This window comes from Theropithecus gelada, chromosome 5 (assembly GCF_003255815.1).
Source record: "Theropithecus gelada isolate Dixy chromosome 5, Tgel_1.0, whole genome shotgun sequence".
Lineage (NCBI taxonomy): Eukaryota > Metazoa > Chordata > Mammalia > Primates > Cercopithecidae > Theropithecus > Theropithecus gelada.
Window position 1 is genome coordinate 86,016,336 of NC_037672.1, and position 144,179 is coordinate 86,160,514.

At 39.1% G+C, this 144,179-nt stretch overlaps 2 protein-coding genes and 1 pseudogene across 3 annotated transcripts; 1 reads left to right on the top strand and 2 right to left on the bottom strand.

Annotated features, from left to right (window-relative positions):
• Positions 1-16,384: 16,384 nt before the first annotated feature.
• Positions 16,385-34,146, bottom strand: EXOC1L (exocyst complex component 1 like). Of its 2 annotated transcripts, none has more exons than XM_025386700.1 (3): positions 33,718-34,146; positions 22,373-22,503; positions 16,385-16,682 (listed from the first exon to the last, which is right to left on the bottom strand). In XM_025386700.1, the coding sequence occupies exons 1-3, from the start codon at positions 33,836-33,838 to the stop codon at positions 16,416-16,418; spliced, it is 519 nt and encodes a 172-aa protein (XP_025242485.1). In that variant the 5' UTR covers positions 33,839-34,146; the 3' UTR covers positions 16,385-16,415. The 2 variants fall into 2 exon arrangements, with proteins under 2 accessions (XP_025242485.1, XP_025242486.1); XM_025386701.1 differs by having other exon boundaries at positions 33,738-33,862.
• A 21,741-nt stretch (positions 34,147-55,887) lies between these two features.
• LOC112625572 lies at positions 55,888-55,988 on the bottom strand (annotated as a pseudogene).
• A 12,061-nt stretch (positions 55,989-68,049) lies between these two features.
• On the top strand, positions 68,050-68,752 carry LOC112624453 (60S ribosomal protein L19). Its single transcript, XM_025384987.1, has one exon. The coding sequence runs from the start codon at positions 68,074-68,076 to the stop codon at positions 68,662-68,664; it is 591 nt and encodes a 196-aa protein (XP_025240772.1). The 5' UTR covers positions 68,050-68,073; the 3' UTR covers positions 68,665-68,752.
• Positions 68,753-144,179: the final 75,427 nt, after the last annotated feature.

Here is a 144,179-nt window from a genome sequence, read left to right on the forward strand (position 1 = left end):
ACTTTATTAGTCAATTCAGTGCATTTACCACCTCCTGTAGGACAACACCTCAATCCCAAGAAGACATACTAGCTGAGCCTGTAACAGGCCATTCCACCATTTCATAAAGCTAGCTGAGTCTGAGTGATGAGGGATATGGCAAGATACATGAATATCCGTGGATTCTATGGTATATTCAATGTGTACATTGTTACTTTTGGGGGACTATAAAGTGGATTCCTTGGTTGAGGTAATGTTGATGAAGAAGGAAGTAGCTCTGGTGATTATAGATGTTGGCAGAATCACTGTAGGCAAGAAAGGAAAATCTAGAAGTCTGTAAATATTTTTGCTTCAGGCCACTTATCCTTCTATATAAAGTGAACAACAAAGTGTGCTGCTCTAAGCTTTGCCAACTGGAAAATTATTCCTACAGGCTACCATTCCTTTTTTTCTTTTTTCTTTTTTTTGAGATGGCGTCTTGCTCTGTCGCCCAGGCTGGAGTGCAGTGGCGCCATCTCAGCTCACTGCAAGCTTCGCCTCCTGGGTTCACACCATTCTCCTGCCTCAGCCTCCTGCGTAGCTGGGACTACAGGCACCCACCATCACGCCCGGCTAATTTTTTGTATTTTTAGTAGAGTCAGGGTTTCACCATGTTAGCCAGGATGGTCTCAATCTCCTGACCTCGTGATCCACCCACCTTGGCCTCCCGAAGTGCTGGGATTACAGGCTTGAGCCACTGCACCTAGCCACAGGCTACCATTCTTAGAGTCATTCCTGAGTAGGTCTAAAGTATAGCAGTTCACTTTTACCTACCCACCAAGATAATGTGCCAACCCGTCTGTGAACCAGGCTCAAATGTTTAATTCTGTGTGAGGTTTTCATAAAGAACTCCCGAGAGGCCATAGGAGTGAATTGAGAAAGAGATGTCAATGCTATAAAAGTACGTGCCAGGGGATTCTGAGTCACACATTCATGTAATTTACTTGTGTCTTCTGGACCTACTTAGACTAGAATCTATATGATTTCCATACTTCAGTAGACTGTTTCTGTACTTATGATTTGGTTTGACTGTTAATATCCAGCCCTAGTTTTCCCAATGGAGAATAGTTCTCTGCCTTGGAAGGCATGGTCCTGTAGACCTCTAGGGAACTGTGCTGCAGTGCTCTTGCTGGAGCTTTCCAGGAATTTCATAAAGTACACTTATTCATAACAGGTCCTTCTAGCGCCATCAGATCTGCTGCAACAAATGGCCTGAACATTAGGACAACTTTGCATCTCAACCCTTCTGGGCAATATATCCAAGTGGTGGGTATTTTAGTTTCACAGTTAAGTTTATTCTAATATTTTTACTCCTGGGAAACTGTCTAGTGGTGATTCTTCACTCACACATAATAAATTCATTCTAACATTCCTGATTCTTTGAGTCTTCTGAATTCCTTCTCAATACTCATTCAAGATTGTTCTAGCATCTCAACCTCATTTAGCAGAGGCCATCATTATGCCCAATATTTAAGGAGACCCCAAAGTTGTCTACTAGGACTAAAACACTAAATCCATAATCATAGGTGCATGGCACCACATCTAAAATGTCCCTTGTCCAGCCTTACAATCTGATTCTTGTGCTCTAACACTCTAAATATTAATTCTCACTCATGTCCCCCTTGTTCCTACTAATATATGCTAGCCCATTTTGAAGTTCCTTTTGAGTTCATCTAATTCAGCAAATTTCAAATGGGGATGATTTTTTACCCCCAGGGGGTGTTTGGCAATGTATGGAGACATTTTTGGTTGTCATTACTGAGAGAGTTCTACTATCATCTAGTGGGTAGATGCCAGAGATACTTCAAAACAATCTGTAATACATAAGACATCCTTCCACCACAAAGAGTTATTTGGCCCAAATGTCTCTAGTACCAAGGTTTGGAAACCCTTTTCTAGCTCTCCCTGATCAGAGATTGCAATTCCCCACATAGGTTGTGTTGAAATCTGACACCAGTTATAGGCTTGAGACAATGTGTGTATGTGGCAACGGGGTGGTAAAAGGGGTATTGTGGAAAATGAGGCCATATTGCAGCATTTCCAGAGAAGGCAGAAGGCAGGCTGGTTTTTTTTTTGTTGTTGTTGTTGTTTTGTTTTGTTTTGTTTTGTTTTTTCTAAGAAGACTTGGTATAGTGGGAAAAAGAAAATCTGGGAATTTAAGATTAAAGGCCCACACAAATGCCCCCATTCCAGATCTCAAAGGTCTATTATTTTTCTATTAGGGACCTGATTTAGCATGAATGATGTTTACAGGCTGTGCATTTGCAGCTATGGTTGGAATGGAGTATAAGCATAACCCTTATGATTAGATCCTGGAGATGATTTTCAGTACAATCTGCTCAGTGGCTACATTGCCTTCAAGGCTTTCATAGTGTTTCCTGATTAGATAGTTGGGTGGACTGAGCCTGTCATTTTCTTTTGTTAAGATCTCCAAAGCGGTTCACAGAAGTCAGCTTGCTTCATAGTTATAGTTGCTTCCATAATGGTCAAGTACCATATCCACCATATAATCGAATGCCTCATCTTCTGCTTATATCTCATTCCATTCTACTACTGTTGAGTGTCTGAGTAATTGTGACTCTATTGCATGCCAGAGGTTGCCATCACTTACAGTTTACCACTCACCACTTACCACCAGCAGGGTTCCTTATTGTCTTGTGATCAGTTTTGTAGGGTCAGATTCCAAAATTCCACACTGAAGATTTGCTTATTACAGTCAGTTTTGGTGCCTGGATTCACCTGAAAGCAGAGCCTAAGACACAGGCTAATGTGCTGGTAGTTTGCTTGAGAATATGAATTCATTGACTAGATTGGAATTCAGAGGAAATAAAACAGAAAAGAAGGAAAAGCCAAGTCAAGGGTACATTATTGAATTGACTCCCACCAAGGGCAATTAGTTGATAAATCCTGTAGTGCCTACTGAAATGTGTGCCTTATGAAAGGTGTCTCAGAACTCTGCACCGGAGTGAAGAAAGAGGAAAACGTTTATCCATTGGCTCCTGTCTGTCATTGGTCAAAGTTTTCACCACATACTTCTTCTAGTTGCATATATACATGTAGGGTTGACTTCTGCAGGTATTCCATACTATGGCATGAGATGCAGTATCCTATGTCATGGATGGGGGTGAGAGAGGCAAGGTGCTGTTACATGGCCTTTGACAGAGGGCAGTTAATGCCTGCACAGCATTCATCACTGCAGCAACACCTAGAATAAGGAGTGAGGCTAGGAGGATTTAAAATGCTAAATGGGAGATGTTCAAATACTGCTCATGCCCCAGTTTTCTCTGTTTCAGTTAATGTCATCTCCATCTTTACAGATACTCAGACCAGTCTTTGACACTTCTGCTTTTTTTAAGAGATGGTGTCTTGCTGCCTTGCCCAGGCTGGCCTCAAATTCTTGGGCTCAAGGGGTTCTCTCACCTCAGCCTCCCAAGCACTTGAGGCTGTAGGTGTGCACCACCATGCCTGGCTTCGACTACTATTTTTGTCTCATACTTTATATCCAATCATTCAAAAAATCTTGTAGATTCTGACTTCAAAATATATCTAGACCACTTCTCACTATCTTCACTGCTTCTCTTTCCTGGATTATTGCCAACATCATGTCGCTCCTGAATTATTGCAAAGCCTCCTATACTGTTTGTGCTCTCTCTCTCTCCCTCTCTCTCTCTCTCTCCCACTCTCTTTCTCTTTTTAGGGACACTCTCTTTCTCTTTGTCTTTTGCTCTGTTGCCCAGGCTGGCTCAAGCAATTCTCCTCCAGAATAGTTGGGACTAAAGGTGCACACTACCACACCTAGCTAATTAAAAAATTCGTGTGTGTGTGTTTGTGTGTGTGTGTGTGTAGACAAGGTCTCCCCATGTTGCCCAAGCTGGTCTTGAACTCCCAGGCTTAAGCAATCCTCCCACCTCGGCCTCCCAAAATGCTGGGATTATAGGCATGAGCCTATAAAGCACCACATGCTTATCTGTCTACAGATTATTCTGAACACAACTGTCAGCATGATCTTTTTAAAAGCATGAGTCAAATCATGGTTACTCTTTGCTCAGAACCCTCCAATAGCTTCAGAGTAAAAGCAAAAATCCTTACAGTTACCTGTGAGAACTACAAGTCCTCTTTCCCCAGCCACTGGGACTTGATCTTCTACTACCCCATTTTGATTGGTCTACTCCAGTTCCTTTGACCCACGCCCCCCTGCTATACCCATTGTTGGTTCTTCAAAAGTCCAGGCAAACTGCCTCAGGACTTTTGCACTTGCTATTCCCTCCACCCGGAATGATTTGCCATTAAATATCTGCGTGGCTTACTACCATGTTGCTTCCAAGTCTTTGCTCAAATATTACCTCACTGAGGCCTTCCAAGATAACCCTGTGTAAAACAGTTCCCCAACCACCCTCCTCCCAGCATTTTTTATCTTCCTTTTTTGCTTTTGTTCTTCATGGTTCTTGCTACATTTTGACATACTGTATATGCTATTTGTTTGTTCATTTGCTGTTTCTCTAGAATGAAGTTTTATAAAAGCAAAGATTTTTATCTGTTTTGTTCACTGATATATCTCTGATTCCTGGAACTCAGAATAATATCTAACAATTATATAGCACTTATTATGTGCTATGTACTATTCTAAGCATTTTTCATGTATTAATTAATTTAATAATCACAACTACCCTGTGAGGAAGGAATCCTTTTATCCTCATTTTAAAATCAGAAAACTGAGGAACAAATTGTCTAGTCCTAGGACACATGGTATACCATGGTAGTCTCTCAATGAATATCTTTATGTCACCACAGCCCACTGCATAAAGCAGACTTAAGAAGCAACCTGAAATAATGAAAAGTATATCATTACTGGAATTGACATGGGAGTGGGGCAGGGAAGTGCTGGGAAGGGAAAGGTGTGGTCCCTGGCTAGTGCTCCACCCCTGGGCCTGTGCCCACGGACCTAGGTGAGGATAGGCACTCCTGCCTTCCGGTCCAAATGTTCCATTTTCCAAGACCACCCTGGCCCACCACACCCCTGTCTTGTGCCTATAAAAACCCTGAGACCAGGCAGAGACACAAGCAGCTGGGCATTGAGAGGAACACATTGGCGGGTGTTGAGAGGAATACACAAGCAACTGGATGCGCATAGAAGTATGCCAGGGGAAGAGCACACCAACAGATGCAGGCAGGCCATCAACCAGCAGGCCATCCACCAGTGGAATGATGCAGATTTTGGCCCCAGGTGGTCAGGGGAGATCTGGGCTGCTAAGCAGCTGCACTCCAGGGAAAAACCACCTTGCCACTCCATCTCCCTTCTGGCGTCCCCGTCTGCTGAGAGCTACTTCCACTCAATAAAACCTTGCACTCATTCTCCAAGCCCACGTGGGATCTGATTCTTCTGGTACACCAAGGCAAGAAACCTCAGGATACAGAAAGCCCTCTCCTTGCAATAAGGCAGGAGGTCTAATTGAGCTAGCTAACACAAGCCGTACATAAACTAAAAGAGCACCGTGTAACAACGCCAAGTGGGCCTTTAGGAGCTGTAAACATTCACCCCTATATGCTGCTGTGGGGTCAGAGCCCCACAACCTGCCCTTCTGCATGCTCCCCCTAGAGGTTTGAGCAGTGGGGCACTGAGGAATTGAGTGACACCCCCATCGCATGCCCTGCGAGGGGGATGAGGGAACTTTTCCTGTTTCAGAATCACACGGACCAGGGGTTCAAATCTGGTCTTTACCCTTTACTGAGTCAATGACCACAGGGCAAGTTACTTAACTCTTCATAGCCTCAATTTTCTCATCTGTAAATAAAAAACAGTAATCCCATCTTGGGAAGATTTGCTAAGATGTTTCTTGTAAAGCACTTGTCACATTGCTTGGCACAAGTGTAAGCATTCAATAAATGGTAGCTGTTATTACATGCAGATTGGTTTAGTAGACTAAATTGGGCAGATTTACCTTCTTGTAAAACATATAATAGTCACCCAGTTCTCTGCCCAAGGAGGTTCGGAGGTCTTGCTTCCTTTACATAGAAAGAAGGATGCATATATTACCATATATCACATATGAGGGAATCTCATATTTACATAGCATGAAATAACTTTTCCATTGTTAGTAAGCTACAAGGGAAAAGCCTCTTCTAAATGGTGAAGAGTAGTAAATATTGATGATTTATAGAAGTTAATTGTTCCCTCAGAGAACTCACTCTTGTTACTGTGCACCGGTAAAGCAGAGGCTTGAAGACTGTAAAGACTTCATGTTCTTCTCAAGACCTGAATCCATTTTGCACCTTTTGAAGGGGGAAGGAGACAATCCTTTTCCTCAGCTTGAACCCCTGAAGGAGGAAGGGCAAAGGCGCCCCACTCCCTCTAGGGCTCTCTCTGATGACACATCCATTGGTGGTAGCTCCACTGGCTTTGAGGACATTGTTTAGTGAGAAAACTCATAGATTTTATGGAAGTGGACTTTCATATTTCATATTTGGATGCCTCTTTTACTGTCATCCAAACTGTCCTTTGATATCAGTCTGATTAATTTTAATTTGGGTATAAAGCTAAGGGATCTTCAAATGTTTAAAATGTTCAAATGTTTAAAATAATGTAGATTTATATAATTTCATTTTGAAATTTGACATTTTAAACATTTGACATTTATTATGACATTTACTTTGATTTTTCTCTTCTCTATTTCTTAGCATTGTTTTCTTATAATTTAATTAATAATGCATGTTCCTGTTTAAGAAAGAAAGAAATTTTCTTCAGAGATGTAAGACTATTAGTATCAACACAAAGAACACCAAGTAACTCTTTGTGGGGGTGGGGGGTGGACAATGAGAATTACAGTGCTGCACTCTCCAGATTCTTTATTTCTTTATTTTCTTTTTCACTCTTTTCTTTTTTTTTTTTTGGACAGAGTCTCACTCTGTCACCTAGGCTGGAGTGCAACGGCTTTAGCTTACTGCAACCTTTGTCTCCCAGGTTCAAGCGATTCTCCTGCCTCAGCCTCCTAAGTAGCTAGGACTACAGGCACGTGCCACTATGCCCAGCTGATCTTTTGTATTTTTAGTAGAGACAGGGTTTAATAGAGATGGGGTTTTGCCTTGCTGCCCAGGCTGGTCTCGAACTCCTGAGCTCGAGTGATCTGCCCACCTCAGCCTTTCACCAGATTCTTTATTTTCTAAATATCTTTAACAATTGCAGCAAAGAAGAAATGTCTCTACTGTTAAATACATAAAGCAATTGGTATTTGTTTTAGGTTTTGTTAGAAATAGATGTAAATATCCCCATTTACGAAGATACTTTCCATTTCTTCGTAGCTTTATGGGAGGAAGTCAGGGAGTCACTAAATGAGGATGGTAATTATCTGTATCAATACTAATTAAGTAAATATTATAAATAAATATTAGTTATATAGTGGATGCACATTTGACATCATTATGATAAAGTAATATAATGTGACATACAAATAAATATAAGGAAGGCAAAGATTGGCTTGCAGAATCACAATGTGTCTCAATGCTTTTCTTACGCAGCTGCCTTATTTAATATACATATTGTAGAGTGATATTACAATAAAGAGCAGTCATTACAAATGCACAGTGCTGAACTCCTTACACACATTCCAGGAGATTCTCTCAGAAGTGCAGAGATCATCTCTTACCTAATTCATTCTGCATCTCTTCTAGGAATTGGTCACCATAGATATCATATGCATATTTTGGCTTTAAGTGGAAGTTAATGATTTTCAGTGTGACTTTGTTAATACACTTAGGTTAAGCACTGGACACAGGATTTTCTCTTTTCTGTACTTGGGCACTTCAGGAGCTTTGCCACTAGCAAGCCTAGACCTGCACTCTAAAAGTGTAAGCAAACCAAGATAAACGTAATTGACTACACAGGCTTGACCATATTCATTTTTATTAAAAATCAGATTTAATGTTGAATACTCTGCTTTAAACTTATACCCCTCCTTTATCCCAAAGAGTTATTAAATTGCTCAGCATTTGTATGGATTAAATTCAGTAAGAAGATATATTTTCACATGTATTAAGTAGTAAGTGTTTAAACAGTAGTTAGTAACTTTCTGATAAGTAGCACTTAAACTATGCACTGAAACTATCCCATCTGAGAGGGATTTCCAGAGCCTAGGCAGGCAGAATGCCTTCTGTGTGACCAGTCATCCTTCAATCCCTATTAGGTGAGGAGACAATAGCAGGCAGGGCTCAGGCTTCTGAGAATAGCGTGAAAGCAAGAGAAGTAACATGAAGCGTCTGTAGATTGAATTATTAGTCCCAGTGGTAACTTTTAGGAGAGGGTATTTTTTTTCTATTTTTTTTTTTTTTGTGTGTGTAAGGGTGGGATTTTTATTGTTATTATTTTTTACTTTAAATTCTGGGATACGTGTGCAGAACATGCAGGGCTGTTACATAGGTATACATGTACTATGGTAGTTTGCTGCACTTAACCTGTCATCTAGGTTTTAAGCCCCTCATGCATTAGGTCACATTTGACCTAATGCTCTCCCTAAGGGTGGGAAAATTTTTTGAAAGCACAGGAAATTGTTTATTTTCTTAATATTTTCAGTGATATTTTCTTTTTAAAATTTTCATTGTGTTAAAACACATAACATAAAGTTTACCATTTTAATCATTTTAAGTGTACAGTTCAATGGTGTTAAGTACATTCATAATGTCTAACCTTTACAACCATCCATTTCCAGAACACTTTTCATCTTGAAAACTGAAACTCTATAGCCATTAAGCAGTAAGTCCCCTTTCCCCTCCCCTCAACCCCTGCTAACCACTGTTCTATTTAGTGTTATTTCCTTTTAATAGAATTTTTTAGTAGAGAATTAGATGATTTTAAAATACTGTGTAAGATAAACAAATATTTGTCTCTTTAAGCACTTCTACAATCTCTGGGAAATAATTATGTTAATTCATAATTTCTTGACTGAAACTTCCCCACGAAGGGGCAAATGACTGTTCTCACATCATGAATAAGCTATTCTTAGAGGTTATCTAAGCAAATGGTCACAGATCCATCAGTTCTCTTTTATCAGGGCTTGACTTCACTTTAGGCAAGAACTGAAAGTTTTCAAGCTTCTCCCACAACCAGACTTCAAGGGGAACTTTTTTGTAATTAAAAAAACATAGTCAATGGATTTGCAGAATCCTAGACCCATTTGCTGCTTGAGTAAGGATAAAAAATGTGTATGTTGCAAATGGGAACTATGGCAAATATCAATCAACGAAATACCTTTAAAATTTAGGTTTCCTTGTTACAAAAAAAAAAAAAAAAAAAATTCAGATTTTCCAAATCTCACTTATTTCAAGCAATGAAGACATAAGACATGTATTGGGGCAGACAGTATATTATGTGCCATAAAGAGCCCAAAGATGAACCAGTTTTCAATGTGCCTTCAAGAATCTTGGACGGAAAACTGATGACCTTGGCTATATTCACTCTGTAGGGCTACCACTTCCTTGCCCATGAAATACCTTGGTGTGAATTTAGTGAAGCATATGTTATGCTTTTTAAAAGTAAAAATAATAATAATAATGTAAGCAGTATGTTCTTGAATAGCTTGAATTATGCAAGGGATTTCCAGAACCTAGGCAGGCAGAATGCCTTCTGTGTAACCAGCCTTCCTCCCAATCCCCACCTAGGTGAGGAGACAACAGCAGGTAGGGCTCAGGCTTCTGAGAGTAGCATGTGAGCAAGAGAAGCAACATGAGGGGTCTGTAGATTGAATTATTAGTCCTTATTATCCCCCTTTGTTCCTACTATTCATTCAAATCCTTGATATGACCTCATGGTAGTTCCCTGTTCTTTAACTTTGGACTTGGCCTAGTGACTTGCTTTGAACAATGGATTACTAGCAGACATAATGTAAGTAAAAGCTTGAAATGTGCTTGTATACTTGAACTTGACTTTTGTGTTTCTGTCTTTGACCATAAGAAAAAAAGGCTTTGCACTGGGCATGGTGGCTCACGCCTGTAATCCCAGCACTTTGGGAGGCCGAGGGGGGCAGATCACGTGAGGTCAGGAGTTTGAGTCCAGCCTGGCCAACATAGTGAAGCCCTTTCTCTACAAAAATAATGCAAAAATTGGCCAGGCGTGGTGGCTCTCACTTGTAATCCCAGGACTTTGGGAGGCCGAGGTGGGCGGATCATCTGAGATCAGGAGTTTGAGACCAGCCTGGCCAACAGCGAAACCCCGTCTCTATTAAAAATACAAAAAAATAGCCAGGCATGGTGGCACACGCCTGTAATCTCAGCTTCTTGGGAGGCTGAGACACAAGAATCACTTGAACCTGGGAGGTGGAAGTTGCAGTGAGCCGAGATCACACCACTGCACTCCACCCTGGGTGACAGGGTGGCAGACTCCATCTCAAAAAAAAAAAAAAAAAAAAAAAAAAAAAATGTTTCGGGTAGTTGTCGGTAGCAGGAGGAAAGGAGATGCAGAGCAAACCTGAACCTAACCTGAAGCTTGGAGCCCAGCCCAGTCCAGTGCAGTCCAGCCTAATCCAGCCTGGATCAACCATATTGCAGTCAACCTACAGATGCATGAACAAGAGCTAACTGCTTGTTTTTAAGCCTCTCAGTTTATGACTGTTTGTCACATAGCATTATTGGGAAAATAACCAGATTGTAACCAAGCATCTCAGCTTTGGAATGCATTTTAACACTTTTTTCTTGGGTCTTAAAATATGACCTTGAAATGTACTTTGAAACTGTTTCTCTCCCTTGCACCATGCATGCTTCTCTAACTATATGCTTGTTTAAAATTTCAGGGGCTAATTTTGAAACAACCCAGGCATGAAGCCCCTACAGAATCCTCCTGCTTAGGGGGAGTTGTGAACAATTAGTCCACCATCATCTGGTTGAACTCAAGATAACACCAACCAGACCTCCAGATGGGCAATTACCCAAGACAGCCATTGGAACAAGACATACAGACCCTGCAGCCTGCACCACTCCCATGTTTCCCACACCAAGTTTCCCTTTAAAAATCCTATAGTAAGTTTTAAAACTTCAGACGGTACCTTAGAATGCTAGTTCACCATCTTCTCGGTTTGCAGGCTTTTCAGTGAAAATCTGTTTTTTCTCCCACCAAACCTCACTTCTTGTGTTAGGCTTTCAAGTGGCAAGCAGCTGAACCTGGGTTCAGTTACAAGCTAATACAAAGAGATGCTCAGAATGTGGCCGAGAGAGGATGCAGGCCAGATGCAATAGCTCATGCCTGTAACCTTAGCACTTTAGCAGGCCAAGGCAGGAGAATTGCTTGAGGCCAGGAATTCAAGATCAGCCTGGGCAACATAGTGAGACCCAGTATCTAAAAAAAAATTTAAAAAAAAAAAATTTGCCAGGTGTGGTGGAATGTGCCTATAGTGCCAGCTACCGGTGAGAGAATCACTTGAGCTCAGGAGTTTGAGGCTGCAGTGAGCTATGATTGCACCACTGCACTCCAGCCTGGGCATTAGCAAGGCTCTGTTTCTTTAAAAAAAAAAAAAAAAAAAAGAGAGAGAGAGAGAGAAAGAGAGTGCAGACAATTGCTGGAGTGTGCACCAGTGAGGATGTTTATGGGTATTCTCTGTGTGTGCTGATGAGGGTTTATGAAGGAGGCAGCTCTTGTCCACTGCTCCAGAACTCAGCTGGGTGGCCTAAAATTGTAGAGCTCACTTGTACTTTGTCATCTGAGTTAATTTACATCTATGATAGGACTGATTCTCCTTTAGGTGTGGTGTACAACCTGAATGCCAGTATGGGTGACTCTGTCACTCTTGGTGCCTAGGCTCTAGGGGTTTCAAACTGCTTGCAATGGTTACAGCAAAAAAGGAGTAAAAGAAAAAATATATAAGGATAGAGTGTAGATAAATAAAGATATTTTGGCTTACAGAGGAATTAAACAGAAAGAGTGAGGGGAGGAAAGAAGACAGAGAATGCAAAGGGGAGAGAAAAGAAACGTAAGAGGAAGTAGTGCTAATGTGATTAGGTTTTCAACAAATACCTCAAAAGTCATATTTCCTTTATAAAAATTATATGTCAAAAATTAAATACATATATCTTGAGTGCCTCCTGTATATAATCCAAAGGTGAATGAGATACTATCTTTATTCTCTTTAGAAAGACATCACTCTAATATAGGAAGTGGTCACTTTTGTTAACCACAGTCTGAACTTTTCCCCCAAGAATCAAACACATGAACTATATAGATGGGTTTTTATTCATTGGAGAGGGCAATGCAAGACTTGGCATAGGATATATGAGTTTTTTTAAGCACATCATCATTTTCACTCTCTGCTTTGATCAAAAGTTGTTTTTACCTCTTGCCCTCTTTGTTAACTCTCAACAATATGGACAATTCTCAACACAACTAGATACTAGATGGCTTGTTTTCAGGGAATAAGATTAAACTAACTATTTTTTCCACATTTTGATGCTGTCTGTAAAATGATGGCCTTTATATTTTAGCTCCTTCATAGGAAATAAACTTGAATAGATCTTTACTTTTTTATTTTGAAAAAAAAAAAAAAAAAGCCTTATAGAACAATTGCAAAGATAGTACAGAGAACTCCTACACACTCATCACCCAGCTTCCCCCACAGCTAACACATCTCACATAACCATGGTACAATGATCAAAACTAAGAAATTAACCTCAGCATAATACCACTAACTAAATTATAGACCTTATCAGATTTCGCCAGCTTCTTCACCAATATTTTTTTTCAGCTCCAGGATCCATTCTAGCAATCTACATTGTACATCATTTTCATGTCTCCTTAAACTTCCCTCCAATCTGTTCATCAGGGTTATGGATTGAATTGTGTTTACTTACATCCAATTCATATGTGGAAGTCCTACCCTCCAGTGCCTCAGAATGTGACCTTAATTGGAGATACTATCTTTATACAGGTAATCAAGTTAAAACAATATCAATAGAGTGGTAATCCAATACTAATCCAATATGACTGGTATCCTCATAAAAAGGGGAAATTTGTACTAAGACATGAATGAAGATGATGTGAAGACAAGGAGATGATGGCCATCTACAAGCCCGAGGGAGAGAGGCCAGGAGCAGATCCTCCCCTCACAGTTCTCACAAGGAACGAGCCCTGCAGCCCCTTAATTTTGGGCTTCTGGACTCCAGAACTGTGAGACAAGAAATTTCTGTTGTTTAAATCACTCGATTTCTGATAGTTGGTTATGGCAGCCCTAGCAAACAAATACACTCAGTTCTTCTTTGTCTTTCCTGACCTTGACACTTTCGAAGAGTGGTACCTTGTAGAATGTCCCTGAATTTGGGTATGCCTGATATTGTCTCATGGCTAAACTAGGGTTATGGATTTGGGAGGAATATCAGAGGTGATGTGCCTTTCTTAGTGCCTCATATCCAGTGGCATGCAATATAGATATGTCCCCATACTGGAATGCTATCCTTGATCCCTGGTTAAGATGATGTCTAGCAGGTGTCTACATTGCAAACTTATTATTTTTTTTCATTTTTAGTCAACAAATATGTTAGGGGGGACACTTTGAGGCTATTAAAATATCCCATCTCTACCTAAACTTTTACCCACTAATTTAAGCATTAATTTGTTGGTCATGTCTGCAGCAATTACTCCTATGTTTGTTTGTTTATTTATTTATTTATTTTAGAGACAGAGTCTCACTCTGTTGCCCAGGCTGAAGTGCAGTGGTGCGATCATAGCTCACTGCACCCTTGACTTCCTGGGCTCCTGCCTCAGCCTCCTGAGTAATGGGGATTACAGGAGCATGTCACTGTGCCTGTCTAATTTTTAATTTTTTTCTAGAGTCAGTGTCTTGCCACGTTGCCCAGGCTAGTCTTGAATTTCCTGGGTCTCAAGCAATCTTCCCACTGCAGCTTTCCAAAGCACTGGCCAAAATTGTATATATTTATGGTGTACAACATGATATTTTGAAATATGTATATATTGAACAATGGGTAAATCAAGCTAAATCTATTCTCTTAAGCAAATTTCAAGTAAACAATATGTAATTATTAACAGTAGTTACCATAATATATAATACAATAGATCTCTTGAACTTGTTTCACCTGTCTAACTGACATTTCATATCCTTTGAACAGTATCTCCCTAATCCCTCTAACCCTCCCAACCCTCTAGCTGCTGGTAACCACTACTCTACTCACCTATGGAATCTGATTTTTTGGATTCCACGTATAAATGAGATCATATGGTATTTATCTTTCTGGACCTGGCTTATTTCACTTCATATAAGGTCTCCCAGGGTTATCCATATTGTCACAAATGAGAAGATTTTCTTCTTTTTAAAGACCACTTTTTCCCTTTTTAATAGGCTTAGATATAATTATAGATTATAGATCTAGGTTATATAATTATGTAGATACTGATATAATTCACATATCATACAAATTTACCCATGTAAGGTATACAGTTCAATGGTTTTTGGCTTATTACATTTTTTTTTTAAACTCGTGGTTATATATAACATTAAATTTGCTATTTTACCATTTTAAATGCACAATTCAGTGGGATTAATTACATTCACAAGGTTGTATAACCATCACCATTTTCAAAACTGTTTCATCACCCCAAACAGAAACTGATAAACAATAACTCTGTAACTGATAAGCAATAACTCTCCATTCTTCTGTCCTCCCAGTTCCTGTAAATCTTTAATCTACTTCTGTCTCTGAAGTTGTACATTCTAGATATTTCACATAAGGAGAGTCATACAATATATATCCTGTTGTGTCTGGCTTATTTCACCTAGAATAACATGTTCAAGGTTCATCCGTACTGTAGTAAGTATCAGAAGTTTGTTTCTTTTTGAGGCAGAATAATATTCCATTGTTTGGTTGGACCACTTTTTGTCTATTCATTCATCTTTCGATGGACACTTGAGTCGTTTCCAGCTTTTGGCTGTTGTAAATAATGCCACAGTGTACACTGGTGTACAGATATCTATTCAAGTCCCTGTTTCCATTTTTTTGTGTGTATGTATACCTAGGAGTGGAATTGCTGGGTCATATATTAATTCTCTGTTAGCTTTTTGAGAAACTGCCAAACTGTTTTCCATAGTGGCTGCACCATTTTACATTCCCATCAGAAATGTATGATGGTTCCAATTCTCCACACTCTTGTCAACACTTATTCCCTCCCACCCCTGCCATTTTTAAAACAATAGTCATCCTTAGTGGTATCTAAGTGGTATTGTCAGTGATATGGTATCTCTTTGCAGTTCTGATTTGCATTTTTCTCTTGACTAATGATATTAAACATCTTTTCCTGTGCTTATTGGCCATTTGTCTATCTTCTTTGTAGAAATGTCTATTCAAGCTCTTGCCCATTTTAAAATTGCATTGCTTGTCTTTTTGTTATTGAGTTGTAGAATGTATTTATATAGTTTGGATATTAAACCTTTATAAAATACATGATTTGTAAATATTTTCTCCCATTTTGTAGGTTTTTCACTTTTTTGATAACGTCCTTTGATGCAAAAAGATTTTCATTTTAATGAAGTCCAATTTATCTTTTTTTTTGGCTCATGCTTTTGATGTCACAAAATCCCATTGCCAAATGCAAGGTCCTATAGATTTACCTCTATGTTTTGTTCTTGTTTTATGTTTTTAGTTAATTTTTGTATATGGTGTGAAGTAGGGGTCCAGCTTAATTCTTTTATATGTAGACATACAGTCATCCCAGGACAATTTGTTGAAAAGATTATTCTTTCTCTTTTGAATGGACTTGGCACCCTTGTCAAAAATCAGTTGACCATAAATGTATGAGTTTATTTCTGAACTCTCAATTCTATTTCATTGGTTTATAGGTTTGTCCTTATATAGGTACCACACTGTTTTGATTACTATAGCTTTAATAGTAAGTTTTGAAATCAAGAAGTGTGAGTTCTCCAACTTTGTACTTTTTTTTCTTGTACTTTTTCTTTATCTATTTGGGACCCCATGAAATTCCATATGAATTTGGAGGATCAACTTTTCCATTTCTGCAACAAAGGCTATTGGAAATTTGATAGGAATTGCATTGAATCTGCAGATCACTTTTAGTAGTATTGACATCTTGATGATATTAAGTCTTCTTATCCATGAACACAAGGTCTTTTCCCACATACTTAGGTCTTTTAGGGTTTTTCTTCACACTCTTTAGGAGAATACTAATTTAGTCAAAACCGCACAGCTCCTTCCAAAGTTACCAAGGATCACATTGGCAAGAAGTCTTGAATGTTGAATGATTACATTAAAATATATTTCACTGCAATTCACAAGCATTACTTTATTTTTATTTAAATTATAGTAATCACTGATGAAGGGAAAAACAAAATTATGACAATCAGTATTTACTTGGGAAACCATTTTCATAGGTCACTGATGAAGGAACGTGGTACACAGCTTCAGAGTGGCAAGGGACATAGGGACAAGCACACAAGATTGAAAGCATAAAAGCATATTCTCATAAGGACCAAACAATCCTTATTGTTGGAAGACCAAATGGAATCATCGTTAATGTATGTAGAATCAAAGTTCACAATCTGTAAGTCCTTCTTAAGATATGCATGATTCAGCTTATTTACCGTTCGAGCAAAGGCATATTTAGAAGCACAGCTATATGCTTCCAAACTGTACACTTTCTTGAAGTGCAGATCAAAAAATGGATTGTCCTGGAAGAGAATGAGAGACATGATTTAGTTTGTAGCCAAGAAAGTAGCTAGGTTTCCTGGATTCTCTCACATTCTCTTGGATATGTTTATTGATTGTAAAGTATCAGTATCAAACATATTTCTAAAATCTACAAATGGGCTTTCCAAAGCTACTTACTTCAAAGTAATTGCTTCTAAAAATCAACAATAAGAAAGGTTATTTTTGAAGCATCTATGTTTTTTCAAGTATACAAATAAAATGTGCCTCGACTGTGTGGTTATTAAGTCTTCTCAATGTAATGAATTGGAGAGGATGAGTAGGGAATAAATAAAGCAGAGAATAAACTCACAGACTTCTGAAAAATAGAAAAGGTTTCTCTCCCTTTTTAGTAGGAGGTTGGTTCCTTGTGCTATTTCAAAGGTAGAAGGAAGAAATACACAATAGCTAGCTATTGGCATGCTATAGATCACCAATTTTCTGTCTTTGAAGTTTTACAGCAAGGAATTACTTTTGAAGGTAATAGTAAGGACCATTGAATCATTCGACTGAAACTGACAAATTTACTAAAGACTGCCTCTGGGCTCTTGCTATATCTGTAGCAGAAATATTTCAAGAAAAAGTGGAAACCAAACCTGATCTAGGTCCTACATGTTAAAATAATAACTGCTACTGTTAATAGCAGTAACAACGATGCCTTGCATTTATAAAGTTTACAAAATGCTTTCACATTCATTATCTGCCTAATTCCTAACTCTCCTTTAAGACAGAGATTTTGCATTATTTATCATCATGTTCTTAGTACTTATGCATGATGACTACTAATTTCTCAACAAGTATGTGTTGAACTGACCTGAAGTAGTCCTAAGAAAGGAGAAGTGGAGGCAAACATTGCCCCAAATAACAAATAGGCAGAGAAGGACTAAACCAAACCAGAGTATTAATAATTCACCGTCATGTAGTATGTTACATCATATACAAGCAACTTACATATTTGCAATTTGATTTTTAAGTAGGAAAATTCTTGCAGGAGGTAGTAAATAGAGCATGAATTTTAAAGTTAGACAACTATTTTGACTGTTCCATGGGCAAAATGCTTGTTTGATCTGACTCACATTTTTCTCCTTAATTTAGGTAGTGCTGTTGTGAAATTTACATGAGAATGATCATATAAACAAGTGTGGAGCTTAATAAATGATAGTTCCTAAAGATTGTGATATTACCGTTTAAAAAAGTTAAAAACAAAACATAATCATGCTTTTACTTCTGCATAGCAAAAGAAATAATCAGCAGAACAAACAGACAACCCACAGAGTGGGAGAAAATCTTTGCAATGTATACATCCCACGAAGGACTAATATCCAGAATCTACAACGAACTCAAACAAATCATCAAGAAAAAAACAAACAATTCCATCAAAAAGTGGGCAAAGGATATAAATAGCAATTCTCAAAACAAGATATACAAATGGCCAATAAACATGAAAAAATGTTCAATATCACTAATGATCAGAGGAATGCAAATAAAAACCACAATGTGATACCACCTTACTCCTGCTAGAATGACCATAATCAAAAAATCAAAAAATAATAGATGTTGGCATGGATGTGGTGAAAAGGGAACACTTTTACACTGCTGGTGGGAATGTAAATTAGTACAACCACTATGGAAAAGAAGGGGGCGATTCCTTAAAGAACTAAAAGTAGAACTACCATTTGATCTAGCAGTCCCACTCCTGGGTTTCTACCCAGATGGAAAGAAGTCATTATATGAAAAAGATACTTACACATGAATGTTTATAGCAGCACAATTTGCAATTGCAAAAATATGGAACCAGCCCAAATGCCCATCAATCAACCAGTGGATAAAGAAATAATTATATATATATATAATTAATATTTTATTATTATAAAATATATAATTATAAAATATATAATATTTTATATATATATAGACATACCGTGGAATACTACTCAGCCATAAAAGGAAAGAAATAATGTAATTTACAGCAACCTGGATGGAATTGGAGACCATTATTCTAAGAGAAGTAACTCAGGAATGGAAAACCAAACATCGTATATTCTCACTCATAAGTGGGAGCTAAGTTATGAGTATGCAAAAGCATAAGAATGACACAATGGACTTTGGGGACTCAGGGAAAAAGGGTGGGAGGAGCGGTGAGGGATAAAAGACTACACACTGGGTATAGTTACACTGCTTGGGTGATGGGTGCATCAAAATCTCAGAAATCACCACTAAAGAACTTATTCATGTAACCAGATACCACCTGCTTCTCAAAAACCTATTGAAATAAAAAGAAATAAATAAAATAAAAATTAAAAAATCATAATCATGCTTAAAAAACAATGTATAAAGGTGGTGTGATTTTAAGTGCTGCACTTTTATAGTCACATTCAAAAAAAAATTTTTTTTTCTGGTGCTCATAACTACAGCTTGAAAGACAATTCTGCCAAGAATCTCCATAAAGAGAAATCACATCCATTGCATCACCAGATACCAATCAAGCTCCTTAGGGAGTTTTCTCTTGCAAACATTTGCTCCTCATCAGATAGAAAATACCCCTCATGCCTTTGAGATACTTGCAGAAGAGTAATATTTTCCTTTAGCCTAATAATTGGAGCCTGAGTATGCATGCACATAGGATACAAATCTGCCTGTCTCTGTCTCTCTCTCTTTTGATAGAATGCTAGAACTAAAAGGGATCTCAGGAATCATTTATTGATCTCCTGTTTTTAGCTGGGATTACACAGTAGTTTCCAGAGATATGAAGTCCAGGTCACACATTTAGTTATTGGCAGAGCCAGGACAAAACCCAAGCTCTCAATCAGCACAAGCTCAGTTTTTGCTACATCATCCTGTCTACTGCTGCACCGGTCAGTCTCCAAATCCCCAGTCATTTTGATTTCTGCTTTATAAATTGACTTCAATTTCAATTCCATTCCATTTTAAAGTTGACAACTTTTTGGCTCAAAATTGCTCTCTATAAAACTGTATCATTGCTACTGATATGTAAATGTAATAATGTAAATAATGTAATAATGTAAATAATGTAATAATGTAAATAATGTAAATTTATTATAAATTAAATGCAATCATGTAAGTGTAAAAAATGTAATAAATGCTGACCCCCAATGATTTGATTCCAAAAAAGAGAAATAGAAATTCCTAGAACAGTCAGAATATTTTTACTTCATCCATAGAAAATAAATCTGGCAAAGAACTATTCTTTGGATATTATGGTTTTTCTTCTGGCAATTTAATATTTTAAGTCCTAAAGTGATGAGAAAACCAGAAATACTCAGCTTATCTTTTGTATCTTGTTTACTATGAAAGATAATGATCTTCAAATTGGAAAGGGAAGAATCAACAATGTTGGGATGGAATTAAAGGCCATGAAAAGTGAGGAAAAAATAGACCACAGTTAGTTGATCTGAAATGAGTCTAAATTGACAGTCCTGGTGAATACAATCTTGGGCATTGAACAAACTTGTAAAAACCAATGATAACATCGGTAATATTTGAGAGCTGGAGAAAAAAGACAAGGAAAATGGGCCAAAGATTGGTAGGGATAGTTAATTTGTGGGGATAGTTCCTGAAACTACAGCTTAGTGAACTTGACATGCACTTCTGATCAAATTAAATGCAGTATTATAGAAATTTGACAAGTACAGAAAAATATAAAAAATAAAATCATAGTTAAAAAATGTGTAATCTTATCACTGAGATAACTTATTAAAGTACTGGTTTGTTTTACATATACATATATACACATATACATATACTGACATATTTTTTGTAAAAATATTAAGATTCATATTTCAATAACATGACAAACTAAATATGCAAAATTGAGATAATATTTTAGAAAAGTTTTATATTTAGCTGATTTTTAGAAAACTTGTTAAGTGGCTGAACAATTGTGTTCTGAGATATTCTTTTGGAAGCCTATTTTATAACGGTTGTATAACATTCTATCATATAAATACGTAATGATATATTTAACCATTTCCTAAGCATCAAACATTTAGGTAGAACATATTGTCAGAAAAGTGTTACACGAATATTTAGGAAACACAGCAATGAAATCCAGCATTCTTTTGCCAAGAAGTCATGTCAAACACACCAATTTTTAAAAAAAGGTTTGTAAGGTGGTAAGTCAAGGTAACAGTAGATAGTATATGTTGATTTTAGTGAACAACAAATTTTAGATATTCAGGTTAGATGAATAATTAGGGCAGAAATAAGTGCTTTTGGCTAATTCTCTACTGTATCCTCAGAGCCTAGCAATGCCTGGTATACAATAAATTCTCAATAAATTAATGAAGGAATAAATGAATATATAAATTTGTATAGACTTTCAGCAACCAATCTGAAGAAGGCAAATTAATAGATTTCTGGGTAAAGTCTAGCTCTACCACTTAATAGCTGTGTCACCTTGGGCAAGTCAATCTCTTTAAGTCTCATTTTCTTCATCTGTAAAATGGAATAATGGAATCTAAGTCATGAGGTTTTATGATGATTATGTAAAAATATACATGAAAGGAGCTTAGCTTGGCTCCTGGCACCTCATAAAAGTTTACTGAATATTGGTAGTAGCAAGTAACAGTACTACTAGCAGCAGTAACGGTAACCATCAATGATTTAGAGGTACATACTTGGCCCTGCCTGCCTCATCAATTTTATTATTGACTTGGATGAAGTCCTAAATGTTGTGTTCATTAAATCTGAATCATACTATAGTAATACTAAAAAATAATGATATTAGAAGATTTTAAAGGTTGGAATAACAGGCCAAGTGAAGAATATGGCATTTATTAAGATTAAAAATAAATGAGCTTAAAGTTCTAATTCATTCAACAATAATACCACAAAGACTTAGTGAGTGCCTATCATCTATCAGGCTACGATAAAGGATGAAAACCATGGTCCTAATTTTTAAGGAGCTTTCCATCTAGAGGGAATACAGAGTAACCCGACAATTGCAGTTTGTAGGATTACGGTTATAATACATTTCCACCCACGCCATAATGAGTGGAGGGCGGAGAGTCAATAGGACTTTACTCAACGGGAAATCTGGGTAGCAGTTAAAGGTAATTGGACATTTGAAGCCTCAGGAGTCAGTACGTAAGCACTGTGGATGTAGAAGGTTCAAAGGGGAAGTGTTCCCCATCAACATCAGAGTTCAAGAACACACTGTGAAAATCACTTGCCAGGGCTCAAGTGGAGAGATTGGAGTATCTAGTCTTTCTCGCCTTTCAACTCTAAGATTATAGGATTTCTATCCTTCTAGAGGATGAAGTGGGCTTGCTGACGGTAAAATGTGAGGATGAGGGAAGAAATCCCCTAAATTTATAGAGGAAATTGTGGTGGGGAGAAAGTGATGGTAGAAGCATCATATATCTGGAAAAATGGCATTTAAATTTTCAGGATTGACTGGTAGATTGTGTTTAACCTGTTAAGAGGCCCTTGGGAAAGGTGCTTTTAAATTTAATAGACAAAATTCCACTTGAAACTCATAAAAACAGAACCAAAAAACCGGTACATCATCCCAGTAGATTAAACCATTCCACTTATGAACAATATAATGTCATCGTAACACTTAGTACATGCCACGAATATATGAAGCAGGATATTGAACATAGAGATCTCCAGCATATTGATTCCACATCTCCTTATAAAATGTAACACTTACAGTATCTGCTTCTTTTCCATCAATCATCTTCAGATCATTTAAAGACCACTTTTTTGTTACTTCATATTTTTCATCTAAACCTATCCTGTAGTGTTTCACCATGATTATTTTTACTTCTTCCTTTTTGGTCACTGTAGGACAGAAAAATACTTAGTTTACATAAATTCTTAGAAGCTAATAAATTATTCAAGTTATACTTTTTGGTATTTATGTATCCCCTTTTAATAAAATGACCTTGAACCTGTATTACAGCTGCACCTCAATTGTGAGCCCTGATGTATCTGAATCCTCACAGTATGCACCCAAATTTGCTCAACGTATTAACTTTATTTTTGCTACAGTTGTGGTTACATACTGCCACAGTAATGTCTGTTAAATAGAACAATGAGCTGTGTGCTTTGAGCTCTGAGCATTGTGGTAGAGAATAGTGTTCACCTTGGGGCAGGAAATAAGAGGCTTAGCCTTAGCATACATTCAGTGCCAAGTGTTTATCAGAACAGGTTGGAATTTTAATTTATGACAATGTAAGAAAGTGAGGTCATGGAAGTAAACAGTACTGCTTTACAGCAATACAGTGTTGAAGAGTGAGTGACCAAGCAAATACTACAGTAACTATGGACATTTGCCTTTAAATTCGCTCTGAGACTTACAATGTAGAAATGCTTGCATCACAGCTACTGTTAACCTGCTTGGTATTGCTTGAGATTGTAATCCTCTCAAGTGTGTCTCTCAAATTCTAGTATTCAAAATGTGCCACTTGCACAAAAGGTTTTAGTACTATACTTTGAAAGATATGGGAATATTTTTGCTTATCTTGTGGGAACAAAATGAGGGAAATGCTTTTTTTGGTTTTAAAATTATTTGGTCTTATATATACACATCAGAAGAATCAATATTTGAGCATAGAGATCTTAAGTTGAAAATTATCAATGAGTTATTATAATAAAGGAGTGTTTACTGAGTATTTGCTACTCACGTGATAGAACTGTAATAGATGCCACAGGGGATACAAGTAAAAGACATGGTCCCTGCCCTCTAAAAATTTATGGTTTCATTGGTGAGACAAGGCTAACACACATGTCACATACAATAGCATATTATAAAGAGGTGGCAGGTGGGGATTGAATGCCTAGGATTTCCCTTCAAGATGAGTAATGTCACTTAGAGAGTTGGAAGCTGGTTCTGTCTTCTAAGAGTGACTCTGGAATTTTTTCTTGGGGGGCCGGGAAGACTCTCTCTTGGTTCTGGAAAGCATCACTTTGACATGCTCTCCCAGCTCTGTAGACATGAAACAATACATCACAGTATAATCGTAGTGAAAGATAAGTAATGTGGAGCAGACCAAATGTTCAATGAGTTCTGAGAAGGGAAAGGATTGGAGTAGTTAAGGCAGGAATTACAAATGAAATAGAATTTGAGATAAGGCTTAAATTTTGAAAAGACAAGGGTCATACTGCAGACATTTCTAGGTGAAGGACAGCATGTGGAAATGCATCAGCAACAGAAGTTAACGTCACCAGGTAGAATTAAAGAAAGTGCACTGCATGGGTTGGTTGATGTTAAGATTTGTGGGCAATAGGATTCACTAGGTACAGAAGGTTGTGAAAATGTTTTGAAAGACTCTGGATTTGAAATGCAACAGAAACCACTTTGGACCTGTGTCTGAATTCTCTTTTCTGGATGGAGTGATGTGAGGCTGACCTATTATAGTAAGGGCTCTAGAATTGGGTCTAGCAAAGGGAGCATCCATTGCCTGAAGGTGCTAGTGATACTGAAATCAAGGCAGCCAGTTGAGCTGAGAGTTGATGATGGAGCTCAGTCCTCAGGAGAAGGAGTGGGAGCAGTCTGACAAATCTCAGAAGAAGGCACTGTGTTGGGTGGTCAGTGAAAACTCATGTAGCAATACCTGTTTGTTAAGTCTCCCTCCTTCTGTAGCAAAAGGCTAATAAAATGGTGCCCTATTAAAGAAGAATTTTTTTCTGGCAGCAGTGATGTACAGAATATCTGGGAGAAGAAATGAAAGAGGAACTGGAGGACCCTGGAAAATGCAGTGCAGCTTAGTGAGTTCTGGCACTAGACATTCTGGAGTTAAATCACGACACCACCTCTGAACAGCATGGTCTGAGTAAATGATTTAATCTCTAAAGAGTTTAAACCTCAGTTTTCTTATGTTGTAAAACAGACATCAGAATGATACAAATTCATAGGGTGTAAAGATTAAAGTAGACAAAATATATAAAGAACTTAAGATAGTGCCTGGTTTACAGTAACTGTTAAAAATGTTTTGTTTTGTTTAAGAGGCTGTTGTAGTAACCTGGGCATGGGATGTGGGTCATGGATATAGAAGTGGAAAATCCAAGTAAGATTTTAAATAACACTGGATGGAAATAACACTGGATGAAAACCAAACACTAGACACAAACCCAAATAGGAAAGTAGAGAGGGTGAGTTGGTTGGGTGGAAAAATGAGTTTTGTTTTTGACACACAGATGAAGTAGCCACAAATTATCTCAAAAGAGAATGAGATGGAAGTTTTGTAGTTTACGAAAGGAGATACAGACTTGGGTTTTTTTGTGTGTGGAAAAGTTTCCAAGGGCAGTTTTTTGTTTTTGTTGTTGTTTGTTTGTTTTTCATTTTGAGAGAGGGTCTCACTCTGTTACCCAAGCTGGAGTATAGTGGCATGATAATGGTTCACCGCAGCCTCAACCTCCTGGGCTCAAGCATACTTCCACCTCAGTCTCCTGAGTAGCTGGGACTACAGGAATGCACCACTATGCCTGGCTAATTTTTTATCTTTTTTTGTAGAGATGGATCTCACTGTATAGTGATAGTGATAGTGGTCTCAAACTCCTGGCCTCAAGCTATGCTCCTGCCTCAGCCTCTCAAAGAGTTGGGATTATAGGTGAGAATCACCATGCCTGGCTCCCAAACCAAATTTGTAGAGAAAAGAGCAGAGGAAAGAGGTGAGAGAAAGTGAGAAGAAGAATAGATGCCAAGAAAGACGTCTGAGAGACAGGCCCAGGTGTGTAATGCTATGGGAATCAAGAGAATAGTGAAGTTTAAAGGTTTGGAGACTATCCCATGAAGTCCCTTTACTAGGTAAGGCAGAGTTCAGCCCTAGCACTGAATCTGACTTGGAAGAAGATCATGAATTTCCTCCATGAGGGCAGTTTCTCTAGAATGCTGAGGGCAGAAGACTCCTTCTGCAGAGGACTCCTTCATGCACCAACACTATTTGAGTGCACATTGTGTGCCAGCCTCAAGGTTAGGTAGGATTTACAAAGATAATAGGAATGAAGACTAAAGGCTATGATTGAGATCACATATTCCAGGAGTTTGGAAAAGGAGGGATTGTACATTTTGGAGGCAGAGGAAGTGACTAAGGCACACCTTCTGGAGAGGACCTCAAGCAGAATATCTTAGCTTGGGGTCAATGAGCTAGTTTAGAGTCTGTGATCCCCCTGACAGTGTGCCAAAGTTGGTGGGCTTCTGTCGATCTATCCTTCTCTAGCACTAAAAAGTTCTATCTCCACTGATGTAGATGCTAGCCTTGGGAAGATGAAAGGATTAAAAGTAAAGCTATTAGGCAGAGGTGGTGAAGTGGAGGCACACTTGAATCTATCATGCTTACTAAGGACAAGATCTTGGAGACATTCTCCTCCACCAGGAGGCAGTTGTATGCCCAGAAAGAAGCTGTACCTCATAACCAAAGGACTATGTTCTTGCTCCAGCTCGCTGTCTCACATGCTGCTTAGCGGGTGGGAGAGAATGGGGTTGGGGAGGTATGGAAAACGTATTTTCACTGAGCAAATTCCACTGCCTCGTCTACGTGTTATGATAAGCATGTTATGGTCATCTGTAGGCCACTCATTCATCTCATTAAATTGATAAATATTTGAGTGCCCTTTTTATGCCAAGCACTGTGTTAGGAATTGAAAACATTAATTCTCATAAGGCATCATTCCTGCTGTCGCTGAGATTGTAGGGAGTGGGGTCTTCAGAAAGAAAACCCGTGCTCACAGTTCTGCAAAGAAGAAATAGACAAAGTAATTAAGGAACGTGGAGGAAGGATGTCTTCATCCAAGTGGGGGTCCGGGAGAGCTTCCTGAGAGAGGTAACCTGAGTTGTAAAGGGCAGTAGAAGTTAGCAGAATGAAGATGCGGTAAAGGTAGTTCTAGAAAAGCATTCACACAAAGGCATGAAATACTTGACATTTTAAAGTCATTAAAAGCATCTGGTACTGCTGGCATGAGGTTTGAGGGTGGACAGGTGGAAGGGAACAAGTTAGGCAAGACTAGTCCCTGAGGAGTCTAGAATATCAGGCTGAGAAGATCAAAGGTTATTCTGAAAGCCACGCATTTATCTGTGTAAGAGAGAGAAGTTGTCACTGAAGGATTTAAAGTGAATGGACAGACTGAGCTTTTAAATTTCAGAAATTTCTTTTGGGATCTTCCATAAAGGATAGGTTGGAGGTGGGGAATGGAGAGAAGAGACGTGAAGAAGGTGAGTCCTACAAGTCATCACATTTTCTTATATTAATGGTCAGTGTCCCATTAACACCAAACTAAGAAAATAAAAAAGCATTCTTTAAAAGTTAACCTTTTGACAAAACAGCTTCCTTTGTAGCTAAGGAGGCTCCAAGAATTGTCTTTAGCCGCAAGCCAAAGAAGTCTACTCAGCCTGGAGTCAACCCAATCCCTAATTTCCACACTTGAGCTTTGCTGCCAGCTAAAATTAAATGGCCGTATCCACATTAATGCAGTGGCAAAGTGGAAACCTATCACATTGTCTTAAAACAGAAATGTGTTTATATAATCAAAATGTTAGAGAGTTGTTTTCAGTTACATCAGAGTTTCCGTTATTGAATTATGATTTAGTGAATAATATCTATAGAGTATGGGAACTTCAGAGTTAATCTGCTCTAGTTTTAATTTTAATCAGCATTTTCAGAATTATAATTTTAACTTCATGCCAATCACTTTATTTTCACTTTAAATTTTAAAATAAACTTTGTCATTAATAAATGCCTCTGTTACCATGATAAAATAGTCACTATTATTCGTGAGGCTAAATGGAAGGAACATTGCCCGATTGATCCAATATAATTTGGCAGAATAGAAGAAAACAGTAGCTCACAAGTAAGTTGCACAGAATGCTTTAAAGAAACAACTCTTCTTTTATGTTGTATTGTTATACAATTGTTTTCATCATTTAAGTTAAATGATGGAGAGAAATTACTATGAGATATTGCAGAAAAGCAGCAATAGTGAAATGTTACATATGGTGCTGTCTGGGTTCACTGAGAAGGCTATCATTGCTTTCATCAAAAGAGTAATTTTCTTTCTTTCTTTCTTTTTTGTTTTTTGAGATGGAGTTTCACACTTGTCGCCCAGGCTGGAGTGAAACAGCATGATCTCGACTCATGGCAACCTCCACCTCCTGGGTTCAAGCGATTCTCCTGCCTCAGGCTCCTGAGTAGCTGGGATTACAGGCACCCACCACCACACCCAGCTAATTTTTGTATTTTTAGTAGAGACAGAGTTTCACCATGTTGGCCAGGCTGGTCTCAAACTCCTGACCTCAGGTGATCCAGATGCCCACCTTGGCCTCCCAAAGTGCTGGGATTAGAAGTGTGAGCCACCATGCCTGGCCAAAAGAGTAGTTTTCATGTAACATTTTTCTTTAGAAATATTTTTTAAAATCAAATTTTGTGCTGCACTGAGTGTCTTTAAAATGAAAAAGATGGGCTATAAGCAAGTAAGGACATGAGTTGCTGATATTTTTACAGAATGGGAGATAGAATGAAAGAGAAGGAAAGTGATTTCGTGGGAATAGAAGCACCAAGAGAAAAGGGACATCCAACGAGGCATATGCAAGGTTTGGCTTTATGAGCTCCAATCTAGCATTACTCAGTGCCCCCACGAAAAGTAATATTGCATAGTAATTTGGCACAAGTGGACCTGCATTTAAAGCCTCCATTAGTCACTTATGAGCTGATTATCTTGGGCAAGTTATATAGCTACTGTGTACTTCAATTTTATCATGCATAGATGTGGCAAATAGGATAAAATATGTGAAGGACTTACCATAGTGCCTGGCAAATGTGTTAAGAAAAGCATCTACTCTTACTGGTTAGAAGCAATGTGGTAAAGTGGAAAAAAACTTGGGTTTTAGATTTAGATTTATGACCTGTGGGCCTTGGACTATGTATTTAACTTCTTGTGCCTATGGTTTCCTCATCTGTAAAACAGGAATTTTGTCTATCCCATAAGGTGGTTGTGAAGATTAATATAAATGGTACTAAATGGACTAAATGGAAGTGTGCCTGGCACTCAGCAGGCATGCCTTTATATGATAGGCTATCCCTTTTATTGCATCATCAATAATGCCATACTAATAATGAAATATTTTAAATATTTCTCCCCTTCAAAGCTCTGAAATCAAGTTCCTATTCACTCTACAAATGAGGCAAATGGCTTGGAGTTTAGATCTCCCAGGTAATAGATTAGCCACATTTAGATCTTTCCATGTTTAGATCTCCAAGGTAATAGATTAGCCACTGGGAGAATCTGTCTCATAAGTTACTAACTGATAATGGTGATGTGGGTTGTTCATTTTAGAGATAATGATAATATCCCCACTCTAAAATCCAAGCCACTGGCCCTTTTAGAACCAAACACTAACTCACAATAAATGCAAGGTAACAAGAGGACTCAAATGGGAGCTTCATCATTTCCATACTGTAACTTTCACCTACAATTACCCTGATTTGGAGAGTCAGAATATTTTATTTAAATTCCTCCACAGGGCTGGGTGCAGTGGCTCATGCTTGTAATCCCAGCACTTTGGGAGGCTGAAGCACGATGGCTTGAGGCCAGGAGTTCGAGACCAGCCTGGGCAATATAGTGAGACCCCGTCTCTACACAAAAGACTAATAAATTAGCCAGGCATAGTAGCACATTACTATAGTCCCAGCTACTCAGCAGGCTGAGGTGGGAGAATCACCTAAGCCCTGGAGGTTGAGGCTGCAGTGAGCCAAGATCAGGTCACTGCACTCCAGCCTGGGTGTCAAAGTGAGACCCTGTCTCAAAAAAACAATAAATTAAATTAAATTAAAATAAATTCCTCCATAGAGACATTTAGTGATATTCCACAAATGCATTTTGTGTTTGTGTGTGTGTGTATGTGTGTGTGTGAGAGAGAGAGAAGAGAGAGACCTGAACAAAATATATATAGAGAGAGTCTCGAACAAGAATAATAAAGTGTTTTTTTTCTACCTTTAGAAGACAAAGAGCAAGAATTTTAAAGTATAAAACCTACCTTTTTATTCAAGGCCTGTTCCCCATTTGACAATTCTGATTGTAACTAATTGTTACAATGAGTAACAATTAGTAAGTTTTGTGAATTTTATGATATATGTATTTTATTTTTCAATAAAATGTATCTCTTAGAAATCAATCCTACCTTTCTTCTCTTCATAATTTTTTAACATAGAGGATAATAAACACCGTCAAATTAGAATTTCTTCAAGTGTGATCTCCTTTTGAGCACAAGATTTCTGTCTTGTCACAGAACCAAATCTATTCATATTTATTAAAGGAGGTATTATAGGTCATGAAAGGGAAGATATTAAATTATTGTGTAGCAAAACAACCTTGACAGGAGAATCGCTTGAACCCAGGAGGTGGAGACAGCAGTGAGCCGAGATCGCGCCACTGCACTCCAGCCTGGGCGACAGAGCAAGACTCTGTCTCAAAAAACAAAACAAAACAAGACGAAACAAAACAAAAAAACAGCCTTGAGTAAACCCGCAACTTGAAAAATAAAAAAGAATATACACATAAACTATGTTTGGCTCTATAATCAGAACATATGTATAGCTGTTTGGATATATTTTGGCCTGTGTAATTGTTATTCTACTACTGCTAATAACATCGTTAATTATATGAAAACTTTTTAAAGCCTTAGTCCATGTTTAATTCTTCAAAACACTATGTATCAGGATAATTTGTTCTCAATTCACAGTTGAAAAATTAAACTAACCTCTTCCAGACAATACTATTATCTCCTGAAATGACAACTTAAAGAAAGAAATTCTTTAGATTGTGCTCTGTTGTTAAGATGTTGGGAATTCGCAAATATAGCAGCAGTGATACCAAATGAAGTCTTTAAAATTGTTTTTAGCAACCTCCTTTTCTCGTTAACTTGTTCTTATTTAACAATCTTATTAACATTCTTATTGTAAATGATTTGACAAAATTATTAAATTTTTTGGTTCACAGAGAAGTTCTGGTACGGCTTAAAAAACAATATGTATAGAGAATTTATGCATATTATTTTTATAATTCTAGAAAATGCCATTTATTTTCAGATTAATATCTATGAATGGAAGATATTTTTCTAGAGGTATGAGAATACTGAAAAATAATCAACATCTGAATATACATACAATTTTAAATTAATATAATATAAAATATATTAATTTTTCATTTTATATTAAATATACACACATGTTTACTATTTTGTTTTTACTACAAATATGTATTTATAATATATATATATATAAACATATATTTCAGCATATTTTTAATGGCAAATTATTTTTTCTGTATATCTGAAAATTATAACCTTAATTTAATTTTATTTATTTAGAATATAATGTATCACATTTGGTTTTATCCTAGTAAGAATTTAACAGGGGAGCACTGTGGGCAGATATAAGTGTTTTTATTCCCGTTTCAGAGATGTCACCACTGAGGCCAGAGAGCCTAATTATCTTGCCCTAAATTTCACAGCTGGTGGGTGGCAAAGCAGCACCAGGTTTCACACCAAGTTTGCCTGATTCCAAGTGTGTGAAGGTCTGTTCCACTATGCCCTGTTACTTTCCATCCAGGTTTGGCTAATGCTTTAATACGCTGTGTCAAGTCCTTCAGCGTTTCTTTAATTCACGTGCACTCTCTTCATTGCACATGTGACTTATCCCTTTCTAGTGCCAGCACATAACAGAGCTCCTTCCTCCTTTATAAGAAGATGCTGCTTTTAACTTCCAGTGATAATGTTCTAGGTAGGGGAAGCTAGTCCCAGGGAGAAATGACTATGCAAACCCTAAGGTGGGAGTGGGCTGAGGTCCCAGGAAATCCCCCATGTACATCCTAGCAAACCAGAAAGGGAAATTTGAGTTTTTGACATCTAGTTTTAACATCAACCAGGTAAACATCAAGATTTAATGGTAAGTCACAATCCTTTGACTGCGAGACCCTTGCAAAAGAGACTCTGGTCAGATAAATAGAAAGCTTAACCATATTTAAACATATTTTCATTAATTGAAAAAATACATGATGGAATTTGACTACACTGGACTCGTGGGTCTCACAAATTTAGAAGTGCTAGATTGTAGGGAATGAAGAGGAAATCATAATATGACTCTACTCCATGAAGGTGGCATCGTTCAAAGTACGGAGTTCCGCGTCTCAACAATTGTGATGTGATCTGTTTGATTCATTACCAATGGAAATTGTCTGAGTCCAGCATGGTCAAAGCCAAGACTATTCAAGCAACACACTGACTTATTTTAAATTACTGTTCCAGCAAAATGTACTTTTAATTGCCATAAAAAAGTGTTACATTCAGAGAAAGTGCTCTCAAATTGATGGATGTGATGTAGAAGAGAGTCGTGAAGTTAGTGAACTGATAGGGCTTATAAAGTTAACTTGTATCTAGAATAGCACAATATGGTCTTCTTTTCTTCATCTCTGAGAAGATCTTGTTTTTTCCTTGCTTCTTACATGACAGAATTATTGAATTATTTCCAAACATTTAAATCTAGGAGACTTTTTTTTCATGTCAGATAGAACAAGTCTAGTTAATTACATAATTCGGAGGGAGAAACTAAGATGTATTTGGTAAGTTAGATATATAAATTATTGTGATTATTTAATTTTTCATGTTTTTCTTTAAAAATATGTGTATACTAATTTACCAGTGAGAAATCAACTTTATAAAGTGGAAGTTACAACAAGTACACAATTATTACATTTTAATGTTGGAATAAGCATTTTCTCTAATATATTCAGTAAAAATATTTTAAGATACAGTGATGTGATGGCTAGGATACAGTATAGTTTCTTAAATTGTTTTAAATTGACTTTTTAAAATATTTAATTTCTTTTTCCTGGGTCAATCAATATTTTTATGTCACTAGAATACCCTCTATACTTTGTAGTTATATAGCAAAATATGCTAAAGTGTCAGATAAATATTTCTAATGCCATTATTGGGTAAATATTACTATATTTATTAGAAATGACAGAATTTTAAAAAATTCTTGGCACTTTCTTTAAAGACATTCTATTTCCCTTACAGCACTCCCTCCTGGCAACTTTGAAAAGGCCTTCTAAGTCAATTATCAGAAAGGGAATTATAAGAAGTTGTTTTCTGAAAATGGGTGTGTGCCTTAGATAGGCAAGTCCACAATGAACACGAAGCTTCTAAGCTCTTTTCTCCTAAGCCCCTGAAAAGTATTAAAAGGCATGGACCAAGAAAAGGGAGTGCTGTATATTCTGTTCAATAGTGGCATGAGCATTCCTGTCTAAATTCAGCACAGAAATCACAGTTTAGGCAAATCATAATTAAGTGTAAAATCCTTTTTCTAGCTTTGGACAATTTTCATGAATTTTAGAAACATGAGGGTAAAATCTTTATTTTAGTTAAATAGTTTGGAGAACATGCTCTAATCCTTAAAGTTCCATTTTCATAAACTAGTTTCACCATTAAGGTACTGTTTTTGTGAGCACACTTCTTATAAGATAAAGAAGTTTTAAAATATAATTTCTCTCTTCAAATAAACCACCAGGAAGTCTAAAACCCTCAGAAGAAAATCTAAGGCTTTGTTTTTTTCCTAGAATGAAAAGGCATAATGCCGGTTGTCCAGACTGGTTGCAAATGGTGCTGTATAACTCTATTCTCCAACGTATTTAAAAGTATACGGACAGCTCTCTGTTGCATTTTTAAAAATGAGCTCTTACACGATAAAATTCCATGCCATGCAAATGAATTAAACAAACGATTGGAGACAAAATAATCAAATCAGGAGAAGTACATATCAGTTTCATTTCTCCACGATTAACCAAAATGTTCTAATACAATGTTTTGTTCTTTCATTTTTAACACTTTAAAAAAATTCTGTAGAACCCAAATTCTTAAACCTGGCATAGTTAAGTTCTCATCAGAAGAAGGTGCAAGTGCTGTATAGGAAAATAAATACCAAAAAAAAAAAAATTCCCTCTATCATCCAAGCATCTTTGGGTGACTTGCTTTTTGAAATGATAACAGAAGGAACAGATTACCTGACACACAGAGGTAATACCTGTCCTGGACGGAGAACTCTATTTCAATAAACTCGTACAGATTCTGCGAGAGTGGCTTAAACAGTTTCTTCTCCAAGTCCTCCTTTACCAATGATGACATTTCCTCCAGTTCCACTTGGCCTGATGTCTTGGCTCAAGCTCACTCTTTCCTCTCCTTTTGCTCCCTAGATTTCTCGTTTGGGTTTGCAGCTCCTTGGTGAGCCCTGCCCACCTTCCAGCCCTCCCTCTCTTAACTTCTCATTCCTAGCCAGAGCCCAGATTCCCGAGAGCACTCAGCGCGGTCAGACCCCTCACTGCGGTATCTGCCCAGTGGCAGCAGCGGCGGCGGCAGCCAAAGTACAGCAGCCTCACTAGCCCCACCGTCAGTCTTCCGCGACCAGCCTCCAGCAGGCTGCTCTCTGAACTCTTCCGTGGCTTGCTGGTGGGGAAACATCTTTATGACCACCGACTGATACTCACAGATCTACTTGTGGAGTCCCCTGGCTGTTCCAGTCTTGGTAGCCTTTTCCCCTTTCACAACACTATGCGAAGACCGCGATTTCAGCTTGATGCCATTATATAAATCAACTGTCTGCCTCTATTGATTGGGATCATCTTCCATTAAGAACTTTGCTATCATCGGCAAGAGAAAAGACATTTGTGCTTGCTCCTAACACTTCCAACAAGTCTCTTTCCCTCCCTTCCTTCCCCTCCTGATCTTTGCTTCCATGACAGTCTGCACCAATTCCTGGGTCTAAATTATTTTTAAAATGGAAATTTTTCATGTGTTCACTTTAATACTATTTATGCCTCCACTCACAAAAATGTGTTAGCCACCTACTAGGGTAAAACATTGTATTTTTCTTAGAAGGGTGAATTTCTTAGCCTCAAGGAACTTCTAATCTAATAGAAATGAGTACACCAAACAGTTATCATAAATGTGTAAGAGTGATAAAGGCACAAAGAAGAAGGAAACACAGAATAGAAAAGACATTTATACCTGACAGGTATTGGAGAAAGGGCTATGGGAGAAGATCTGGAGCTTGAAGAATGAGGGAAAAGTGGAGAGGTGGAGGAGGAGGAGCATGTGTCAGTCCAGGGAGTCAAAGTCCTGCATCAAAAAAGCATGAGGGCTGTGCTATGGCTTGAATGGGTCCCCTCTAAAACTCAGGTGTTGTCAATGTGACAGTATTGAGAGGTGGGGCCCTTAAAAAAAGTGAGTAGGCCATGAGGGCTACTCCATCCTGAATGGGACTAAGGCCCTTATAAAAGAGTCTTCACATGGATTTGGCTGGCTTGCGCTTCTGCCTTCTGCTATGTGAAGACACAACATTCTTCCCATCTGGAGGAGGCAGCCCTCACCGGGCAGCTGAACTTGCCAGTGCATTGATCTTGAACTTGCCAGCCTGGAGAACTGTAAGAAATACATTTCTGTTTCTTATAAATGACCCAGTCTGTGGTATTTTGTAAAAGCGGCACAGAAGGACTAAGACAGGATATTTGGGAGAACAGGAAGTAGCCCAGCTTTCCTGAGTTGTACGGTATGTGAAGGTAAAAGATTAGCCTGCAAAGATAGATTGGGGCCAGATCATGAAGGGCCTTAAATACCAGCTAAGCCTTTGGACTTTATTCTATAGAAGTAGAGGGCCAATTAAGGTTATTGACATGCATTCTTTCATTCATTTATTCATTCAACAGAAATTTATTAAGAATCGACTATGTACCAGGCTCTGTTCTAAGAACTGGTGATATGGCAATGAAAAAATAGGCCAATTCCTTGCTCTATGGAGCTCAATGCAGTAGATAGAAAACGAAGAAATAAAGCAGTAGTACATCCAGGGTGCACTCAGCTGCAAGTAACAGAATATATGACATAAAGATATAAATAATCTCATGTAATAGAAGGTCTGCAGGTAGGTAGTCCCAAGAGTTAGCTCAGGGCTCATAGATAAGGATCCCAAATGCTTCCCATTCTTCCGATCTACCTTCCTCAGATGTTGGCTTTTTTTGTCCTGAGGCTGCGTGGTTCAGATCCAAAGACAGAAAGTAGGAGAGGTGGCTCTTTTTTGTTTCTTTTCATGAGGAAGCAAAATCTTTTTCAAAAACCATCACGCACACTTTCCTTTACATCTCAGTGGCCATAAATGGATCGCATGGCATCCCTAGGAAAGCTAGTATAGTCCTATGCTGCATAACAAGATTTGAGTCAACAATAGACTGCATACAGGATGGTGATCCCATCATCTCAAATGAAGCCGAAAAATTCCTGTGATCCAGTGACGTCATAGACTCCACGATGTCAACTCAATACCTTTTCTATGTTTAGATATGTTTAGCTACACAAATACTAAGCATGTGTTACAACTGCCCACACTATTCACTATGGTACATGCTGCACAGGTTTGTAGCAGCCTATAAGCCATAGGCTATACCATATAGCCCACCTAGGTGTGTAGTAGACTGTGCTGTCTAGGTTTGTGTAGTACTCTTTATTATGTGGGCACAGTGATAAAATTGCCTAATGGTGCATTTCTCAGAAGATAAACCCATCATTAAGTGATGCATAATGGTATTTGTCTTTTTTGACTGCTATTATGGGAGGTGGGATTTTCTAACAAAGAAGAAAGGGATGGGAATGTCTATGAGCAGATAACCAACAGTGTCTACCATGGCTGCTCTAACGAAAAAAATGACATGCCTGTAGCTAGGCTGAATTGTGAAGTACTGGGTGAGATATTTGCCTTTCTGAGCCTCAATTTCCTCATCTGAAGAAAGTTCTCTAGGATCTTTTCCAACTTTTAATATCCTCCTATTTTGTCTGTGATTCTGGGACTCTATGAAAACAATTTGAGCAAGATGATCAAAGGACTAGTGTATTAGTCCATTCTCATCTTGCTGTAAACCTGAGACTGGGTAATTTATAAAGAAAAGAGGTTTAATCAATTCACAGTTACACAGGCTGTACAGGAAACTTGGTTGGAGAGGCCTCAGGAAACTTACAATCATAGCAGAAAGCGAAGAGGAAGGATCCACAGTCTTACATGACCGGAGCAGGAGGAAGAGAGAGAAGGAGAAAGTACAACACACTTTTAAACAACCAGATCTCATGAGAACTCACTATCGTGAGGACAGCAAGGGTGAAATCCGCCCCCATGATCCAATCACTTCCCACCAGGTCCCTCCTCCTTCATTAGGGATTACAATTCAACATGTGATTTGGGTCAGAACACAAATCTAAACCATATCAACCAGTACTATGTTTGGATATGGAAATGGAGAAAGGAGGATGAATATGAGATACATCTGATAATAAAATCAGTAAGCAGTAGCACAAAGTTGAATGTGAAAGATGGAAAGTGAAGTCAATATGACACAACTGCTTTCTACTTCCACCTAGGGAATGAGTAAATGGCCTCCCGTCATGGGAGATAGGTTTTTGAGGAGAAATTATTTTTCAGATTTTACACTTAAAAAAGTATTTCCAGCCTGGCACAGTGGCTAATGCCTGTAATCCCAGCACTTTGGGAGGCTGAGGTGGGCAGATCATGAGGTCAGGAGATCGAGGCCATCCTGGCTAACACAGTGAAAACTCGTCTCTACTAAAAATACAAAAAATTAGCCGGGTGTGGTGGCATGTGCCTGCAGTCCCAGCTACTTGGGAGGCTGAGGCAGGAGAATTGCTTGAACTTGGGAGGTGGAGGTCGCAGTGAGCTGAGATCGGACCATTGCACTCCAGTGTGGGCGACAGAGAAACAAACAAAAAAGGTATGTCTTATATGTTTTCATCTTCATATGGAGAAAAAAAATCATATGACTCAGCAACTCATCAACAATATTGTTATTGAAATTGTAATTAGATAATTATTTTCATGATTCTTGGTATCATGTTTAGTTACCTGCTAGACTACAAGTTTTATGAGGGCAGAAACCATGCTTTTTCTCTTACTACATATCCAAGATAGGTGAGCTGTAGTGTCTTACATATAATGGGCATTCTTGTGTTCATTTATTAATTTATTTGTAAATGTTTACTAAAGAACAAATAAGTAAATCAAAAAATCTTGTAATGAATTTTTAGAAATTCTTTGCATAGCCGATTTTGTAGTGCTATATCCTTACAGATGGAGGGAAAATGGTCTTTAGTTGTGAGTCTCAGATGCACTTCTGGAGAAACTACTGCAACTTTCTCTTTAAGTTCTTAAGAAAAGAATGTGTATGTATTCCAGTATTGTCTTAAGTAACATTGAAATCAGAAGTTCAGAAACTGACCTAGTAACTTTGTTGTTCCAAAATGAAATGTGTGCCATCAAGTAGGTGTGTTCAGAAACTATATGCCATTGGTTTGAATATTCTTATATCCATTTGTTTGACAGTTATATTAGTACATTTTCACAGTGCTATAAAGAACTATCTGAGACAGGGTAATTTACAAAGAAGAGAGGTTTAATTGACTCACAGTTCTGTGTGGCTGGGGAGGCCTCACAAAACTTAAAATCACGGTGAAAGCCAAAGGGGAAGCAAGGCACGTCTTACGTGGTGAGAGAAAGAGAGAGAGAGAGAGAGCGCGCGCAACAAGTGGGAGGTGCTACACACTTTTAAACAATCCGGTATCTTGAGAACTCTATCATGATACAGCACTAGGGAGAGAGTGCTAAATCATTAGAAACCACCCCCATGATCCAATCACCTCCCACCAGGCCCCACTTTCAACACATGGGGATTACAACTTTACATGAGATTTGGTGGAGGCACAGACCCAAACCATAAGAGTCAAAGGGAAAAGTAAAAGAGTCATGTTAAAATGCTAATAAATGTCTTTCTTAAGGTTCTAAATAATTCTACAATCTATCAAAACATTACCTAAGTTAAATAATTCAAAGGATTCAACTTTAAAAGGAGTACGAAAGACAATTCACCAAAAGTGAAAATAAGGAAAATTTTTAGAGACGTTGATTTCTTTGTTAATTAGGAGGAATACAATATCAGATCTTTGAAAACTAACCTCAAAACAAGAGGTTATTGAAAAGTGACAAATATATCCAAAAAACGTTCAGTAAGATATTTAATAGAGCTATTAAAATATTTTTTCCTCACAGTTAAAGATTATTCTAGTCTATAAATTTATTTTCTGAAATTCATAGAATTGTCAGTGGTGATAAAGAGGAAATGGTGGCAAAATGGTATGTTTCTGGAAAGACTCATTTTAAGAACCCCAATGTCCCCCAAGTGTATTTCCTATAAGAAAGGACCTTTTAATACCTATTGTTGCACTAGTGAGGCTCAGCTAGTTCGCCATCTGATTAAGTGATGAAGCATGACTGGGGAGGCCTCAGTTTATGTGGATATAGCCCTGATGGTATAGAGGAAGGTTAGTTACTTAGAAGAAAAAACCTCCTTGCATATAAGATCTATAGATTAAACTTCGAGTTAGTTGAGAAACTGAAGCCTGGGTTCTAAAATATCCACAATTAAAGGAGTCAACTATCATTTTTAAGTCTAAAATTAGTCCAGACCTATTTTATCCTTAATTTTGTTTTCAGAGATAAAGAATAATTTTTCTTTTAATTTTCAGTTTTGGAATCTTGCATTAATCATTTCCCAAACTAGTCTTTAAAATTTTCACATTTTTTGCAACCATAGAATTATTTATTTGCTTAAGAAATCTGGAAGTCCCCTACCTGTACATAAGTAATAGGATCATCATGTGAGCAAATGATAATAGGAATCCCCTTGCACATTCACAAAGTACTCGAATGATACGTTCGTACAGAGTTCATAGCTAAGGTAGTTAATTGCTCTTCTGGAATTACAGAGTTGGCCTTGTTGGGAGTTTGCTAAACCAAAGTTCTTCTCAGCGCTGCTCTTAGGGTGCATAAGTACGTAATAGAAAATACTATGCAAATAAGGGCTGGGCCCCAACTTCCGTGTCTTCTTTTAGACCCACATTCTAAAGCCTTTTTGGCTTAGGCGGTTATGTATGGCCTCACATCACTAAGTTCTTGAGTGACCTCTAGGACAGGAGGAGAAATACTATTTACCAGCACTAATCGATGACAGGCTGTGTGTGTTGGCCTCTGAAATATACATTGTTCCATTTAATGTTCCAACAAAGCTAAGAGGTAGATATCATCATCCTCATTTTATCTATGAGAAAACAGAGTTTTCTTTTTAAATTATTATTACTATTATTTTGTTTCAGTAGGTTTTTGAGGAACAGGTGGTGTTTGGTTACATGAATAAGTTCTTTGGTGATGATGTTTGAAATTTTGATGCACCCATCACCTGAGCAGTATACACTGTACTGTACCCAATGTGTAGTCTTTTATCCCTCACTCCCCTCCCACCATTTCCCTGAGTCCCTGAAGTCCATTGTCTCATTTTTATGCCTTTGCATCATCACAGCTTAGCTCCAACTTATGAGGGAGAACATACGATGTTTGGTTTCTCATTCCTTAGTTCACTCAGAATATTCACTTCACTTAGAATAACAGTCTTCAATTCCATCTAGGTTGCTGCGAATGACATTATTTCATTCCTTTATATGGCTGAGTAGTATTCCATGGTATATATATACCATTATTTCTTTATCCACTCATTGATTGATGAACATTTAGGCTGGTTCCATATTTTTGCAATTGCAAATTGTGCTGCTGTAAACATGCATGGCCAAGAGTCTTCTTCGTATAATGACTTCTTTCCCTCTGGGTAGAAACCCAGGAGTGGGATTGCTGGATGAAATGGCGGTTCTACTTTTAATTCTCTAAGAAATCTCACACTGTTTTCCATAGTGGTTGTACTAGTTTACACTCACACCAACAGTGTGTTACCCTTTCACCACATCCACACCAATATCTATTATTTTTTGATTTTTTGCTTACGGTCATTCTTGCAGGAGTAAGGTGATATCACATTGCGGTTTTGATCTGCATTTCTCTGATCATTAGTGATGTTGAGCATTTTTTCATACGTTTGTTGGTCATTTGTATATCTTCTTTTCAGAATTGTCCAATTATGTCCTTAGCCCACTTTTTGATGGGATTGTTTGTTTTTTTTCTTGCTGATTTGTTTGAGTTCCTTGTAGATTCTGGATATTAGTCCTTTGTCAGATGTATAGATTGTGAAGATTTTCTCCTACTCTGTGGGTTGTCTTGAGGAAACAGAGCTTTCTATGGCAACATGGTAGCCCTCCTTAAAGCCTGACAAGGAAAATAATACATCTCTGATCCACATTTGTTGCTTCCACCCTTGGTAATAATGTCTTAAGTAACATTGAAATCACAAGCTCAGGAATTAAAGCTAACTATTATTAAATCAATATTTAGTAATAAAAATTGCTGTAACTAAAATTTCTTCATTAATAGAGTCTTGAACTTGATATCTTTTTATGTGTGATTATATACCAGATTGGAAAATACCAGTTCTATATTGTATTGCTTAAATTTATTTGTAGGAATCAGGATAGTGTTGTTATCCAAATATTTAATCTTCTATTACATACAAAAATTCTATTATTGTATCATCTGAGTTTTACTTAATCCCATACTTCTTTGGTGACTGTAGTTTAGGAACGTTTTGTGAGTGTGTGTATATGCATGTAAGTGTGTGTATATGTGTGTGCCTGTTTGTGCACACTATGATGATCAAGGGTGGGTTTCAAGTGGATATACTTTGTGAGGTGTTTTCTCTTGTTTCCATTTGGTTATGGATGTCTGTAATCCCACAACTCTATTGTAAGAGTTAATAAAGAATCAATCCTATTTCTGAAAGGAAAAGAAATATAGTTGCTTCTTTTTGTGACCACTCTTCCCTGACGTTGTAACATTCACTGGTGAGGACTTGCTGAGATGCCTGATACCTCAGACATCAGTTTATCACTAATATTGCAGAATGTGTCACAGTAGGAAGGCCTCAGAGGTTCATAGTCAGTGCCAGAGTCCTCATTAGGGGTTTCTCTGACTCAGCCAGAGCTGGAGTACATCTCTTGCTCAGAATGTTCTGGTGTGATTTTAAAACATTGGTTTTACAGAGGCAGTTTCCTTTTAAGTGAGAAAAATAAAAGAAATCCTAAAAGTACTTCACAAAAAAAACCACCACATTCCTCTGACAAAATATATACACAAATAGATTTTCAGGAAGATGGTCTTTTCATACAAGTCTATGAATATTTAAATAAAGCTTATAAAGCTTTATTTTCCTCGGTATTCTACAGGATAATACCAGTAACAAGTTTTTTGTTTTTTGGTTATGTGAAATATGATTTATGTTTATGAAGAGGCTACTTCAATATCATAAGGTAATGAAAAGAATAAAATTATTCCTATAGGATATATTTAAAAAGTCCTGTTTTGTGGGTGCCAACACATATATAGCAGTTAGATTTTTTAAAATAAGTTTTTTCCTAATTTTGGAGATAAGGCGATTTCAAATTAGCAAATGGAGTGAAAATTATATTACTTGATATCCAACTAATAATAACCAATTCATAATAATAATAGCTATAACAACCAATTCATAATGATCCTTACAGTCATATAGTGCTAACTAGTTGCCAGACACTGTTCTAAGAGCTTTACAGATGTTATTTTATTTAATCTTTTAAACAGTCCAATGAAACAGGTATTATTGTTCAAACTTTACATATGAGGAAACTTAGACACAAATTACCAGTTATATCTTGTCCAATGTCACATTTTAGTAGAGCTGATTTGAATGCAGGCAGTGTTGTGCTATAGTTTGTGCTCTTAACTACTATATCTACTGGTTTGTTCCAATTTGACCATAAGTAGTAGTTAAAAACTTTGCTAAAAAAAATTGTACACATTGGCAGGGAGCAGTGACTCACACCTGTAATCCCAGCACTTTGGGAGGCTGAGGCGGGTAGATCATGAGGTCAGGAGATTGAGACCATCCTGGCCAACATGGTGAAACCCGTCTCTACTAAAAATACAAAAAATAAAAATAAAAAATTAGCGGGGCGTGGTGGCAGGCACCTGTAGTCCCAGCTACTGGGGAGGCTGAGGCAGAAGAATGGCATGAACCCGGGAGGTGGAGCTTGCAATGAGCAGAGGTGGAGCCACTGCATTCCAGCCTAAGCGACAGAGCAAGACTCCGTCTCAAAAAAATTGTACACATTGGGCAAAGATTTCATGATGAAAACACCAAGAGCAATTGCAACATAAGCAAAAACTGACAAACTGGATCTAATTAAACTTAAGAGCTCCTGCACAGTAAAAGAAACTGTCATCAGAGACAACCTACAGAATGGGAGAAAATTTTTGTAATCTATTCATCTGATAAGGTCAAATATGCAGAATCTACAAGGAATTTAAACAAATTTACAAGAAAAAAACAAACAACCCCATTAAAGAGTGGGCAAAGGACATGAGCAGACACTTCTCAAAAGAAGGTATACATGCTGCCAACAGATGTGAAAAAGTTCAATATCACTGATCATGAGAGAAATGCAAATCAAAACCACAATGAGATACCACCTCACACCAGTCAGAATGGCTATTAGTAAAAAGTTAAAAAACAACAGATGGTGGTGAGGTTGTGGAGAAAAAGGAATGCTTTTGCACTGTTGGTTGGAGTGTAAATTAGTTCAACCATTGTGGAAGACAGTGTGGTGATTCCTCAAAGACCTAGAAGGAGAAATACCATTAGACCCAGCAATTCCATTACTGGGTATATACCCAGAAGGATATAAATCATTCTATTATAAAGATACATGCACGTGTATGTTCACTGCAGCACTATTCACAGTAGTAAAGACATGGAATCAACCTAAATGCCCATCAATGATAGACTGGATAAAGAAAATATGGTACATATACACCATGGGATACTATGCATCCATAAAAAGGAAAAAGATCATGTTCTTTGCAGGGACATGGATGTAGCTGGAAGCCATTATCTTCAGCAAACTAACACAGGAACAGAAAATCAAACACCGCATGTTCTCACTTATAAGTGGGAGCAGAATGATGAGAACACATGGACACATGGAGGGAAACAACACACACTGGGGCCTTTCGGAGGTTGGGGGTTGGGCGGTGCATCAGGAAGAATAGCTAATAGGTGCTTGGCTTATTACCTAGGTGATGGGATGATCTGTGCAGCAGACCACCATGACACATGTTTACCTATGTAACAAACCTGCACAACCTGCACATGTACCCTTGAACTTAAACATTGAAGAAAAGAAAAAAGGTTGCCAAAAAAACTGTACACATATTTCTCTGGACATTTTAATCATTAAATAAAGGTACAATTTTCTTTTCTTTTTTTTTTTCTTTTTGACATAGAGTCTTGCTTTGTTGCCCAGGCTGGAGTGCAATGGTGTGATCTTGGCTCACTGCAACCTCTGCCTCCTGGGTTCAAGTGATTCTTCTGCCTCAGCCTCCCAAGTAACTGGGACTACTGGTGCATGTCACCATGCCCGGCTAATTTTTGTATTTTTAGTAGAGACAGGGTTTCACCATATTGGTCAGGCTGGTCTTGAACTCCTGACCTCGTGATCTGCCTTCCTCGGTCTCCCAAAGTGCTGGGATTATAGGCGTGAGCCATCACGCCTGGCCAAAGGTACAATTTAGATCCTCCCTCCCTCCCTCCCTCCCTCCCTTCCTTCCTTCCTTCCTTCCTTCCTTCCTTCCTTCCTTCCTTCCTTCCTTCCTTCCTTCCTTCCTTCTTTCCTTCCTTCCTCTCTCCCTCCCTCTCTCTCCCTCTTTTTCTTTTCTTTTCTTTCTTTCCTTCCTTCCTTCCTTCCTTCTTTCCTTCCTTTTCTTTCTTTTTATTTCTCTCTCTCTCTCTCTCCCCCCCGCTTTCTCTCTTTCTCTCTTTCACAGGGTTTCACTCTGTTGCCTGATTGTGGCTCACTGCAGGCTTGACCTTCCTGGAATCAGGTGATCCTCCCACCTCAGCCTTCAGAGTAGCTGGGAATATAGTCACATGCTACCATGCCTGGCTAATTGTTGTGTTTTTGTGTAGAGATGGGTTTTTAATTTGTTGCCCAGGCTGGTCTTGAACTCTTAGGCTCAAGTGATCCTCCTGCCTTGGCCCCCCAAAGTGCTAGGATTATAGGCATGAGTTACTGTGCCCAGCCAGACCTTTCATTTTTGCCTACATGCACAAAGGTGCCAGGAGTCCAGAAGTGATATGGATGCATTTCTCTCATAACAGATGCTTAATAACCATCTTTTAAATGAAAGAATGAACACAGTTTCATTGGTCTTAAAGAAAGGCTTTAATTTTACTTTTCTTATACCAACAACCTCAAATAGAACCAGATATTTTAAGATCAACATATAATATGCAAAGGACATCTATTGTTTTCCTCTGCCTAGTGTTCTTTCTTTTTTCTGGTAGAAGAATCCATCTTTTCTTTCTTCTTTTTTTTTATTGAGATGGAGTCTCGCTCTGTTTCCCAGGCTGGAGTGCAGTGGCGTGATATTGGCTCACTGCAAGCTCCGTCTCCTAGGTTCACGCCATTCTCCTGCCTCAGCCTCCCGAGTAACTGAGGCTACAGGTGCCCACCACCACACCTGGCTAATTTTTTGTATTTTTAGTAGAGATGGGGCTTCACCATGTTAGCCAGGATGGTCTCGATCTCCTGACTTCATGATCTGCCTGCCTTGGCCCCTCAAAGTGCTGGGATTACAGGCATGAGCCGCCACGCCCGGCCAAGAATCCATCTTTTCAATGAAGAAGCCATTCCACGTGTAGAGGTGGAGCTGTTCCTCCTGCCCCTTGCTTACTCATGAATCTGGCCTAGATTTTGTTACTCAGAGTCCTCCTTCCCCTAGTCACAGTGTTTGGTTCAGGGCTGTGCATATGACCCAAGCAGGATTGTGCCTAACTTACCGTCTCCCAGCTTCAAACCCATCCTTCTTTTCCTTGCTTTGGGATCTTGGAACTGAGCCCTGTAAACATTTCTCGTATGCTTGCTAGTGGAATGTTAAACTGCACCAATCGAGAACAATGGAGTGTCCCTGCAAGGCAATAGCAGCAGAAGAATCTTCCCTTCCAGGTCCTGGTCCTACATTATTATTATATATATGTATACAATATGCTGCATATTAAATACATAACTTATCATTATTGTTCTTATTAATTAGGGTGGGAGCCCAGGGGCGGCACCAGGGAGCTCTGGTTGTATCCTTAGGCAATGTGCTCCCCATCTGCAGCTACTTTTCAGTAGCTAAGCTCAGCCACACCCTCAGGCAGCAGTGGGCTGCTTCAACAGACCAGTTGCAGCCTATCCACACCCTCTTTCAATTGCAAGCTGCTTCTCTAGGCTGGCTGTGGTCTGTGCCCTATGGAATTGACTTACCACCAGCAGGCTTCTTGCATTAGCCATATCATTTTCAAAGAGGTCTCAGCCTCATCCTTCAACAGGAGAGGGCTCCTTTAGTCCTCGGTTCCTTTATTGTTAATTCATCCTGAGCCTACAATTAGTAGCTGCTCTTTTGTACCTGCTATTTCTGGACTCAATAGCATCGTTGTGTGTGTGTGCTGTTTTGGTCATTTATTTTAAAAAGTTGCAGGGAATGTTAACTTTTACTGAACCACCTTCTACTGCTCTGGTTAAAACTTGTTTTGTTAAATTTTTCCTGTTCAGATAACCAGTGTGGTTTCTGTGTCCAGAATGGATCCTGACTGATATAAATGTCCTCTGAAATTTTATACAGGTTCTGTGAAAAAAATGATGATCTTTATCTTCTTACTGGATTGGGAGCTGTAAGTATAAGGTAAACAGAAGCTGCTTGATACCATTGTCCCCAGTGACAGAGAGGGAGGCTATTTTCAGTTAAAAAAAGAAAAAGATGAGGTCATGCACAGAGAGAGAAATAGATGTGAGATAAACGAGGATAGAGAGAATTCTGATGTCATCATTTGACTCCTTGGATCCAGCCATGCCTGAAGATAGCTCTCCAGTCATATAAACCAATACATTCTTTTTCTTTTTCTTAAGTAAGTTTAGGTTGGATTTCTGTCTCTTGAAGTTGAAAGAATACTAATTATGATATAAAGTAGCCTTGCCACAAAGGAAATAACCACTTATTCACCTTTCATTTTCTGTTTTAAAAGTACCTTTAATTTTTAAAAGGATTGCTTCCTTAGCTTTCATGCGTAACCTACTGAAAGCTATCTGTCAGCCCTCCTTCACTGAAGGGGGTGCATCGACGTGTCCACCACAGTGATAACTTGCTTTGTCTAAGGAATTAGAAAGGGTCTCCCTAAAAAAGTGACCACCTGGCTGAGAACTGAAGGATGTGTCAGAGTTGTCAAGCTCTAACAGAGTTAAAGAGTCAAGGAGGGGAGTTATTAATCTGATCATCCAACAAACACTGTGTACTTTCCTCATGTGCAAAGTATTATGGTGGATGCTAGGGATACAAAGTTGAATATGCTCCCCTATTTTAAGGAGGCTGTGTTAACTATCTATTTTCTGTAATCTGATGCTTTGATATATGGGGCCTTGCTGACCCTGAAGGGATGTCCCCTCCCAGAGTTAGGTAATTTCTAGAGATAGTAAAAACCTCACCTGTGAGTATAACTTTCAGCTGCAAACCAACCAATCCAGATCCCATACCCCTCTACCTTCTTTATCTCATACTCCTGGCCATCTGCCCCAATCACCCCAGAGCCAAGTGCTAGACAATTAGGCCAGTCTCTATGCTCCAGAGCCCCCTGAAATTATTCAAACTAGCCAATCCTAAACCTGGTAACCCTGTGTCATCTGTTCCTAACTGTGGAAACCATAATAAAAGCTGTTGCTCACAATTTCCCCCTCCCTCTACCTCCTGACCAACCCTGGTGCTTCCCTGTGTGTCCCCTGACTCCACTGTGTGACACGGTGTGCCCCTTCCTCCTGGGATTTGTGAGTAAAATGAAGCCATCTTTTCACTGGCAATAGACTCCCGATCTGTTGGCCTTATGGAACTTCAAATTTTCTATCAATACACTATATTTTAAAACAGACCATACTAAGGAAACTAAAACTTTTTTGTAGCCTCAACTAATCAAAAGCTTGTTGAAAACCGACCACATCTGCCTTACCCATTACTATATCCTCAACAGTAACTCATTTGTTATTATAATTGCCCCATATGGATTTTTGAGCACTGTTCATCTAGTATCACTTATATTCATTTCTTCTTTCTAATTTCCAGTAACTCCACTCCACTTCAGGATTTTTTTTTTTTTTTAGATAGAGTCTTGCTCTGTTGCCCAAGCTGGAATACAGTGGCACAATCTTGGCCCACCATAACCTCAAACTCCTGGGCTCAAGTGATCCTCCTGCCTCAGCCTTCTGAATAGCTAGGACTACAAAGATGCATGCCACCATGCCTGGCTAATTAAAAAAAAAATTATAGAGAAAGAGTCTTGCAATATTGCCCAGGCTCATCTTGAACTCCTGGCCTCAAGTGATCCTCCCACCTCAGCCTCGCAAAGCACTAGGATTACACATATGAGCCACCATGCCAGGCCTCTAAGCTTTCAGGAAGCTCGTTTTTTAAAAAAATTACTCCCTTTGTCTTTCCTTCATTAAGTTTTTGTCCATAGTCAGTTCAAATGACACCAGATCTACAAAGCCTCTCCTGACCCTCTCAACTCGGTGCACGTCCTCTGTTTCTTTAACATATTAGTTTCGTCTCCCTATTGTACACTCTGCCTTCTGTCCTAGTTATCTGCACTGCTGTCTTATCGCTGTACAGACTGTAATCTCTTTGAATAAAGGAATCATACTTTAGACATCACTGTATTCTCAGCTCCTAGCACAGTGCCTGACAGATAGTGTTTCATAACTGTTGAACGCATGAAGAAATACTGAATTGTAAACTTCTTTAGGGCAGGGGCTGTATTTTACTTTTCTTTCTTTCTTTTTTTTTCTTTTGTTTCAGACAGTCTTGCTCTGTTGCCCAGGCTGGAATGCAGTGGCACCATCTTGGCTCACTGCAACCTCTGCCTCTGGGGTTCAAGCGATTCTTGTGCCTCAGCCTCCTGAGTAGCTGGGATTACAGGCACGCACTACCATGCTCGGCTAATTTTTTGTATTTTTAGTAGAGAAGGGGTTTTGCCATGTCTAGGCTAGTCTCGAACTCCTGGCTTGATCACTTGAGAGTGATTTGCCCTCCTCAGCCTTCCAAAGTGCTAGGATTATTATTGGCATGAGCCACCATGCCTGACCCGTATTTTACTTTTCTATCTAAATCCTCGGATACCTACCACACATCTTGCCTATGGATGATGAATAAATATTTAGCGAATTGAGTAAGCCTATAAAGGAGGCTGAGTAAGTAGTATTATTAACTCCATTTGAAATAAAGAAACTGAGGTTCAGAGAAGTTAGTGCTTTTCCCAAGGGCCAAGCACCAAGTTAATATGAAATGGCATAGCTGGGATTAGAACCCAAGTACTTTGCTACCACTCCAGAGTATTTCCCACTACCCATTGTTACAAAAATAGCTAGCCTAGCTGAGTGATTCCTATGTGGTAGGAAGATAAAGATGTCATTGAGAAGTCTGTCACAGGGCAAGATCTTGCTCTCTGTTATATATACGTTTTTGAAATCCTCTCCATTTCCATAAGACTATCGTGACCTTTATTGACAACAGATACTTGAATCTGTCTCCAGTATTGATTTAATAAAAGGTGAAGACAGAATATCATTGTTGCATAAGATGAAATATTGGCAGGTGTGAGGAATTTAGCATTATTTTCTTGAGGATGTCACATTGTAAATTGATCTGAATCTGTTTGTTTTCCCAGAATTTTTACTGGCTGGGTTTATTCCACACATACCCTCCCCCAACTTTGGCAATATGTCATGAGCTATTGATAAATTATTAAACTCTGATGCAAATTCAAGTGCCAGGATTAACCATAGGATGGTATATTTGTTAGGGTCTAGTCAAGAAGGAGAAAACACAACAGTTATTTTGACTTAGAAAATTTCATATGAATAATTGTTGACTAGGTAAAAGACAAAAGAAGAACTCTGTATCATGGAGGTGGCAACAGCAGGAAGTGACTCTACCACTCCTAGCACGGAGGAAACAAAGAAAAGAGGTTGAAATGATGAAAACTTACAAATTTAGAATAAGGGCCCCATGGAGTTGAAACTCAGGTCTCTGAGGAGGAGGTCTGTTCAGCTGAACTGGCGTTTCTGAGTTCAGAGGAGGGGGCCTGGCGACTGGGACCCTAACCTCTAAGGAGGGACCTCCAGCCAGTTAGTGCTGGACGTTTCTGAAGAGAATGTGATGAAGGTGGTTCTATAAATGCTGGAAAAACTGTAAACTGGATTTAGCTGCTGCTGCAGGAAGGCAGGGCTCCTGCAGGGTGGCGAAGAATTACTGAAATATTGCTTACTGGAGCAGGAAGACAGAGAGGAACAAGAAGCCCACAGGAAGGAGACAGGCCCCCTCTTCCTCTTCCAGCCTTGCCAGTCTCCCATGGAGCCCCCATTGGCAAGGCTAAAGACAAGCCAGTTGACAAAGCTGAAATGTGGTTGGCAGAGCCCTAGCAACAGCATCACAAAGCCGAGTATAGGATGTGTTTGAAGCCGAGAGACAATAGCTTAGGAAGGACCACAGAAGAAGGTTTTGCTCTGTCCTCTCCATGGGCTGGGGTTTTTGCAGCTTCCCTGACAGTATTACAGTGTCACAATAGCTAAGAGAGTAGACTCTGGAGTCAGTTTGACTGGATTTGAATCCTGGCTTTGCCCCTTTCAAGCTGAGTGAGCTTGGGCAAGTTACTGAACCTTCCTGTGCTACCTTGTCTTAGCTTCCCTAGTTATAAAGTATAGATAATAATATGACCTATCTTACAGTTTATGGCAAGGACTACATAAGTTAACTTTTGCAAAGCATTTAAAGTAGTGCTTACCGTAGAAAATGCTCAGTAGGTAGTAGCAGTTATAACCTGAGCAGAGGTGCCCATACCAGATGCCTGGTTGCCTGAGTCCTGCCCAGGTCCCCTCCATAACTGGACACTCAGAGCCATGTGCTGCTGGCTCAACTTCCAGGGCTGCCAGCTCCTTTCCAAAGGCTTTCTTCCTTCCCATCAGTGAAACTTCTTCCCTCCTCCAGAATCAGAGTGGGTAGCAACACCTCACTTTCAAAGGGGAGGGAGCACCTGGCCCTCAGCATTGAATTTAACAGCAACCCAAAGATTCCACACTCTAAGTTAATTGCCTAGATATTCTAGATATCCTAGAAGAATATACACATCCATGACCTCTCCTCACTTGAGGACCTCCTCTCCTAGGTTCAAAAATAATCTGCTGAGAGCTAAAGTGTTTGAAAGTGGAGGAAAGAAATGAAGATCCATGATGAGTATTACAGTTCCCTTGACCTCTTCCTTGCCAACCTCTGTGTGTCCCTTCTCGTCCTTGCCAGGACTCAGGAGATCTCAGAAAAGAATGCTCACCCACCACAATTGCCAAATGAGTTTGCGAAAGAATTTTTTTTTTTTTTTTTAAGAGAGAGAGTCTTGCTCTGTTACCCAGGCTGGAGTGCAGTGGTGTGACCTTGGCTCACTGTAACCTCCTCCTCCTGGGTTCAAGCGATTTTGTTGCCTAAGCCACCCAAGTAACTGGGATTATAGGTGCCCACCACCACATCCAGTTAATTTTTGTATTTTTAGTTGAGACGGGGTTTCACCATATTGGCCAGGCTGGTCTTGAACTCCTGACCTCAAGTGATCCGCCTGCCTTGGCTTCCCAAAGTGCTGGGATTATAGTCATGAGCCACTGTGGCCAGCCAAAGATATTTTTAATTTGAGTTTTATTCCTCCAAAACTCGCTCATTGCTATGAAGCTTTTGTGATAGGCATAGGGTAAAGTGTTCTTGCCATTGTTTTACTGGGGAGTGCAACCCCAGGGTAGCAAGAGTGAGGGGCCATACAGAGAGAGTTGTAGAACATTACTGCACTGGAAAAAGCTTCAAAAGAAAATGCAGCTGATATTTTGATTACAAGGATGTCTCCCGATAGGCTACATGAAACCATTATGCCTTGAAGGTGTCCATGGAAAAGTCATGGGAAAGAAATGAAATGAAATAAACTTGTCTGTTGGTTCCTTCATGTGTTATGTCTCTCATTGGTCAAAGTTTGCCCCATTTTTGTCATGTGATTTGACTGCTTGGGATAGCTGATGGGAAATCCACATCCCATGCTGCACAGCACGGGGCCTCAGAGAGTCAGTAAGCTGAATTTGATGCTGGAGCAGTTACAGCTGCTCCCATGTGGGGCCCAAGGGAGGCCACGCAGCCTCTGGCCTCCCCCCATGGAATGAACAGATATCCTGCAGTGTTGGGCAGAGAGGCAATGGTGGCAGTGGCCAGGGCTTTCTACTGAGCAAATGGCAGGGGGCAGATGGCAAGAGCTAATCTGAGGATGTGCATAAATCGAGTCTGGTATTATAGACAGTAATAGATAAGGAGTAAATCAGAGATTGGAAATGTGATGAAAGTAATTAGGGAAATGGAAAGTTCCAGAAGGATATATCTGGAATATGGATTTATAGAGCATGGGGAATAGAAGACTCTGTTGACACATGGAGCCAGAATGCGGAGCTCTGCCCCAGGAAGCAAGGGACCTGGTCCCAGTTGCCCACCTTCCCTTAGCTGTGGGATGGTCTCGGATTTGTCTCTTCATCTCTCTGAGCCGGTTTCCTTTTTTAAGAAATGGAAGCGAATCAATGCTAACTTTTTTCAGCTCTGAGATATGTGTTTCAGAGAGACAATTTTGCAGGAGTAATTTACATGTAGTCTTTTCAAATTTTGCTATATAAAAATGAGAAATTATAGCCAAGAGCATCCTTAGACAGAAACTTATTTTTAACTTAAAATATGCATCAGTGGTTCCCAAGATAAGCTTTTGCTCTGGGCAACCAACCAATCTGAATTCTAGGCCTGCCTCTGTTAGCAGCCAGCCATATGATCACATGTAAATGAGCTAACATCTATCTCTAAACTTTAGCAAAGCACAGGCTCTGGACTCCAATCACCTTGGCTACAGTCCAAGTGTAAACACTGACCAGCTATGCGACCTTGAGTACGTTACTTGACCTCTCTGATCTTCTTTTTAATATCTTTAATAGGGGGTAATAACAGTACTTATTTAGAGGGGCTGCTGTGAGTAAATGCATATGAAATAGCCCACATAAATATATATTCAAATATCAATTAGTATTTCCTTTACTGTGAAAAGAGGTAGGTAGGCCATGGATCCCTAAGCCCCATTTCAGCTGTAACTTTCCATGATTCCTTGCTCTGATTCTTTACTTATTACAACTGCTTAAAGATCACTTATTATGTGTGTAGTCCTGTACTACCTTGCTCTCAAGAAGCACACAACCTTGCTGAAACAGTCACATAAGACGAGAAACCATACACAGTAATCGACACTATTTTGATAAGGAATGATATCTTAAAAGCATAATAGATCTTATTTAGAGTTTTCACATTGATAACTTATCAAGCACATTATTCTGGGAAAAGGCACTTCGTCGGTGTTGGAGGATATGCTTATGACAGGTCCTCACAGTTCTTTAAAAAATATTTCATAGATGTCCATTAGTATATGTTCAACTGATAACTAATGGAGTACTGTTGGAAGCGATGTGCACATAAGGGCTTCATTGTAAAGTCTGAAGCATGGTCAATTATATATCATTCCTTAGTCTAAATGCTCTTTATAATGATATCATATTTCTAATGGAAAAAATTAACATTAAAATTAATATTAGACTAGTGACTTGAGTTTAATTGAACTGGCAATGCTTTTTGTTGCCTTAAAGGTGACCATGGGTAACTCTTTGGACTTAGTATAAAATATCCCACCCAAGAAATAAAGGCCTGGCCAGGCGTGGTGGCTCATGCTTGCAATTCTAGCACTTTGGGAGGCCAAGGTAGGCAGATCATTTGAGGTCAGGAGTTTGAGACCAGCCTGGCCAACATGGTGAAACCCCATCTCCACTAAAAATACAAAAATTAGCTGGGCATGGTGGTGCACGCCTGTAATTCCAGCTACTCGGGAGGCAGGAGAATTGCTTGAACCCAGGAGGCGGATGTTGCAGTGAACCAAGATGGTGCCGCTGCACTCCAGCCTGGGTGACAAAGGGAGACTCTGTCTCCAAAAAAAAAACAAAGAGAAAGAAAAAGAAAAGAAAAAAGAAATAAAGGACATTAGGAGGCCGAGGCGGGTGGATCACAAGGTCAGGAGTTTGAGACCAGCCTGACCAACATGGTGAAACCCCATCTCTGCTAAAAACACAAAAATTAGCCAGGCGTGATGGCACGCACCTGTAATCTCAGCTACTCAGGAGGCTGAGGCAGGAGAATCGCTTGAACCTGGGAGGCAGAGGTTGCAGTGAGCCGAGACCATGCCATTGCATTCCAGCCTAGGCAACAGAGCGAGAGTCTGTCTCAAAAAAAAAAAAAAAAAAAAAAAAAAAAAGAAGAGAAGAAAAGAAATAAAGAACAGTATCTTATTCAGCAATAGCAAAGTCTCTCCAACTATTTAAGGAGCAACACTAAACATAGGACCCCAAAATCCTATTCAATTTTAAGTACAAAGATAGAGAAAAAAGTCAGGAAAAGTATATTATTTCAAAAGCGTATTTGGATTAGAAAATATGTCATTAGGCATTAATTAATAATGCTAGGTAAAAATGGAAAAATCTGCAGTATTATTAGGCATTTCATAAAACATTAAGAAACGTAATTTAAGAAGGTTTAAGGCAGGACACCCAAAAAAATTTATTTTAGGGTACTAAGGAAGATGCTATCATAGACTACAATGTATTGTGGTGGTAAGATGCTGAACTTTGATTTAGAACATATTGGTTCAAATCTTTATTCTGCCACTTGCTGTTTTAGATTACTTTGGCCAAAGGTCCTCCTCTCTCCATGAAATTGAAGGAATTAAAAATATCTCAAGTTTATTTTATTTATTTATTTTTGAGGCAGGGTCTCTCTGTGTTGCTCAGTCTGGAGTGCAGTGGCACCACCACTGCTCACTGCAGGCTCAACCTCTTCACGCTCAGCTGATCCTCTCACTTCAGCCTCCCTAGTAGTTGGGACTATAGGTACATGCCACCACACCCGGCTAATTTTTATGTTTTTTGTAGAGACAGGATTTTGCTACATTGCCCAGGCTGGTCTCAAACTCCTGGGCTCAAGCAATCCACCCGGCTTGGCCTCCCAAAGTCCTGGGATTATAGGCATGAGCCGTCACGCTCAGCCTTCAAGTTCATTATCAGTGTTATTTGTTCATTACGCTCAGTCTTCAAGTTCATTATTAGTGTTATTTGTAAAATTGTTACCACAGTTTTACATGTACATAATTTAAAGAGATAAATAGTTTTACAAAGCTTCTTTGAAAAACAGTAGCCCTTCCTCTGACATTTTCCCATCCTTGGAAGAAACCACTTCCAACTCTGAGTTATTTCTTTTAATGTTTGCCTCTATATCACTTAAGTTAGTGCCAGTATTTTTTATTGTGGTAAAATATACATAAGATTTACCATTTTAAGTGTATAACTCTGTGGAATTAAGCACATTCACATTGTCATGCAACCATCACCACTATCCATCTCAATGTTTTCATCATCCCAAACTGAAACTCTGTAACTACTAAACAATGACTCCTCACTAAACCCTGCTCCCAGCCCCTGGTAGCCACTGTTATACTTTCTGTCTCTATGTATTTAACTACTCCAGGTACCTCATATAAGTGGAATCATACATTAGTCTTTTTGTGACTGGCTTATTTCACGTGGTATAATATCTTTGAGGTTTATCCATGTTGTAGCCTGTGTGAGGATTTCCTTTTTAAGGCTGAATAAATTCCATTTTATGTATATGTCACATTTTGTTTATCCATCTATGAGTGGAAATTTGGGTTGCTTCTACCTTTTGACTATTGTGAATAAAGCTACTATGAACATGGGTGTACAAATATCTATTTGAGTCTCTGCTTTCAATTCTTTTGAGAATATACCCAAAAGTGGAATTGCCAGATCATATAGTAATTATGTTTAATTTACTGAGGAACTGCCATACTGTTTTCTATAGTGGTTGCACTCTTTTACATCCCTACCCACAGTGCACAAGGGTTCCAGCTTCCCCACAATTTTTCCAACACTTGTTATTTTCTGTGTTTTTTTTTTTTAAGGAATACTTTATGAATTTGTGTGTCATCCTTGCAATGGGCTATGCTAATCTTCTCTGTATCACTCGAATTTAATATATATGCTGCCAAAGCAGAGCTCTACGTATTTTTGCTTTCTACTTTCGGAAGATTTTCTTAACTTTATCTTCCAACTCTTCTACTGAGTTTTTATTTCTACTATTATACATACGATTTCCAAGAACTTTTAATTTCCAGAATATTTCTTTTTTAAAGAGAACATCTTATTATTGTCTTATGAATAAAATAACTTTTCCTATTTGTCTGAATACATTAATTATAGTCGTTTAAGGATTTATTCTTCCTACAGTAGTCTCTATTTCTTTAATTTGCTTTTCCCGTTTATTTCTTTGTTTTAGTTTCTTTCATGCCATAGCTTTCCCTCAGATATCTGGTGATCTTTGGCCACTTGCTCATATTTAAGAGCTCTAAGCTTGTTGACTATGGGATTCCTGGAGGGTGATTTGCCAGGGTCATTTTGTGGGTATCCTTAATATATATTAATTAAGACTACTCATGTTTCCTAGAGAAGTATTTTTACATTTCCTGCTTAAAATATACACTGCTGGCTCTCTTCATTCTGGAGCTGAAGAAGAGACCGGAAGGGAAGTATTGTCTTCTCAACATTCGGCATGTCGATGTTCTGTTAATATGACTGGGTTCAGCATAATAGTCCCTCAACTGTGCCTAACAACTCCTAGTCCTGGAACTCTTTTTTCTATCTGAAGTGAGTAAACCTCCAGTGTTTGGATGGGGTGTTAGGGAGGCATTTGGTTTGCTACACTGAGTGAAAATGAGTGATCAGAAGTTCTCATTGCTTCTTAAACTAACCAACCCAGTCCTTCAATGGCCTTAGTTTTGTCCCTACTTTCAGAGGTACCTGGTGCTGCTTATTCCAGAGACTTTCTGGATTCTGTAGTGAAACTGGGTTGCTTTTTAGCTTTCTCCTGCAGGTTTAGGATTGAGGTCTAAATCAGCTGTCTGAGTAAGTTGCCTCTCATCCACTGTTTTCCAGCTTTCAGTTTGTTGTGATGTTTCCTCTCCCATACTTATCTTACGTGTTTTACAACCATCTTTTTTTACTATCATTTTTTGTGGAATTTGGAGGTAGTGAAAGTAAGCGTGTATGTATTCAATCTTCTCCTTTTCTCCAGAATGCTATATATTTTCTAGTTCTAATAATCTGTTAGTCTAAGATGTGTATGATAAATTGTAAAAAAGATGTGTATGATAAATTGTAAACAACAACAACAACAACAACCACCAACCAAACAAACAAAACCCTAATCTTAATTATCTAAGGCTATGTTATACAAGATACAGATTTTCCTGATTCCTGGGGCCTGTCTTATTATACTAGCTGTTCACTTGCTTAGTTATATCACTATTATAGTAGATGGTGGCAGAAAGTGTGGTAAAATTCCTAACGATTTGTTTTACAACTTATCTTTTCTGGTAAAAAGATGCTAAAGGAAAATGTCAAGGATCTTGGCTACAAGTGAGAGTTTGCTGTTTTCAGTTATTTATGGTCCCTTAGCCCTAAGATAGTTTCAAATATTTTAATGTTTTAAAATCACATTTTTTTCAACAAATAATAAGAAAGGAACACATCATTTCAAAATGCTATGTGTTGTTCAAAATACTTTCATGCTATTCTTTGATTTACATTGGTGGCATGAAGCATGTTCAAACAGATAAACAGGCATGAAGCAGACCAGTCAAATAACCTCTGTGAATATATACAGCTAATATGAAACTTTTTGGGGTTAGGAAAGATTATAGTTTTCTTCTTCATCTGTCTCTAGTTGGTGTGATAAGAGCTGTCCACTCTCTTGGGAGGAGTCCAGTCTGGGAGGAGCTTTAGGGCAGAGGGTTACCATTTGTAACTACTATGTACTGAGCATTTACTAAGTGCCTGGCTACCTGCAAAATGCTTGACACACATTGTCTCATTAATTTTCATTATGATCCTCTTTCTTTACAGATAGGAAACTGAGATGCAGCCAGTCAGGTTAAGAAACTTGTTGAAGTGCACATAACTTGTAAATGCAAGACCTGGATTTAGATCCCAGGTCTCTCTGAGTTGAAAGCTTGATCTCTTTCCAAATGCAGCTTCCTTTTGGGCACAGGTCAGCAGCTTAGTTTAGTGGTGAAATGGAGGAAAAAGTAATTACACTACTGTGTGATAAGGGCTGGTGGGGTTGTAAGAACCTGTAGGCAGGGAATCTGAGAAGCTACTTGCAGGAAATAATCTAATCAGAGACCTGATGGAGCAGTAAGAGCTTGTCAGGGAAGAAAGGACTGAAGGGTGTTTCAGGCGCAGTGATCAAAGGGACATTCCTGTACCTTTCAGAAATTACAGCAATTTGACTGCAGGTGCCATTGGGAAGGAGGGATGGTGGGAGGTGGAGGTGAACTGCAAGGAGCCTTAAAATCGAATGGGGGGGAGGAGTTGGGACTATTCTCTGGTCAATAGGGAATCATTTAAGGGGTTTTAGCAAGGGAATGACACGTGTACAAATTTGTACTTTATAAAGATCCCTTGGGTAGCCACAGAGAGAATGAATTTGAGAGCCACTAGAATGGGGGAGAAATAAAAAAATGATTCCTGGGTCTCTGTCTTGGACAAATGGACAAGTTGGTGCCATTCACTGAGACAGGGAACAGCTTCTAGTTGTGGGGGAAGTCTATTATAGAATCTAGGGGAGTGATCTAATTGATCAGAGCTGTCAATCTAAAATAATCAAAAAGGTCAGAATCTAATTTAAAAATAGTTTATTCAAGTGCAAAGTGAGAATGGACCACCTGGAAACACCAACTCCAAAAGAATGGAGTAAGCATTCACAAGTAGGGAAGTTAAGGTTTCATTTATATTGGCAGAGACAGAGGCGTTTTTAGAAGGATTGCAACATTATTGATACAAGGTTGGCAAATAGTTACAGCAATCTGACTGGTTATGGGCAATGTTCCTTTTTGGAAAGGGTACATTTAACACTTTTTTTAAAAACAGAAGGTCTAACAGTCCTGAGTTTTCTCTCATCTGGTCTAAGCAAAGCAGGACAACAAGAGGGAAGTTAATCTATAACAAGGGTCATGAATTAAGAAGGCAGGAGGTTTTTGTCCCTGATGCTGTTTAATTCTTATTAGTCATTGTACAGAACAAGAAAAACAAGAAAACGAGTTAATCTATAATCTGAGAACAGAAGTTGTAACCGTATGTGACTAAGATCAGCCACATCTTTGTAAAGGCTTAAAGTGTTTTGGGGGGTTCCAACAGTTTTTAAATTTCATGTATTTTTACTGAGCAGATTTTGCATAAGAAAAATCAGTGTATGTTTGGCCGGGCATGGTGGCTCACGCCTGTAATCCCAGCACTTTGGGAGGCCGAGGAGGGCAGAGCACCAGGTCAGGAATTCAAGACCAGTCTAACCAACATGGTGAAACCCCGTCTGTACTAAAAATACAAAAATTAGCCAGGCGTGGTGGCGCACACCTGTAATCCCAGCTACTCTGGAGGCTGAGGCAGGAGAATGGCCTGAACTCGGGAGGTGGAGCTTGCAGTGAGCTGAGATCATGCCACTGTACTCCAGCGTGGGAGACAAAGCAAGATTCCATCTCAAGAAAACGAAAGAAAAAAAGAAAAATCTAGTTTAAGACTAGATAGTTCTTAAATTCAGGTTCATTGTTTATATCAGATTCAGAATCAGCTTAAATCTTGAGATTTGGGCATCCTTACAACCATCCTTCTATCATTCCCCAGTTTAAAAAAAAAATCTTGATGGTGTTTATGACTTTTTAAAAAAAAAAAAAAAAAGCTGAATTATAAAGGCAACAATGACTTTCACAGATTTACTGTTTTAGATTAGTTTCCTTATAAGCCACATACGTTAGGTAAGTCTAATAAAACCATGTATATTTTCTTGTATTTCTGGCATAATTCCATTCTGAGGCCTTTCTAATGGAACAAAAGCATGAAAATTATAGAAAACATTAAATTTCTTAATGAACAGTTCATTACATGGCTGTTGCTAATGGCACTGTAAGTACTTATAGATGACTAAAGTATATTTAGCTTCACTTCCCGGTAGATTTAAAGCAACCGGGCCTATTCTATTGACCCACCAACACAGCAATGACTTATGAATCAGCCTAGCAGAAGGAACAGTTCTAGGGCCCCTTAAGCCATCAGTGAGGTTTATCCTAGAGCGCAAGGAGAGACCTCTGCTTTCACCGTCCAGTTGTCTAACGTTCTGCAAATGGTTTTTTATGCCCCAGGCCTCTCTGTTTTCTACAGGAGGGCCCAGATGCAGGTTAGACGCTGTCTCGCTAAAGGAGTTGGACCTGGGCGAAGGTCTGCTATCCTCCTTCGCACCTCGGCTTGATGGGGGTCAACGTGGATCGCAGCCGGAGGGCGTGTCCTGGACCCGGACCCAGAGCGCGCCGCGGGGCCCAGCGTCAAGAACTCGAATTTAGAAAGAAGCACCTGTGTACCTAACAACGCTTCTCAAACTTGCACCCAAGGCAAAGCTACCCCGAGGGTCTCTCTTGTCCCGCTACGTTTATTTTAAAGCCATGCATTCTTTTAAGAATGAATGAAGATGTTATATGCTTATTAATTTCATAGAAAATAAAAGTTCAAATCCCCCCACCTCCACATACGCATGGTCGGTTCCAGCTGCAGCGCCACCGCTAGCGGCCGTCCCTCTTCCTCATCCCCAGATTTCTGCGGGGTGTGAGGTGGGGGGCTCCACTGCATGAACCGATGTGGAAGAGAAAAATCCGAAAGGTCGTTCCGACAGGCGGGGCCAGGGGTGTGTCCTCCCCGGACCCAGCCTCCCAGGATGGAGAGGGCCCACAGCATCCCCGGGAACTGCGAGGCCGAAGCACATGGATGGCCATGGTCCTGGCCCCAAGCCATGAGGGCTCCCGGAGGCCGCGCCCGCCCGGGGCGAGGGGAACGCTGCAACGGGTCGCCGGGGTGCTGGTGCACGTCTGTGGACTGACCCTGTGCAGGAAAAGGTAACATCCGCCCAGGTGCCGGCCTGCAGCCGCCAGGGCTCTCCCCGTCTCCCGCGGGGCTGGTTGCGATTAGTGAACCGAAGCTGAACCTGCCGTCGCAGCGAGGCGCCCCCTACTCCTGGAATCGCTGCCTTCCCTCTCCGGAGAGCCGTGCCCACTCGCCACTGACCCATCCCACCTTCTCTAGTCAGGTGTGGGTCAGAGATGCCAGTTTGTTTCCCCAAACTGAAAGACAGAACTGGAGGAAGAGTCTGAAGTTTTGCATATTTGCCTCTGGAAGGTGCAAGAATCAGAGAACTGGCTGCTGGGACTTTGATTTGAAGTGTTGCTTCAAGTATAACTTTGTGCAAAATTACACTTGGATGCAACTTTGTGGGGACATTGTTGCCTGAGGGAAACTCTGGTTTCATGATTGGGGTCTGGAGGCTTAGGAAAGAGAGGGGTTTTATTTTTCTTTGTTTTTCCTACCACAGACTAGAAGAATCTGCCTATTGAGGGTCTCCACGTAAGTAAAAAGCAGCCAATGATGAAATAACACCCATCCCACTCTTTAAAAGAGAAATACACAAAAGGCTACCTCTGTTTAAATTTTTTTTTTTTTTTTTTTTAAGAGGACCAAGTGCAGTGTTGCAATCATAGCTCACTGCAGCCTCTAACTGCTGGGCTCAAGCAATTCTCTCATGTTGCTGGAATCACAGGCATGAGCCACCTGGCCTGGCTCTACACTTGTTTGATTTTGAGCTTGGAGAAATGTCAGATTAAATGGATACGTGCATATATTTATTTAGGCAGTCACCTAGATGTGGAATCTTTAGATTACCCTTAAGGTCAATATTGAGACAAAAAATTTCACTCCTGGGTGTACAGACGTATAAAGCACCTGGATAGCACTTGAGCAACGAGACACCTGGTGCAGGCATCTCTGAGGACAGGATAACAGCAACAACAACAACATTTATAAGTTATTGATCATTATGTGCTATGCATGACTTTAAGTAAATTGCATATACAGTTTCATATAAAGTACTATTCCGAGTGCTTTGTTATTTTATTTCATTTTGGCAAGCACGTGAAGCAGCTCCTCTCATACGCCTCATTTTACAGATGAGGAAACTGAAAAACAGAGTTAAGTAACTTTTCTAAGATTATATGATGTCTTAGTCCATTTTATGTTGCTATAACAGAGTACCTGAGACTGGGTAATTTATAAAGAAAGAGGTTTATTTTGCTCACAGTTCTTTCCCCTCACAGTGAGGAGAAGGCTGCAATGGGTCGCCGGGGTGCTGGTGCACATCTGTGGATTGACCCTGTGCACAAAGGTCAAAGGGGCAGTGGACAAATGCAACAGAGACAAAACACAAGGGATGTCCTGGCTTTATATCAACCCACTCTGTCAAGAACTAACCAATTCTTGTAAGAACTAATGCAACCTTGGCAGAGTGAGCACTTCCTCACCACCATGAGAAGGGCAGCAAGCCATTCTTAGGGATCCACCTTCATGATCCAAACACCTCCTACTAGGCCTCACCTCCCAACACTGTCACACTGGGGATCAAATTTCAACACGAGTTTAGTGAGGACAAGTAATATCCCCATTCTCCAGGTGCTATGAGCGTAGGTTGCCAACAGCTCACAGCTGTACCCTGTCTCAAGCATTGTCCTTGCTGATGGAAGCTGCCTGCTGGGAGATGCCCAGGAGGTTACACCTCAAGACTTTCATGTGTGGTCAATAGCTAAAGGATAACTGACCAGGGGTTACATAGAGCCAACCTTGCTGCCTTACAGGGAACACCTTTGTGGTGTCATTCATTTTCCACTGCTCCCTGTGGGATCAGGCTGGGGCTGGACTGCAGCTGGCCCTGCATCTTTGCCTGGCTGCTTTCATTTCCTGTCCTGCTTGTGGCACTTTCTGAGAGTTTTCACTCAAGAGCCTCAAATCACTTGCACAAGAATTCTCCTCTCAGGCTCTGCTTCTATGAAACCTGACCTAAGACAGAGACTCTATTATACTGGGTGGTGAAGGTTTTCAGAGTTTTATTCTTTATTCACTAGAGATATTTCTTTATATGGAAAGACAACTAACCAATTCAATGGTTTCAAATGTATATCAGATGACTTTTCTGATGAGCACCTTGAGATACATTATGGAAGGTATGCTGCTAAAATATTGTTTTATGTGTGTAAAGCAGATGATAGAATAACTTCCCTTTGAGATGCTGTTTGGCCAAGAGAGTCCCTATTCCTACCAGGAACTCAGATAGCTAGAGTGGGTTTTACGTAAGCATTTCCTCGTTGATTTCTTGTTTGATGAAATTGAATATGAGAATGAAATATATTAATGCTGTTTTTTAACAGCTTTATGAAAGTGTAGTTGACATATGTGAAGTGTACATTTTGATACATTTATATATATATATATACCCATAAACCATCACACAATCAAAATAATGAAGGTACCCATTACTCCCAAAAGTTATTGTAATAACTCCCATACTGGCCCCAGGCAACCACTGATATGCTTTTTGTTATGGTAACAATAGATTGAAAAAGACCTTAGAGATCATTAGCCTTTGTTACCAAGTAGTTCAACATTCAGAGATTTCCATGGAATAAGACCAGGAGGGAAGTTGAAGTAACTGGGGCTAGGCTGCTATCTGCTCACTGGGAAAGGGGATCGATACAAAGAGGAACTAGGTGATAACAGGACACAGATTCCAAAGCCTGTGGCAACTTCAGAACCAGTGGCAACTGGGTTCAGGTAAACTTTAAGATTGGAGTAGACTGAGGTTTTGCAGGTCCTTTAAAGGAGGTCCTTAGGGAATGACGCCATCCTTGAACTGCACAACCAAAATAAAAACATACAAACAGAAACCCCCACCCAAACCCAGAACTTCAAGGTTGGCAGTGGAAAAGGACTTTCCTGGTAGGTGGGGCAGCTGATTTCTGTCCTTCAAATTCATCATCCTCTTGGCTCTCTTATGGGTCACTTCTGGCGATGGGAGACGTACGATCATTCTGTGGTGGGTAGGTCTATGCAAAATGACCCCCAGAGTCCAAGGAAGCAGAGAGGCCAAAGAAAGAGGTTGATAAATCCAGTTTCTTAGAAAGAAACATTTAATAGGGACTTATGAACAGAAGCCATGTCTGTGCCTCAGGCAGCATAAGACAAGATAGTGGATTACCCACTCTTAACCCCATTACCCCTCAGACCTTAGGGAAAGAATGTGTAGAACAATTACAGTGGACCCCTCAGGGAAAGGCAGGAATGCTATGTGAGTCTACCCTAAGGGCAGGATTTATGGTCAAGGTTGTTTTGATCTAAGGGGATCTACGTGCACAAGGAAAGGTAGATAAAATAGAAATCTTAGAGGCATTCCCAGAACTGGGGCTAATAAGTCAACATGGTGGATTAGCATCCAAAATGGAGTTGTTTAGCTTCCACACCTTCTCATTTTAACCTTAACTCTAGCTCAAGTTTGCTACCTAGTAGTCCAACTCAGACATCATTAGAATGTCTTGAGGCACTGCTAAAGTCTCTGGCAACATCAGAGAGATAACACAGTGAGAGTCATAGATTTAGATAATCTGGCATGTACAACATAGGTGTCTTATCTTCAGGTTTATAGTTCTCCTCAGCTTCTACTCTGTCTCTCATGCCTGGAAGATCCCTTCACTGACTGCCAAAGTCCACGCCACGCACAATTCACGGGATTTCCCTTTCTCCTTTTTATTCTCACTTTCTTGTTCCTTTCTGCAGGATTATTAGGGCATAACATCCAACCTGATGATTAGCTTCATAATCTAGCCCTTGATCTCACTGGTCTAGACCATTGCTGTCCAATACAAATATAATGCAGATCATAAACATGAGCCACATATATAATTTAAAAAAGGGAAAAGAGAAACAGGTAAAGTTATTTTGAATGATATGTTTGCAACCTAATATCTCAAAAACACAGTTGTTACAAGTAGTTAGATAGGCATGAGTGGGGCAAGAGAGGGCTCTTCTCCCCAACCCACTAGGGATGTCAGGTGATGGTTCAACAATTATCACACTGCCTCTCTAAAAATGATAATTTGGCAACCGGGCACCAGGGTGCCAAGGAGAGACAATCTTCTGATGATCCACAGCTGTTAATATTAAAGTGTTAATTGAATGCAGATGCCAGGGAGAAGGAACTTCCCGGGCATGCTCCTTAAGAGACAAAATGGCAAATTATGACTTTTCAGGGACACTCTACTGGAAAAGGGAAGAAAGGCTCAGATGGGCATGTATACAACTTCTTAAAGACATTGCACATACCCTCTTCCCAAGGGTAAGGAGGGCACTGAGCATGCTGGCAGCCCACCCTAAGGGAAGAATGAATCATGGGAAAGAGGTGAGCCTATAAAGACCTATGATCGTGGTTAAACGGGGCCCTTGACCTTAGCGCCCACTTGGGTCTCTTCCAAGTATTCTTTTCTTTCCTTTCTTTCCTGTTCTAAAGGCTTTTAAATAAACTTCCATTCCTGCTCTGAAACTTGCCTCGGTCTCTTTTTCTGCCTTATGCCCCTCAGTCGCATACCTTCTTCTGAGGAGGCAAGAATTGAGATAGCTGCAGACATGTATGGATTTGGCACTGGTAACTCAGATACCTTCCACCAGTAACAATGGTCATTTCAACAAGTTATCTGCGTAAAAATTATTGATGAGATATTTTACATTCTTTTTTCATATTAAGTCTTCAAAATGCAGTGGGTAGTTTTTACATTTACAGCACATCTCACTTTATATTAAGTGTTATTCCATATTGGGCAGCACAACTCTTAGACATAATTTGATAGCCTTGGATCTGCAATGTACTAAGTGTTCTTGGGGAAAAGAGGAAGAACATGAGTTTTGCTTCGGACCCAGTGAGTTTGGGGATTGTTTGGCATCCCTGTGCGTGGAGACAATAGATCGTTGGAATGCAGTTCTAGAGTAGCACAACAGAGCATCTTCCAACTTCCTTTGTCAGAGCAACACATCACCCCCTCGGCAGTAAATTGACAATTTCACCTTGTTTTTTGAATCCATACCACAGAGTTGTCCCACAGTAGATTTATCTCAATGTTAGCTTGTTTTTGTGCAGATTTTCTCCATCAAGTAGGTACTTATATATATATTTTTCTATGTGTTTATATTTTAAATTTATATCATCTTTCCTTTAGGTACATTGAAAAGAGTCACACAGAAGGGTCAGCACTTTTTTACTTGAATTTGAAGAATATTTGGTGAATGGGCCATTATTTAGCATGAACAATTTTTCCAAATATAACTTGGTTAGTATTTTTTATTTACATCCCAATCTAGTTTTAAGCAAAATCTCTAATATATAAAAATGCTTTTGTAGTGATAAAATGCTGAATAGTAACAAGATATCACATTTGGAAAGGTTTTTAAAAGGGATAACAAGGCTCAGTATTTTAAGGACATGGTAAAATGGAAACACTCATTGGCTGATGGTGAGAATGTAAATTCCTACAGGAATTTGGAGGGCAATTAAAAAATATGTATTAAAGTTCAAAAAGCCCATACCATTTTTGTCTGCAATTCCAATTTTAGAAATTTACCTCATGAGGACAATTGGATAGGTTCACAGATTTGTATGTTCAAGGATGTTCATCTTACTGTTTATAGTTTTTAAGAAGGAAACAATTTATATTTCAGCAAGGATTTATAGAGTACCTACCCCTACTGGGCACTGTAGTAGGTACTGGGCTATAAAAGTTAACTAGAGATAGATGATCCCTGTCCTCATATACCTTACAGTTTAGGAAAGAAGAAAGTCGACTAAACATTAATTGAGTGTGGTGCTGGTGGTATAGACTGTGGTTGGAGCACATAAGATGGGTGTTGAACCTTAACTTGGAGAGGCAGCGAAGGCTTTCTAGATGAACTGATATTTTAACTGGATGCTGAGCAGTGATTGGGTTAAATATATTTTGATGTATCATGTAATGGAATGAGATGCAGCTATTAGAAATAATGATATACACTTGGGAAAAAATATACCATTGAGGAAAAAAATCAGGCTACAAAACAGAATTGTATAACTTTATTTCTATAAAATTATGTTTCTATATTTGTACAGATGTATATATGTGTGTGCGTGAATAAATATTCATACTAACATACATATACATGTGTAAACATCTCCCTGTCTCCATCTCTCCCACTCTATAGACACACACAAAGACACAGAGAATCAGAAAGATCTAGAATGCATCAAAATATAACAGTGATTATGGTTGGTAGAATTTCAACAAATTTTCACTTTTGAAATGTAAATGTATTATTTTTATAATCAGAAAATATTGTAGCTATTTTAAAAAATTTAAAATAAAAGTAATACAGGTTTAGTGTAGGAAGCTTGGATATTATAGAAAGGTTATCAAGAAGAAAATAAAAATGGCTAAAAAATTCCATTTCCTAAATGACAGATAATTAATTTTAACATTTTGTTATATTTTCCTCCATTTTTTCTATGCACATGAATGTATTAACTATTTTCATAGTTACGTGTTTTTGTAGACTAGTTTGAAATTTAACATATTTAATGTTAAAATAATTCAAGCTTACATATGTGCATTCCATCACAGATTAAAACTTAATTCTGAAAATTACAGTTGATTATGCTTAATAGGGTTAAATTCCTTGATAGATGTATTTGGGGAATATATTGACATCAAATTAAACAATTTACTTTCCTCTGTTATTTTTATTTGGCATAGTTACATTGTTATTTATTACATCAATAATAATTTTCTGCTGCTTGCTGGCATACATTTGAGTAGATTGGACTCATTAGGATTAGACTGGGTAAAAGTTCATTTTTCATGAGCTCATGTGAATGATATTAGAACAATTCCAGCTATGATGGGAGTGTTAATTTGCTTCACCCTTTATTACATATTAATAATTCCCTGTGTAGTCAAGCTGTATAAGATTATGTGTTGTGTCATCTTTGCTATATTTCTTTGATAGGCTATATGGTACTGCTGTCCTTCATTCCCTTTTTACAAATAGCTACAAAAAACCAGAAGGATTAAGTCAGAATATTGCCTGTCATTCATAGGCATATTAAATAACCAGGAGTCCCTTTCGCTGCTGCGGCCGCAGCCATGAGTATGCTCAGGCTTCAGAAGAGGCTCGCCTCTAGTGTCCTCCGCTGTGGCAAGAAGAAGGTCTGGTTAGACCCCAATGAGACCAATGAAATCGCCAATGCCAACTCCCGTCAGCAGATCCGAAAGCTGATCAAAGATGGGCTGATCATCCGCAAGCCTGTGACGGTCCATTCCCGGGCGCGATGCCGGAAAAATACCTTGGCCCGCCGGAAGGGCAGGCACATGGGCATAGGTAAGCGGAAGGGTACAGCCAATGCCCGAATGCCAGAGAAGGTCACGTGGATGAGGAGAATGAGGATTCTGCGCCGGCTGCTTAGAAGATACCGTGAGTCTAAGAAGATTGATCGCCACATGTATCACAGCCTGTACCTGAAGGTGAAGGGGAATGTGTTCAAAAACAAGCGTATTCTCATGGAACACATCCACAAGCTGAAGGCAGACAAGGCCCGCAAGAAGCTCCTGGCTGACCAGGCTGAGGCCCGCAGGTCTAAGACCAAGGAAGCACGCAAGCGCCGTGAAGAGCGCCTCCAGGCCAAGAAGGAGGAGATCATCAAGACTTTGTCCAAGGAGGAAGAGACCAAGAAATAAAAGCTCCCCTCTTTGTCTGTACATACTGGCCTCCGTGACTACATAGATCAGCCATTAAAATAAAACAAGCCTTTATCTGCAAAAAAAATAAAAAAATAAAAAAATAAATAACCAGGAGAGTTTTTCTTATGCAGGAAACCAAAAAATGGAAACTGCTTTCATGAGTTAATTAATACATATTAAGTGCTTGGAATAGTGTCTGACATACTAAATGCTCAGTAAGAACAAACAGTTATCAGAATAGGTCTAGGAGTATCTTAGATCTATATTCAGATTTTTAAAATTTATTTTTATTTTTTTGAGATGGATTCTCTATCTGTTGTCCAGACTGGGGTGCATTGGTGTAATCTCAACTCACTGCGACCTCCATCTCCCGGGTTCAAGTGATTCTCCTGCTTCAGCCTCCTGAGTAGCTGGGATTACAGGTACCCACCATCATGCCCGGCTAAGTTTTGTATTTTTGTAGAGACAGGGTTTCACCATGTTGGCCAGGCTGGTCTTGAACTCCTGACCTCAGGTAATCCATCCACCTTGGCCTCCCAAAGTGCTGGGATTACAGGCGTGAACCACCATGCCTGGCCTGTATTCAGATTTTTTATCATCACATATGTGATGTGAAGAGCAAGGTGATAGCAAGATATAGCATGGAAATAATGTTTTATGTTGATACTGAAGACCTGGAATAAACAGTTAAAGATAATGCATAACTGGGATAAATAAACACAACTGAACTGAGTTGTGTTTCACCTTATGGCATAGCCCTTAGTTGGTAACACTGTTTTCAAACTGAATTCCCTAGATAAAAAGAAAATGACTACTATTGACCCTTTTTTTATAGGTACATGAAATCTGTTTGGTGAATGTGAACCCTGTTTGACTTAGTTGATCTGAGATTAAGCTGTATTCATGGGGTAAATCATAATCATAACTCAAAAAATAGCATTTCATTATGCAAACAACTCTCAATTGATTATGATGGGCCTATTGTCTTAGTTATAATTAAACTTGTCTGTCTATAACATGACCAGTGAATTCCATGCTTGGTGCTTCAATTATTTTAAGTAAATCTGTTTCTTAAAGTCATGTCAACAAAATGTATGTGCAAAATTAAACATAATACGTCATGTTACACAGGCGATAAATCCTTTCCAAGTTTTTAGAAGAAATTGTGTCCATGGGGACAAATGGGATGCATTCAATATAAATACACGTTGTTTTATAGAGCAAAGATTTTGAAAAGCTGAAGACATTGTTGTTCATTCAACCTAATCTAAGAAGCCAAGAAAATCTCAGAGAGGTAAAAAAAAAAAAAAGATGTTTTTCTGATATATGATTATTCCAATACTATCCAATTATGCTTTTCTTTTATTATTTTAAGCAAATACAGGCTAGCACTCTGTATTAGTGCATATTCACACTGCTATAAAGAAATACCTGAGACCAGGTAATTTATAAAGGAAAGAGGTTTAATTGGCTTACAGTTCTGCATGGCTAGGGAGGTCTCAGGAACTTACAATCATGGCAGAAGGTGTAGGGGAACCAGGCACTTCTTCACAAGGCAGCAGGTGAGAGAAGTGCAAGCAGGGAAAATGCCAGACACTTATACAACCATCAGATCTCGTGAGAACACACTCCTCTCATGAGAACAGCATGGGGGAACTGCCCGCATGATCCAGTCGCCTCTCTCCCTTGACATGTGGGGATTACAATTTGAGATGAGGGTCAGGAAACAGAGACAAACCATATCACACTATAAAAAAGTCATGCCAAATTATTTTTCTCACGTGTGAACTCTCTTAATCCTTCCTTTAGTTTTAGTGTTTTAGAAAACAAAATGGTATTAAATAAAGGTGGTTGGGATATTTCTATTTTCTTTGGTCTAATGAAGCAGTTCTTCCCTTTCATGTATTTTGTACATTGGTTAAAGGAATATTGATCCTTGAGTTCCTAATATGTGTATTTTTTGTGGAATATGTTTGAGATAGATAATTAATTTTCAATATAAATTAATGTATTTAATAACTGATCAAAAGTACTGATTGATAAGAAGATATGTCTTTAATTTTAAAAAGAGAGAGATAAATGGACTATTAATGAATGACTTTTGTTCAGGAGGCAAACGCCTTTGAAAACATACGGTTCATGGGGCAGCAAGATTAGGAACTAGTACACTTCACTAGCAGACTTCAGTGATCCATTACATAGATATAGATTTCTGTCCCTAAAAGATTAGGTGAATCTTTTCTGCTTCTGTGAAAATTTTTGTATGCTTGGGTAAATTGAATTTACAGTTGTTTTTTAGCTTCTAAAGAATGTGTACTATGTTTTGTAAACCAGCTATAAAGTAAAAAGCAGTATTGATTTTTAAACATTTTAAGATATAAAGCATTTCAGAATATCCTAAGAATAAAGTACTCTATTACAAGTATTTTCATCATCTTTTGGCACCAGACATTTCTAAAAGTCAGTGTTTTCTGTGCTTATGACATTACCTTGAATTCACTGACATCCTTTTAGCCCGGAGGGATCTAACACTAGTAAATATCACAGCCATATAAATTCTTGTTACTATGACCTGAAATTCATGTGTGGGCATAGGCAGACTTCAACTTAACAGTGAATTTGCAACTTGGAAAAAGGAGTATAAATAAACATGATTTAAATTCAGTTCATCTTTTTTAGAGCATCTATTTTAAATAACAAATTGTAAACCTGAAGATGTAAAAATAGACACTATATTTACTCGAGTCTTTATGAATCATGTGCATGTTTTATAGCTTTCTTGTATATGCATAAATCAATTAAGATGACATTAAATTACCAAGCACTTCTAATTTACAGGAAAAAATCACCAGAAAAGGCTTTCCAGGGTAGGAAAAAGTGCTGGGGGTGAGGATGCTGATGATGGGGTAGGAGTGGGGACTTTCAGAGTCAAGAGCCAAGGGCAGGGTATCTATCTTACACAGTAGTGCACTAGTTCCTAATCATTGCTGCCCCATGAACCCTATGTTTTCAAAGGTTTTTGCCTCCTGAACAAAAGTCATTCATTAATAGTCCATTTATCTCCCACTTTTGAAAATTTAAGACATATCTTCCTATCAGCACTTTTGATCAGTTATTCTTTATAAATAAAAATACAATAAAAATAACCCATATTTCCATGCTGAGTGGATGTGATTCCAGCTGAAGCAAATACAATTTACATATTATTCTGGGTGGCTTTATCACAGGTAAATAAATGATCTCATTAGACATTTGGAAATACTCAAAATTCAAAATCCCACTTATCCCCAATCGCCTTTTACTTCTTCAAGGAGCTCCAGAGGTGATAGCAGGGATGGAAAGTTTGTATTTAATCAGGTAAGAGTAGTTGTCAGGGAATAAAATTTCTGTCAGCCAGAGGGTTTCCTCTGCACTGCCCTTAAGGTAGATGCTTACCTCAATGCTGCATGCATTTTCAGTAAGAAGATGTCAGGAGATCGAGATCATCCTGGCTAACACGGTGAAACCCTGTGTCTACTAAAAATATAAAAAATTAACTGGGCGTGGTGGCGGGTGCCTGTAGTCCCAGCTACTTGGGAGGCTGAGGCAGGAGAATGGCGTGAACCCGGCGGAGATTGCAGTGAGCCGAGATTGCGCCATTGTACTCCAGCCTGGCGGACACAGTGAGACTCTATCTCAAAAAAAAAAAAAAAAAAAAAAAAAATCAATTAAAAAAAGAAGAAAGGACAGAGCTGAACGTTACTGCAGTTGACCCTTTAACAATGTACGGGTTAGGGGTGTCAACTCCCTGTGCAGTTGAAAATCCACATACAACTTTTGACTCCCCCAAAACTACTAATAGCCTACTGTCGACCATAAGCCTTACCAATAACATAGTTGATTAGCACATATTTTGTGTGTTATATGTATTCTTATATGTACATGTATGTTGTATGTAATGTGTATTCTTATACGTATGTTACAGTGTATTCTTAGCACAGAGTAAGCTAGAGAAAAGAAAATGCTATTGAGAAAATCGTAAGGAAGAGAAAATGTGTTTACCATTCGGTGAGTGGAAGTGGATCATCATAAAGGTCTTCATCCTTGTTGTCATCACGTTGAGTAGGCTGAGGAGGAGGGGAAGAGGAGGGGTTGGTCTTGTTGTCTCAGGAGTGGCCGAGGCAGAAGAAAATCCATGTATAAGTGTACCCACACAATTCAAACTTGTGTTGTTTAGGGATCACCTGTACATTCTTTATGCTTTTCTCACCTTTCCACAAAGTACCAATTATCACCAATTTCCATGTTTCAGCTCAGCCGTCCCAAATAGCCAAATTACCCACCAGGGCTAAACTACATCCATGATGCAGGGATAGCAGGAGAAAGGGGTTGAACTGGAAGCTGGATCTCCCTAGTCCACTGCAGGGCCTGCAGCCGGGTGGATTGAAATAGGGCCAGCCTGCAGAGCAACAACCGAGAATGCTCCCCTAGCCAATTTCCTGGTAGATTTTAGTTTGGGAAACTTGGACACAAATTATCCTGGTGAATAGTAATAAGGAGTAAGTGGTTACTGCTGAGTTGTTTTAATTTTCAACTTCAGTCACCAGGGTTTGAAACCCTTCTACTTCAAGTTGCTGAGTATAACCCTTATATTCAGCTGAGGCTAAACAAATTTTAAACTCTTTATTTTGATAATTTTAGGCTTACAGAAGACTTGCAAAGATAGTACAGACAGTCCCCATATACCTTTTACCTGGCTTCCCATAATGTTAATATCTCACATAGCCATGGTACAATAATCAAAATTAAGAAATTAAGATTAGCTCAACAAAATACTATTGACTAAGTTATAGACTATTTAGATTTCCCCAGTATTTCCACACATGTCTTTCTCCTGTTCCAGGATTCAGGTTAGGATACTGCACTGCCTTTAGTTGTCATGCCTCTTTAATCTCCTTCAGTCTGTGACAGTTCATCAGTTTTTCTTTGTCATTCATGACCTTGACACTTTAGAAGAGCAGTGGTTAGATGTTTTGTAGAGCGTCTTTCAGTTTGGTTTTGTCTGATGTTTGTTCATGATTAGACTGAGGTTATTGACTTTGGGTGCTGAATGTCACTATGTGTTATTACTGGTGATGCTGGGCTTGATCACTTGGTTAAGGTACTATCTGCCAGGTCTGTGCACTGTAAAGTTACCATTTCCGCTTTCCATACTTTGTCCTTTGGAAGTCAGTTATGAAGTCCAGACCCTGGACTTATTAAGTCCAATCCAAGGGTATTAAGCTTCACTTCCTGGAGGGAGAGTGTTTAAGGATTTGTAGACATGTTAAACTACCACAGTTATTAATAAATATTTGATGGCAGATATTTTGAAGCAACATGAATGCCCTGATTCTCTTTAAAGTGTTGCTCACTAATTTTAGCATTTGTCAGTGGGTCTTGCCTGCTGCAGTTATAACTGCGGCACCCTAACGGTGACCTTCTGTTTTCCACATTTCTTCACCATGTATTAATTGGAATTATTCTGTCAGGGAAAATCCCTTCCTCCCTCCCTCCCTTCCTTCCTTCTTTCCTTCCCTTCCTTCTTTCTTTCCTCCCTCTTCCCTCCCTATCTTCTTTTCTTCCTCTCTCCTTCCCTTCCTCTCTTCCTCCCTCCTCCTCTTTCCTTCTTTCTGTTGTATATGGACTCACGAATATTTATTGATTTATGGATAGTTATTTTACTCTTTGGGTTACAATCAATTACAGTTCTTGTTTATTGTATTGCTCAAATTATTAGGAGCTCTCTCATCTTTTTGCATGTTTCTTTGCAGCACTAAGTCACCCTCTGTTGCTCCAAGATGAACTGCTTCTATTTCCCGTGTCCCAGCCTAAGAATCACCCGTTTCTTTAAGAAACATGGTTCCTTTTATCAGAGAATGGAGTTTAGAACCCAAAATCTGGCCCCTAGGATTCCCCATTGCCTCTAGGTGGTCATTGCTTATAGCCCCTCTCAGCTTATAGAGCTAGCAAATGATTGTGTGTATACCAATCCTTGTGTCTGTATTTATTTCTGTATATCCATCTGTATACATATTAAATAAACATTAGTTCATAATGATATCTCTAACTGTAGTCCATTAGCACAGGGATTGTTCTAGAATTTTCCTTTAGCCTGTTTGTAATTTATTTCTCCCACAGATACAAACCTAGCTGTCATTATCTATAATTTCTTTCTTTGTTCAACTGTAGTTCTACAGGTCTTGAGAAATACACAGTCATGTATTCACCATAATGGTTATGTACAGAACTGTTTCATTGTCCCCCAAATTCCTTTGTAGTGCTGCCCTCATTTTCTGACCTGCTAGGCAACAATTTTCTGCAATGGCTACTAGGTTTAAAAACACTTGAAATTTTAGGGTACTTAAAATCTTAACTAATAGCTTCTACCTGTTATGAGCATATCTTAAGATTGTTTTTATTGTGGTAAAATATGTATAATGTAAATATGCCATTCCAACCATTTTAAGTGTACAGTTCAGTGGGATTAATTACACATACAACACCATTGTGCAGTGATCAACACTATCTGTTTCCAAATCTTTTCTGTCACCCCATGCAGTAATTCTGTGACCATTAAGTAATAACTCTCCATTACCCACTTCCCCCAGCCCCTGATAGATTCTAATCGACTTTCTGTCTCTATGAATTTGCCTATTCTAGATATATAAGGGGAATCTTAAAATAGCTTTTCTTTTGTGGCTGGCTTATTTAACTTAGCATGATGTTTTCAGGGTTCATCCATGTTGTAGTATGTGTTATAACTTCATTCTTTTTAATGGCTGCATAATATTCCACAGTATGTGCATAGTACATTTTGTTTATCCATTTATCTGTCAATGGATATTGGATCATTTCCACCTTTTGGCTATGGTGAATAATGCTGCAGCGAACATTGATGTACAAATGTCTATTTGAGTATGTGTTTTCAGTTATTTTGGGTATTTACTTAGGAGTGGAATTGATGAGTCATATAACCAATTACTTTTTTGAGTTACTGCTAAACTGTTTTCCACAGCAACTACACCATATTACATTCCCACCAGCAATGCCCACAGATTCCAATTTCCCTACATTCTTGTTAACACTTGTTATTTTTCTTTTCTTTTTATTATGGCCATTGTAGTAGGTGTGAAGTGGTATCTCACTGTGATTTTGATTTGCATTTCCTAAATGACTAATGATGTTGAGCAATTGTTCTAATACCTATTGGCCATTCGTATATCTTTGGAGAAATATCTATTCAAGTTCTTTGCCCAGTTTTAAATTGGGTTGTTTGCCTTATTGTTATTGAATTGTAAGTGTTCCTTACATATTCTGGATATGATCAGATATATGATTTGCAAATATTTTCTCCCATTTTATTGTCTTTTCACCTTCTTGAGGAAGTCCTTTGATGCAAAAAGCAGTTTGATGAAGTGCAGTTTATTTTTTCTTTTAATGTTTGTGCTCTTGGTGTCATAGCTAAGAATCTGTTATGAAATTCAAGGTCATAAAGACTTGTTTTCTGCTTTAATGGTTTTAACTCTTCTATTTAGATCATCGATCCACTCTGAGTTAATCTTTTGTCTATTTTTTAAAATAAAATTTATTGTGTATATTTAAGGTATGCCACACGATGTTATAAGGTCCATATACAGTAAAAAGTTTACTATAGGCCAGGCTTGGCAGCTCACGCCTGTAATACCAGCACTTCGGGAGGCGGAGGCAGGAAGATCGCTTGAGGCCAGGAATTAAAGACTAGCCTAGGTAACATAGTGAGACCCCATCTGTAAAAAAAAGCCAAAAGTAGCTGGGTGTGATGGCACACACCCCTAGTCTCAGCTACTCAGGAGGCTGAGGTGGGAGGATCACTTGAACTCAGAAGTTCGAGGCTACAGTGTGCTATGGTCACGCCATTGCACTCCAGCCCGGATAACAAAGTGAAACCCTGCCTTAAAAAAATAAAAATAAAAATAAAAAAGAAGTTACTATAGTGAAGCAAATTAACATATTCCTCATCTCTCATAGTTACCTTTTTTTTTGTTTTAGTAGCAAGAGCAGCTAAAACCTACTCGTTTAGCATGAAACCCATACATAGTACAATTTTATTAACTATAGTCTTCATGCAGTACATTAGAGCTCTAGATATGTTCATCCTACACACCTCCTATTTTGTGTCCTCTGACCTACGTCTCCACATTTCCTCCCCTGGACCTCCATACCCCTGGTAACCACTGTTTTATTCTATGTCTCTGTATTTTTGATATTTTTAGGATTCTACATATAAGTGAGATCATGCAATATTTTTCTTTCTGTGTCTGGCTTATTTTACTTAGCATAATGTCGTCCAGCCTCATCCATGTTGTGGCAAATGGCAAGATTTCATTATTGTTTTAGAGCTGAATAATATTCCATTATACATACACACACACACACACAGACACACACACACACCCCCCACAGTTTCTTTATTCATTCATCTGTCAAGGGACATTTAAGTTGTTTCCATATCTTGGCTATTGTGGATAATGCTACAATGAACATACCATATCATATCATATCATATCATGTCATATCATAATTCCTTTATTCATTCATCAGTGGATACTTAGATTGTTTCCATATCTTGGCTACCGTGAATAATGCTACAATGAACATGGGAGTGCAAATATCTTTCGAGGGTGGTGATTTCACTTTCTTTGGGTATAGACCCAGAAGAGGGATTGCTGGGTCATATATATAGTAGTTCTATTTTAAATTTCTTTAGGTGCTTCCATACTGTTTTCCACAATGGCTGTACCAGTCCACATCCCCACCAACAATGTACAAGAGTTTCCTTTTCTCCACACACTCACCAACATTTGCTATCTTTTGACTTGTTGATAATAGCCATGTGTGAGTTGGTATCTCATCGTGGTTTTGATTTGTATTTCCCTTATGATTAATAATGTTGAGCACATTTTCATATACCTGTTGGCCATTTTTATGTCTTCTTTGGAGAAATGGCTATCGAGAACTTTTGCCCATTTAAAAAATCAGGTTGTTGTCTCAAAAAAAAAAAAAAAAAAAAAAAAAAATCAGGTTGTGTGTTTCTTCACTATTGAGTTGTATGAGTTCTTTAAATTTTGGATAGTAACCCCTAGATATATGGTTTACAAATACTTTTTCCTAATCTATAAGCACCTGTTTCATTTTGTGGATTGTTTCCTTTGCTGTGCAGAAGCTTTTTAGTTTGATATAATTGCATTAATTTATTTTTGCTTTTGTGGCCTGAGCTTCTGGTGTGATATCCAAAAAATAATTGCAAGGTCTTATATACAGGTCTTTTACCCATTTTGAGTTGATTTTTGTGTATAGTATTAGAGTCCAATTTCATTATTTTGCACGTGGAAATGCAAATTTCCAAGCACTATTCGTTGACAAGACTAATCTTTTATTATTGTGTCCTCCTAGGGTACTTGTCAAAATTTAATTGACCATAAATATGTTTGGATTTTTTTCTGGGCTGTCTATTGTATTCTGCTGGTCTATGTGTCTGTTTTTATGCCAGTACCATACTGTTTTGATTACTATAACTTTGTAATACAATTATGAAGCAGAAGTGTCATGCCTCCAACTTTGTTTTTCTTTCTCAAACTTGTTTCAGCTATTTGGGGTCTTTTATAGTTCAGTAAAAATTTTAGGATTTAAAAAAAATTTCTGTGAAGAATGTCATTGGGATTTCGATAGGGACTGCATTAAATCTGTATATTGCTTTGGGTAAGATGGACATTTAAACAGCAGTCATTCTTCCTGTCCATAAGCACAAGATATCTTTCCATTTATTTGTGTTTTCTTCAGTTTCTTTCATCAATGTTTTATAGTTTTCAGTGTACAGATCTTTCACCTCTTGGTTAAATTTATTCCTAAGTGTTTTAATTTTTTAATGCTATCATAAATTGGATAACTTTCTTGATTTCTTTTTCATTTATGCTGTTATTTGTGTATAAAAATGCTACTGATTTTTGTATGTTGATTTTGTGTCCTGCAACTTTACTGAATTCGTTTATTAGTTGTAACAATTTTTTAGTGGGCTTCTTAAATATATACAATCACGTCATTTGCAGATGGAGAAAATTTGACTTCTTCCTTTCTGATTCGGATACGTTTCATTTCATTTTCTTTTTTCTTTTTCTTTGTCTGATTGCTCTTGCTAGTACTTTCAGCACTATGTTGAATAGAAGTGGCGAGAGTGGCTATCCTTGCCTTGTACTGGATCTTAGTGAAAAAGCTTTTAGTTCTCCCCCATTGATTTTAATGTTAGCTGTGGGTTTTTAAAAAACGGCCATTATTACATTGAAAAACTTTCCTTTTATACATAAACTTTTGAGAGTTTTTATCAAGAAAGGATGTTGGACTTTATTGAGTGCTTTTTCTGAGTCATTTGAGATGACCATGTGGTTGTTATCTTTTATTCTGTAAATGTGATGTCTCACATTTATTGGTTTGCATATGTTAAACCAGTCTTGCATGTCGGGGATAAATCCTACTTGATTATGATGTATAATCTTTTTGATGTTTGTTAGTTTTGGTTTACTAATGTTTTATTGAGGATTTTTACATCATTGTTAATCAGAGAAATTGGCCTGTAGTTTTCTTTTCTTATGATGATGTATTTGTCTGGCTTAGGCATCGGGGTGATGCTGGTCTCATAAAATGTATTTGGAAGTATTTCCTCTATCATTGTTCTTCAAAAGAACTTAAGAAGTATTGGTATTAACTCTTTGAATTTTTGGAAGAATTCATCTGTGAAGCCATCTGGTTCTGGGCTTTTCTTTTGGGGGAGGTTTTAAAATTACTCCGTCAATCTAATTATTTGTTATTGGTCTGTTTGGGCTTTCTATTTCAATCTTGGTAGGTTATATTTTTCTAGGATTTTTTCCATTTCCTCTAGATTGTCTAATTTGTTGGCATAAAAATGTTCATAATAGTCCCTTATAATCATTTTTCCCATGGAGGTATCTGTTGTTATTTCTTCATTTTAATTTTTGATTTGATTTATTTGAATATTTCCTTCGATAGACTAGCCAAGGTTTTGCCAATTTTATTTTTTCAAGAAACCAACTCTTAGTTTTATCAGTTCTTTCTATAGTTTTTCTGTTCTCTATTTGGTTTATTTCTGTTCTGATTGGTATTATTTCTTTCCTCATGCTAACTTTATGTTTAGTTTATTTCTCTTTTTCTTATTCCTTGAGACATAATATTAAACTATTTATTGAAGAGATTTCTTCTTTTATTATTATTATTATTATTATTATTATTATTATACTTTAAGTTCTAGGGTACATGTGCATAACGTGCAGGTTTGTTACATATGTACACTTGTGCCATGTTGGTGTGCTGCACCCATCAACTCGTCAGCACCCAGCAACTCATCATTTACATCAGGTATAACTCCCAATACAATCCCTCCCCCCTTCCCCCTCCCCATGATAGGCCCCAGTGTATGATGTTCCCCTTCCCAAGTCCAAGTGATCTCATTGTTCAGTTCCCACCTATGAGTGAGAACATGCGGTGTTTGGCATTTACTAGTATAAACTTTCCTTTTAGAACTGGCTTTGATGCATCCCATGGGTCTTGGTATATTGTGTTTCCATTGTCATTTGTCTCAAGCTATTTTTACATTTTCCTTTTGACTCCTTCTTTGACCCATTTGTTTTTCAGGAGTATGTTGCTTAATTTCCATGTGTTTGTAACTTTTCTAAGATTCCTCCTGTTACACAGTTTTAGTTTGATATCCTTATGGTCTGAAATGATCTTAGATACAATTTCAATAATTTGTTGAGACTTCTTTTGTAGCCTAACTTATAGTCTATCCTGTGTAATGTTCCATGTGCACTATAGAAAAATGTGTATTTTGCTGCTGTTGGATGGAATACTCTGTGTATGTCTATTAGATCCATTTGGTCAAAACTGTTCATTCAAGTCCAGTATTTCCATTTTAATTTGCTGTCTGGTTGATCTATCAATTGTTGAAAGTACAGTATTGAAGTCTGTAACTGTTATTGTATTGTTATCTATTTCTCTCTTCAGGTCCATTAATATTTGATTTATGTATTTAGGTGCTCCAATGTCGAATACATATGTATTTACAATGGTTGTGTCCTCTTGATGAATTGACTCTTTTATCATTAAATAATGACCTTCATTGTCTCTTGCAACAGTGTTTGACTTGAAGTCTATTTTATCAGATATAAGTATAGCTACCACTGCTGTCTTTGGGTTACTGTTTGCATGGAATATCCTCCTCTATCCTTTCACCTTCACCTATGTGTGTCCTTAAAGCTTAAGTGGGTCTTTTGTAGGGAGCATACAGTTGGTTCTTTTTTCTTTTTTTTTTTTTTTTTTTAAATCTAGTCATGCACTCTGTCTTTTGATTGGAGAATTTAATCCATTTATATTCAAGAGCATTATTTACTGGTAAGGACTTACTACTGCTATTTTGTTATGTGTGTTCTCGTTGTTTTGTAGTTTCTTTCTTTCTTTCTTTCTTTCTTTCTTTCTTTCTTTCTTTCTTTCTTTCTTTCTTTCTTTCTTTCTTTCTTTCTTTCTTGTTGTCCATCTTTGTGATTTGATGATTTTTCTTTAATGCTAAACTTTGGCTCCTTTTTCTTTATCATTTGAATATGTACTGTAGATTTTTGTTTTGGGGTTTCCATGAGGCTTCCATAAAAACTTTTAAAGTTATAGTCTACTATTTTAAGCTGATAACAACCTAACTTCTGTCACATACAAAAAAATCTAGACTTTTTTACCCTCCCCCCTGCAATTTTGTGTTTTTGATGTCACAATTTATATCTTTTTAAACTGTATATTTCTTAACAACTTATTATAGCTTTATTTTTTTTATTTTTTATATTTTTTCGAGACAGAGTCTTGCTCTGTCACCCAGGCTGGAGTGCAGTGGTGTGATCTTGGTTCACTGCAACCTCTGCCTCTCATGTTCAAGTGATTCCTATGCCTCAGTCTCCCAAGTAGCCAGGACTACAGGCATCAGCCACCATGCCCTGCTAGTTTTTGTCTTTTTTAGTAGAGTTGGGGTTTCACCATGTTGGCCAGGCTGGTCTCAAACTTCTGAGCTCAGGCAATCTGCCTGCCTTGGCCTACCAAAGTGCTAGGATTATAGGTGTGAGCCACCGTGCCCAGTTGCTTTAGTTATTATTTAATCATATTTACTTTTAACCTTCATACTAGAGATGTGTATGATTTACATACCACCATTACAGTATTCTGGATTTGACTATGTATTAACCTCTACCAGTGAGTGTTATACTTTCATATGTATTCATGAAAGTAGTTGTCATCCTTCATTTCTGCTTAAAGAACTCCTTTAAGCATTTCTTGTAAGACTGTTCTTTCTTAAAAATAGCAGGCAGATGCAATGGTAATACATTTCAAAACCGAATACTTTGGAAGAGGAAAAAAGGCATGTTTAAATCTCACCTCTAATGTCTTCCAATGAAGCACTCCTGACCACCATCAGATTTTATTTTTCTGGTCCTTGGTTTATCCTGTTTTGCTGAGCAAGCTAGGTTCTGAAAGATTCCTTACCAATTTCTTCATGGAGGTAGTTGGCCTAGCATCACAGAAGTTCATGAGTGCTCCTTACTGTATCTGATGTCTCCTTCCCTTCCATAGGAGAAGTTTTGCTTTATTAGGCTCATATCAAATTCTCAAGAATCTGTATATAGAAGATTTTACTTCCTGGCATCTATCACATAAAAAATGACTAGACCTTGGAGAACACATATAAACTATTCTTGTTTTGGTTTCAGAAACATTGAAGGAATTTGTGATAATAGCAAAGCATTATAATAATTTTCCTTTAACCTTTCTATAAGCTATTATTTATTTATTTTCCTTATTATTATTATTTTTTTTTTGAAGATTCAACTATGGCTAAGGAAGAATAGGTCATTTTTCAGTTTGCCAAGTACAGTGCAGCTCCAACTTTGCCAGACTGCAATCTATCAAAAGTAAGTAACACAAAAATGTTCCATTTAGGTCTTGGCAGTTCCCTAAAAAAGGCAGTGGCAGGTATTGAATAGAGTTTAACAAAACTTCAGAGACAAAAGACACATTACAAATAAATATTGACCAAAAAGTATGTGATAATTTGGAGTTTGTTATTTGAACTCTATAATATAATGGTGAGTTTTCAAACCAGCCTGAAGGAAAGTAGAATTGAAACTAGAATGATGGGCTGAGCCTACTGGCTCATGCCTCTAATCTCAGCAATTTGGGATGCTGAGGCAGGAGGATTGCTTTTGTGCAGGGGTTCAAGACCAGCCTGGGTAAGATGGTGAAACTCTATCTCCACAAAAAATACAAAAATTATTCAGGTGTGGTGGTGCATCCATGTAGTTCTAGCTACTTGGGATGCTGGGGTGGATCACTTGAGCCTGGGAGGTTCAGGCTGCAGTGAGCAAGATTGCATTACTGCACTCCAGCCTGAGTGATGGAGTGAGGCCCTATAAAAAAATTAAAAGAGGGAAAGAAAGAAGAAGGAAAGAAAGAGAGAAAGAGGAAGGAAGGAAGGAAGGAAGGAAGGAAGGAAGGAAGGAAGGAAGGAAGGAAGGAAGGAAGGAAGGATAATGACCAAACTTAATATAAGCAAAGTACCAAAACATAAAAAAGTTATTAGACTGCTATAATAATCCACTTATTTATCTAGAATGTGAAAAAATATGCAAAATGGGTTAGGTGAAGACCTTGTATTTTATGATAAATAAAATACAGTTAACATGTGTAATTTTGGGTCATCTCAAATATTTTAAACAGATTCTAATGATTTTATAGTTTTTCATAGTGTAAACACCATCATCTCAGTGTAGAATACAAACAAAACAAAAGAGAAAACAAACTAAAAGCTACCTTTCTGAGCCTACCTTTTCTTTTTAAAGTATAATGATTTAGATTCTGACAATTAGATAGCTCTTCATGATGTTTTGATTTGAAATCAATATATGTGGGGAAAAAGGAAGGACATGGGACATCAGTTTTTTCTGGTGCAGGTATTGGCAAAAATCACGCCATTCTTTGGTCAGATATGGTGCCTACCCCCGCCACCCCCTTCCTAACTGTGGTGAAGACATTGTGATTCTGAGGTCAGCCCAGCATCTTCACCAGAGTTGTTGCTGGAAGTTTGAACTAGAAACCATTTTACAAACCTTCCCAAAGATTCTGTAAGCGACCTGCTACCTGCAGTAAATCCTTTTGTTCTTAAACCAATTGAAGTGAATTCTGTTGTCTGAAATTCAGAAATGTCTAACAAAAAATCTGTTGAGTATGTGACTCCTTTGGAAAAAGTTTAATAGTGTAGCATTAACATGAAGTCTCATTTAAAAAATTGTGGATATCCAAAAGTTTTAGTGGAGAGTTACTTTTATTAAGCATTAGTTCTTTCAATAAAAATTAACATTAATATTCATTCAAATCTACTGGTTTAAATGGAGCATAAAAACAAAAAATAAATCAATATATCTATAAGTAGTTAGTGTTCACAGGTTTTTCTTAGATTTCAGTATAAAATTTACATATAGTCACATGTTGCTTAACGATGGGGATATGTTTTAAGAAATGTGTCATTAGGTGATTTTGTCATTGTGCAAACATCATGGAGTGGACTTACACAAACCTAGATGATATAGCCTACCACATCCCTAGGCTATATGATATAGCTTATTGCTTCTGAGCTATAAACCTGAATAGCATGTTACTGTACTGAATACTGTAGGCAATCATAACACAATGTTATTATTTGTGTATCTAAACATATGGAAACATAGACAAGTTACAGTAAAACTACAGTTTAAAAGATTAGAAATGGCACACCTGTATAGGGCACTTACTGTGAATGGAGCTTACAGAACTGGAAGTTGCTCTGGGTGAGTCACTGAATGAGTAGTGAGTGAATGTGGAGGCCTAGGACATTACTGTACACTGCTTTAGACTTTATAAACACTGTGAACTTAGGCTACATTATATTTATTTAAATTGTTTTCCTTCTTTATATTTTTTAGAGACGGGATATTGTGGTGTTACCCAGGCTGAAGCACAGTGGCAGTAGCTTTCTTCAGCCTCAAACTCCCGGACCCAAGGCATCTTCCCACCTCAGCCTCTTGAGTAGCTAGGACTTCAGGCATGTCCCACCACACTCAGCTAGTTTTTTTTTCCTTCCTTCTTTCCTTCCTTCTTTCCTTCCTTCCTTCCTTCCTTCCTTCCTTCCTTCCTTCCTTCCTTCCTTCCTTCCTTCCTTCCTTTTTTTGAGACAAGGTCTTGCTGTGTTGCCCAGGCTGCCCTAGAACTTCTGGCAATCCTCCCATCTCAGCCTGCTGAGTAGCTGGGATAATAGGCATGAGCCACTGTGCCAGAATCTTTCTTCAATAATAAATTACCCTTAGCTTGCTGTAACGTTTTTACTTTATACACTTTTAAATTTTTAAACTTTTAAACTCTTTTGTAATAACACTTAACTTAAAATACAAATACTTGTACAACTGTACAAACTTATTTTCTTTCTTTCTGTTCCTTTGTATAAGCTTTTTGTTTCTATTTAATCTTTTTAAAACTTTTTGAACTTTTTCGTTAAAAATGAAGACAAAAACATGCACATTAGCTTAGGCGTACATGGGGTCAGAATCGTCAATATCACTGTCTTCCACCTCTGCATCTTGCCCCACTGAAGGGTCTTCAGGAACAACAATAGGTATGGAGCTACCATTTTCTATAATAACAATGCCTTTTCTGAAATACCGCCTGAAGAACCTGCCTGAGGCGTTTTATAGTTAACTTTTTTTTATATAAGCAGAAGGAATGCACTCTAAAATAGCAATAAAATGTATAGTATAGTAAATACTAAACAATGGGAATTTTTTTACCTCCATTATAATCTTATGGGACCACCATTGCATATGTATGTGGTCCATCGTTGATTGACATGTCATTATGTAGCACATGACTATATATAGCCATATGTATGTTGATGTAGACATTTTTCTTTCTGAATGTGAATATATTAAATCTTTCTTTTTCTATTCTTAAACATATTCTGATTTCTGTATTTGTTAGGTTGGAGCAGTTGTGTCTATAGGCTTAATGAGAAAAAATTCTCAAGGCAGACAGTGACTCCGTTCGCAAACGTTTCAAATCCTCTGAAAGTGTAAAATTAAGAGTTTTGAGCCCGACAAACATATTTAGTATTGACATTTCTTCAAATCATTCAAGTAGCCTGTTGAAAAATCATTCTTGGGTTACCATATAATACAAAAGGAGAGTACAGGTCCATGTGAATATTTTATGGTTTATTGTATGTCAATTTAATGCTGCAGAAGAAATGGACAGCCCTGGAATCCTTGTGCCAATGAGATCTAGATGAGGCTGGTGATCCAATTAGTGTAATGGGTATCTGGCAGCCAAATGGCACACTTCAAAGCCTGGCTGAGAATGACTGGCCCTCATCCATACTTTTGCAATACAAGGGAGAGGAAACAGGATGTGGAATCCTCCTACTTTTTCTGTGATGCTTTAAACCCAACTGAGTCTTCAAAACCAGGATTTTTCTGTTGGAAAAAATATCATACACGTATCAGTTCTTCCCTCTGTAACCTTTCCTTTCTACATGCCCTCTTCTCCTTCCTTTTCTATCACATCTTATTGGCCTCCTTCTCATGATTGCACAGTGGTCCAAAGGACTATTCTTTTCTTCTTAGTTCGTAAAAAACAATCACTATTTTGAGGATATTTACATGATGTGGCAGTTACTTCAGCAATTTTTAATAATTTTTCCAAGTCTATGGACTTCAAGTAGTGGTTTTTAAAAAATTGGAATCTGTTAACATACACAGTGGAAAGTCAGTAGTCTCCACATTTTAATCTTTTGATCCTCTTTCCAAAGGCAGTGAAAATAGCATGGTAAAATTTCCTCCTTGCATTTTTTTCCTTTGGAACTAGAATCATAGTTCTTTAAGTAACCGTATAGCCTTTTAAAACAATTGTATTCATTTTCATTGTTATGCCCTGTATGCTGAGATACAGTCCACCATAGGCCTCTTTGGCTCCTACACAACTTGCTGCTTTTGCCAACATCCCAGGGCTTTGACTGTTGTCCCTGGGTCACTTCTCAGGATTGCTCATGTACCTGGTAATTCTGAGATGATGGTGCATTGCAGTTTTTACACTGCACCTGGGCTTTTTCCAGACAAAGAGTAGGCTTGCTTAACAACAACACATTCCCTAAGCCCGGGTTCCTCTCCTGTGACTCACCCCACTGTATTTGCGAGCTCTACTGGGTCTTCCATATTGCTCTAAGGGATTTGGGACTTGAGAAACTGTTGCAACCACGCTGGTAAATCTCATTACTGTTCTGCTGCAGCTAAGAATGTCCTTTGTCTCTAGCTCGGGGGTCTAGTGCCTTCAGTCAGCATTAACGGAAGTGTGGCAGCCTAACTTGTTTGCTTTCGTATTTATTTTGGTGGGAGTTTTCCTGCTTCTAAGTTTCCTTCATACCGTCAAACATAGTGAAATAGGGCAAAATCCCAATACTTTATGTGTAAAGAATTCAAGTCATTGTTATATGTTCTGTTTTCTCCTAAAACATTTTTGAGAAGTATATAGATACAGGTTTTTTCCATTTTATAAGTGAAGAATTGGAAGTGGAGGATAAGTGATTTTTCTCAAGATTATTTTCTTTCTTTTTGAGACAGAGTCTCATTCTGTCACCCAGGCTGGAGGGCAGTGGCGTGATCTTGGACCCTTGCAGCCTCGACCTTCCAGGCTCAAGTGGTCTTCCCACCTCAGCCTCCTGAGTGACTGGGACTACAGGTATTTGCCACCCCACCCGACTAATTTGTGTATTTTTTATAGAGACAGGGTCTCAACTATGTGCCCAGACTGGTCTCTAACTCCTGGGCTAAAGCGATTCTCCTGCCTCAGCCTCCCAAAGTGCTGGGATTACAGGTGTGAGCCACCATGCCTGACCTTCTCAGAATCATTTAGTTAATTTGTAGCAGGTCAAGTGCTAGATTTTAGGCCTTCTCACTGAAAACACAGGAATGGTAGTATCTTTACTATATAATATTGTCATCTTTTTTTCTCACTAACATTTCTCTTTGCTTAATTTGGAATAAAGAAATTATAATTGCTATTCTAGGAAGAAAGGATTCTGGCTAGTGCTATTACTAACTGAAAATCTGAAATTATGCAGAGTTCCCAGTATTTCAATATTTCAACATGATTTGTTCCAGTCTTCACACAAAAATAATACTCATACAAGAAAAATAAAATGATATCAATAATGTTCATTCTTAGCCTCAAATAGAGCATTTCTCGCAGTATGGTCCTCATCAAAATAATCTGGAGAGCCTTTTAGGAATACAGATTCCTGGGCTCCACCCCAGAGCTACCTAATCAGAATATCCAAGGTGCAAAGGAATCCTGTGTTTTTTTTTTTCAAATGGCCAAGGTGACTTTTAATGCCCATTGTAGTTTGGCATGCATTACTGCCAGGGATAGGTTATTCTTATAAACCAAGGGTGGGAAAATGACCATCCTCTGGCTAAATACCTACAAATAGGAGAACTGGCAGATATACAAACTGTTGCTGAATATAGTAGTTAAAAAAATCTTGATAAAAGGTGTGCAAACCAACACCAAATTTATCCTCTAGAAAATAAAAAATCTTGCCTTACATCATGAATTCAGCAGTAGCAATAAAAAAAGTGCCTGTATTTTGTGAAATTGCAGGACTCATCTAAGAAATGTGTGTGGAGACCTTCTATTCTGTGGTTTTGCAACACCTCCTTTTGCCTATTCATAAATGCACTCAATTTATGTACATGGAGTCCCTGCTTTCTGGGCCAAGCACCATTCTAGGTACGGTGCTGCAGTAGTGGATAAGGTAGCTGAAATCCCTGCCTTCAAGGTCTGTACCAGAAGAGGATGAAACTTGCTTCTTAACAAAATGTAAGTTTCTTTACAGATGAAGATGAAAGGGTTTTGTGTTTTGTTTGTCACCAATGACTTCATCTTAGCCATTTCGCATGCTAAATGTTTTTGATATTCTTTCTCTCCAGGTATGAAGCTGAAAGTCTGGTTCTAAAACAAGGACACATACCACTTGAGTGCTACTGGATTCTTGCTGGACGTTTAAAGGTCATCTCAAGCAATACAAGCACAAACAAAAATTCCAACTCTGACATTTTAAGTGAGTTTGAAGAGGTGACTTCATAGGGATAAATATTATCTCAATTTCTCAGTCTCTCATCATCATTAAATTATGTAATCTGTATGATATTGCATTAAAATAATTAACATAATGTGCTATAGTATTGTCCTTAAGTATCAAATGTCTCAGTAATTGAAATACTTAGAATAAAAGCACATTTTTACTTAGTAGTGTAGAGCCAACATATAACCTAATATGTAGTTTGTCAACATATAGGACATACAATAAGAGTCACAAATTATTATTATATGAAAGATTGACCAGCTAAATGAATGAGTTGTAAACCATGTAGCCTTGGAGGTAGGGTGGCATTCACAAATAAAATAATTATACCCAAATAGTTATTGATTCAAGGAGCTCTTTTTGATTCTTTACAAAAATTCTATTCTTGTAAAAGATTTTACATAAAAAGGACAAGATTTAGGCTAATAAAGCAGTTTGTATATAAATAATAAAACCTTTCATTTCTATATTGAGTCATGGTCAGATAGGATTTGGTGATCCTCAAATCCAAACACCTCTAAGTAACAAGGTCTTGAGAGATGGGAGCATTTGCTGGGGTTGATTTTGAAAGTGCCAATTAAGGTGAGACACACTATTAGAAACAATGCTAAAGAGTCTGGACTTAACACTACAGGCAGTAGAGCTCACTGAAGGTTTTTGAGCAGGGAGGAAATGGATCAGTTAACTTCTAAATAAATGACTGTGGTGATGTGGGGGTGCTATTAGCAAAATGGAATTGGAGAGCAGTTGGGAAACTCATCAGTGGACCCTGAACCAAGCCACTAGCCATCGAGATACCAAATAGGAAATGGATTACAGATATTTTATTGGTAACAAACTCAATGTGAAGGGAAAAGGAGAAAACAAATCACGTATTTCTAGCAATTAAAAAAAAAAAATCAAACCTAGCTGGGTACAGTGGCTCATGCCTGTAATCCCAGCACTTTGGGAGGCTGAGGTGGGCGGATCACCTGAGGTCAGAAGTTCGAGACCAACCTGGCCAACATGATGAAATCCCATCTCCACTAAAAATACAAAAATTAGCCGGGTGTGGTGGCATGTGTCTGTAATCCCAGCTACTCGAGAGAGCCGGCCAGCCTGTGACAGGGCAGACATTATAGTGCTGGAGGCACTCAGGAGGCCCCCTTAGGACTTTCTGATCCTCTGTGGACTCCAGGGTCCTGCCCAGGATCAGCAATTGTTAGTATGAGATGGAGTCACAGCGGTTAGCTAAACACACCTTTTGACTTTACTCCTTCAAAATGGAGAACCAGAGCAGTTAACCAAATCGCTCCTGTTTACACAGCTGATGAGTGGCAGAAATAAGAGCAGAATACTGATTTTACTGCTTGTTCACTCCATTGTGGTGCTTCAATTGTGTGAGAGAAAATCAAGCTATTGGTTTTTCAACTAAAGGAAAGGAACTTGGAGATCATCTAGACTGGTGTTTCTCAACTTTAACTTTGAAGTCACAGCACGCTCCTTTCTCTAAGATACCCTTACCTTGAGTTTTTATTGCTGCGTCTTTTTCAATTTTATTTATTTATTTACTTATTATTATTATTTTTTTAGAGACAGGGTCTTGCTGTGTTTCCCAGGCTGGAGTGCAGTGGTGCAATCATAGCTTACTGCAGCCTTCCACTCCTGGAATCAAGCAATCTTCCACCTTAGCCTCCCAAGTAGCTGACTACAGGCACATGCTACCATGCTTGGATTTTGTTTGTTTGTTTGTTTGTTCAATTTGTGAGACAGAGTCTTGCTGTGTCACCCAGGCTGGAGTGCAGTGGTGCAATCTCGGCTCACTGCAACCTCTGCCTCAGGGGTTCAAAGAATTCTCCAGCCTCAGCCTCCCAAGTAGCTGGGATTACAGGCATGTGCCACCATACCACTACTTTTTGTATTTTTAGTAGAGACAGGGTTTTACCATGTTGGCCAAGCTGGTCTTGAACTCCTGACCTCAGGTGATCAGCCCACCTCTACCTCCCAAAGTGCTGGGATTACAGGAGCGAGCCACCAAGCTCGCTATTTCAAAAAATTGTTTTATAGAGACGGGGTTTCAGTGTGCCACCTGGGCTGGTCTCGAACTCCTGGCCTAAAGTAATCCTCCTGCCTCAGCCTCCCAACAATCTTATAATCATAAAAAGTGTTATAATTTTGTGTACGGTCACACTAACACTATCCCCCCTCACTGAGCATCATGGATCTCTGTCAGCTTCTCCCTCAGGCCTGTCATCTTCAGAACAAAACACCCCCTTTCTTCAGTAACAGAGTGCTGAATGTAGGTAGGACATAGCATTATGTATTCTTACAGATCATGCTTCTGTTTTAACACATGAGGCATTGCATAGTAAAGAATCATTCAACCTGATGTTCTGTTTTAGTACAATAGTTTACCCGAACTAGTTCTGCCAAGGCTGATGAATTATTTGAAAGTAAAGTCCAAACAGTTCATATTTCTCAATTCTGTAAGCTCAAGATTTATTTTTTAAAAATTATTTGCTTAAAATAATGCATACTTATAATTCCAGTTTCCCAGAGTTTATTGTAAGAATAATGAGAGATGAAATAATTCTAGAAGAGAGGCATTTGTTTTTATTTTTCAGGAAATCTGCCTTTCAACTAATGCCAATCTACTTACTTCAATTTTATGAGAAACAGATGTAAAACATCTGGTAATAAGTAAAGAGGTAAATATCTGATAATATTCCTAAAAACATCTAATATTTTGAGAAAACCTTTTTGGGAAACCTTGATAAATGTCAAAGCGCAAAATAGTTACACTGAGAATGAATACTAACAAAAATTTAGTCTATGGCAAAAATAGTGTTAGATCTTGATGCTTTGTGCTGGTAGATCAGTAATCTTAGTTTGAAAACAGATTGCCACAGACCATAAGATGTTTTCAGTATAATCCATGTAAATCTGTTTGATTAGTACCTGGCAGAACAAAACTGAACAAATGGTAATATTACTATTAGTTGTTGTTGTTAATTATAATAAAGAATAATGACGCTGTTGATGGCAAACATGTTTGTCAAATTAAAAAAATTGTCAAGTGACTATAAGTGCTGTGTTGTTTAGGAAAATGGTTGACTGGTTCATTGGTGGGTTTATAATTTGAAGTTAAAATACCTCTTCCCAGGGCCATGCTATGATGCTGCTGGAACACTTAATGAGGCAGGAGCTGTGTGTGACTCTGTTGTTTGACAATCACAATGGTTTTTGTTGCACAAACCTGTGCCAAGTGGAAAGCAGAGTTTTTCACTTTTATTATTTTTGGGGAGTAATTACAAGTGTTTAACAATTTTTATAGCAGGCTCAGGAGTGTACTATAATTCCCTTTTTATTCAAAAAATTTATCAGATAAATTTCGTGAGACATGCAGCCTTAGTTTGAGGGTAATGGTGATCTAACAGCACCTACTCTAAGGTGTTTTTTTATTACTCATGACAAATGGCTTTCTGAAGCTATTTAGGCCATGCATTCCTCCTCTGCCTTATAAATCTTGATGTGCCAGGTACTGGAGTGATTACTTAGTTGATCCCTTGGGAAACTGAAGTGAAAGCATTGATTAGACTCCTTTGGGCTGAGAGCCCTATTCAGCTATTTAACTGGCAGGAAAGTCTTTGTGTTTTTCATTAGGGAACCTAGTAGCAGCAGAATCTTGCCTAGAGATATTTATTAGTATTAGTGTGGTCATAAGTACTGTCTACTCTCTACTCTCAATAGGCCATTGTGAAAGCCTAGGAATGTGCTTGAGTCTATATTTGATTTGAATGTTTCAAGTGGATACCTTTGTCAATACTTACCAGATAACGCTCATGAGATTTTCTGTATGTAAATCATTCTGTGACATGCTCCTCAAATTCAGAGCAGAATATACAGTAATCTGATTTGAAAATGTCATGAGAAATTTCTGGAATATTTTAGTATCTATGAATATCAACTTAATAGATGCATCCTATGTTCTTCTTTACTGAACCAGTGCTATAAGAACTTGCTGGACTGCGACTATTATGGCCAGAGTAAGCGTCATATACTCAAATGTCCTATGAAAAAAAATCAGAAATACAGTGATATATAGGATGTGGTTTTCTTTTTAAATATTATATTTGATTTATTATTTATGGACAGAAAAGAAAGGTGAGCTCCATTAACCCAGTGACCTTTATTTTTCCCCAAGCAGGGTAATTGCATTCTAATGGAAGTAGAGGGACAGTAGGTATTGTAAACACAACTCCCTAAACCCTGGGCTGCTCGCTTCAGCCTCTGAAAGTGTCCAGTGAGTTTTAGAATAAATTTATAAGCAACTCAAATTGTTTACCAAACAAAATAGGAAAAAATGCTGCCAGTCTGTTAGCATCAGGAAAATCTAATAATGTTCCTGGTGTTAATCTAATATTTTCTTTTTGCATTTCATGTCACACACCTTGTGTGAAAATCACGGAACCAAGGGCTCCCTCTCAGGCTGCTCTTCGCAGACCTTCTGTGTTTTCTGATCTGATCACGTCATCTGGTTCTTAAGAATCTAATTTTGAGACCAACCAGAAGGATGGAGCCCTCAGTTCTGCCATAGGCCCTTGGTGTTCTGAGGTCACAGAGGTAATCCAGGGGGAGACTGTCAGTGATTCTCAAATGCGCCACTGAGTTTCCCTGACTGGTCTTCACCAAACAGGTAAAATGAGAACGATATGGACAGTGTATGTGTATATTTTTCACAAAACTGAATTTATTCACATTTTTAAAGCAAGGTCCTTTAGTTTTTAGATTATGCTCTTTGTGTGTGTGTGTGTATGTGTGTGTGTGTGTATATATATTTCAGTGCTTAAATTTATTTATTTATGTTTTATGAGACAGAGTCTCCCTCTGTCGCCCAGGCTGGAGTACAATGGCATGATCTTGACTCACTGCAACCTCCACCTCCTATGTTCAAGTGATTCTCCTGCCTCAGCCTCCTAAGTAGGTGGGATTACAGGCACCCATCACCAGGCCCAGCTGATTTTTTTGTATTTTCAGTAGAGACCGGGTTTCACCATGTTGGCCAGGCTGGTCTCTAACTCCTGACCTCAGGTGATCCACCCATCTCGGCCTCCCAAAATACTGGGATTACAGGCGTGAGTCACCAAGCCCAGCCAAGGTCATTTATTTCGTGAGGAGCTGTGTTGATGCTCCTGGTAGCTTGTCTTTTTTCTTTCTTTCTTTCTCTCTCTCTCTCTCTCTCTTTCTCTCTCTTTCTTTCTTTCTTTCTTTCTTTCTTTCTTTCTTTCTTTCTCTCTCTCTCTCTCTCTCTTTCTTTCTTTCTTTCTTTCTTTCTTTCTTTCTTTCTTTCTTTCTTTCTTTCTTTCTTTCTTTCTTTCTTTCTTGCCTTCCTGCCTTCCTTCCTTTTTCTCTCTCTCTCTCTTTCTCTCTTTCTTTCTTCTTTTTTTTATACTTTAAGTTCTGGAATACATATGCAGAACGTGCAGGTTTGTTACATAGGTATACACGTGCCATGGTGGTTTGCTGCACCCATCAACCTGTCATCTACATTAGGCATTTGTCCTAATGCTCTCCCTCCCCTAGCCCCCCACCTCCTGACAGGCCCCATGTGTGTGATGTTCCCCTCCCTGTATCCATGTGTTCTCATTGTTTAACTCCCACTTCTGAGTGAGAACATGTGGTGTTTAGTTTTCTGTTCAGTTTTCTGCATATGGCTAGCCAGTTTTCCCAACCCTGGTAGTTATTTTAATGCTGTTACTTGGCACGTACAAACAAAAAAGAGTTGTCAATTGTACATAATATTCTTCAATGCCCACCATTTAAAAAATATTTAATTGATCTGGGAAATCTTCAAATCTGGAAACTGGTACACTTTGTTAACCTGTTTTGTCTTTATGGGGACTCAGATCTCAGTGACAACAAATGCTTTCTCTATGCTGCTGGTTTGCTATTATCTGTGCCACACTGTCTATCAGAACAGTATTGTCCAGTATCAGGGAAAACCCACCCCCAATATTCAGTGTGGGTCCTTTTTTATATTTCCTAAGTGTCGGCTGGTCTGAGAAATAAAGGGAAAGAGTACAAAAGAGAGAAAATTTAAAGCTGGGTGTCCGGGAGAGACATCACATGTTGTCAGGTTCCGTGATGCCCCACAAGCCACAAAACCAGCAAGTTTTTATTAGTGATTTTCAAAAGAGGAGGGAGTGTACAAATAGGGTATGGGTCTCAGAGATCACATGCTTCACAAGGTAATAAAATATAGCAAGGCAAATGGAGGCAGGGCGAGATCACAGGACCAGGGTGAAATTAAAATTGCTAATGAAGTTTCAGGCATGCATTGTCATTGATAACATCTCATCAGGGGACAGGGTTTGAGAGCAGACAACTGGTCTGACCAAAATTTATTAGGCAGGAATTTCCTCATCCTAATAGGCCTGGGAGTGCTACCGGAGACTGGGGCTTATTTCATCCCTTATCTACAACCATAAAAGACAGACGTTCCCAAAGCGGCCATTTCAAAGGCCTCCCCTTAGGAATGCATTCTCTTTCTCAGGGATGTTCCTTGCTAAGAAAAAGAACTCAACCATATTTTGCCTGTTTACTTTTGAAAGAAGAGAAATATGACTCTGTTCCGCCCTGCCCACAGGCAGCCAGACTTTAAGGTTATCTCCCTTGTTCCCTGAAAATCACTGTTACCCTCTGCTTAAGGTGCCCAGATTTCATATTATTCAAACACACATTCTCTACAAACAATTTGTGCAGTTAACGCAATCATCACAGGGTCCTGAGGTGGCATTCATCCTCAGCTTACAAAGATGACAGGTTTAAGAGATTAAAGTAAAGACAGGCATAGGAAATCACAAGAGTATTGATTGGGGAAGTGATAAGTGTCCATGAAATCTTCACAATTTATGTTCAGAGACTGCAGTAAAGACAGGTGTAAGAAACTATAAAAGTATTAATTTGGGGAACTAATAAATGTCCATGAAATCTTCACAAGTGATGTTCTTCTGCTGTGGCTTCAGCTGGTCCCTCTGTTCGGGGTCCCTGACTTCCCACAACAGTCCAGTCTTTAAAAGCATGGGCCTTGAATCCAGGCTACCAGGGTTCAAATTTCAGTGCAGCCACAGTGAACACGGGGCCACTTATTTCACCTTCTGAGCCTCAGTTTCCCATCCATAAAGACAGCAACAACACCACCAATTGATAGAGTGTTAACAGTGACCATTAAGTGAGCTAATATAGATGAAATGTTTACAACAGAGCCTGGCATATGAGATATATATTGACATATATGAGTTTTGCAACTGATTATATTTTCCTTCTTAGCTTTGGTAAGAGGACATTTATAACCTGATTTGTGCACATCAAGCCCAAGATTGCCTGGGACACAATTCAGTGAAATACTGTAGCTAGCTTTCTATTTCCCTATCTGTATTCTCCCCTCTCTCTCACTCTAAACTGTTTATTTTCCCCATTGTATTATGTATATTTTTAATGAATCCAACAAATACTAGGGATTGGGGTAAAATACAATTAAATTAAATTAACTTTAAAAGTTTCATCTCCTGCATCAAGCCTTCCATATATTCAGGCCAGAGTGACTTCACCATCCCCTGACATCAGAGCTACTTTGATTATACAACTCACTCAGTCATCTGTAGGCTCTTGAATATTACAGCGAGAAATGTAAGTGAAGTGGCTATGGTCATGAGACACCATGGGACCCCAGGGAATGGCTGCTAGGGTGGAGGCCTTTAATAAAACCAAGACCAAGTAGGAAAAGATTGTAGAAATGAACACAGCTGTAACTCATAGTATCCACCACTGCCATTTATGGAACTCTTATTTTAAAAAAACCAAACTGAGTTGTTCTAAGTATTTTACTTGTATTATCTCATTTAATTCTCTCAGTAACCCTATTAGCTACTTTTCTTTTTATCTTTCATAGACGAAGGAAAGGAAGCTAAGAGATGTTAAAACAAATTGTACAAGGTTCACAAGATTAATAAGTGGTGGAACTGGGACTCACCCAGAGTACATCCAGAGTACCTGACCAAAGCTTCTACTCATAACTACTATGGTTTCCTGTCTGTTAAGCTACTCCCAGCAAGCGATGCAATGAAAACTATAGACCGCCCCATAAAGTTCCAAAAGATGACACTGGCAAGCTTGGAGAAATGGTTGTGAGACTTGCAGGATAATAAAATAAAATAAAATAAATAAATAAAATAAAATTTAAAAAACGTGTCTTTATTCACTTGTGCCACGTGCCAAGTGGCCCGTTGGACAAATACGCCACTAGGACACTGTGCAAACCTAGGATTGTAGCCTGATTCACCGTATTATTATTATTATTATTATTATTTAAACTGAGACAAGGTCTCACTCTAACACCCAGGCTGAAGTGCAGTGGCATAGTCATGGTTCACTGCAGGCTGTATCTCCCACACTCAAGCCATCCTCCCACCTCAGCCTCCCAAGTAGCTGGGACTACAGGCACATGCCACTACAATAGACTAATTTTTGTATTTTTTGTAGAGATGGGGTTTCACCATGTTACCTAGGCTGGTCTTGAACCCCTGGGCTCAAGGGATTTGCCCACTTTGGCCTCCCAAAGTGCTGGTATTACAGGCCTGAGCCACCTGGCCCTGACTCACTGTCTTAATCAAAGACTCGTACACTCCGTGCTTACTATCTGGTTCCATAGTGGGTAGAAGCATTTACTTACAATTGTATATGCTTAAAATTTTTCCATAATAAAAGCTGGGGTTGGGTACTGAGAAGTAAGCAGTTGGCACTTCTATGTCATCTGGCACTTGGCAGCCAAGCTCCTCTCCTGAGCAGTCAGGGAAACCTCAGCGGTGGAAATTCATCTTAGGACATTAGCAAACCTCAGATGTCAACAACTGCCTGTATTTTGGAAAGCAGCTTCAAGCTGGTGCATCTAGAACCATGGTGTGTGCTCCGTTGTAGCCAGGCAGTGGGGCAGCTTCAGCAGTGTCTGCCTTTGTGGGAAAACAAATACTGTGGCAGAGACTGAGTGACCACGGGAAACTTGAAGTCCTAGTTTTGTATTTTGAACACATGCATTACAGGTCCTATCTAAAACTGAGTGAGTGGCTATCAGCAGTACTGGTGTGGTTGCCTAAGAAAGTTACAGTGGCCGTTACAATTCACAATTTTCTCTTCCTGGTTTTGTTTTGTTTGTTGTTGTTTGCTCAGAAACTTCATACATCAAAACCATTTGAGGTTTTAATGGATTTAGAGTACTAGAAAAAAGAGTTCTAAGCACTGAGAAATAAATGTCCCTCTGAGAGTGGTGATTCAGCCTGTTCAGGAGTATGTTGCTGATTGTTCATGTGAGGTCCAGATTTTACAAAAGCTTGTCCCTGAGTACTTAGGATATTGAGTGATCTTTGGATGTGTGTCATCCAGTTATTCACAGTACACTTCTGGTTTCGTCTCTATTTCGAGCTTGTTCAGTAGGAATAACTCATTTCGTTATGAGCAACTTATTCAAGAAGCCAGAAAGCAGTGTGGTGTAGTAAACAGAGTTTTGTAGTCAGAGAGAGCTAAATTCTAGTCCTTACTCTGCTGCTCAATTGCTGTGTGACTTTGGGTAAATGATTTAGCCTCTCTGATCCTCATTTAGTGGGTGCAAAATTAATTCAAGAAAGCAACTCAAGGTAATGTAAACAAGAGTTATTTGAAAATGAATTTGGAGGGAAGAGACTTTATTCCCGTGCAAACTGGGGTGACACAGCCTAGTGTAACACAACCCGGTGCAAAACAAAGGTGTGTTCCAGAGAACAAAGGGAGGGTTTGGATTTTATAGCAAAAGTTCCTGCTCAGGTTCCCAATCAGATCCATTCATGCAAATTAAGGGTTAAAATGCTCTTAGTTCTGATTGGCTGATACAGCTGAGCCATGTTTGGTTGGTTCAGGTGAGCTCTGAAAGTCCCAAAGTTGAGCAGAGGTGTGGGTTTTCAGGGTACTCAAAGTATGTGTGTGACCTTTAGTCAACAAGTGGCTGCTTGGCTCTGTGTTAAATTCAGGCCCAGTGAGCCATTTGGGATCCATCTTGAAGGGCTGACTCTTTCTGGTTCACATTTGTTCACAGTAGTTGAGCCCTTACACTGTGCTGGGCGCTGTTCTAGGCCCTATGAATATGATGGTAAACTTGAGTTCAAAGGGGAGGCCTAAACTAACAAGTGATTTTAATAAAATAAGATGCAGGCTAAGATAGGGAGAAGCATGAGAGGTATCAGGTGGTGAGGGGGAAAATAACCCAGTTTAGGCCAGTGGTTCTCTGCCTCCACTGTTGAATAAGATCCCATAGAGACGTTTTTTGTTGTTGTTGTTTTTTTAAACAAACGAACAATGCCCTGGTCACAGACCAGTTAAATCAATTTCTGGAAGTGTAGCCAGTGCTGCCCCAGGTGATTCTAACACGGAGCCAGGTCTGAGGAACACTGGTTCCGGCACTGATCAGGGATGTTGACCAAAGGAAGCTGAAGTCTTGAACTGAACTTGGCCGGTTGCACCAGAGTTGGCTAAATGTGAGGAGGAAGGAACCACATATGCAGGAAAAGCTCTGTGTGTGTGTGTGTGTGTGTGTGTGTGTGTGTGTAGAGCTGGAGGGACAAAAGAATGTGGGACATTCTAGGGAAATGCAGCAATTGGACATAGAGCTGGAGAAAAGTGAGGCTGAAGAGTCAAGCCAGGGCAAGAACACAAGGGTGTGGAATCTCATTCCAAAGAAATGGCTTATGTAAAGGATCCGTGCTAGCGCGAAGCTTGCCCTCAGTAAATGAAGGCAATGGCTATTAGCAGCAGATGCTTGAGTTCTTAGAATCATTTATTTCCGGTAGGAGAGGGACATTCTAACTATGCTTAGGGGTCATAATGGAAGACTAATTCTCAGAGCATTTTAATATGCCAGGCATCTGAGTGGGAAGAAGAGGTTGCTGCATCTGGGTGGCTGATTTCACCCCATTCAAATTGTGCCTTCACAATATTTTTTTACTCACTAGATATTTACTTACTTATTTATTTATTTTGAGATGGAGTCTCGCTCTATTGCCAGGCTGGAGTGCAGTGGTGTGATTTTGGCTCACTGTAATCTGCGCCTCCTGGGTTCAAGCAATTCTCTGCCTCAGCCTCCCGAGTAGCTGGGATTACAGGTGCCTGCCACCATGCCTGGCTAATTTTTTTTTGTATTTTCATAGAGACGGGGTTTCACCATGTTGGCCAGGCTGGTCTTGAACTCCTGACCTTGTGATCCACCCACCTCAGCCCCCCAAAGTGCTGGGATTACAGGCGTGAGCCACCGCACCTGGCCTAGATTTTGTTTTTTTATTGTGGTAAAATATACACAACATAAAATTGACCGTTTTAACCATTTTAAGTGTACAGTTCAGTGGTATTAAGTACATTCATATTGTGCAGCCATCAACACCATCCATCTCCAGAACTTGTCATTCCAAATGACATCTGTACCCATTAACCCCCCATTTTCCCTTCCCCAAACCCCTGGTAACCTCTATTCTGCTTTCTTTCTCTATGAATTTGACTACTCTAAGTACATCATATAGGAGGAATCATATAGGGTTTGTCCTTTTGTGATGGGCTTATTTCACTTAGCATGATGTCCTCACTAAATTTTAATAAGTCCCTTTTTTGGACCCTAATCTCTGACCTCATAACAGCATAGGACTAGCTTAGATGTTAGGCAACTCATAATACTTCCACACTGCATAATTCAGGATGACGCAGCAGTGTCTATAGTGTGTGCAAAAGGCTTGCTGAGTCTCCATGACAAGGGTTTGAATGCCCTGATTGATCTACTATGGCTTATCTCATCTCTTCCCTCGGAGAGCATAAGGACAACATCAGTGTAGCTGTTTATCACCTTTTTATGGGTTATTAGTCTTTCTTCAACATTACATTTTTTTTGTTGAAACTTAGCTCTGTAGACTGTGTATGCCTGAGTCATGTAATAGATAAACACAGTGGACTTTCAGGTGTCTCTTTTCTTCAGGCAGCATAGTAAATATAAACAGGAAATGATTTTAAGATAACCTTAATTTATATTTATATTAATGCAGGAACAACTTACATCTTCACACCCTTGTACCATAAGGAACAGTCCAATTACATGATTGATTTATTTTCATAGTTCTCTCTATCCTCCAAAAGTTTTATGAATAGCTCCTCAAGAGGAAGGAAACCACTTGATGTAAGTCATATGAAAAGTCATCATGTCTCATCAGTAGTTTAATCTTCTGGAAAGAAACTGGATTATTTCTTCTTCATCTCCTTTCCTTTCTTAAAATATTTTTATTAGAAAAATACTTCATGCATTCCTAAAATGTCAGACACTGTGTGATGGCCCACAACAAAAAAAGATACAGTATCTCTCCTTGCACAACCTAATGAATTTAATACTAGTTATTGATGTATATAGTTGACTTTTGACTCATGTAATCATCTAGTACTAAATTCACAGGATATGAAATGAATCATGTATTCTTACATCTTTCTTTCCTTTTTTTTTCTTTTTTTTCTGAGGCAGAGTATTGCTCTGTCACCCAGGCTGGAGTGCAATGGCACAATCTCAGCTCACTGCAACCTCTGCCTCCCAGGTTCAAGCAATTCTTATACCTCAGCTCCCGGAGTAGCTATGACTGCAGGTGAGCACCACCATGCCCACCTAAATTTTTTGTATTTTTAGTACAGACAGGGTATCACCATGTTGGCCAGGCTGGTCTTGAACTCCTGACCTCAAGCGATCTGCCCACCTCCACCTCCCAAAGTGCTGGGATGACAGATACGAGCCACTGTGCTCTACCACATGTTTCATTTTTATAACATGAGGGGATAGAGCCACTTAAGGGGGTTAGCTAACTGGCTGCCAAGCTGACTCATGGGGTGGTGGAATTCCCATCATCTGGGTCTGATATTAAATTTGCAATTCTGGAAGTTTCTGTGCCAGTGTCTCACAGGATGCTTCCTGAGGCAAGAGGAGAAGACAGTTTCATATTAACTTATGAGCAAATGGTGTATAAATCTGATTGTTGATTTATTAATTTCTATGGAGAATTATCTCCTTCATTACTAAAATAATCATTTTTATCATCTAATGAACCATTCCAGTATCAGGATGACTGAGAGGCTGAATTAACAGTTGGAGGGTTGCTAAGTGAAGACAGAATTGAAGTAAAGTTATGTAAGTGGTTTTAAGGGATCTTTTATCCAGGCCAAGGGGCTACCTGGTAGAAATCTAAGCCCTGTAGCTAAGAGCGCTTCGAGAGTGAAGCAACTGTATTTCCAGCTTCAGTGGCTCGCCAGAGCTGGGTACTGATTGCTAACTCTTTCTAAGTCCCCATGTCCTGTGTTTTGAGACCGATTGCTCTTCTGAGTGACACATTTTCTCATGACATATATGAATATCATCAAGGTTAAGTTGTAGTCAGATCATACTCTTAAATTAGCCATTCCGTCCCTTTGAAGTGACCTCGCTTATTTCTGATTTAATTCATAATGGGTTATGATTATTGGCTAAACTCTCAGAGTTTTGGGGGCTTTTCTTGTAACTCTGTCAAACCAAATTGTTCTCTTTGCCTTTGTTCTCTTACCACATTCAAAAAAGTACTGTATTTGTTTAGAACAGAAACATTATCCATAAATAATCTATGATTTTTTATTAGTCCTTTCAATCCCTTAATTCATTTAACTCATTTCTACTATATTTGCCACAGACTAAATTTTATACAAGTACTTTGAAGTGAATTCACTTAGGAATTCAGCCCCAAGTTTTCTGAGAAAGAAAATCTGGTTCTTAATCATGATCTATACCCTAAGGGATTATTTTAAAATAAAATAATGCCAATAACCTCTATTTTTCACTCTTTTATCACTTTCTCAGGAATCCCTCTTTGCTCTTCGGCTGAGTTAGTTTCCTTCATTCTGGTTGCTCATTTCCTTCTTTTTCTATGTGCCCATTCTGCAGTGTGCAGAGGTCTTGGACTATGCCTATTTGAGCTATAGCCATCTTGAGTTGATGGGCCCTTTTTAGAAGTCTTTCAGATGTGATAAGGTAAGCAGCCACCTGCTTTATCTGTACTAAGTCTGAGCCTTTGCCCAGATGGCTAGTCTTTATGTTTTCAAAATGGTGCCTGACCATCACACTTTTATGTTATATACTTGATAATTTTATGTTATCTTCGTAGCTGTATGAAATTGAATTTCTTCTGTTCATGGACTACTAACAGTGAGTTCATGCCCCTGGATTTTATCATCCATTTGCTACCATTGGTTGGTAACTGCAAACTATGTAGTTTAGCATTTCACACTTCCTTCCCAGGAATCTAATGTATTGATATAACTTTTGTCATCACTATTGATATTGCTTATTTCAGGGAAATTATTATGCTGACCAGTGGCATTTTCACTTCTCATTTTAGGACTTTCAGATATGATGTCTTTTTAAAAACAATGGACAAGAGATGGTGTCATACAAGCACAGGAAGACTTGAAGATTAAGGTCTCAGGATTCAGAAGAGCAAATATTGCAGAGTACATTTTATGTTTGGAAAGGGAGCAGATATTATAATGAATTTTTAAGTTGGCAATTTGTTTAGTCTCCTGAGGCCCTGGCAGCTTGCTGAGGTTACAGGGGTAAAAAGTACCTGCAGAGAGGAATTTCTCAGTCAGAAACAACATTTAAAGTAGTGGTGTGTTAATGCTTAAAAAGAAATCCTGCATGCATTTTTTATGACTTCTAGCTTTTGGAGTTGGAGCTAATGAATGATGCTACAGGAGGCTGAGCCAGCTTGCCATTTTCCAGGCTCCGGCTTCCATTATTTATGTTCTTTCCAGTAGAGCTTATGGCACATTCTTAAAGACTTAGTGTTGCTAAAAGTTACAGCCTAGTATTTGAATGCAGACATGTGACAAATGTCATTAAACCTCTGTTTTTTAAAAACCCTACTGTTCTTATTTCAGAATGGCCAGCCATTTCACTTAAAATCAAATACATTTTCAAGGATTCTCAGTTCATGGGTCTGTTCTTTGAAAAATGAACCATTATGTGATCAGAGTTTGATTAAATGCCCAAAGAGGACATTTTTTAAAAATCGCACTGTCAAGTGGAAATTTGTCGCATAAGATTAGATCAAAACTCAAAGATAAATGGAAGATTCCATGAGTTTTTCTGATATTAGCATGGAGTAATTTGAATTTAAAAAGAGAAACCAAGTATTTTGACAGCCTTCAGGATTGGCTAAAGAAGTTCTGACCTAAATTGGAATGTAGTCCTATACATATAGTAAATGACAGTTTTTTAAAGGGCCAGAAATATGGAAATGAGTAATACGTAATGGAATCTCCCAGCAAGAAAGGGAATATGGACCCACACTCTTGGACAGGCTAACTAATTCCTGATAGCCTTGTTTGATAGTGAACCCCACATAGCCTCCCTCATGCCTTGACTACAGACGCAGCTGTATTGACATTGATGACCAAACTATCGTAGCTGTTGTCTCCCCATTCCCTCCCTAGAATCTCCCTTCTTATTTCAGATATCCCTAAGGTACCGTTTGCTTGTATTTAGAAACTTGTCCACTCAAAATTTCTGCTCTTTTCTCCTTCTAAGTTCCTTTGGCTGCTGGGAGAATGCCTCCAGGAACAGTGTCAGTTCTACACTGTGGTCTTTTGGTCTGTTGTGGGACACAGTAGACTTCTTCTCCATGCCCTTCAGTTATATGGTTAAACCTTCTCTCCATTATGATTCAGAACCAGAGCCTTGGACTGTGAAGGGCACAAACTCCATCTCATCCCATTCATCTCCTGTCGTCCCTCTTCTGAGCATCCCCGCTCACCCCAGAAAAGAAATGCATCTCCTTCTTCAGTCAGACACGAGCCATCTTGATGATCAACTCACACTGATTGATTTCTACAGGGATTACTTGGTCACCAGTGCTGCAAACCACAGTCTCGTTTGGATACAGGACACTCTGCTGCAAATGTAGTTTTAATTGAGAAACGGGAAACGTTAGGCACAAGGGAAGCACAAAAATCCATGCAATACTGAGTTTTCAGACAAGTTAACAAACAGGATTCATCCAAGGAACAATACAACCTTTTGGTTAAGCTTTGAGATTCTCTGCTGGCCATGATAAATATAAGCCTTATTTATTTGTCTTCTATTCCTCTGTGCTACAACTGGACACTGTAAAAAATATAAGACTGAAGAAACTTAAAAATAGAACATTCAATATTTTTGCCATGGAGAAGTAATCCCTGAAAATAAAAGATCTCTTTTATCTATCTATCCATCCATCTATCTATCTATCTATCTATCTATCTATCTATCTATCTATCTATCTTTCTATCTAATCTCTCTCTCTTTCTTTCTCTCTCTCTCCCCTCCCCCTCCCCCAGTGTGTATTTATTCCCATACTGTCCCTCTCTTCACTTAGTAATACATCATTGGTATATATAGATATACCTCATTTTTATTTAAAATTTTTTTTTAAATAGTTTAACTTTTAGGTTCAGGGGTACATGTGCAGGTTTGATATATAGTTAAATTCATGACTCAGAGATTTGGTGTACAGATTATTTTATCACCTGGGCACTAGCATACTACCTGACAGTTTCTTTATCTTTCTGATCCTCTCTCTCTTCCCAACCTCCTCCCTCAAGAAGGTCCCAATGTTCCCCTTTTTGTGTCCATAAGTTCTCACTATTTAGCGCCTACTTATAAGTGATGACATACAGTATTTGGTTTTCTGTTCCTGTGTTGGTTTGCTAAGGATAGTGACCTCCAGCTCCATCCATGTTTCTGCAGAGGACATAATCTCATTCTTTTTTATGACTGTATAGTATTCCATGGTGTATATTTGCCACATTTTCTTTATCCAGTCTACCGTTGATGGGCATTTAGGGCTTTGCTGTTGTGAATAGTGCTGCAGTGAACATATGAGTGCACGTGTCTTTATGGTAGAATGATTTATATGCCTTTGGGTATATACCCAGTAGTGAGATTGCTGGGTCAAATGATGCTGCTATTTTTAGTTCTCTGAGGAATCACTACATTGCTTTCCACAATGGTTGAACTAGTTTACCCTCTCACCAGCAGTGTATAAGCATTCCCTTTCCTCTGCAACCACACCAGCATCTATTATTTTTGACTTTTAATAATAGCCATTCTGACTAGTGTGAGATGATATCTCATTTTGTATACCTCATTTTAAACAAGTATATTGTATGGTATGTTATCTGGATATATTATAATTTTATCAACTAGTCATCCATTCACTGACATTTGGATTATGAAATATTCAATTTATAAACAGGGCAATTTATTACAAGGTCTGTCATAAGTAACAACTGAATGCCCACCAATGTCATATTGCAATTTTCAGTAGAATCAAGTCTGAATACTTACTGTTCTGAGGACTCTAATCAATGTTTGCAGCAAGAAAGAACCCTTAAGAAGCTTGCTTCTGCTTATTCTATCCAAGTAAATCATTTGTGTGTTTTAATTCTGAATTAATTCAAGTGACTAGCGTTTGAGTGTAGTTGAGGGCATAAGTTCATTTTCAAATCATACTTGGAATTCATAGCAAGAACCAGACCAATTCAATACTTTCTAATAACTACTGCCTTTAATCACTGTCCTACTTAAGCTGGTAAATGATTAGTCTTTTGCTGTACAGTAGAAACAGAACTGTGACTAATTAATTTTCTAATTCTTCCTCCCTGCTGTTGTGCCTGCATTGCCAGCCCCTTGGAACTATAGACAACTAAAAGAGGCCCTCACACCCAGGGTTCCTACTTAGGGCACCACACTCTGAGGTCAGCAGGGGAGGACCGTTGCCCAGTGGCACCATACTGTTCAGCTTGGACTGGACACCAGGGGCTTATGAGAATGAATCCCATCATGCCTCACAGTCCACTGAAAGGGTTTCCATATTGTTCATACCCTCTGTTACCGTTATGTGCTTCTGCTTATCTGACCCGGTTTCTGTTCCTCCCCAACCTCTACCTTCTTCCACATGCCCTTTGGAACTTAGGATCAGTCACAGCAAACTGTCCTGCATCCTCAAGTCTCCTCAACTGCTGTGCCGAACACCCTTACCACCTGGGCCTAATTGAAACTGGGGTGCTTCCTACAGACACCATCTCCTCCACAGCCCTCTCCCATGGATGCAGTTGATTATTATTGTTGTTGTTATTTCTCACACTACAAGTACTGCAGCCCTGGGGGTGGGGTAAGTGTCCTCCTAGCACCCTACTGCTGCTTCCCAACCTTATCTCCTCTTTCTTCCTTTAGACATCCAACTCCTTTGAATCTCATGGCCTCTGACTTTCCCACCCCTTCTCCTTTCCCTGTTCCAGTTACTACAACCTCCTGGTTCCTCCTCATTCGCTGCTGACCACAGACTGCCTCGCTGTCTTCCTGTCGTTACTCTCTGTCTTCATTCTTGGTGATTTGCACCCAGCACCCAACTCTCTCTGATCCTGGATTGCTTCTCTCCACCTCACCCACCACTCCCATGGTCTAATGTTGATCTTTATAATAACTGGACTATTCCCCAAATCTCTACTGAAGTATTCATCTCCCAGCCAGGCTCTTCTATGCCTCTAGCTTGTGTGCTCTGGTTCTCCCATTCCAACAGTGCCTCAGCTCCACTGGGACCTCTCACCCATGGACCCACCTCTCTCTCTCTGTCTCTTTACTGTCATGCTTTCTACTCCTGTGGTTGGTTCTCTCCATATCCAACTTAGATCCCTTGGTTTTTCACTATAACCATACTTCTACAAATATCCTTATCCTCCTCCTCTCTCCCTCCTCTCTCTCAAACGTGTATAAACTGGGAATCTGAACAGCTGAATAATATGGAGGAAATACCTCTCAAGTGTGTTAGCTAGTCTGTCTGCATGGTGTATGGCCATGCACCATCATCGTACTTTATTTCCTTAATATGTTAGTATTCTCATTCCCTGAAGTGATGATTTCACTTCTTTTCTTCTCTCCTAAATTTTCTCCCCTTGGTTTCACTTGATGGTCTTGCCTTATACAGTGCGTAGTAAAAACAAATAAGAAAGCAGGAGCCCCTCTTCATTCCATCATGGCTCCATTACATAACTTCCCTCCATCTGTAACCATAGTCTCCATCTCACTCCTGTCTGTGGAGGAGGTGTCCCTGAGCCCGTCAAATGCCAGCCTCTCCTCACATGCCCTGGTCCCATCCTCTGTCACTTCTTGGGGACACAGCTCCCGTAGTAGTTTGCCTTGGCAGCCAATGCAAGTGGATGAGTTTAGGAAAATTATGTAACTTCTCCGTGCCTCAGTTGTCCCATCTGTAAAGTGTGGAGTTAATGCTGTCTCCTTCACAGAGTTGTTGTGAAGGTTACAGGAGTCAGTTTCTGGGAAATGCTCAGAACAGGGTGTGGCCTGCTGCTGTGGCGACTCTGTCCCATGGTCAGCCTCTCCCTCTCTCCTAGATCCTTCCCTTTGGCATGCAGACATGCCCAAGAGATTTCATTTTTTTCAACAGATGCAAACAAAACCTTCCATACTCTCCAACCCATTAGCTACCACTCCATTGCTCTGCTCCTCTTGACAACAGAGCTTCCTGAAAGGGTCATCGGTGGTCTCCACACCCTCCTCTCTTGGTCTCTCCTCAGCTCGGTCCACCGGTACCTCTGCTCCCACCGCTCTGGTAAGGTGGCCTCTGTCAAGTCACTGCTGAGTGACCAAAAAACCATGGTAGTTTCTAGATTCTTCTCTTATTTCTAGACATCTCGATGTCTTTGCTTCAGTTGTCTTAGTCTGTTTGGGTTGCTATAATACCATAGACTGAATGGCTTAAACAACAAAAACTTATTTCTCACAGTTCTGGAGAGTGGAAGTCTGAGAGCAAGGCACCATCTGATTGGTTTCTGGCTAGGGCCTGCTTCCTAGCTTACAGATGGTGACTTCTCACTGTGTCCTCACAAGGTGGAAACCAGAGAGAGGAGGCAAGCTCTCATGTGTCCTTTGATAAGGGCACTAGTCCCATCACGACGGCTCCACCCTGATGACCAAATCACCTTCCAAAGGCCCCATTTCCACATACCATCACAGTTACCTATTGTCTTCCTCAGAAAACAGTTTCTTCTCTTGCTTCTGGGACACATTATCCTGTATTTCACTTCTCTCAAGTGCTTCTCTCAAGGCCTGCTTAACGCTGTGATTTGCTGACTCCACTCTTGCTTGATGTGTCAATGTGGAGTGTCCTAGGACTTGTCACTGTCTCTACAGTTCTTACCTAGTCCTATGGTTTTAACCATCAGCAGCGTCCATCTCTATAACCATCATTTCCAAGTCTATCTTTCCAATCCTGATCTTCCTTCTGAGCTCTAGATTTATATGCCCAAATTAATGTGTTTCTACACGAATGTCTAGTAGGTGTAACTGGAGTTTGTTCAGTCTCACGTCACCAAGACAAACACAAAATGGTTTTATTTAATTTATTTACCTGATTTTCGTTGTGCTGGCTTGACTCCTACTCTTTTGCTGGTTAGTGGCTCCCTTAACATTATCCTGGTCGAATTCCATAATCATTTTCAGTTATTAAAACAATCTAGTCCAATCCAAAACTTCAATTCTTAAACATAGCTTCTTACCTCTTGGCTTCTCTCTTCCTTCCAGTGAAATCTGAAGCTGTGGTCCTGGCTGCTATGAGTCCAGAGGGGTTGTGATCTGGTTTGAGACACTAGCTCTCTCTCCCTTGGGAGGAGGCAGAGATGAGGCATAGAGGAGTGAAAGGTTTCATTAAGGGAGCAGCCTTCCTTGGCCTCTTCTCCTGATGTAGTCTTTCCTTTGGTGGCACAGATCTTTGCCTTGGCACAGATACCAACCTCAGAGAGTTGGGTATCTCACTGAGTAGGCAACCCATGGCTCGCACCCTTCTGTTCACTTACCTGCTTCTCCACAAGGAGCTGAAAGAACCTCTGTGATCCTCCTCCACACCCTCTGAGCACTCAGAGAACTTGGAAGGGTTGGGGAATGCCCATTTTTTCCCTCAGCACTTGATGCCACAGCCCCTTTATGTCTTTTGGATACAGGCTATACCAGAAGACCACCTGGCTTAAGAAAAGTCTAGACCACAAGTGGGCACCAGTCTTTAGAAGACTGAAGACTTCAGGGGCAGATGTCAAGCTGTCCTCAGATATCATTCACCATACTCTGCTCCACCAGTATCTCCTAATGGGCCTGCAGCAAGCACTCAGCCAGGGAACAAAAGATTGGTATCCTTCTTGCAAAGGCAGCTCAAAGTGATGCTGCTCCATCGTGACCTTCTCTTGGAGCCTCCCATCACTTACTTGCCTTAAACTAGGAAAAGCATCTCCTCCCCAGAAGGAGCATCTCTCCACCATCACTGCTCTGTCCAAAAGGCCAACCTCCCAGTCCCTCTAGTCATTCTCTTACGACTTCAGATAGGAGGAAGGGAGTTGGAAGGTGGTGGATGAGTTCTGGCTTCTCTTAGTGAGCCCTGTGGGGATCACCTCTGGTCACAATGCTCGTGGTACATTGGTGACTATCTTTAGAATATGGAGTCCTGAGGACCTTTTCTTTTCAGTAGAAGCCTTGCTGGCAATTCCAAGTCAGCAACAGAATATTTCCCCCAACTGTTTGTTAGATTAGCCCCTCATAGTCAACACAGCCAAAAGAGAATTCTTGTTTTCTCCCCAAACTGTTTCTCTGCTGGAACATCTTAATTTCAGTAAGTGGCACCATAATCCTGTGCAGGTCAAAAATCTAAAGTGTCACCATTGGCACTAGTTAGATATTGGCACAATAATACTGGGTAACAAAATGCACTGAAAACTCTGGTGTAAAACAGCTCTTTATCTCATGGGGCTGCCAGGCAGCTAGGGCAGTTCTGCCGATTGAAGCTGGCTTGCTCACATGCCTGCAGGTTGGGTGGGGACTGGCTGATGCAGGCTCTGTGGACTGGGCAGCTTAGCTTCATGTGGCAGGGTCACATGGGGACATTCTGCCATTTGTCCCTCATTCACCTCTTGGGACCAGACACCAATAGGCAATGGCAGAGCACAAGAGGTATACCTATGTATTTGAGCACAATTCTTGTGTCACATCTGCTAATGTCTCATTGACCAAAGAAAATTTCATGGCATACTCAAAGTCCAGGGGTGGGAAATATACTCTGCCTTTCATGGGAGGCACTGCAAAGTTACATGTCAAAGGATGTGTGAGAGAGAGAGACAGAGAGAGAGAGAGAGAGAGAGAGAGAGAGAGAGAGAGGCAGATTAGGCTAATAACTTAATGAACCACATCATTCTCTAACATCACACAACGGTTACCTCTTCACCCACCATGCTTTAGGTGTGTGGGGCCTTCCTTCGTCCCACCCAAGGCTGTTTGCACAACTTTATGCTATGCAATCAATTTATTGACAGTTTTAGCATTAAAGTTTGCTTTCTAGAGGACTCCAGTGATATGACAGCTATTCCTTTTCTTTCTTCATTTTTTTCAGCCCTTGATTTTGTTTTATTTTTGATGATCTATACCCTTAGAGCACTCATTGACTTGAGGATAGATCTGAAAGCCTTTCAGATTCACTGTCGAATCAATAAAACACTTTTATTTTCCTCTAAATACCGTGAAACCTGCCAAAAGATGAAAAACAAATTAATTTGCTCTACGTTTGCTCAGTAGGAATCATGGGCAGTAGGCAGAACAGCGTGAGGAAAAAACCAATGTAATGGGACTTTAGAATTTGGAGTTGAGATGCCTTGGATTTTGTGAGAGTCTAAATTTAATGGATGTCATTTTCTAAGCATTTTAAAGCTAATTTTGTTTTTCTTTATCCACATTACAACCTAGTCTGTGATCAATGAGTGTTAATTTGTGTAGTCCATGGCAGGCATCTTGTGGGGTGTTTGGTGACCCTGGAGGAGCAAGGTTTGCAAAGATGGAAGACAAATAGAAAGTGCAGATGTCAGGCAGGGGTTTGGTTTAGGAGATACTTCAGCCCCAAGATCGGGAATGGAAAGGACTGGTGGGGACAATTCAAGTCATTGTACTTTTTGCTTCTGAGAGAACAAAACAAGAGAGTTCTGGGGCCTTGGAGGGAAGGCATGTGGCTTCCTTGCTCTGCTGGGTTAGCGGGAGAGTGCAAGAGCCAGTTTCCTGGTGGAATAAACGGGGGCTTTACAGTAGGGTCCTGGAGACCCAGGCCCAAGGCAGGAGGGGCGGTGTATGGTCTTCTATGCAGCTGAGAAGCACATTATAATTGTCATGACAACTAACAGTGACAGTCAGCATAATTGGGTGATTTCTGCAGGTCAGGCATCGTGAGACGCTAGCTTTCACTCCCCCCGGGAAGGAAGCAGAGATGATAAAAGGGCTTTCGAGGGTATTGGGCCCTTTGGTCTCCAACAGAGGCCCAAGGTTAAGATGGCTCACCTATTGTTCCCAACCCAACTGTCAACCCAGCTGTCTGTTTCTGCCACAGTAGCGGGTAAATGCTTTACCACCAGAACTCATTTAAACCTTACAATAAGCCTGGGAGGCAACTACTATTATTATCATTTCCACTTTAAAAAGAAGTCAATGTAAGAGTAAAGAGTTGTTGAAAGACAGGCACTTGGCAAGTGATGGAGTCCGGTTTGAGCTGAGGTCTGTCTGAGGCTGCACCTGTGTGCTTACCCACTGTGCTCCACTGCCTAGAGCAGATAGGTGGAGGGTCTGAGCAAGAGGCTCTGGGACCCACTCTAGTGCTGTGGACTCCTCTTACCACACCCTTAGGGAGTGCAGCACAGCACCTGGAGCTTCAGGATGGCAGCAGTCATCCAGGAAGGAACAGAGAGACTCAGCTGACAAACTACTACTGTCTGCATTTCGACTCTTCTAGGAGGGAAGGGTGCTATGACTATGATGACTATGGCGAGAGGAATTTACCCACCACTGTGGTAGAAGCAGAGAGCTGGGTTGACAGCTGGGTTGGAAACAATAGGTGAGCTATGGTAACCTTGGGCCCCTGTTGGAGATCAAAAGGCCCAGCACCCTTGAACCTGGCTAAGTTTTATCAACTAAGGAGCACACGCTCTGGCTGGGTACAGTGGCTCACGCCTGTAATCCCAGCACTTTGGGATCACTTGAGGTCAGGAGTTCGAGACCAGCCTGGCCAACATGATGAAATCCCATCTCTACTAAAAATACAAAAAAATATTAGTTGGGCATGGTGGCACACGCCTGTAATACCTGCTACTCAGAAGGTTCAAGCAAGAGAATCGCTTGAACCTGGGAGGCGGAGGTTTCAGTAAGCCGAGATTGCACCACTGCGCTTCAGCCTGGGCTTCAGAGTGAGACTCCTCTTCAAAAAACAAAAAAAAAAAAAAAAAAAAAAAAGAAGAAGAAGAAGAACATGCTCACAATTACCTGTTACACAGTGGTATTATTTATTCAACAAAGGTTGACCTGGAGCAGGTGCCCTGCGTCCTTATCATTGTGATAGGACATGTGATAATATTTCTATCACTATCCAGGGATGCAGCTGCACTGCAGCATAGCTCTATGACCTCAGAGCAGATGACCCCTGGTGGGTCTCAATATGTCTCACTGTGGCCCTGTCCTATCAGTCATCTCCCCTCTGGCGCCTCCCTCTCCATTCCTGTGGATGTGAGAGAGCAGGAGGAATGGGGAGCACTTCAAAGGCAGGACCCAGGGTGGATGAAATTGGCAGACGCGAGGGCAATTTAAAAGCAGTTGTGATTTTCCTTCTACTGTTAGTCTGGCTTTGTCCTATTCTTTGCTCCCAGACCAATCGGCTGATGTGGAAGACCAGGAATAGCAGAAGCAGGTAACACTGATTAGTTAGTTCTGCTTAAATATTCTGCAGCGCCTGCTGTTGCTACAGACCCGCACCCTTCCTGCCCTTGGCATCACATGGATGTTATCAAGATCCAGTGAGATGATGTGGATGAGCCTATTTGGTAAACTGTAGTCCCAGCTGTAAGGTAATCTTAAAGCTTGTGGAAGACTCTATCACTTATAAACCTTCAGTACCTCTCCCGGGGAAGAGCTGTTCATCTGCCCCCTTGTTGATGGCAGGCATGGTCATGTGACTTGTTTTGGCCAATGATACGTAAGCAGGGCCATTTCACAATTCTAAATGCGTACACATTTCAAAAATGCATACATATTTCAAAACATGTTTGTCTATTAAAATAAATAAATAAAAATTTAAGAACAAAACAAAAAATACAAAACCCCATGTGAGTGGAAGTGATGTGTGTCATTTCTGGGCAGAAGCTTGAAGAGCCAGAGTGTGGTTAGTTATGTTCTGCCTCTGGGTTTGTCAGGATGGAGCCTCTGGCTTGAGTTTCCTGGTGACTTCCATGAGCAAGCAAAGCTCATTGCTGACCCATGACAGATGTGCACCTGGGGGGAAATAAGTGTTGTTTTAAGCTGCTGAGACTTTTCAGGTTGTTCGATACTGCAGAGTAACCTAGCCTATCCCGCCTGATACACAGCTAAGCCCCGGAAGTCTAAGGATGTTTTTGGAAATTAATGTTCAGTTGCAAAATGTAAATGCTAATGTCAATAACCAGGGTTGAAACAAGGAAAACGCAAGGAGAAAAAAATCCTTGGTTTCTGTTTGAATAGAGGAGAAAATTGCCTTTTTAACCCATTGTTGTATCTTTTCTTTTTTTCCACATATTATGCTTTGGTCTTTTGCTGGATTTTGGTCTTTTGCTGGATTTTGGTCTTTAACTGACGTATGGACATTTTAGTGTGCAGTTAATGCAATACAGTGCATTTATTTTATATTGTATTTACCTTTACTGTACAAATTTGGTTTTATATTGGTGTTAGGGGATATGATAAAACTGACTACTGTCTTTTAAAAAATCATTTTACACGTTTGTACTCCAGTATCTTTTCATGTAGTATCACTTGTTGAAAAATACACTATAGGAAATAGAATAGCTTGTTTGAAGGGCCATTAATGTCACCACTTTATAAGAAAAGTATTCAATTTAGAAATTAAGAAATAACCTATTTTTTAATTTATTTATCTATTTTTTTTGAGACGGAGTCTCTGTCTGTTGCCCAGGCTGGAGTTCTGTGGCACGGTCTTAGCTCACTGCAAGCTCCGTCTCCCTGGTTCACACCATTCTCCTGCTTCAGCCTTCCGATTAGCTGGGACTACAGGCGCCCGCCACCACGCCTGGCTAATTTTTTGTATTTTTAGTAGAGACGGGGTTTCACCATGTTAGCCAGAATGGTCTTGATCTCCTGACCTTGTGATCTGCCCGCCTCGGCCTCCCAAAGTGCTGGGATTAGAAGCGTGAGCCACCATGCCCGGCTCTATTTATTTTTAAAGATCTATTTTTTAATAATTGAAGCTACCTGAAACTATCATGCATTTAGTTTATTTTTAAGTAAAAAGAAATTAATTTATTAAGTAATATTTATTAATGTTGTAATATTAATGTAAAATATTACTACCATTAAAATTATTTCACAAAATAAATGATGAACAATTTTTCTAGCAAATTTTTATTTCAAGGGAGGTATATGGGGTTTTTTGAAATCATGTGACTTGGCCAGGGAATAATAGGGTGAATGATTTTGCAAGGTTGCTTCATATATGTATGTGTGTGTGTGTAGTCTTTATGTATGTTTGTAGTCTTTGTGTGTGTGTGTGTATGTGTGGACAGAGAGAGAGAAAGAGAGAGATTCATTATTTTTACATTGTCTTCTAGGATTTTTACTGTATTCTTGCACAGAGAGTACAAGAACAATATCAAGAAACATGCAGCTTTCTAAGGTATGCATTTACTGTGGACAGTTCTTATGGTTTTAAAAGAAAGACATTGACAGAGTCATTTGAAATTTTTTATTTGAAAGTCAGGCTAATCCTTTCTAAATGTTTTCTATGGTGGAGGGCAACAGGGTGTGGTGAAGGCCCATAGGCTTTGAAGACATATACACTAGAATCTGAACCCCATGATTACCACTTGTTGGTTATATTTATTTGGTCAAGTAAATTTTCCTCTGCCTGTCCATCAATAAAATGGACTTCACAGTACACTTCTCATTGAGCTGCCATGGATTAAACAAAATAAAAATATTTTTTGATCTTTATCTTATTCAGGATACCCAGAACAGTGCCTGACATATTCAATAAATAGTTGTTGAATAAATAAATGATTGAATGAATAGCACAGGTTAAAAATACTAAAACTGTTTTATAAACCCTATGAGTTTGCATCTGTTTCTGGGTCTTCTTTCCTACTGCTTGGTCTATTCCTGGAGCATCACTGAATCAGGGAGTGCAATCACTTATCAGAATGCTGTTAATTTCATGACACAAATGCATTTGACGTGGTCAATACATCTTCATGTATTTAATTTACATATGAGTCATGTGTTTAACTTACATATGAGTCATGTATTTACCACAGCTGATATCAGACTGGCCATAGATTACACTATCTAAGAATAAGTGCATGAATTAACTAGACTATAAGACAAGTAATGGAAACATTTTGAAAATCAAGAAGGATAATCATCACTGTATGGTAGACGCACCTGACGGCATAACTGAAACATATGCCGTATGGCAGATACACCTGACAGCAATCACTTAAGGAATGAGAGTTGCCATGAAGAGGTTGCTAAGGGGAGAGTGCTAAGTGAAAATGCTATATAAATTGCTTGCGTTTCATAAGCGGTTGTGGTTCTTTTCGTCCAGCCCACCACTACTGGGCCACCCTGTAAGTTCCCCCAAATAAGCCCTATGTTTCCTTCACTGGCTGCAGGTCTTTTCTTTGGCCTCTTGAACCTGATTCCATCCCTATTGGAGTTAATAGGGGTCCAGTGCTACAATAGTCAAGCAGCTGAGGGCCATAGAACTTAAAAGCAGCTCAATTTATTTTTTGTTTCCTTTATGTTTGGTTTTGTTAGAGCAGTATTCTGAGAGTTCATTTCCGCTCGTGCCTCCCTTTTACAGCCTAGACTTTTATATGAGGAATAAAGTCCCAGAGAAAGGAAAGAACGGGAAATGCAGAATACTTTTGCCAGTAAGAAGTTAGACATCTAAAAGGAGAGACACACCACAAAAATGTATTACCCAATTAGTGAATACATTTCAAAATGTGGAGCACATGTCAATTGTACCCAGTTGATTAATGGTACAGTTGAGTTTAACCTGACTCTTCTGCCTGCTGGATCTGTTCATTTCTAAGAGAAGGGTGTTAAAGTCTCCAGCTATAAGTGGATTCAAGTATTTTTCCTTGAGGTTCTATCCATTTTCGCTTCACATTTTGACACTGTTTTTAGGCATATACACATTAAGGATTGTTATGTCTTCTTTGATTATTGACCGATTTATCATCATGTCCCCTTCTATTCCTGATAATTTCCCTTGCTGTGAAGCCTGCTTTGTCTGAAGTTAACATAGCTACTCCTGTTTTCTTTTGATTAGCCTTAGCATGGTATGTCTTTCTTTACCCATTTACTTTTTGTTGTGTTTTGTTTTGGTGGGCTCTAGAGTTTGTGGCTCTAGACTAAATTCCAGGTAAATGCTTCCTGGAGTGAGAAAGGGTAGAGACGTTGCAAAGTTTTGTGCCTCGTGGGATGCGGTGTGTCAGGTTCATCACTATGCCAAATGCCCTGCTTGGGTTCAGGTTCCAGCCCATGCTGAAGTTCGAGGGGAGTAGGAAGATGGGCATGTAGCTGAAAGAACACTCAGGCGGCCATAAGCAGGTGAAATGTAGTTTTATTCAGCAGCTCTCTCAGCAGCAGCTTACTCGCACCAGTTCTCTCACACTGAGCCTTGTCTCCACTGTCTGCTCCAGCCTTGTGGCTCCTCTCGGCAGCTGGCTCCCACACATAGCTGTGTGGCCGGCTCTCCCCTGCCTTCAGGGTCAGCAGCTTAACTCTTTCTCTCTCTGTGGGCATGAGCCAAGCTGTGCTGTGCCCTGGCTCCCCTCTGTGTGCAAAATGGACAGCTTTGGCTGTCTTTCTCTGGGCACAAATGCCTGTACAGTGTCAGCAGAGCAATTATACCTTTTACAGACAATACTGGCTTAGAGCGAAATGATGAGCCTTCCCATGTTATGGCTACATGGCTGTGATAACAAGTGGAGTTATGCATCTGCGCTCTAAACTTGCTGAGTCACTCTGGATGTTTACCTCGGCCTATGCTTGACCAAAGCACAGCCATATTCCTTACAGGGTGGATGGGCAAAGTGAAGAGAAAAATGAAGGAATTGCAATTTGTGTCAAAATGTTATGGTCTCAACCAGATAACTCTCAGAATTAGACAAGTAGCTTTTCTACTCATTCATCCACTCATTCAATAAGCATTCACCAAATGCTGAGTCTGTGCCGAATACTGTACCAGTAGATAAGATACAAGGATAAATGCTTTAAGGAGCTAAGGGGAAACTCTTTTTTTGTTATTATTATTTCAATAATTTGGTGGGAACAGGTGGTGTTTGGTTACATAGATAAGTTCTTTAGGTGTGATTTCAGAGATTTTGGTGCACCCATCACCCAAACAGTATACACTGCACCCAATGTGTAGTTTTTTATCCCTTGCCCCCCCACCCACCCTTCCCCATCCAAGGCCCCAAAGTCCATTATGTCATTCTTATGCCTTTGCATCCTCATAGCTTAGCTACCTTTATAAGAGAGGACATACAATGTTTGACTTTCTATTCCTGAGTTACTTCACTTAGAATAATGGTCTCCAACTCCATCCAGGTTGCTGCAAATGCCATTATTTTGTTCTTTTTTGGCTGAGTAGTTTTCCATGGTGTGTGGAATATATGTCAGATTTTTAAAATCCACTTATTGGTTGATGGACATTTAGGCTAGTTCCATATTTTTACAATTGTGAATTGTGCTGCTATAAACAAGTGTCTTTTTATACAAGTGTCTTTTTATGTACAAGTGTCTTTTTCATATAATGACTTCTTTTCCTCTGGGTATATACCCAGTAGTGAGATTGCTGGGTCAAATGGTAGTTCTACTTTTAGTAGAATAGTAGTGTAAAAGTGTTCCCTTTTTACCACATCCACGCTAACATCTATTTTTTTAAAAAAAATTTTTTCTTATGCCCATTCTTGCAGGAGTAAGGTGGTATCACACTGTGATTTTAATTGGCATTTCCCTGATCATTAGTGATGTTGAGCATTTTTTCATGTTTGTTGGCCATTTGTATATCTTCTTTTGAGAATTGTTTATTCACGTCCTTAGCCCGCTTTTTGATGGGATTATTTGTTTTTTTCTTGCTGATTTGTTTGAGTTCCTTGTAGATTCTGGATATTAGTCCTTTGTCAGATGTAGAGTTTGCAAAGATTTTCTCCCACTCTGTGGGTTGTCTGTTTGCTGATTATTTCTTTTGCTGGGCAGAAGGTTTTTGGTTTAATTCAGTCTCACACATTCATCTCTGTTTATGTGGCATTTGCTTTTGGGTTCTTAGTCATGAACTCTTTGCCTAGGCCAATGTCTAGAAGAGTTTTTCTGATGTTGTCTTTTAGAATTTTTATGGTTTCAGATCTTAGATTTAAGCCTTTGATCCATCTTGAGTTGATTTTTGTATAAAGTGAGAGATGAGGATATAGTTCTATTCTTCTACCTGTGGCTGCCAATTATCCCAGCACCTACCCATTTACTTTTAATCTATATCTGTCTTTATATTTAAAGGGGGTCTCTTGTAGATAATGTATAGTTGGGTCTTGATCTTTGATCCACTCTGACAATCTTTGTCTTTTAATTGCTATATTTAGACCATTGACATTTAGGTTGGTTATTGATAGAGTTACATTAATATCTACCATATTTGTTATAGTTTCCTATTTGTTGCCCTTGATCTTAGTTTCTATTTTTGTTCTCCAAACTTTTCCTGCCTTTTGTGGTTTTTAATTGAGTGTGTTACATGATTCCATTTTCTCTCCTTTCTTATCATGTCAATTATATATTTTTAAACTTATTTTTAGTAGTTGCCCTAGCGTTTGTAATGTATGTTTACAACTAATCCAAGCCCACTCTCTCAACACTATACCACTTCAAGGGTAGTGCAAGTACTTTATAGTAACAAAATATTCCTAATTCCTTCTTCCCCTTCAAATCATTTTTGCCATGAAATTTGTTACTAAAACATCACACTCTATGAGTTTTTTTTCATGCCAAACGAAAAGTAGAAACAAACAAATCCCCATGTGCTGTTTCCCAGAGAACTGCAAGGAAATTAATTTATTTCTCTTTGAAATATCTTTCCTAAATCAACATCTTTCCTAAATCAGTTAGCAGTAAAGTGCTTCTGGTTGCCCCACTAGGGTGTATAAATGAGTAGGTTTTATAAATGGTCAAAATTAGAATCCAAATATTTAACTTATACATTTTAAACTTAAATATGGATTAATCTGTTAGGAAGTACAGTACTAATCTGAAGCCTATAAACTCTATAACTGTTTTTCTTAGCTTTGCTCAGCAGCTTCTCATTGGAGCCAAAATCGGAACCTCAGATTATTTCAAGACAAATGTCATTTCCATGGATAAAAGGTCACTGCCAGGATATCTCAATTTTATATGATCCTGTGATGTAATTATGTCAAGAATGGGGGTAGATAATGTGGATTCAGAGTGTGAGAGGTGATATAGATCCTTGGGAATAATAAAAGTCGTTTGTTCAGAGAACAGAGTGAATTTTATCCTCAGACTTATTCTTTACTCATATTGTATCATCCAGTGAGTTAAGTCTATATTCTCAGCACTTTATTATTTTTAAAATATGTTTTGTTTCAATAACTTTTGGGGTACAAGTGGTTTTTGGCTACATGGATGAATTATATAGTAGTGAATTCTGAGATTTTAGTGCACTTGTCACCCAAGTAGTGTACATTGTACCCATGTGTAGTTTTTTTATCCCTCACTCCACTCCCACCCTACTCCTACTGAGTATCCAAAGTTCATTACATCACTGCGTATGCCTTTGCATACTCACAGCTTATCTCCCACTTATAAGCAACAATATACAGTATTTAGTTTTCTATTATTGAGTTACTTCACTTAGAAAAATGGCCCCTTACCAACTGGGATTACACGCACAATTACTAGTTGCTGCAAAAGACATTTTTTTTTTCCTTTTTATGGCTGAGGAGTATTCCGCAGGTGTATATATACCACATTTTCTTTATCCACTCATTGGTCAATGGACACTTAGGTTGGTTTCATATCTTTGCAATTGTGAATTGTGCTGTAATAAACATACGTATGCCTGTGTCTTTTTTCATATAATGACTTCTTGTCCTTTGGGCAAATATTCACTAGTGGGATTGCTGGATTGAATGGTAGCTTTACTTTTAGTTCTTTAAGGAATCTCCACATTGTTTTCCATAGAGATTGTAGTAATTTACATTTCTACCAGCTATGTATAAGCGTTCCCTTTTCACCACATCCGTGCCAACGTCTATTGTTTTTTGACTTTTTAATAATGGCCATACTTTTTTTTTTTAATACTTTAAGTTCTAGGGTACATGTGCATAACATGCAGGTTTGTTACATATGTATACTTGTGCCAAGTTGGTGTGCCGCACCCATCAACTTGTCAGCACCCATCAACTCGTCATTTACATCAGGTATAACTCCCAATGCCATCCCTCCTCCCTCCCTCCTCCCCGTGATAGGCCCCGGTGTGTGATGTTCCCCTTCCCGAGTCCAAGTGATCACATTGTTCAGTTCCCATCTATGAGTGAGAGCATGTGGTGTTTGGTTTTCTGTTCTTGCAATAGTTTGCTGAGAATGATGGTTTCCAGCTGCATCCATGTCCCTACAAAGGACACAAACTCATCCTTTTTTATGGCTGCATAATATTCCATGGTGTATATGTGCCACATTTTCTTCATCCAGTCTGTCACTGATGGACATTTGGATTGATTCCAAGTCTTTGCTATTGTGAATAGTGCCACAATAAACATACGTGTGCATGTGTCTTTATAGCAGCATGATTTATAATCCTTTGGGTATATACCCAGTAATGGGATGGCTGGGTCATATGGTACTTCTAGTTCTAGATCCTTGAGGAATTCCCATACTGTTTTCCATAATGGTTGAACTAGTTTACAATCCCACCAACAGTGTAAAAGTGTTCCTATTTCTCCACATCCTCTCCAGCACCTGTTGTTTCCTGACTCTTTAATGATTGCCATTCTAACTGGTATGAGATGGTATCTCAATGTGGTTTTGATTTGCATTTCTCTGATGGCCACTGATGATGAGCATTTTTTCATGTGTCTGTTGGCTGTATGAATGTCCTCTTTTGAGAAATGTCTATTCTATCCTTTGCCCACTTTTTGATGGGGTTGTTTGTTTTTTTCTTGTAAATTCGTTTGAGTTCTTTGTAGGTTCTGGATATTAGCCCTTTGTCTGATGAGTAGATTGCAAACATTTTCTCCCATTCTGTAGGTTGCCTGTTCACTCTGATGGTAGTTTCTTTTGCTGTGCAGAAGCTCTTTAGTTTAATGAGATCCCATTTGTCAATTTTGGCTTTTGTTGCCGTTGCTTTTGGTGTTTTAGACATGAAGTCCTTGCCCATGCCTATGTCCTGAATGGTATTACCTAGGTTTTCTTCTAGAGTTTTTATGGTATTAGGTCTAACATTTAAGTCTCTAATCCATCTTGAATTAATTTTCATATAAGGAGTAAGGAAAGGATCCAGTTTCAGCTTTCTACTTATGGCTAGCCAATTATCCCAGCACTATTTATTAAATAGGGAATCCTTTCCCCATTTCTGGTTTTTCTCAGGTTTATCAAAGATCGGATGGCTGTAGATGTGTGGTATTATTTCTGAGGATTCTGTTCTGTTCCATTGGTCTATATCTCTGTTTTGGTACCAGTACCATGCTGTTTTGGTTACTGTAGCCGTGTAGTATAGTTTGAAGTCAGGTAGCGTGATGCCTCCAGCTTTGTTCTTTTGACTTAGGATTGTCTTGGAGATGCGGGCTCTTTTTTGGTTCCATATGAACTTTAAAGCAGTTTTTTCCAATTCTGTGAAGAAACTCATTGGTAGCTTGATGGGGATGGCATTGAATCTATAAATTACCTTGGACAGTATGGCCATTTTCACGATATTGATTCTTCCTATCCATGAGCATGCTATGTTCTTCCATTTGTTTATGTCCTCTTTTATTTCACTGAGCAGTGGTTTGTAGTTCTCCTTGAAGAGGTCCTTTACATCCCTTGTAAGTTGGATTCCTAGATATTTCATTTTCTTTGAAGCAATTGTGAATGGAAGTTCATTCATGATTTGGCTCTCTGTTTGTCTGTTACTGGTGTATAAGAATGCTGGTGATTTTTGCACATTAATTTTGTATCCTGAGACTTTGCTGAAGTTGCTTATCAGCTTAAGGAGATTTGGGGCTGAGATGATGGGGTTTTCTAAATATACAATCATGTCATCCGCAGACAGGGACAATTTGACTTCTTGTTTTCCTAACTGAATACCGTTTATTTCTTTCTCTTGCCTGATTGCCCTAGCCAGAACTTCCAACACTATGTCAAATAGGAGTGGTGAGAGAGGGCATTCAAAGGGAATTTTTCCAGTTTTTGCCCATTCAGTATGATATTGACTGTGGGTTTGTCATAAGTAGCTCTTATGATTTTGAGATATGTTCCATCAATACCGAATTTGTTGAGAGTTTTTAGCATGAAGGGCTGTTGAATTTTGTCAAAGGCCTTTTCTGTATCTATTGAGATAATTATGTGGTTTTTGTCTTTGGTTCTGTTTATATGCTGGATTACATTTATTGATTTGTGTATGTTGAACCAGCCTTGCCATCCCAGGGATGAAGCCAACTTGATCATGGTGGATAAGCTTTTTGATATGCTGCTGGATCCGGTTTGCCAGTATTTTATTGAGGATTTTTGCATCGATGTTCATCAGGGATATTGGTCTAAAATTCTCTTTTTTTGTTGTGTCTCTGCCAGGCTTTGGTATCAGGATGATGTTGGCCTCATAAAATGAATTAGGGAGGATTCCCTCTTTTTCTATTGATTGGAATAGTTTCAGAAGGAATGGTACCAGCTCCTCCTTGTACCTCTGGTAGAAATCGGCTGTGAATCCATCTGATCCTGGACTTTTTTTGGTTGGTAGGCTATTAATTATTGCCTCAATTTCAGAGCCTGCTATTGGTCTATTCAGGGATTCAGCTTCTTCCTGGTTTAGTCTTGGAAGAGTGTAAGTGTCCAGGAAATTATCCATTTCTTCTAGATTTTCTAGTTTATTTGCGTAGAGGTGTTTATAGTATTCTCTGATGGTAGTTTGTATTTCTGTGGGGTCGATGGTGATATCCCCTTTATCATTTTTTATTGCGTCTATTTGATTCTTCTCTCTTTTCTTCTTTATTAGTCTTGCTAGCAGTCTCTCAATTTTGTTGATCTTTTCAAAAAACCAACCCCTAGATTCACTGATTTTTTGGAGGGTTTTTTGTGTCTCTATCTCCTTCAGTTCTGCTCTGATCTTAGTTATTTCTTGCCTTCTGCTAGCTTTTGAATGTGTTTGCTCTTGCTTCTCTAGTTCTTTTAATTGTGATGTTAGAGTGTCAGTTTTAGATCTTTCCTGCTTTCTCTTGTGGGCATTTAGTGCTATAAATTTCCCTCTACACACTGCTTTAAATGTGTCCCAGAGATTCTGGTATGTTGTATCTTTGTTCTCATTGGTTTCAAAGAACATCTTTATTTCTGCCTTCATTTCGTTGTGTACCCAGTAGTCATTCAGGAGCAGGTTATTCAGTTTCCATGTAGTTGAGCGGTTTTGATTGAGTTTCTTAGTCCTGAGTTCTAGTTTGGTTGCACTGTGGTCTGAGAGACTGTTTGTTATAATTTCTGTTCTTGTACATTTGCTGAGGAGTGCTTTACTTTCAACTATGTGGTCAATTTTGGAATAAGTGTGATGTGGTGCTGAGAAGAATGTATATTCTGTTGATTTGGGGTGGAGAGTTCTGTAGATGTCTATTAGGTCTGCTTGCTGCAGAGATGAGTTCAATTCCTGGATATCCTTGTAAACTTTCTGTCTTGTTGATCTGTCTAATGTTGACAGTGGGGTGTTGAAGTCTCCCATTATTATTGTATGGGAGTCTAAGTCTCTTTGTAAGTATCTAAGGACTTGCTTTATGAATCTGGGTGCTCCTGTATTGGGTGCATATATATTTAGGATAGTTAGCTCTTCCTGTGAATTGATCCCTTTACCATTATGTAATGGCCTTCTTTGTCTCTTTTGATCTTTGATGGTTTAAAGTCTGTTTTATCAGAGACTAGGATTGCAACCCCTGCTTTTTTTGTTCTCCATTTGCTTGGTAAATCTTCCTCCATCCCTTTATTTTGAGCCTATGTGTGTCTCTGCATGTGAGATGGGTCTCCTGAATACAGCAGACTGATGGGTCTTGACTCTTTATCCAGTTTGCCAGTCTGTGTCTTTTAATTGGAGTATTTTGTCCATTTACATTTAAGGTTAATATTGTTATATGTGAACTTGATCCTGCCATTGTGATATTAACTGTTTATTTTGCTCGTTAGTTGATGCAGTTTCTTCCTAGCCTCGATGGTCTTTACATTTTGGCATGTTTTTGCAATGGCTGGTACCGGTTGTTCCTTTCCATGTTGAGTGCTTCCTTCAGGGTCTCTTGTAAGGCAGGCCTGGTGGTGACAAAATCTCTAAGCATTTGCTTATCTGTAAAGGATTTTATTTCTCCTTCACTTATGAAACTTAGTTTGGCTGCATATGAAATTCTGGGTTTAAAATTCTTTTCTTTAAGAATGTTGAATATTGGCCCCCACTCTCTTCTGGCTTGTAGAGTTTCTGCCAGGAGATCTGCTGTTAGTCTGATGGGCTTCCCTTTGTGGGTAACCTGACCTTTCTCTCTGGCTGCCCTTAAGATTTTTTCCTTCATTTCAACTTTGGTGAATCTGGCAATTATGTGTCTTGGAGTTGCTCTTCTCGAGGAGTATCTTTGTGGCATTCTCTGTATTTCCTGAATTTGAATGTTGGCCTGCCCTACTAGGTTGGGGAAGTTCTCCTGGATGATATCCTGAAGAGTGTTTTCCAACTTGGTTCCATTTTCCCCCTCACTTTCAGGCACCCCAATCAGATGTAGATTTGGTCTTTTTACATAATCCCATACTTCTTGCAGGCTTTGTTCATTTCTTTTTCTTCTTTTTTCTTTAGATTTCTCTTCTCGCTTCATTTCATTCATTTGATCCTCAATTGCTGATACTCTTTCTTCCAGTTGATTTAGTCGGTTACTGAAGCTTGTGCATTTGTCACTTATTTCTCATGTCATGGTTTTCATCTCTGTCCGTTTGTTTATGGCCTTCTCTGCATTAATTATTCTGGTTATCAATTCTTCCACTCTTTTTTCAAGCTTTTTAGTTTCTTTGCGCTGGGTACGTAATTCCTCCTTTAGCTCTGAGAAGTTTGATGGACTGAAGCCTTCTTCTCTCATCTCGTCAAAGTCATTCTCTGTCCAGCTTTGATCCGTTGCTGGCGATGAGCTGCGTTCCTCAGTTGATAATGCAGAAATCACCTGTCTTCTGTGTTGCTCGCGCTGGGAGCTGGAGACTGGAGCTGTTCCTGTTCGGCCATCTTGCTCCCGGGTCAATAATGGCCATTCTTACAGAATTAAGGTGGTATCTCATTGTGGTTTTAATTTGCATTTCCCTGATGATTAGTGATGTTAAGTGCATTTTCATATGTTTGTTGGCCATTTGTATATCTTCTTTTGAGAAATGTCTACTCATTTCATTTGCCACTTTTTGATAGATTATTTTTTTCTCGCTGATTTCTTTGAGTTCCTTGTAGGTTATGGATACAAGTCCTTTGTCAGATGCATAGCTTGCAATATTTTCTCCCATTCTGTGGGTTATCTGTTTACTTTAATAATTATTTCATTTACTGTGCAGAACCTTTTTAGTTTAATTAGGTCCCATTTATTTATTTTTGTTTTTGTTGCATTTGCTTTTGCGGTTTTAGCCATGAGTTGTTTGCCTAGACCAATGCCCCAAAGAGTTTTTCCAATGTTATCTTCTAGAATTTTTATGGTTTCAGGTTTAGATTAAGTCTTTCATCCATCTTGAGTTGATTTTTATTTAAGGTGAGAAATGGGCATCCAGTTTCATTCTTCTACGCGTGGCTTGCCAATTACCCCAGCACCATTTGTTGAATAGGGAGTTCTTTCCCCAATTTATGTTTTTGTTTGCTTTGTCGAAGATCAGTTGGCTGTAAGTATTTGACTTTATTTCTGTGTTCTCTATTCTATTCTGGCCTATGTACCTATTTTTATACCACTATTATGTTGTTTTGGTAACTATAGCCTTGGAGTATAATTTGAAGTCTGGTAATGTGATGCCTCCAGATTTGTTCTTTTTATTTAGGATTTCTTTGGCTATGTGGGCTCTTTTTTGGTTCCATATCAACTTTAGGATTTTCTTTTCTAATTCTGTGAAAAAATAATGTTGGTAATTTGATGGGAATTGCATCAAATCTGTAGATTGCTTTGGGCAGTATGGTGATTTTCACAATATTGAGTCCTCCAATCCATGAGCATGGGATATTTTTCCATGTGTTTGTGTCATCTGTGATTTCTTTCAGCAGTGTTTTGTAGTTCCCCTTGTAGAGATTGTTTATCTCCTTGACTAAGTATATTCCTAGGTATTTTACTTTTCTTGCAGCTGTTGTAAAAGGGATTGAGTTTATTGTTTTTGTTTTGTTTTGTTTGATTTGATTTTCAGCTTGGTCATTGTTAATGTATAGCAGTGCTACTGATTTGTGTACACTAATTTTGTAACCTGAGACTTTACCAAATTCGTTGCTCAAATCTGAGAGTGTTTTTGAGCAGTCTTTAGGGTTTTTTAGGTATATCATTGGCAAACAGTGACAACTGGACTTCCTCTTTTCCAATTTGGACTTCCTCTTTTCCAATTTGGATATTCTTTATTTCTTTCTCTTGCCTGATTGCTCTGGCTAGGACTTCTAGTACTATGTTAAATAGAAGTGGTGAAAACGGGCATCTTGTCTTGTTCCAGTTCTCAGTGTGGAATGCTTTCAACTTTTCCCATTTGGTATGATGTTGGCTGTGGGTTTGTCATATATAGCTTTTATTATTCTGAGTTAAGTCCCTTTTATGCCTAGTTTGTTGAGGGTTTTTCTCATAAAGGGATGCTGGATTTTATGGGTTTTTTTCCGTATCTATTGAGATGATAATATGATTTTTGTTTTTAATTCTGTGTATGTGATGTATCACATTTATTGACTTGCATATGTCAAACCATCCCTGCATCCCTGGGATGAAACCCACTTGATCATGGTATATTACTTTTTTGCTGTTTCTCACCACTTTAAATCAGAGATTGGCCCATGGGCCATTTCTGGCCTGCAGGTATGTTTTGAAAATTTGCTAACATTTAAACACTTAAGGATCTTCATAAAAATAAAAATCAAGCTCTTTGGCTTCTCTTTAAAAAACTAAAAGAAACAGCTGGATCAAAATAATGTGTACCCCCACTGACAAGCCTTGAGGTCTCCAGGTCCTCAATCTCCCCACTCCCTAGTGTCTTATATCTTTCCCGTTCCATTCATTCATATTACCTGTGGGTCATGTGAGATCAGATACCTTTAAGAAGGTTGCAGTAAACCAACTTGCCTCTCTTTCAAAAGCTATTGGGCAGCTTACTCAGAACAACAGGCCAAAACACAAAAATTAGTCAACTTTAGGCATTATTTACAAATAAAATAGGAAAGAGGGATTCTATTGGAATGAATGTTTGTGTGTACAACAGATATACAAACAAACAAATAAAAACTCCACCTTGGGGAAATACAGGCCAATTCCTAGGTAGAAAGATTCAGTCTCTGAAAGACAACTGAATTTCACAACTTTATATTTGCCTTTCTACTTGAAATTTAGAGACCCTGTAGATTTTATTAAAGCAGGCATAAATAAGTAAGTTCCTTACCCACTCTGAGGACTCATCAATACCAGTAGATGATATGGACAAGCTCTAAGGTATAAACAAAATAGGAGGGAGGAAATGACTAGGTAGGAAATGACAAGAGTGAGAGAAAGAGAGAGAGAAGGGGGAAAAAGAGAACTAAAGGAGAGGGAAAAGAATAGAAGGGGTGAGCCTCATAAGGGTCCCAATACTTGTTATTTCAGAGCCAGTTTTAAGATTCATTTTTGTTTTGGACTGTTATTGTTAATTAATCCACCAGGTGGTGCTCTGAAATACCAAATAAACTTCAGTCTTTAATTTTAAAAATTACATTTCCTAGACCTTCCACCTATTATTGAAGGTGGAAAAGATACATGGCTGACCACCCTTTATTCAAAAATATTTATACTGTATAAAAACATACAACATTTGTATTTGAAAGATGACATTTAGGAGGAAAACTGGAGATTGCTGTTTAAATTATTTTTTATTTTCTTGGACATAAAGTATACAATTTTAAAAATCAAGAGAAATGCAATAAATATTTGCACGAAAAAATCTATATGTTTACATATCCTCCTGGAAGTTCCTTAGGGCTGACACTGGCTCCATTGGAGCCATCGACCCCCCAACTGTGTGTCTGTGAAATGCTGTGAAAAGCTCATGGGAGGAGTCTAGTTTTCTGCATCCAACCTGGCCTCACCAAACACACTCTGGCCCTATTCTCCAAGTTTTGGTTGCTGCTTTTGGTTCACCTTCCCCCTCAGGGGACCCTGCAGAAGCTTGTTCATCCAACACACTGATTTCCTCTTGACTGCCTCCACACATCATTCGCAGAGAGGTCTGGTCCTTATTTCCCTCCCATAGGCACTGGAAGTGAATTTAGACCAATTTTTAAAGTCTCTAATTTATGACACAATGTAATTTAAAGGGGAAAAAATAAATGACACAATGGGAAATATGCATTGGGGGCTGTGTTCTCAAAGATTTGGCACTAAAAAATAACAATGATGACAAATGACAATGTGAATACAGCAATGGTATCTTTGGAGTCAACTTGTCCTAAGTTCAAATTCTCACTGCTTCCCTTGTTAAGTGTGTTATTTTGACAAAATTCATATTCTTTTTGAACTTCACTTTTCTCTCCTATATAATAAGGCTAATTCCTACTTTGCATGGTTGCTGTGGGAATTAAATCAGATCACATGCTTAAAGCACGTAGGTTAGTAGGCGGCCTATCAATTTCAGTCCCTTTTCCTTTCCCTTTCTTACCTTATTCCTGTGCTCCAACTCAAAGTGTGTACCCCAGTGCCGGTAACAGGGATGCTGCTGCGTTCCCCTGAACCTTACGCATACCTTGGTAATCTGCTTCCAAATCTTCCTGACGCTGACCACTGGCTGGATCTCACCATCTTGTTACTTTCAGTTCCCTGTTGGCCCATGCACTGCTGGGACAACCGCCTGATGTGTTTTTTTGTACCTCTTTGGGGCCAGTTGCCTGCCCACCTTCTTGAATGGTTGCTATCCCTGACAACTGGGTATGTCCACCACTCCCCTTGACCTAACAAAATCCCCATTCCTGCTGCAGGGTTAGCCACTCCCCAACCCCCAAATGTTGCCCTGCCTCCAAATCACCGGGCCTGATGCTTCAGAAAAGAGCTGTTCAGCTGCACTGTGCATAGGATCTCTTTGCCATCTGCACATGTTCAGAAAGGCTGTGATTTTTTTCCAGCTTTTATTTTAGATTCAGAGGGTATATGTGCTGGTTTGTTGCAAAGGTGTATGGCATGATGCTGAGGTTTGGAGTATGATTGAACGTGTTACCCAGGTGGTGAGCAGAGTATCCAATAGGTAGTTTTTCAACCATTGCCCCCCTTCCTCCCTCCCCACTCTTGTTGTCCCCAGTATCTATTGTTCCTATCTTTATGTTCATATATACCCAATGTTTAGCTCCCACTTATATGTGAGAACACATGGTATTTGGTTTTCCATTTCTGCATAAGTTCATTTAGGATAATGGCCTCCGGTTGTGTCTATGTTGCTGCAAATTACAAAATTTCATTCTTTTTTATGGCTGCATGATGTTCCATGGTATATATGTGCCACATTTCCTTTATTAAATCCACCAATGATGGGCACTTAGGTTGATTCCATGTCTTTGCAATTGTCTCTATATTTGTTGTTGCTTTATTTTTCAAAAAGAGTATGATCTAAAAAGAGTGATTGACTGGATCTTGCTCAGTTGCCCAGCCTGGAGTTCAGTGGTGCGACCATACTTTGCTGCAACCTCAAGCTCCTGGGCGCAAGCAATACTTCCATCTCAGCTTCCTAAGTACCTGGGACTACGTGCACATGTGACCATGCCCAGTTAATTTTATTTAAGTTATTTCTTGTAAAGACAGGGTTTCACTATATTTCCCATATATATAGTGTCCTTGGACTCGTGGCCTCAAGGGATCTTTCTGCCTTGACCTCTAAAAACACTGGAATTACAGGTGTGAACCACTGTGCCTGGCCTCACTATTGTGAATAGCGCTGAAATGAATATACAGGTGCATATCTCTTTGGTAGAATGATTTATTTTCCTTTAGGTATATACTTGGTAATGGGATTACTGGGTTGAATGGTCATTAAACTCTTAGTTCTTTGAGAAATCTCTAAACTGCTTTCCACAGTGGCTAAACTAATTTACATTCCACCAATATATTCACGTTGAGTGTAAGTGTTCCCTTTTCTCCACAGCCCTACCAACATCTGTCAGTTTTTTGACTTTTGAACAAAAGCAGAAAGGCTGTGATTTTTAAAGTGGATCTGGGAAGTGGTCTGTCTGTCTGGATAGAGACTGCTGGTCTCTGCTAGCACAGCTTGAAGATCAGCAAGCATGCCACCTGGGGCATTGCACCGCCATAAAACCTGTTCCGTTCCAGGCAGGAGTCCACCTAAGGCGGCATTACCACAGCTGTCATAGGAAGTCTGAAAGGCGAGGTGAGGTGTTCCGGGGCAGACCGAGTAAGAAGCTCTGTATTTGTGTGCATTTGGAGCAGGTAGTCCAGGCCAAAGGCGCCAACAGAGTGAATCATATGAGGCTGTGCAACTGGAAAGCTGCCAGCTGGGCACACCCGTTAGGATACATGTTCCTGCAGTGGCTTAGCAGAACTTTCCCATTAACATTTATTTAAATACCAACTCTATAGTTTCTGGACATAACTTTATACCATCTTTCTGAAACTGTTTTTATGCCAAAAAGAGTCCTTTAGAAAGTCCATTTATCTGAATTACTTTTTATTCTTCAAACTTATACAGCCACAAATGCTTCTTCTGTTATGAAGAATTGACTGTTTTGTTAACATTAACTTCATGTGGGTTTTACATTAAATTCTTAAAATCCAAGGTTTTAAAAATCTGAGAGAATAAACATATCTTAACAGAAACTTTGCAAATGCGTCACTTTATTGGTGATGGAAATGGTTATGAAAATCTGCTGCTTTTCATAGGTAGTGCCAGTTACAGATAGAGAATTATTGTGGTAATCAGCATTTGATCAAGTTCTGGGTTCTGTGAAACTGATTCTTAATGCAAATTTTATCTCCAAAACTTTAGTCTGCTCTCCTAAAATAGCAATAGCCATTTGAGCCATGGACTAAAAAGCTTATGGTCCTAATGTCATAGTTTGTAGGGAGGTCAGAATATGATGCTTCAACTTGCCAAAGTTGTTTCTTCTTAATCACCTCCAAAAAAGTAAAATTATTAACTCTGCAATTCATTCCAAATTGCATGTCACCATTCTCTCTTTATTTTTAATTTCAAAAAAAAAATTCTGAACACTTTTTTTCTTGAATAGTGCACATGGAAAACAATTAAATGTTTAGATAACAAGGTGTCGGTCTTAGTTTAAATTTTGCTTAATTGGAACTTTAAAAATCAATGTGAAGGGTGGATCTTAAAGGCAAGCTTAAAAAGACAGTCAGAGCTGGGTGCAGTGGCACATGCCTGTAGTCCCAGCTACTCAGGAGGATTGCTTAAGCCCAGGAGTTTGAATCCAGCTGGGACAATGTAGCAAGACCCTGTCTTTCTTAAAAAAAAAAAAAAAAGAAGAAGAAGAAGAAGTCAGTCTCAAAGGGTTGTGTACTATACCACATGATTGATTATATAACAATCCTATAACAATCCCCAAGTGACAAAATTATAATATGGAAAACAGATCAGAGGTTGCCTGGGGCTAGCACTGGGAGAAGAGTGTGACTCTCAAGGAAGAATACTGGGGGTTTCTTTGTAGTGTTGGAACAGTTCTGTGTCCTGACTGTGGTGTTGGTTGTTCGAATCTGTATGTGTGATAAAACTTCATAAAACTATAGACCAAGAAAAGAAAGAAGAAAAAGTGTAAGTAACACTGGAATATGAATAAGGTCTGTATCTGAGGTAATAATACTGAACAACATCAATTTCCTGGTTTTGACAATGTGCTCTGGGGATATGTAATAATACTGTTAGGGGAAGTGAAGGGTACATGGTAATTCTCTGTGCTATTTTTCCAAGTTCTTGTGAGAAACTATTTCAAACAAAAAGATCAAATTTGAACAAATCAGTGGAAAGAAGTAATTAGGTATATGAAAGGGTTTTGTTTTAAAGAAAATTTTAAATGCCAGAATGTGAGTTCTTGGAGTAGGTGTATAAGGCAGTAATGCCAAATGCTTTGGGAAAAAAGGAAGGTTGGCAATAATCCATAACAATTTTCTGGTCACAGTTTCCTCAGTAATATTCCCTTTCAGTGTTAGCTTCTTCTCTCCCTCCTGTTGATCCAGTTTCCATCATTCTCTTCTGCTCCTTTTTAATATATGAAAGCTCTCCGCTTCTCTCTCCCTTTTTCACTGCCTTCTATTCCTTGTGCCTAATGTAATCTCTCTCTTTTATCCTCACAAAACCCAAATCCAGGTCAGCAACTTCCATTTATAGTCATAAATCTGGTCTCTGCTCTGTGTGCACTCATATGTATTTCTGAAGAGAGGATGGGGTGTTGGAAGAATCTGACTGGCAGAGGTAGGTGGGGAGAGCAGAGCAGAGAAGTTCTCTTTATTTATACTTTAGAACTGAGGGCAAGAGTCTCAGCATTTAAATGTCTGAATTATTCCTTTGCATGGCAAGAATGTGTCTAGATTTTTAAAAGCAACAAACATAACTGCATATGAATAAAGGCACCTCCAGGTTGATAGTGTTTTCAATAACGCTCACCTTGGTCAAAATGTTGACAATATAAGGGGGCACTCAAAATTGCTCATTTTCTCATTCCAATGCAAGATCTCCTGGTACTACAGGGTCAAAGTAGGTTTTCCCAAAGCTGTTTCAGGGTTGATGCTTATTTGAAGCTTTAGATCAGTACCATACCAAATCTGAAGACAATTATTCCTAATTGATTTTTATTCTATACTTAGGAAAAAAATGTGAAGGCAAAAGGAGGTTTCTGTTCAAGATTTAAAAATGATTCTGCATTGGCAATTATATAAAAGAACTTTGGAGAGTCTGGGGAATTTCTTGCTAAATTCAATTTTCTTTATAGTTTGGGCCACTCTAAACTCTTCTCCAAAGCCTTTAGAAGTTTTAAGGTCAAGGGAAGACCAGAATAAGAACTGCAATTGCAGCTACATGGAGTGTCTGTGTGGAATAGAGAACATAACTTCTTTTATTAAATATAACACAAGAAACAAATATCAAAGTGCACCCTGGTATCTACGGGTATTTAATGCAATGTTGGTATTGTGGAGTAGTAGTAGTAGCAGATGAATGACAAAGTTAACATTTATGAGACATTTATCAGGCCATTTCTAATGTCATTCCATGCCTGCATGCCTTCTCTGCCTTTCATTCATTTTGAAATAAAGAAAAAAATTGCCTTGGTTTTAGTGAACCTTAGAAAAATAAGTGTAAAAAAAAATCTCTGGATGTGGTTTCTTGTTGATTTAGGATTCCAATAGCTTCATCATTCCTTTCTTGGTGTGTCTCCCCAGATATCTCAAAGATATCTTAAATATTTTAAATATCCCAAATGATAATCTGGGAACCCCTAGAATGTAGACTTCTCAAAGGCAGGGATTTTGTCTGTGATCACTGCCATCCCAGTGCTAGAACAGTGTCTGGCACAAGTGCTCAATAGCCTTTGATTGAGTTGGGTTGGTAACTGGATGTTGGGAAAATAACTTTGTCTCTGGAGTCAGACTGACCTAGGTCAGAGTTCTGACTCTGTCACTCAGTGACCTGGGACAAAGTATATCACTTCCCAGAGCTTCAGTTTTCTGATATACCAGGTGCTGTTGGACCTCAGCAGAGAGAGTATGCACAAAGGACTGAGCACGGAGCTTGGGAGGTATCAGATGCTTAGTCAGTGACCATTCCCTCACGAATTCACAGCCATCCTACCCTTTTTCTGTTAGAATTATCTATTTTCCTGAATGTAACTGATTCAAAGTGAAGCATTTTCATAGAAGGTTATCATGATTTCTAAGAAGAGTCTCTAGGATCAGAATTCCCTGGAAACAGAATGAACTTCTCCCTGTATTTCTTAGCTTTACAAACCCTAACTCAGCTAATCACATCTCTATAGGATCTATAACAACATAAACATGGAAAACACCATTTTTTTAGATTTCTGTCAACCTGAACATTCAGCATTTTCAGGCAGAAGAGTTAAGTTGAGTTGAGTTGTGTTTTTATTTGTTCTATTTTATTTTCCACTTGTCAAGTAGATTAAGATTAATATGTAGCTCTATTTCTTTTTGGAAAGGAGAGCTTTATTTCTCATATAAGGTTGCATCTTACAGGGTGGCCATTCTGAGAAGCTAGAAACAGACTCTTTGAGGAAGGAGCAAAGGGAACATGAATTTATGCTGAAAGGGGTGGCCAAACATACATATTCAATAAACTATAGGATAAGTCATGAATATTTATGAAAGGAGAAATATGCACATTCCCCAATAAACTTCATGCCCCTTCATGGGTACCATGTTCAAAAAATAGTGGAGTTGGCATGATGCCATGGAGGAGTTTTCAGCCCTCTGAGGTCAAAAGTTGAAGCAGTGGACATGAAAACTCTTACTGCACATCCTCCATGGTCTCTTACGAGGAAGGAATGCTGGCCGGTTATTTTGTAGAAACCACAGAAGGGAGAGGTAGCATCAGGTGGTTGATACTAGGGGTGGAGTGAGTCTTTCCAAAGGGCTGGTTTCTGTTTAATCCTTAGGAAAAAGTGACAGAGGGATTATAATGAGGTTTCTCCAGCCTCCCATCCCGTCATGGCTGGGAACTCAGTTTTTGAGGTTTCTCTGGGATCTCTTGGCAAAGAGGAGGTCTGTTCTGTTGCTTGGTGCACTTAGGATTTCATTTTTATTTCTCATTTTCTTCCTTTTGCCTGAGATTTCCCAGAGGCGGTATTGATGGCCAAACTTTCATTTTGTCCCATTTCATTGCCAGGGTGGTGTGGCCCCCTTTAATGTCTAGAATGACCTAGGGTTCCAAAAATGCAGACCTTTCTTCTCTTTTTGACATTTCATGCCTGATATATTACATCCATCTAATAAGTGATTTTCAAGCATTCTAGTCTTTGAGGTTGATTATGTGTTCCCACTCTCACTCAGTTGTATACCTTACATGCCTCATTTATTTTATTAACTAAAGTTGTAATCAGTTATTGATTGCCTACTCTGTGTCTTCGCATTTTAGTTCTGTGGGAAATAAGGAAGGATAAGAAACAAGTTGAGGGGTTGGACTCTATTCTCAAGGAGAAAAGAAATACAATGATAATTTAAAATATTTACTATATTATATATGTTTATAAAATGGTTTGCATAAATAAAGGTGCTAAATAAGTGGTTTTAATAACTACTAGGTCTGTGGTTAAATGGAAGAGACAAATCTTGTAAACATGACACCCCTGGGAAAAATTATTAGAGGATATAGGTATACGCATAACATTATGGTAGAGACTGTATTTCTATATTGTTTTGAAGTGTTAGAATTACCATACATAGGCTTGAAGGAAGTTATCAGCAAAGGTCAAAAGAAACTAATGAATATAAAAAGCTGGTGCCCTCTCAGGAAAGCCCAGAGATTAAAATCACCATGTCCATGGAATGTGGAAAACTCCATTCTGATATGGGCCAGCCATACTGTCCAAGGGGACAGATCCAAGGGGCAGGAAGGTGAGGCTAGTTCTCTGCAAGGTTAGTAACAGAATCTTAGGAAAGTCTTTCCGTGTAAAAGGAGTGTCATGGTGAGGGTGATGTTGGCTATAAGCCATGCTGGGAAACGGAAGAAAGACAGGCAGGATTGAAGTGGTTGAGGTTGGAGCGATGGGAAATTAGTTGGGACAAAGGGTTGAGCCCTTCTAGGGCTAGAAACCCAAATCACCAGGTCTAAGAAGGTATAGCAAACTTTAATCTAGTGTTTCTCTAAATATCAAAAAGTCCTAGTGATCATCTTGGACATTTGCTAAAAACACATGGCCAGGCCCTGCCCCATGTCTCTAACAGCAGGATCTTTAGAAGAGAGCTTAGGATTCTGTATTTTTAATGAGTGCTCCCGATGAGTTTGTATGACTAGAGAAATTTGGAAAACATTGCTTTAGTCCAACCCAATCTGGCATCAGTATTCAAATTCTCTCACTCAGTGGGTAGAGCAAGGCTGGGAAGCAAGAACTTTTTGGATTCAGAAGGGTGTGTAGATGGTATATCTGGAAGGCATCCTGGAAGCAAGATACAGCCTTGAGAAATAGGGCTATCATGTTCTGGATGTGGGAATTAGGGCTCCAGTGAGCTGAAACTATTTTAGCCAGGGCTCTAGTGCTTGTGGGAGACCAGAGAAGATCCTGGGAAATATAGCATCCGTCAAGCATTCAGCCACAGAGATGGGAGTGGGGATAACTGCCTCCAGCCCTCTCAGTGCAAACAGAAGATTTAGGCTTGTGTAGTGTCCCTGTCTTGATGGGCTGTGGGGTTAGACTGTACCCTTATGGGTAAGAATTGAGTGGTGCCTCTCTATTGAGAAGGATGTTGTTACTGGATGGCAGCCATTAGAGCTAATGAAAGGTCCTCCGGACACCAGTATTCACCAAGGAGGCTGGATAGGTCGTGAGGAAACTCCAGCTTCTTTCAAAGCTTCAGTCCATTTGGTTCAGATGTAAAAGGATCTGGGTGTCCTTGAAGCTTCACCCTCTTGAGTCCAGCAGGGTCATAGTGGGGGTGATCATGTGCTAGATCTCCCTAAGATGAAGGAGAATCTTGGAGGGCCAGATTGTGCTAGGAAGCCCAGGAGACCAACCCATAATGCAGCCTTAGTCTCCTGCAGTCTTGGAGGATGCCCTGGTGATGTTCATTACTCTCAGGTGAGGCTACAGCAGGCCGGTGGAGGTACATGTGAGATGGAAGGGAATGATCAGTGGGTGCTGTTTGACCAAGACTAGGGATTGATAGATTAGGAAGTAATGCATTTTGACTTTGATCATCAAATGAACAAGAGAAATTACAGCCACTTTTAAAGAACGAAAATGATAGCCTGGACAATAACAAATGCTGGTGAGGATGTGGAGAAATGGGAATCCTTGTACACTGTTGCTGGAAAAGTAAATTAGTACAACCACTATGGAGAACAGTTTGGAGCTTCCTCAGAAAACTAAAAATAGAGCTACCATATAGTCCAGCAATCCCGCTGTTAGGACCCCAAAGAAAGGAAATCTGTATATTGAAGAGATATCTGTACCCCCATGTTTACTGCAGCACTATTCACAATAGCTAAGATGTGGAAGCAACCTAAATTTCCACCAACAGATGAATGGATAAAGAAAATGTGGTACACATACACAATGGAATACTATTCAGCCATAAAAAAAGAATGAGATCCAGTCATTTGCAACAACATGGATGGAGCTGGAGGTCATTATGTTAAATGAAATAAGTCAGACACAGAAGTACAAACTTCACATGCTCTTACTTATTTGTGGGGTCTAAAAATCCAAACAATTGAACTTACGAAGATAGAGAATAGAAGCGTGGTTACCAGAAGCTTGGAAAGATGGGGGTAGGGGGAAGTGGGGACAGTTAATATGTACAAAAAATAGTTACAAAGAACGAATAAGATCTAGTATTTGCTAGCACAAAAGGGTGAGTATAGTTAAAAATAATTTAATTGTACATTTAAAAATAATTAAAGGAGCATTGTTGGATTGTTTGTAACACAAGGGACAAATGCTTGAGCTAATGGATACCCCATTACCCTGATGTGATTATTATGCATTGCATGCCTGTGTCAAAATATCTCATGTTCTCCATAAATATATACGCCTACTCTGTACTGACAAACATTCAAAAAATGTTTTAAAAATAATAAAAGAGCCTGGAGAATGATTCTAAATTCTGATAAATTTGTTTTCCTCTCTCAATAGGAATCTCCCATTGTTTTCTTCTTGGCCCAAAGAAAAGATAAACTTTCTGGTTCACTGTTCCTTATGCCGATACTACAGGTTATACTGCTATATTTTGTACTTTCAATTTCTTTTTTAGAATCAATAAATATTTGAGTAAAAATTTGTTTTAATGAATTGGAAGACCTGGCTGTCTTCACCTTTCAGAATCCTCTCTGCCAGTCACACTACTACCTACTGATTATAATCATGTCAAAAATCACCGCTCCCATGAAACCTCTCCTGGCTCCTCCATCGATAGGTGGTTTCTCCATCCTTCAAACCCCACACGTTGCACCTTTGTTTGTGAGTTCTTTATGGCCCTCCCATTTTATTTTCTTCCTTTTACTCTTCAACAACATTTAATTTATAACCCTCCCTGTTCCATAAAGGAAATCTATAGAAGAAAATATAATATAAATGAGAAAATGCAAATGAGAGAAAAATAAATATAGGAATATAAGATGAAGCCAAGTGTTACAAATATTTATTGAACACTAGTCATGTCCCACATGATAGACAGTGCCTGGTCTCCTGGAATACAGACCCGACCCACGGCAAAGCTGTGGCTTATGGACCAGGAAACATTCAGAGACCAGCTTCAAACCTTCACCAGAGTTTTAGTGTAAATCATTCAGTCCTGACCTACCCATATTCTCATGAAATCACCCACTCCTTATTATTGTCTGTCTCTAGAAATCAGGCAACAGTGTAATCTTGATGGTGCTCGTATTTTTCATCAAAGACCTTCCTTCCCACTCCATCGACATCTTGCTAGCTCTTCTCTGAGTCTTTTTCAAGTTCTCAAGTCTTCAATGCCAAGACTGTAAAGCCATTCATATAATTATGCTGGGGAGACTGGATATCCCTCAATTTTTTTCAAGGAACTTCTATTCTAGCTTGTGTGTACTTCGTACATTATATTAATGTCTAATAAAATGAACCACTGGCAGGTTTTTCATTAAGTTATAGCTGCTTCTGCAAAAGAAACCTCATTTATATGTTGTTTCCTCTACATTGGCTAAATGGCAGCAAATAAGATAAGGACATGATTATCATTTTTCAGATGTTGTGAAAGCGCTTGATGGCACCAACATAGTTATCTACGGCTCCAGGGCAAACTATGCATGGACCATTATGACTGTACAAATACATGGAATGTAGATTGTTACCATAGCAACAAGAAAAGCTACAGATTTCCTCCAAATCAATACCTAATTTCTATATTTTAAGCAAAATTATTGTAGAGGGAAGTCCCTTCTAGGCCATTTTTAAAGCAGATCATTTGCACTAGGAAAGTTAAAAAGATTATATCATCTCAGATGTAACTAGTAATTAGAATATTTTCTCATAGGACTTATTTCTTCAAGAATGCCGCATTTTTACTGCTGTATTTTCAAAATTCAACTAAGTTGCTAATTTAAGATCATGGGTTTAAGTACTCCTCCATGAATTAGAGTTTTACTCTCAGGAAGCTCCAAGAAATGTTAATTTCCTGGAGTCTGTTTTTCCCATTATATAATAAAATCAGGTACCAGGCACCCAATACTTTAATACAGAAAGAGAATATTGGACTCTCTCTCCAAAAAGAGCCAGGTGTCTGCATTTATGTATATCAGGAGTATTCTCATCATGTCCGGGCTTTTGCTTGGAGCAAGGTTGCATGCGGTATAACGTGGGGCAGAGGCCGGGTGCAGTGGCTAATGCCTGTAATTCCGGCATTTTAGGAAGCTGAGGCGGGCTGATCACCTGAGGTCAGGAGTTAGAGACCAGCCTGGCCAACATGGCGAAACCCTGTCCCCACTAAAAATGCAAAAATTAGCTGGGCATGGTGGCGCACACCTGTAGTCCCAGCTACTCGGGAGGCTGAGGCAGGAGAATCGCTTGAACCCGGGAGGCGGAGGTTGCAGTGAGTCGTGATTGCGCCCCTTCACTCCAGCCTGGGTGACAGAGCGAGACTCTGTCTTAAAACATAAAAAAATAATATGGGGCAGAAAGTTTCGAGACCAAGGTGTATAGGGTCAGTGTGAACAGTAGCATGCTAAGGTCAGCCTGCAATCCAAGGGGCAAGCAGGATCCAACCTGAGAGGTCACCTGGGTAATGCTTGGAGCCAACTGGGTGACACCAAAAGCCAAACTAAACCCAGGAATCTGGGAGCAAATGCTAGGGGGACCCAAATAAATTTGCACAAGGTAACTCTCTTGCTTCAGGCAGATGTTTCATCCTTACCTGTGTTTCTCAAGCTTTTTTGACCACAACTCATAGTTATGAAATATATTTTATATCATAGCCTGATGCACACTCCTGTGTCAGAGTTTCAGAAAGATACTTGCCCTTACCATGCATCTGTCACTCTCATGTTTTCAATTCTCTTAGGTTCAATTCTATTTCATTTAGAGATATTAGTAGGAGACTCACTAAACTGATTTCGTGATCTGCTAATTGATAGAAATACATAGCTCAAAATAAACGGTCTTGGAGACTGGGGAGATGGGATGCATAGAGTACAAAAACAAACAGAACACAACTGGAGGACATGGTTTCCAATTTCAAGGCTTTGAAAGCTCCTTAGGAAGTTAGAATGTGACATGAAACAACAAAATAACACATTTGGAATAAAGAAATCAAAACAAGCAGGTTCACAATCAAATTAATATTAATACTAGAAGCGTTGACTCCAGATGTGAAAGGTTAAGTTAGAGTCAATGATTAGAGGTTTCCGAGAATAAATAGGTGTAAAGCCAGCTTTGGGGTAACTTCTCTGGATAAAGCATCCAGAGAAGTAAATAGCACAGATAGTGTAACAACATGCTTCAGCGGATAACCCTAAATTGTGTTTCTGGGTTGAAGAGGAGAGTGTGTGTAACATAGAGGGCTGAAAAAATTAACTTAGATGAGATGAGGCAGGTGGAAGCTTTCAATACTTTAGGCTCAGCCTCCAAAAGACATTAGAAGAAAACTACCCTTATCTATATAATTAACATAGTGTATTTGTGCTTAAGGATTATTCTGGTGACTGCTAAAAAAGGATGCATTGCCTTGGGAGGCCGAGGCAGGTGGATCATGAGGTCAGGAAATCGAGACCAGCCTGGCCAACATGGTGAAACCCCGTTTCTACTAAAAACACAAAAATTAGCTGGGTGTGGTGGTGCACACCTGTAATCCCAGCTACTCAGGAGGCTGAGGCAGGAGAATTGCTTGAACCCGGAAGGCAGAGGTTGCAGTGAGCTGAGATTGTGCCACTGCACTCCAGCCTGGGCTACAGAGCGAGACTCCATCTCAAAAAAAAAAAAAAAAAAAAAAAAAAGAGGATGCATTGCCATCAGATTTATTGGAAACAAGGAATATTGTTGTTGTAATCTAGAGAGAATGAAAAATCTGATCTAATGTCACAGGAATGAAAACACAAAGGGGGAAGGATCCAGGAGACCTGAGGATGCACTCGGGACCTGTTGATAAGTTTCATGACCTATCTTCCTGGCATAAGCTTCCAAAGCTGAGTGTAACTTGAGAGGTAATTAAGGCACTGGCTGCCCACAGTTGTATCCTTGTTGCCCTGCCAAAGCACTCTCTTTCCCCCAACTTGACCTGGAATTACCAGTATTCATCATTGCTGGGTTAAACCACAAAGACAAAACTCCTTTAAAAATCTTTGGACCTGGTGGGCTGGGACAGTAACCTTTCATCAGCCCCCCTTCTATCTCTGAAAAGCTATGTATGAATTTAAGAAAAGCTGACTCTTTGGAAAAATTGGACCTGGACCCTCCAAGCTAATGAAAGAAGAGAGATTCTTCATGTGGATGGGAATGGCTGGACCTCGGAGCCCTGCCTTCTCTTTCTAGAGGTTATCTTTCCCTTGGGGAGCTCACTAATTGCCCTGATTCTCTGTTATACTGGGGTCACCCCTCACTTCTCCGCTTCCCTGCCTAGGGCTTGGTTTCATTAGCGAAATGTGACAACAGGTTTAGCTACAAACACCCATTAACATCAAGCGTCAGAATCTCAGGTGTGCACAACAGCTGGCACAGGTGAACGCTCAGCCCTCTCTGGGCACTGTAGCTATTCCGCCCATGTTATTAACTGCTTTGATCAAAGTTGTCTCTGTATTAATCTCTCCCCCTTACTAACTCATGAGACCGCTGATAGATAGAGCTAGCGTCTTATTCCTTTACACATCGCCTTAGTGCTTAACACATAGTACCTTGCACTGATGTTTGCACATAAATTAACAGCATAATTAGAATATGAGGTGTGATGGTTGTATTCCAGGTATCGCTACAAGGCTGAAGTTAAAATTCTTATCTTTTATTTAAGAGACTAACCCTAAATTACTTTCCATGGCAATTTAGTAGAGATTAGTTTATCAAATTAGTTATTTGGCCTTGAATTCACTGTGAGGACATGGATGATGAATATTAGGGGAAGACCTCAAGAAGGGGCTGGGGAACTTTAGATGCACTCAGAGAAAGGAAATATACTTATAAAAACAGAAGCGGAGCACTGCAATCAAATGTCATCTATTTCACAATCCTACCTCAAATTATTCTGCCTATACCACTGCACGTTTGCTTAAATGATATCATGTAATGGTCTCCCCCAACTTTTTAAGCAGTGTGTTTCCTCAATATCTTCAGGTAGAGCACAAATAGAATATATTGTTCCTTTTCAAGACTATGGGCTATGACCCTCTCCACCCCAAAACTACAATGTTGGCACATAGAAGATGCTCAAGAGGTACCTGTGAGTGGATAAATACATACACTTCACAGTGAGGGACTGTCTCTACCTTGCTCATTTT

What these genes read in the sequence shown, in the direction of transcription:
- LOC112624453 (XM_025384987.1), top strand. Translation starts at nt 68,074, where the DNA reads ATGAGTATGCTCAGGCTTCAGAAGAGGCTCGCCTCTAGTGTCCTCCGC.
- EXOC1L (XM_025386700.1), bottom strand. Translation starts at nt 33,838, where the DNA reads ATGTCATCATTGGTAAAGGAGGACTTGGAGAAGAAACTGTTTAAGCCA. An exon ending in GTATTACCTCTGTGTGTCAG is followed by an intron (nt 22,504 to 33,717) that starts GTAATCTGTTCC and finishes TCTGTCCTACAG; the next exon opens with TGACCAAAAAGGAAGAAGTA. An exon ending in ATGGAAAAGAAGCAGATACT is followed by an intron (nt 16,683 to 22,372) that starts GTAAGTGTTACA and finishes ATTCTCTTCCAG; the next exon opens with GACAATCCATTTTTTGATCT.